The 144,179-nt window shown below is 41.1% G+C and overlaps 1 long non-coding RNA gene across 1 annotated transcript; it reads right to left on the reverse strand.

The window, feature by feature from the left end:
* Positions 1–19,603: 19,603 nt before the first annotated feature.
* On the reverse strand, positions 19,604–107,354 carry LOC116993313. Its single transcript, XR_004417269.1, has 4 exons — positions 107,214–107,354; positions 106,440–106,527; positions 94,026–94,229; positions 19,604–20,350 (listed from the first exon to the last, which is right to left on the reverse strand). It is a non-coding gene; the product is annotated as an uncharacterized LOC116993313 (long non-coding RNA).
* Between the last annotated feature and the right edge of the window lie 36,825 nt (positions 107,355–144,179).

Genomic DNA, 144,179 nt, shown 5'->3' on the forward strand with positions numbered 1-144,179 from the left:
TTTTTGTTTTATTTTATTTTTATCAAGAAGGTATTGCGGATACTTTCCTCATTGTACATAAAGCAGAAATTAAATGATTGCGTGTCCCTGGTGGAAGAAGTCGAAGGCCACTCTTCTAAAAGTTGAAAGAAGTATTTTACCCTTTCAAATGAGACTGAAAGTATTTGCAACATTGTACTAGAAGCAAATTAGCGAGCAACAAAACAAAACCTCAGTTCGAAGTGACATAGAATTGAATATTGGCGTCTGAAGGTACCTGGGCTGAACTAGAGCAAACAAAACTAGAGTTTTGTCAGAGCTTTTCGATTTGCTGCTTCTCTCCAAACTAATTTTCACTACTGCTCCATTCCTATTACCTAAGTCCATCTGCAGCTCGGCTAATGAGCCCATTCGCAGCATTATTTCGGCGTGATTCTGATGCCGATCGCTGAGGATGGCCATTCATCCGAGCGGGGATCTGGGGCTATTCAGCCCGGTGGGATGGGAGGGAACCCGGAGCAGGCTCGGAGCTCTCGGAGAGGACTTCCCGCAAACGATACCATCTAGGAAAAATCGGGTTACAAATCAAATTGAGAATCAATTATGCTTTATAAATTAGAAAAAACAAAGGAAAATAAGAAGCAAAACCGTGCGTCCCGGAGCGCGGTGCCGGACGGGGCTCGGGGCGTTCCCGGGATCCCCAGCCCCGTTAGCCCGACGGAGCCGGGCACCGACCTCTGCCTGGGATGCAAGGGGCTGCGGAGGCAGGGCAGCGTGCCAGGGTCTCTGCAGCCCCCGTCCCGAGAGTTACCAACTGCCCGCCGTTCCCCCAGGACACCTCCGACCACTGCTATCTGCATCAGGGGGTGTATCATCACAGGCTTTTGCAAATTGCGTATTGACTTTACTAAATGGATCTGCGGAGCTCTTTAAACATCCCTCTCTTCCACCCGCAAACAATTCTCTCGACAAGAAAAAAAAAATGCGTGAGTGGGGGGAGCTGCAAAAGAGCTTCCAGTTGCTCTTGCTCCTTCATTTTGTAGCGTTTCTTTGGGCACAAGTGACTCAACTCTAAGCAGTTTGGATCCAAGTTGGTGCACAAGAATGCAGAAAATCAGAGAGGATCTGAAGTAGTGTGGGTGACAGCAGGATGGGTGTCTGTCATTCACATTGGGGTCCGAGAGGTGGGTGCATGGATATATGTGTCTCTTTGAGCTCCCATGGACAATTTTTGGTCAGCTATGACTGCTGTGAGAGAAGCCTCTAGGGGTACGTGTGTGCATGCACAATGAAGGACTGCTCTAAGGACAACTTAGGAAAAACCCTCCTTGTTAACCATTTTTAAAACCTCTCTTACAACAGAGTAACTCAAACGTGGCACTCCCCTTTCCCTACACCTCCCCACTCACAGCAGTGCCCCACAAGCCATATCCGTTGCAAACCAGAAAGGCAGGCTTAGCCTCCAAGGATAGGTGTGCTCATTCCACTGCCACCCTTCTCCATCCTGCAGAGGCAGCTGCCTTGTGGGGGAAGGTGGCCTCCTCCCTCACCAAGGCTGGGTCCCCAAGGCAGCAGCTGTGAGAAACAGACAGGGAAGAGGGAAAAAAAGTGAATGAGAGAAGGAGGGGAATTGGGGAGGGAGGCAGTGAAAACTGCATTTTCCCTCAAGCAGAGCAAGCATCCCCTCGGAGGGGCCCCAGACCTAGGAGCTGCCTCCCGAGCCCTGGGCCTCCCACAAGGCAGCAGCAGCAGTATCTCTCCTCCTCGGCCCTGCAACCACGGTGGGGACAGCCCCTCATCCTGGCTTGGCCTCTGAGTTCTCCATGCGGACCTTGCTGGTCTGCAGTGAGGGGACTGAGATGCACGGGTACTGGGCCAGGCCCAGGCACTGGTTTCAGATGGGAAACTCCAATGGTCCAGGGATTCTGAGCATCCTTCATAATGACATGATGGTAACAGTCACTTTCTGTGGTTTGGCTAAAGAGTTCATATAAAAGGTCTGCTGGGATCTGCAACTGTCAAGAGGAAACTGCAGTCAGAATAATCTACCAAGATTTATCAAGAGATTGTTTGCTTTCAGCTTACCACACCGGGTACCATTTTTACCTTGAGGAAGCTAGCTTTGCTTGAAAAGCTGTTATTACACTTTGAAAAAATGCTTTTCTGCTCTCATTCTCAACTTACTGGGGAAGAAGACATGAAATCAAATAGACATCCAGACTGTGGAAAGTAAGTACTTTTTACATGGAACCAAAGAAACATCTCATAGAATCATCAACTCAGCTCTCCTGCAATGCTCTTTCCTTGCATTTAGCAGAATTGAGATCAACTGAGTACTCTCTTTTTCAGCTAAGAGGGCTTTGAGGAGGGCTATCCTGCATTCAACATTTCAGTTCAGATTTCTAAAGATATTTTGTCTCTCTTCTCAACACAGAAGTGACCACAGCCATTGAAAAATTGGCACGAAATTTCTGCAAGAGATGTAAACCATCTTCAGTGAATGTAGATATTAAGTCCAACTTTAGGGGTTGCCTACCAGCCAACTCTTATTGCAAGTGGCTGGGATTAAGTTGCTAAGTCACGTTTTGAGTAGGGCTGCATCTGAAGGCAGATATGCATCATAGCACAAATAGACATGACCAAAGTAGCTCTGAATCCCACTGTGGCGGAGCTAATTAAAGTATGTCAGAAGGCTCTACCCACTCAAGCAGCTCCCCGGGGATTTTGGGGACACTGAATTCTATGTCTCACCCCTCTTCTTGCCTCAAAACACTTTTATGACTCTGCAGATACAAACATGATCAGAACAGAGTCAAGTTTATGAGATACCATACAGATGCACTAAACCTTCTATTGTTTCAGTCCCCCTCTCCACTTCTAACATCCCTGTAAGTTTGATGTCCCTCAAGTGTGTCCCCTGAATATGTGACACCTCATGGTTTAGGGGGTGCCGCTGTAGCAGCTGAACATCTTGTGAGCATGTATGCTCAACAGGAAATCTTCATTCTATGACAGAGCACTTGAAACACAGAAAGTTTTCAAGGACCTCAACCAAAGAAATGTGATAGTGCAAGAAGGAAAGGCAAGATGCTTTGTCTCTTGGGCCTCTGCTGGAAGACAAGCTGTTTCCACCCCTCTCTTCATTAACTCATAAACAGAAACTCTGGACCTCACCCAGATCTCTCCCCCCCGCAGAATATCTTGCTTTAAATTATTTTTCTAATATCATCCAAGATCATATTTTTCCTTTTATGTTTCCAAGTTGAAGTTTATTATAGTTGTCCACATTGCTGATCAGTTGTAACCCTTTCTACTACTTTCCTGTCCTTACTGATATTTGAAACACTTCTTACTTGGATCCCCTTCAAATTTTATTACAGTGCTGCTCACCTCATTTTTGTACCAAGCCCATTCTACTTCGTATTTATTGTCATCAAACTTGAGGACACAGCTGTTTCCTCTGCTCTGCTGTACAGCACCACCAGATCAATTTTTTTCACATTTTTTTCCATAAGCGGTTCGCCTCTCTGCTGATGAAGAGACCTTTACTGGGTTTAACCAGTGCCAGCCACATTGTCCTTACCATTAGTGTTACATTTCTAGTTATTCTTGCTTCTTCCCAAAGCCTTTGAAGTAGTGTAGAGACAATTTGATTCATAAGTACACTCAGACTTGCAGTAACTCTAGCTTCTACTTTAGTTTTTGTATTAGAAGCACATGTTGGGTTTGTAACTTAGGGGAAAGCTCCTCCCTCTGACCTCTCCACGTAGTTCAAATTCTACTTTGCCTCACTGAACTTGAAGGACTGGTGTCTTTCTGCCCTGGCTTTCCATACCCTCTGTACTGGTATGACAAAATTATGAGCAATATATTTTCTCTTTCTGAGAGTCTCCACATGAGAGACTTTTACAGCAGTTGCATATATTTGCAGTTCTCTTCGCATTTTTTCAGAAAAGCTGCAATTTTCCCAAATATCTCCTCACTGGCATCATGCAGGCTGAGATCCATCAGCAGCACTTATGTCACCTTCATTGTCCTTGTTGTATCAGGAGGTAGGTAACCACCTCATTTCTTCTTCTGGCCTTTGGGATGCAGTGCTAGGGTCCCCCTTGACGGACCACTCGAAATAATCTCTTGCCTTCTTGACTCGGATGACTCCCCCTAGAGCTATGTACCACACACTCCTAAAGTGGCAGTGTTTTACCAAGAATATAAAATGTGGTTTGACATGCATTCCTTGTCTGGTCTTCTGGTCTGCCCTGCTATGTCCCACAGAGGGGTTTTACCTCCACTGATTGCTTTTTCACTGTCAAATGGGTTTGTGTGCTCCTCCAAACACACGCCAAGACCATCACAAACAACCACTAGCTCTCAGAGAAACTTTACCTCATGAATGTGTAAAAAACCCCCAGTGTTTCAAGCAAGAGACCTCTTAAGAAACTCCATCATGGGACCGCTTGCTGCTCTGGGCATGTAGTTTATTCCATTCTGTCTTTTCACTTTCCAGTGCTTTTCATAAAGTTCTTCTTACCTGCCTGTCTCTTAATATAGATTTTGTTTAGGATGCCAAGCCAGCCTGCCTCATGTTTTCCCTTGGATTTGTTCCCTGCTCCTAGCCAAGGTTGCCTGTGGATCCTGCTTTGAAGTTCTTCTGTGACACATTTGCTGCCGTTGGTGACTCTTCCCTTGGCTGACGTCACCTTGGGGGTCCCTCTCCAGTGGGCTGAGAATCACACTGCCTCTTTGATCAAAATGAAGTTCATTTACAAGCACCCAATGAGCCAGCACAAACAGACCGGCAGCTAGACAGAATTAGCTGACATAAAAATATATCAGTTTTAACTTCAGCTGAATTCTTAACCTAGCTAAGGTGAACCCAGAACAAAAAAAAATTAAAAAAAAAAAATTACAAGCACCTACTGTTTGTTTAGCTCAAATTAATCCCTCATCATCAAAATCAATGTTAAGATCAGGTTAAATCAAAGTAAGTGTCCATACAGCACTTTATCTCTGTATTTTAGAAAGTGATCCTGAAATTACAGTTCAAATAACTTTTATGATTGGAAAAGGCCTTTTTCTAGTGACCAGCTGGGCCCTGATTATGCATGATGTTCAGCTCCACCAGGTCTGGGTGAAGACAGTGGAAGCAGATGGATCTCAGGGATGCTGGAAATCAGTCTCAGCTCCTACGGTAATTCAGCCTGCACATCCTTCAATCCCCAATAAAACCCAGCTCTCTTGGTTGTTCCAAGGAACTGAAGCGGGCAGTCTTTATGTTAGAAAAATTCATTTTAATTTGTGGTTGTATCTTGAGACTCTGCATGTGTTTGTGAAGTTATTTTCCTGAACCCAATAAGCACAGCAGTTCTCTAGCATAAAAATGAGGGGTTTCAGCCCAAAAGATTGCTTTCACTTTACTAAGCTTTTCCCTTTCAAGTACTTATAACTCTTGATGGCTATGTCAAATCATCTTCAAAGAAAGGAAGGAAGGGAGGAAAGAAGGAGGAGAGTTTTTGCTGCCAACTGACTTTGTGCAATCCACGTTTTCTTTAAAACTTGAAGTCCTCCCACAAAGAGGACTATTCCAGCCTCAGATAAGCTGTGGAAAATAGTTTGAAATAAAATACATTTGAAGCATTAGAGAAGTACCTTCTCTTTGTACTCAGCTCTTTACTTCCCAGTCCTTTCCCAAGAGGTTTGCTGCGGTATCCTGAATCCATGCGCATGCCAGATGAGCACTGGCACTTCTACCCATGCCACCATCCTCTTTTCTATGCAAAGTCATCCATCACCCCACCAGCAGGAGGGGATAACCTGAATTCATTTTGATACTGTCTTTTTAAAAATTTGTTTTCTTTGCTGTTGAGCCTGTAATTTAGTTTTGCTGCCATAAAGAGTTAACCCCAGAGGGGGAAGCTATGTAACAATCCCTGGAGGTATTTGGCTGTATTGACACAGTGGGCAGCTTTTAATATTCAGGTTTTCTTTTTCCCCCAAGACCCAGAGAAATGATAAGTTATCAAATACCACTGGGATCACTGGTAGAACTGTTCTCTTGCCAAAAAGAGGGTGCAAGCTTTCATGGTGGGAAGCAAGGTCTGGAATAAAGAAAATTTGAGCTCCAGCATCATGAGGCATCAGATAATCAACTTGGCCCCTTCACTTTCTCACCCAGTGGGATCTTATTCCCAGGCTGGTTTTATGTCAGCACAGGGACACAAAGGCAGAATTTATGTCCACTAGTGTGCATTAACTCCTGTCCTAACCAGTACTAATTACTGCTAATTATGTGGGACAGTGTTAATTCTTTTAGCAGCATTATCGATGGCCTTACACTTCTGAAAGTGCGTTTGGGTGAGGCAGCTTACTTTGAAGAGATATTTATGTGGGGAATAAATACAGAGTAGCTAATACACTGTAAATTTACACCACTGGATAGCAGGCTTTAAAGGAGGTCTTTGGGCACAAAGACAGACAAACCCTTGAGTAAGAACTACTCAATAGAAAAGGTGGCAGGATCACCCTGTGTGATCTTAGGAAAGTAATTTTGATCTGGCATTTCTCTTCTGCAAAATTGGAAAAATAATACGTCCCTAACCCTCTCAAAGGTATAATGTTTACTTTCTCTGCCTTGCCAATCATTCTTTTTGCTTTTAAAATTATTCTCCAAATCCTAATTGTTTTTATGTGTTTGCAGCATAAGCCATAAAAGACATAAACCTATCATATTTTTCTATACTCTATTTTCCCCATTGTGTTGTACTGTTAACACGAGCACTTTGCTGTGCAGAGGCTTGGCTGTTTGCTGAATTAAGATACCTAAAATGCTTCAGTATCTTGGCTGAGCGGCACTGCAGAGATGGAAGGTATCATTAGACCAAGTGGCTTTTTTCTGCAGGAGTGAGAAGCCCAGATATTTTCAGAGGATTAAGGAAAACCAGCTCCTCTGTGACCTCCATCCTGCAAATATAGGGCAGGAGGCCACAGCTTTGAATCACAGAAGTCCCTTCACTCCCTGTAGCTTGGGTGTTTCCCTCCTGACTGGGGTGTCAGCATTCATCTTGGGAAGTCAGGAGATAACAGATGATCCCAGTCCACCACGGCATCAGCATCTCTGCAGTTCAGCTTGGCATTTCTCCTTCCAGAGTCTGCACAGTCACCATGAATACTCAGCAACGTGGTCCTGGATGGTTTTGTTGATGTGGCTGTCTCCTTGAGCAAGAGCACTATGTCAGGAGGCTTTGCTGTTAGACCATTATTGTCTGGTCCCTCTGACCACAACAAGGGGCTGGTCCTACCAGATCCGTGGAGAAAGGCCAAAAATCATCACATGATGCACTGCCAGGCAGCAGAGCTGCTGCTTCTTCACATAACCAGTGTAGGCATCCAACCAGGCCATCTCTGCCTTTGAGGGCTTCCCACCTTGGAAGGACCCTTGCCCTTGGGTCCCACCTGCAGTCTCATTGGCAGCTAGTGATATTCTTTCAGCCTCTCCCATTACTGGTATTTCGTTTCTTTTCCCTGGTTACTGAGCAGGTAGACGTGGCAGCACAGTGCCTGAGAGCAGTTTTGGGGGCACTGATGATCTCTGGGGCTTCAGAGATGATCTCCACAGGCTTAGCTCCTTAAGACACCCTGAAGAGATGCTTCCCCCCTTCCAGAAGTAATAGTCTGGGACACCCTTTCCACTCACCAAACTGGAAATAACCTTTCCAGCCTTTTTTTGCTGCTCATGCAGTAATGCCCTTGACAGGCTTGGGGATCTCTAACCTTACGCAGGGTACATCTTCCCCAGACTGCTTTCTCCAGGACCCATGTACTATATTTGGGATTAGTTTCATCCTTTCCCTGACCATTTGACTATACCAAATAATTTCTCTGAGTGTTTCTGTCAACATTATGTCCAGTAAACTGGAATCAGATGTACCACAAATCGCTTTTAAGTAAGTTATCTTTATATCTGCAGACGGATGCCAAGGTTCTTGACCCTGAATAAAGCAATTTTCCATATGCTTTTATGGTTTTTAGGTGAAAGAACAGGAGTCTTGATTGTACAAATGCAGCAATACAGAAATTTGCATCAGTGCTGGGCCTGGACATTTGGCTGTCTCCTCCTCTGCCTTCCCCACCTCCCTTTACAAATAAGAGGCAACATTTGGCATTTACAATCAAGATGAACTTTTGCACTCACTTCTCTTTCAATTCCAAAAAAATTTAGACTTAATTAAAAAAAAAGAAGGAGGGAGACTGCACTTCCAGGAAATTATTTTCCTTTTCCACTTTTCCCTGTTTACATATGACACTTTCTCACAGAAGTACCCTGCAAACCAACACCTGAAAAGGCTCAGGTGAGGGAAACAGAACAGCTTATCCTCTCATTCCCCTCAGTTTTAACTCTCTTACAAATGTACTGACTTGATGTATGGGACTGTAAGAAGAGGAACTGACCTCTGTCCTTCCCTACTCCCTGCTGACAAGTCAGGAAGAGACAAGCAGCTTCTGAGGGGCTTGTTGGTTTGTGTTCATCAGCAGCAGCTATCAGATAGCTCTCGCTGAAGCTCTCCATCCTTTCAAAACCCTCACAGCTTTCTTCTTCATATAGAAATATGCGGCAGTTCCGCTTGTATAAAACCTGCATGAATAAAAATTTAATCTAAGGCTATCACTGCTCCAACAGCAATAATTTCTCTTAAAGGCTTGATACAAAGAATACTAAGTACTGTCTATAAATAAGATTGTATTTAATAGAGGAGAGAAGCAATTTAATAAGCTTACTAGGAAAATCTCCTCAGCCACTTTCAACCCCAGTATAGGTTTTTTTTCCTGAACAAAACTGGCTTGTTACAAGAAAAACTCAGGCCTCAGTAAACTGTGACTTTTTAAGGTGAAGTCATACAATTCAAGCTTTCCCGTCCAAAAGGAAGAGGAAAAATATCTACTTAAAGGAAATATTAGTTAATCAGAGGACATCTCTTGCATAATAGAAGCTACTAGGGGATTTAAAAGCACATTCTAATTATAATAGTTCCGTAATTATCTGCCTAATATCTCATTTTTCTGTCTAATCCCACTTTTAATTATAGAGTACCTTTTTTTGCCCATCACACAACTGAAGTACTCTATTTTACTGAAAATAAATCCTTTTAACTGGTGAAGTCAGAGAAGAAATATTGTCCCTGCACCCAGGAACGTGCATGCTGTCTGGAAGGGAAATGCCTTGCCAATGGTTTTGGATAAAGCGCCTGGATGTGCCCTTTAGAAACATTTAAAGCTTTCCACATTTTCTCAAGTAGAAGAAAATTATCTAAATAACACTGTGCTCTGCAAATGTGTCTGGTTGCAAAAGATCTCACGTATTTAGCTTTGTTTTCCAAACTCTCGCAGCTTGGCCTCCCTACCGCTGGTGTTCAATGAGATCCCTGCCATCAGCTGATGGTGGAATAGAATTTGGCCTTTGAACCAAGCCAGCATGCAATTCGCAGAAAGGAAGCAATATTTGAGCTGTGTTATCTCTGAGCATCTGGTCATCAAGATCTTGCTTAACGATTAGTGAGCCAAGAGGAAACCCTATGAAGGGGGGAGAGGAAATCCCACACACAGGGTTCCCATTTCCAGCCCCGTCATGAGTTTCCTGCCCTATCCTCCAGCAAATCTCAGCTCTCCACTTCCCAAGAATAAAAAAAAAAAATAAAAAATTACCCTTTGGGGAAGTTGTCAGGCTTAATGGATGTTTATAAATCACTCAAACAAAAGGTGCTATGTCAGTGAAAAGTACTCATCCTGATGATTATTCAAATGCTCATTAAAATTCATTTTGCTCTATTCTTTCCCTTGGTTTGTGTGGGAGGCAACTGAATGATTTAGTCTTTGTGGGAAAGCAGGAGAGCTCGAGCACTTTACTTTGGGTGTGGGAGAGGCAAGTTTGGGAAGTTAAGGACCATTGGCATGCAGGTAGGGTTTCATCCAAGGCCTTTAGGCTCCCATCCAGGCTGCAAGCTCTGACAGACCCAGGACTGGCAAATTCCCTCCAGGAAGACAAGCCAGAGATTAATGGTACCAACCCCTGCTCAAATTTGCATGTATCATTTCCTTAGCTTTGCTCCTGATGGAATTAGGGATCATCCTTTAGTGAAAATTATTTTTAATGTGTATTTAAGCATTAAAAATGAATATGCGCGAGTGATAAAACTTAGGGAATCATTTATAAACAGCTAAAGCAAAGTGAGATTTGGAAGGGCTGACTGCCCTGCAAACCTGGGCAAATGCATGTATAATGCCAGGATACTTCTTCCCTCATGGATGTTTCATTGTGTCTCGCTGACCCCTCCATGGCAGCTTGGTCTGCCAGGGTGGGCTGGCTATTCCAGGTATTAAAAGCTGAAGAAGATACAATACATCTTTTCACCACATCAGGCAGCAGCTTGGCACTAACCTAGACACAGTATTTTTCACTCTCCTCAGCTCCATGAAGCTGTTCGTGCAACTGCATTGCCTCAAATAGCTTCCATGATGAATGGAAACTTCTTCTTCTGCTAACTGAAATAGTAGAATTTCTGAATTAACTCTGAAAATGAAAAATATGGACTCCCTAGGGAGGAGTTTCTAACCAAAATGCAAATAATTTTATACTTTTTGGGCAAAAAGTTGCTGCAAGTAATAGTTAATGCTGCTTCTAATTAAAGTGCGCTTACTTGCTCTTATCATTGTGCTTAGAGGACAGGAGATGCTCTTGCAGGGCATGATGAGTGCTCCCATGCGCAGTTCTCTCCACTCACCTTTGCAGCTGCCACATAAAGCATCAGTAGTGACCCCTTCACTACCATTTTTACTTCTACTTTTTCCCCTCCCCTGGGGGGTTACTTTTTCAGTCTTGTCCTTCCTTAATGCCAGGCAAACCCTCATTGCCACTGCAGGCAGCTGCTGGGATGAACTCAGCCTCCTCTAGTGTATTACACAACCATGTGAACTGGCAATTCTTGCACCTCCTCTGCAGAGGCTGGAACAGACTGTGCAAAGTGTGAACTAGGGGTGAGTCAGGCCTCATGAATTTCTCTTCTCTGTGCAAGCCCAGTCTGATCCTGACCATATCACAACCTTTCCTCTGTACCCATCAGCAAGCAAGAACCAAATTTGGTATCACCTTGTGCTGTACAGTCAGCCAACAAACTGCCAGGTTTCAAGTCTTCCTTTATTCTTTTTTTTTTTTTTTTTTCAATTTTGCAGTCAGTGCCTCTTTTCTCTCTGGTCATTTATGCTTCCCTTGTGTTGCTCAGGTGCTATTCAATCTTTGTTCTTGCAGGTTTTGGAATGGCCTTAAGCGCTTGCTCCTCTCTCATCCAGGACTTGGATGAGATGCACACCAACGTACCAGAAAAGGGGGAAGACTCTGTCCATTGGAGTCTTCCTGCCCTACTCTTCTTTCTCACTTGTCTTTATCCACTGCCCACTGTGGTGCATGCTGGCTCTACCACATCCCAGAAGATGAAAGGAGATGCTTCACTCAAATGTTGCCTGGCTCATTCTTCTTTAATAAAAAGATTGTTTAGCTTCATTTTTCATCACTTTATTTCTTAGCTAAAATAGCATCTGCTGGGCATACCAGTGGTACGACTGGTTGCTCTTCTAGCAAATCTAGTTTTTCTCAATTGTACTGGCAAGTGAACTTTTTCAGTATGGTAAATTATCCTGGTGGTCCAAGAGACTGGTGAACCTCAGGAAAGCGGCACTTTGACCTGATGAGATTGGTGGGCTGACAATAAGAGTATATGAGGACAAATCTAGTCTCACCAACATCCCCAGGGTAGACTCAGGTTGCTTAGGAAAGGCCTATAACCCCTGCATCCACTCACAAATCTGCTCCTGGTGTGACACTCCAGCTAAATCTTGCACATGTCAATGCACACATTCTTATTTGCAGTGGGCAAATGACAGAGTAGCAGGAAGATGGGGATACTAGGTACTTCAAGCATTGGACAGGAATTTGTTTTCCCATCCTCTTCAGAGATGTGCAGTAGAAATTTAATGGTAACTTAGAGTAGAACTTCCCTATAGAATCTCAGCACTGGCCTAAATTTCAATAAAGGTGCTTGATTTGGCACATAACATTTTGCTAACCCAGCTATGCTTTACATCCCATATCTATGGTCTGATAACCTGGTGCTCAGCTATTTGGAAACCTCATCTCTGCAAGAGGATCTGTAAGACCTTTTAAGATCTTCTACTGCCCTCCATGACCTTCAGGTCTGACAACCTTAAATGAAAGAAGCTGTTTTTGCACAAAAAGGTGTTGATAAATTTAGTCTTGTTGGCACACAACATGAAGGGTGTCTTCAACTCTGGAAGGACATAGGCATGCAATTATATTACCGACAATTAGGCAAGAGTAACAATAGATCTTCCTCATAATGCTGCCTTGCTGTGGCCATCAAGATTGTGATAAACTCTTATGCAGGCATATCCACTACTTAATTATCTAGAATTCAGCCCTCAATGTAATGCTTATCTCTGTGTAGAAGCTTCTGTCCCCCAGCAAGGAGACCCAACAGCATGGTCCCACCACTACCCCCTGTTTGGAGCAAGGCTTGGATCATGCTCCTCACAGATGACAGCTGAGCCTTTGCCAAAGTGCAGGTGCAAAAGAGATTTACATGGAGCAGAAGCTTCTGCCAAAAGTTTGAAGGGATGTCTAGTGTGGATGCAGAGGCAGGTACAGCCAACCCCACAAAGGCAGATGCTACAAAATCATCAAGGGTATGAGCTGAAAGTGCACATTTCTGGGGTTTATTACTCTGAAACTTCCCCTTCAGCCTCATAGCTTTCATCACAACATAGCAGTAGAGGAGGTAGCTCTTGGTCCTGCTTAAAGAATGCTCCTTTTCTCCTGCATCCCATTGACCCTCCTCTGCCAAGTCTCTTGAGGCAATCTGAGGTCATTTCCCCATCTGAAAAATTACTGCTAGAGACCAACCCCTCAATATGTTCCGGGGATTCCTTCTTGCCATAAAGATATTTAAGCAGAAACTCTGTTGGCAGAAATGTGTGGGTTTACTAGCCCTATCTGTATTTAGATACATTCTGAAACACAGGTTGATGCAATCCTTGTCTATCCCAACAGAAGCACAAATTAAGAAATTCTCTATTTTTTCTGATGGTTGGAGATGCTTTTCTCAGTGATCCCAACTTATTCTATGTGTTTGTTGTGATTGCTACTTATGTTCCCTTAGAAATAAAATCCAAATAATCTTAATAAGGAGAAATAAATGCCATTATTTCTGCTCTTTAACAAATAAGTATCATTAAATCCCTCTTATTATCAGTTCTCTCAATTTTCCAGCTTGGAAGGTCCATTTTCTTGCAGAAATTAGTGTGAGATACTCTTTCAACAAATTCCCAAAACTAATAATCTCTAAAATCATCTGGAAGTTTCATAGGAAAAACTAGACTTAGTCACATTATTTTTCCACTACAATCACAGGTTTGCCAAATGTCTTGAGACCTCACATCAAACCCAGTGGCTATTGGTCATTCCAACTGTTGGAGCAACCACTTTCCCTGCTAAGTCTCAAGTTTGTACCTGTGAATTTTGTCCAATGCTAGAATTTACAGATGGCTTGGTTGCCTGGGGGCAGGGAGTAACACTTCCACACACAGTCATTTCTGCTTTGTTAAATTATTTGGCAGTTACGCTTCATATTAACAGATGCTTTTGCAAATATCCAAAAAGTTGGTAGCACTTCCAAGATGGTATCCAAAATTAATTGCACAGCAGAAGACAATATGATCCTCAAAATATTTCACATTTTTTCAGAAAACATGGTCTTGAACCCTGCTCAGTGTAAATCACTAGAGGGATTTATCTAAGTACCCCCAGATCTCATAACAAATCCCTGCTGCTTTCATAGGATCAGGCTTTTCCTTTCTGTATGGACAAACTTTGTACGCAGGAGTGTGAGCAACACTGTCTTCCACCACCACAGAAATTCTCCCCACTTTGCTAGATTGACAGTGTTTCTTACAACCAAATGAAACTAGACCCTCACTGAAGACTGAACTTCAAGGGGGAATTTCACACTGGAAAAGAACTGGAGAAAAATAACCCCTCCCCCTCACTGCATAGTGTGATAGACAGTCAGGCAGGATTGCCTTGATGCTCTTTTTCCAAGGAAGGGTTGGAGCACTAGGAGAGGTCCAGAGGTAGCTCTGCAAAGCCCAGCCCCCCATGAAATACATATTTTCACAAAAAAGCCCCAAACAAACCAAACTTTCCAGCAAAAAAACCCCCATACTATTTCAGACGTTGCTGCAGAGAGGTACCTGTAGAAATATTAGAAGGACCTACAGCTAATCTGTTAATAACTGCTATTAATAATGAATTTGTCCTTCTGTGGCTCTTTTCATCTACAGACATATCAAAGGACTAAAGGACACAAACATTAGCTAAGCATCACTGTGTGTCTCCTACCAATGGGGCCTGAGCAGTTTGAGAGATCTGGAATTTGGCACCTGTGATAAAGCAGTAACTTGCCCGAGATATTAAACTCTGGAATCAGTGCCAGAAGCAGGAGCCAAACAAAGCCTGCACTGGAATCAATTTTTAGGCTTTTTTGGGATGGTCCTGTTTGCCTTATTTTTTAAAACAAATTTGTATTTGAGGAGTTGTGCTCAGTATGGTGGTTCACTTACGAGAGGCAAAGCTCTGTCCGTGGGTAATTATATGTGGGTGTCCCTTCGGAGCCTCTGCTGTGTGGCAGACTTCACCCATGGAGCATTAAAATATACAAACACTGCAACGAGGTATTTTTCTGAGATCCTGTTTATTTTTTGAGAAATACTCCTGATTGATATGGAAAATGCTCTCCCATCACCCCTAAGGCCAAGAGTACCTTCTTTTTAATGCTGGGCCCCATTATAGATGCCTCCCCCCCCCCCCCCCCCCCCCCCAGTAAATCAGTTAACGCAGCTATTTTTCACATTACATCCAGCCACCCTACAAAAAGCTGATGAATTATCCTTGGTTTTAGTGCAACTGCTGAAAATATTTCAAAGTGAAAAGGAATTGACCCAACCTACTGTGCACATTATTTATTCAGAGGTAGTACAAAAATGAGTCCCTGATGTTACTAAAACAAATCCTAGTAAGTACAGAGAGTATCAATTACAGGCTTCCCTTTATAGTCCTATATACCTCTTTCCCTTCCTAGAGATAGTATCACATGTGCGGTGGTACTGTGTTGGCTTTCAAATCTATTGAGCTTTCATAATTATAACCTCCATTTTAACCTCTTTTATAGGACACACTATACCATTTCATGTTATGATCCTTGAATCCCAACCAGCCCTAGGAAAAAGTGGCTTTAAAGCTTTCTTCTGGTAAGATGTGCATCAAATGGGAAATATTAAGCATTCACAACCTTATGCATACATTACATCTGGGTGCCAAGCACAAGGAAGAGCAAAGCAAAATAGATCTTGTGAGCCTCACTTGGACTTTTGCTTTTCGCTCAGTAAATATTCAGCACGTAGCCTTACATAATAGAACCAGGGAACTGCAGTGAAATGGCTGGAAATTTTTTTCTTTTTGGTACAGTCTGTATGGAATGTCCTTCTATTTAATCAAAAAGCTTGGAATGATTCCTAATCTATAATAAAAAATTTTAAGGACATGATTAATTCCATTGTTTAAATGCTGTTTTATTGCCATAAGAAACTCCCATAAATGATCCCACACCTTTCTTCGTGATCATTTCCTTTTAAAGTAATAGACTAATTAATTTCAATTAAATATATGTAAAAGAAGATATATTTTGAAAAATGCTTCTCCCTTGTCTTTTGCTAATATAGTGAAAAAGTGTAAACCTTGGAACATTTAGCATAGAAAATATTAATTTTTGGTAATTTCTCACGGGGACAATTTATTAAATGAAAGGCTTTTAACATTACCTAAAAGCAGCCCTGTAAATCATGGGTGTCATCAAACTGCTTCATCACTTCATTAATTTAAAAGATTATTATTATATGCGTAACTGACATAATTTTGAACAATGTTACATGGTTAATTTATTAATGTAGAAAAGCAGAAATGACACACTGAATTGATTTATTATTATAATTGTATAATTTTAGGACTTTTCTCTGCGACTTTCATTGATAGACCAAATGATTCTGGGTGAAATTGTGCCATTATTTAATTTTTTTGTTCTTTATTTTTTGAGGCAGTCCTTCTCACTGATGTCTGCAAGGACTTAGGAAGAGGGAGTCCAGCATGGCTCCTTGGTGTTTAAGTAGAAGCTGTTGAAAGACCTCCTTTAAACCATAGTCATCTTGTGGTTTTAATAAATGTAAAGCACTTTTTACCTCTTTTAGTAATAAAAAGAAATTTAAAGTTACTGTAGTTATGTTAAAAATCTGATTCTGAGTAATTCTGATTCCTTAAAAGTGTTTATTCCTAAGTATTTCACACGCACAGAAAGATGATTTTGGGGTGTGGAGTTTGCCCAGCTCCACTGCAGACCCCAGAGCCTTGCACAGCTCAGCCCCACAGTATTTTTGCTCATAATTATATTGGTGAGCAGTTAGTGCTGGCTTTGTGCCCGAGATGAAAATATAATGTAACATCATTTCTGCATGGAAACCACAGTTCAACTTGTCTTCAAAACCAGTATACCACATTCGGGATTTATTTTTAGATTGAAATAATGCGTGACTCTGGAACCCTGCAAAGCTGATGGAACATTCCTTGTTTCACCCCAAAGGTGCACATTCAAGGAACGGGAGGCACCACTGAAACAGCCTTGCCTCGAAAACCAGGAATAAAGTTAAATCAGGACCTGACTAAATAGGGCTCCAGATCATCACTTGAGCACACACTTTGTGTGTTCCTTCATGAATGTTACATCCCTCTAGCAGAGCCTAAAAAGCCCAACAATCCTCCCTGGCATCCCAGAGCTCTGTGAAATTTTGTAAAAGATTTGGAGCAGCATTCAATTTACATGGGGAGACGCTGGCAGCTGCCAAAAAACATGGCAAGAGATAGGCAGAGTAATTCCAGCCTGATCCATCAGTGATGCCCTGGTCAGACTTCCAGTGCCCACTCCCACTGGACACAGGCCTCCATGGGTCTGTACAACCACTAGCCTGGCACAGATGTCCCCAAAACTTTGAGTCATCTTCAGCCTTGCTTAGCACTAATGAGGAAATCCCTTAAAGTTTGTGTCACCTCCAGCCTCACCTAATGCACATATTAAGCAGCCAAACTAAGCTTTAGGGCTTTGATTGCAACCTGAAAGGACCAGGAGTGACCAGGAGTGGAATGGATACACTAACATCAAGGACAAATTGGCTTTGTTAATACCCATCATGTCAGCTGCATTGAGTTCCACTGCACTAAGTGAACTTGAGCTGTGGGCACCTGTGTCAACCCAGGAGCATGGGGCTGGGAGTGGGGAAATGTGGGTTACATGCTGAGTGATGCTCATAAGGGGTGTAAAAGCCTGGGCATATAGCCAGACTCCTCTCTTTTGTCCATTTTGAGTTATCTTTAGATGACCAGACACCCAAGTCTGGCCTCTAGGAAAGCCATCTGAGGTGCCAACAATAAGGACAAGAAAAAATAGAGAATTTCACAGTGAATAAATTTAAAATATAAGTTAAAAACTGGACCATTTCAGAGTGGTGGTTAAGGTCCTTTATCATCAAATGGTGTCACAAGAGCATTCTGGGCAATTACTGGCAATTTTTAAGAGAGTATTTTTCTTTCCCTGTAATCTTACATAATGCCTTTCATATGTAATACCTTGAGCATATGCAGTATGCAAAACACTCCACCAACTGTATACAGACAGAAATCATTTCACCATTAAGCACAACCATGACCAAGGTTGAAGAATGGTGACCAGATGGTCTGAGCATAGCACAGGCTGCAAGACTAAAGAGCTGGGGAAAAATTTTAGCTGGGGCAAGCCCAGGTTCTTACAAAAAGCACCATGTGGTTTTTAATGTGCACAGAGTGAAGACAGGACCTCTGATTTTAAGATACTACCCCACAAGATGTAAATTATCCAGAAAGGCATTCTTCATGCCATGAAGTTTCAGCCCATCACTCACGTATATTATTTCAGTGCTCATGAGTTACACAGGGCATATTATAAATCTCCAATTATCTCTGGCATGTGCAAGGTTGACTTTTATTTTTGAAGATGTTAATTTTTAATTTTTTTTTCCTAAGGGTGTCACTAAGGACATGGGGAAACAATTTAGGAGATTAAAAAAAAAATTTTAAAAAAATGAGGAAAGATTTGAGCCAAATGCTTTTTTACAGGAAACATTTATTTGCACTTGAGTGTCTCATCTAACAAAGTTCCCCCATATTTTCCCACAACAGACAGGAACTTGTCTGCATTAGCATTTTAAGAAATGAATCCTAAAGACCAGCAAGTGTCAATATGCTGTCACAACTGAGATTGATGGGTCTTAACAGAGCTCTTCTCACATGAGTGTAAATTACTGTCTTTCAGTTCATCACAGACATTTTGGTCAACACAAACTTTTCCTATGTTCACACAGCCTTTAAAATCCTTATGAAAGCAAAATGGAGGGGCTGGTCCTGTCCTACCACAATTAGTGGTAAAATTTCTTTTTGCCTGATGGAAAGAAAATGAGAGACTAATTATGAGCAAAAGGAATATTGTAATTTGCTGCAACCTGATCTTACAGATCACATCACAAATAGAGAGATTAAAAGGTGAGCTAGAGGGAATTTATAGAGAGCAACAAATTAAAAAGAAAAATTCAGACACTCTACATGATCTTGACTGGATGTGTGCTGGGTAAAAAGAACTGGGTTTGATCTGAATATTTAGAGCTGTAAACATCTGCTAGCCTTATTACAAAATTGCACTTTGGTTGTTCATAATTAACAACTACATGATGCTGTTCTACACGTGATATTCACAAAATTAGAAAAAGATAAGATAGTGGAAGCACTCAATTAATGTAATTTCTGGATGTTATATACTACTAGTGTGTGACAGTCTTAGCTTCCTCCCTCTCTCCTGACACAGAAGGACCCCGTGGGGTTTTTTGTTGTTTTGTTTTTGCTTGTTTGTTTTTTTCCCAAGAAAGATACTTTAACCAAAGTGACAGCTTAGTTAAAGATTTTCTTTTAGTGCAGATTGCCACTGGTAATGTCACCAGCTTGAGTAGTGCTGCCTCATGATGACTGAAGGAAATCTGAAAGCCTCTCCCACTCTCAAGCTTAAGACAAATCCAGACGTGCAACGAAGAACAACAGAGTTCAAACAATGGTGTAAAGCTGCAAGGTTCCGTGTAACAGTGGCTATGCCCGTGGAATAGAAGTCTCCTGGAATACAGTCACAGGCAGTAGCTTAATTCAGATAATTAACCATCCATAAACCTCCCAACAAGAACACATGCAAAGTCAATGACAGAGTTCAGAGGTACTGTAGTCTGCCAGGGGTACTGTAGTCTGCCAGAATTGGGGGAGAGCAGGAGGGTAAAGAAAAAAAGAATTTTTTTTGGTTCCAAGTATGTTCCTGTCAGGACAGGGTAAATCCAGGAATGCCAGAAACCTTTTGTGAAAAACAAAGTAACAACAAGGACCCATCAATATTGTCTCCCAACACTCTCCTCCTGCAACCACACTTAATAAATCAACCCTTTCAGACCAAAAATGCTACAAACCAAAGAAACTTCTGACAGCTATTTGGTTTCGGATTCCCCTTCTGCCAACGCATCAGCACATACACAGCTAAACCAGCCATGCAAAAGAGCTCACCAATGCATTAGTTTTCCAGCATAAGTCTGGATGTGGTAGATCTTCACCGCTACCCCACTGCTGGATTTTCCAGGTGCCATTTCCACTGGCACTGGAGATCTTTTGGCATCAAAGCCACCTTCTCCCCAGCAGAGCAGTCTGCTTTCAGCCCCTCTAGCCCCAGGGAAGGACTGGATCTTCAGGAGAAGCGGAGGATGGGCAATAAAAGGAAGGGTTTGCTGTCCAGGTATTACACTCCATGGCTGGAAAATACATTGATGATACATGGACTTCCATTGATTCAGCTCCCAAACAAGGCATCTAAGCTGTGGAGAGCAACAGTGTCGCACTTGTTAGATTTGGCTTGGCTTAGTCACTTAGTCACTAATGTGACTGCAACCTGTTTCCCTGCTTTCCTTGGTGGCAAGGCATTCACATCCTTTTGTCTTTGTATTCATTCCTTGCTTTCACTTCTTTCTTCCTTTCTCCTTCCTTCTGCTTCCCTCTTTCATCCTTTCCCATTTTCTCTTGTTTTCTCCTCTCATACTCTTTCCTCTTCCACCTTCTCATGACCACTTTATTCTTCGTGAGTGCAAAAATCTGACAGAAAAAACAGACAGGTGAGATATTTAGACTGACCTTAAAAATACAACACCTCTGGATAGAGAAGTCATATCCCTGAATTCCAAAATTTACCAAGTGGTAGATAATTTGGGGGAAGTATCCTTGTATGGCATTCCTGCTCTTACATTCCTTCCAGATGTTGTATTTCCCTGTTAGCAGATGAGACCATGGTTAGATTTTTAGTTTTGAACCCGTATGGCTTTTCTTATGTTCTTTTTTGAACCTAGGAATCAGATATTAACCTCTTTATAGTGGGAAAGCTCTCTGTAGTGAACCATATGAAATTGAGATGAGTGCTGTCCCTGAGGAATCATCCATACCATCTGTTGGAGATGGGATTATGTTTCCTTAAACCCAACCTTTACAGATGTGTCTCCTACAGTGGTGATTCCACATAGTTACTGAATACTCTGCTCCAGTACTTAACTGTTTTTGGTATGAAGTTCTGTAATATCTCATCTAAATCTCCTTTACTGCATATTAAGCTGATTATTTCTAATCCTTCCCTTAAAAGATATGGACTAAAATCTCATTGCCCTCTCCTTTCTACTAACCTTTCAGAGAGCAGAAGACTGTCACCACTCTCTTGCTAGCTTAAAAGAATCACATACTATCAACTTTTCTGATACTTTAATCCCAGTATTATAGAAAACTTAAACCTTCTTCTCTCCAGAGCAAGTTGTGCTCCTTCTGCCTCTGTAAGAGGCAATAGGGCAGGCTCTGAATTGTCTGAGAGAAAATGGCAGAGTCCATAAAGCAGGCAGGATGCCCAGAGAAGATTTATGGCCAAGGCACTCAAGAGCTGTGTTGTCTGAGTGTTTCTCTTGGAAAGCTCTGCTCTCGGGGGCACAGCCAGCCCCAGCCCTGCCCCACTGGCAGCGGGGCTGAGGTATCGCTGCTGCTCCTCTGGCAGGGAATGGATGGGTAATTAGCCCTTTTCAGGAGGAGTGCTGGAGACTACTAGAGGCAGAAGGGAAAACAAACATAAAATAAAATTCAGGCAAGAGGGCAATATTTCCATCATCAAAGCTGACATACTGCACTGTGAATCATTTGAGAAGCAGAAACCTGATGTGCAAACCCCGCTGAAAGAGAAATCTTTGTATGAGCCTTTCTCACAGGATAATTTTAGAATTTGGCACTTCTTTTCACAAGGACAATTTTAAATCTGGAATTTTTAACAGACATCCTAAGGCCATTAGGTCATGGAATATGACTTCTTCTGAAACTGAGACCAATGACTTTCACCTACATACCTCTACAAACATATTTGCAGGGAAAGTTTGTTCACAAATGGGAGTTTCTAAAGGAAAAACTATATGCTTGGGAGGACAGGAAGGACACCAGGCAGCCCAACTCCTTGAATTGCTGACACCAATAGAAGAGTACTCGAAAAACAGTGTCCTTCCCACCCTATCTCACTTGTACTATCCTCCTGGACAAAGCCACCAGTACTCACTTGTCCAAGCTAGACCTAGGCAGACCCCTCTGAGACCTTCCAACAAACAGAAACTCCTCAGACCTGGTACCTAATATTGTTGGATGGCCACTGAAGCATATTTTCTGATTTTGCATGGACGTGGAGACGGTTTTGCTACCAAGGAGAGGATTTTGCTACCAAAGAAAGATGACAAGAATAGGGGAAGAAGACTGTAATAAAGCTGACACATTCCTTTGATAAATTTATCAAAAATCTCTGCTTCTCCTCTCTTCTAAACAAGGACTGGAAATGCTTGGTTTTATTTTTTTCATGAAAACTCACACTAAGATATTTACTCTGGGAGAAGATGGAATGACAGAAAGAAACAGGAGACCCTGAATGTATTTTGAGTGCTCCAGCATATTTGGACTTGAATAATTTTCTCTCTTCTTTACAATTAAACTAAACTTCTCATGCCTTTTCTGTTCATCCTTCCAAGCAAACAACATAGGACTTGCCACAACTCTAGTGCGGCTGTTTAGGAAGCAGATGTCAGTTGAAGAGCTGATTCTCTTTTATTAAGTGCCTTATTTAAAGGGCATTTCTTTTCCAAGGCTTTGGAAGTGCTAGCGAGGCAATGGACAGTGCCATCAGAGAGGCAGAGTATCTAAGCATAAGCACCCAAATGGTGGAAAGCTGCACATCCTTTCTATGCATTTCTGTACCTCCCTACTTCTCTCCACAGTTTCCCTGTTTCTGGTGACAGGAGTCTCTCCCAGCTCTCCTCCTTCACCACTCTGTTTCCCATCTCCCTTTCCCTTATCTGAAACTCTTTTGGAGACCATCAGCTTTGCGGCTCCTTTTTGAGATGCTTTGACTTTCACCATTGGTAGCACTGCCGGGGAATCAAAGCAGAGTTGAGAGTAGAGTGGGAAAGAGGGACTGATTTACACAGCTATGCAGTCTATCCAGAAGATACTGGGTTGGCAATTCATCACTGAAGTCTTTCAGTGAAAATCACCACAGAGTATCAAAATGTAAACTCCTGCCAAGCACCAAAGAAATGTATTGGCCAAAGCAACACACACAAGCATTTTTATGCTTGAATAGTGATGCTTCGGAAGGGCTAAATAAATGTTCAAGTATAATCACAGTTCATGCATGTGTTGATGGAAAAGAAGATATCACAGAATTCAAAACAAACCAGCAGAACAATAAAACCAACAAAACCCTCAGTTCTGCCTCTCTCCCCTGCAATATTAAAATCAAGAGAGGTTGCAAGGGGAGACAACTGTGAGAGACTTTACACTGATGTTTTCTTTCTTTGAAAAGGCTTTAAATGCTTTTCCCATGTTTTCACAAAAGCTTTTACATTTTCCAGGGGTTCTCTTTCTGTGTGAATATCACCACTAGCAAAGGAAAGGAAATTCTTCACGTCCTTTTGTTGGAATTATGTCAAGGGCTTCATGAGAAAATTTCACATGCATGGAGCCCTGCATGAGCTCCTGTAGATGGCAGGGAGGGAAAATCAATCCCAGCCAAGGAAACTAACAGATGTTTCATTCATGGTTGTATCAACAAAGTGATAATAATCAATAATGAGATCCATTCTTTACCCCTCACAGCTGATAGCCTGGCTCAGTTGGGCAAAATCCAAGGGGATTCTGCCACTCGTGCAAGTGGGCATGAAACTGGTCCCAAAGTGGCAGCCATGCAAGCCAGGCATGCTTCCTACCAGCCTGTGCTGATGAAAGGCATCCTGCCTTAACCTAGACATCCACAACTAGTTAGACTGGTAATTATTGCACTTAGCATCACAGCTGGTTCAAAGAGAGCTTACCATTAACCAGTACTCAGTGCTTTGATGTCCATCCCCAACATGCATTTTTAGGGGACATAGCCCGCAGAGACATTCCCCAGAAGTTGCATGGACTCATCCAAAACCCTCTTTTATCTGAGCTGCAGTTGGTGAAAGCAGAGAGAGATGAGTGGGGAAAAAAATCAGTAGTTGGGAAATGGAAGGAAGGGAAAGATTAAATTAAAAGCTCTACCAAGATGTAGCCATGGGGAGCTAATTCAGCATTAGCAGATCAACTTGAATGAGGACTAAGTTTAAAGGGTCAAAGACTAGCAGACAGCTGGCACTCAGCTGGTGATGTTGCTATGGGGTGTGCTGCTCCAGCATTGGTCATAAACAACACCAGGATATGTTCTGGATTATTATTATTATTATTATTATTATTATTATTATTAGTAGTAGTAGTAGTAGTAGTAGTAGTAGTAGTAGTAGTAGTATTTTGAAGTTACTTGTACAGGAATTTTTTCCTCATCACATGTGAGAGCTGTTCCAATTCCCTGAAGTAAGGGACTTGGCAAGTCAGTTACAGGGAAAGTAGAATTGCTGAAGCACATGAATGAATTTTAACAACATGCAAGTGTAACTTTTATTGCCAACAGTAGATGCACATTGGAATTTGAAGGGGGGAAAGAAACAGTGATGAAGTGGCAAAATGCAGTTGTTTTTCTTTATCTCCAGAGAATGCTGTGGTTTCATTGGCAAATGAATCATTTTGCTGTGATTTATTCACTTTGTAAATGGATCTGATTTATTGTCCCAGGGGATTTGAGAGATTTTTTCAGTAAAGCAAGTTCTCAAACTGGCTTACAACCAGAGGCAACATAATTGCACCAAAATGTTTGAAGAAGATCAAGTTAGGGTGTCACCTGCCAGAACATTTTGGCAACAAAACAGAATAAAATCCAATAATACAAGAACATAAACAAAAAAGCAAACAATGCCCAAACTAACTGAGATGATAGATGGATGAATGCATGGATGGATAGATAGACAGATAGATAGATAGATAGATAGATAGATAGATAGATAGATAGATAGATAGATAGATAGATAGATAGATATGTAAAACCAAGAAAGGAAAAGAGAGGAAAGAGAAAAGAGAGAAAAATAGGACTTAAACCAAAAACAGACCCCACCAATTGTTAAAAGAGCCTTTAAAGGAATACTCTCCCTTGGAGCAATATATTATCAAATTTGACAGAGCAATTACATTGTTTAATAATCAAACCTGGATCTCATTTATATATCTCTCATGAATATTGTAAAACAGAATGTATGGAAAGCATGCTGTGCAATAAGATGTGGTTTATTTCATATTACAAGTTTGCTGGTAATTAGATAGTTCATATCACAGGAAAAAATGTTAACACCTACCAAAGAGACTATATCCAGCCAGCAGATTTACCAGCTTCAATAGTTTTCCCAACCTCTCAGTCTTTATTTTTTTTAACTTTCCATCCCACTGAGAACATGGAAGTTGCTCCAAATACACATCTTAAGACTTAGTGGAAAGATGCTCCAATTAACTCAGGAACTCCTGTACCTGGTTGCAGAAGAAAACTGTCCAAAGATGTAATGGTTATACTTAAACCTACGTACAGAATCTATCATTTGAGCAACAGTTTAAAGCTAGAGGTGGACCTGCCTCAGACATAAACAACTTGTTTCAGAAGTCTCCATCATCTTGCTTCCCTTTTTATGCTTGTGGAAAAGGAACTGAATACAGAGGCTTTCAGCATCACTGCCATAAGAAAGATGCAAAGTTTTGCTATCTATTCTCTGCCTTGGAAGTACTCCATTCAAGACATCCACTACACAAAATGAAACCTGTGCAGCCAAACACAACTCCACAAACCATCTCCCATTATCAGAAATATTTTTGTTATGAAGCAGCTTTTATTCTCAGCACAGAGGAATGGACCAATGCTTGATTTTCTGCCACAGAAGAATTGATTTGGATAATGTGGCCACATGTCCTGGCAGGAGGGGTCTCAAAGTTTATTTTAACAGCAAGTGGAACACCTCCCACTTAGAAAGTTAGTGTTCCTGCAGCAGGTTGGAGAGAGTTTACAATAGGCTTTGATGCCTTTGCTCAGCCACATTTCCTCTTCCAGGATTTGTTGGGAAGAGGGGGAGGGAGAAAAGAAAATAGGTTCCAAACCCTTTACTATCTCTTCTGAGCTTGTTGTCTTTTGTAAGCCACAAAGAACAGATTTTCTTTTGTAAATCCTTAGTAATTAAATGGCTATATTCTTCAATGGTGTTGTTTCCTAGGTTTTGCCTTTGACAGTCATATTTTGCAAAGGCTGCTGAGAGACTGGGCACCTTACCCTACTTAATGCTAAACCGATTGATGCCCGTGCACACTGCATGAAGGAGGAAAAGTTTCATTAATGGCACTTCATTAAAGAATTGTGCTGGAAAGCCCTAAATGTGACTGAACCAACCAAAATCCAGACCAAGCTGTCTATTAGGAAAGTAACAAAGACAGTTTCGGAAACTGAACTCTGGCTCCACTGCAGCGGATTAGGAAGAGTGATGGGATTAGTGTTTAATGACCTGGGGCAAGAGACAAAGGGAATTTTGACAAAGAGGCTTAGATATGGAAGAATTAACACTCTCTATCCCAGCCATGCCTCTGATGACTTCCAGCATTCTTTCCTGGCTCTGCTAAAGTCTGGGGGGAAAAAAAAAAGACTAGTGGGGCTTTAATACCTCCTTATCCTTTTCTTATCACAGTTCTTTCTCCTTTTAAAGAAAGAAAAGATCTTTTAATTTTTCCTAATCAATGCAATAAGTAAAGTTGCTAAGGGCTTGTGCCTCAGCACACCGCAGATAATCGCATCCCTAGCCATGAGAGATACTTGTGGATGTTACCGACCTCTCTCTTTCTATATATATTTTATATATCCTCATATTTATATATACACATAAATATACTTATGCAGATAAAGCACATAGTTTTAAAATAACTTAGTACAGAATTTGTCTGTAGTCACATGGACTTGAGAAATACTTGATTTGAGGTTGTCTTGCATAATGGGGAGCAGGGTGAAACAGGCAGGCATTTGCTCATAGAGTTAACCACAGGCTTTCTGAAAATTATTCAGGGCAGGACATGCATCAATGATTGGTAGACTCCAGGAGCCTGACTTTGCATACAGAAGGTATAACTCCATTGAAGGAACTCTTGATTAACCTCAGCACTAGGAGCAGAGAATGCAGACTAAGCAGGAATTGTTTAGCAGGGAAAATCTCTCGAAGCTAAAAACAATTGATTAAAAAGGCCCAGTAAGGAAGCTGGTATCTTTCAACTATGACACTGAGACATTAACATATTTGAGCCCTGAGCAGCACTCCAGCCTCTTACCCTTTGGGCACTAATGTCAAGGAGACACTGCTTAAATAAATACAGTGCAGGCACCAAACACCCATGAGGAATGAGCTTAGGGGAACATCTCCTGAGAAGTAGTGTGGTCCTACTTTGCTTCAGGAGCCTTCCCAGCCTGCTGAGCCAAGGCAAGCACCTGCACTTCTCTGAACTAGAGCCCTTTATAATTGTTAGTTTGTGTTTCACAGAGGGAGAATGATCCTACAACCGTGCACGTTTTTTCCTGCACTGTAAACCAACTCACCATATAGTTGTTTTTTCAATTTAATTTTTTCCCTAAACCAACCCAAAGTGCTCACAGAAAAGCTAGGTATTCATTTCACATGTTAGCCAATATGAAATGCTCCCAGAGCAGCTTTAGACTCCAAGGTATTATTTAACCAGTGTGGTTTAGTAGGACAATGGCAGCCCCCTGCCGTAATCCATTCAGGGGCAATACCATCAGTCAGTGTGAAATTAAATACATTACAGGGTAAGAGCTTAATGCGTTTTATAGGCATTTGTTCATCCACATCAAACTTTAGCTTTTAAAATCCTAACATTTGATCCCACAACAGGAACCATGGCTTGAGAATGAGATTGGCACATTTGCACTGCCAGCAGGGCAGGAAAAGCAAAGCATAGTATTTAGTGGGAAATGCAATTGCCTGAGAGGGGAAAATACCCGGATCCAGAGAGCTCTGCAGAGCCACATAGCTTGTAATACATACACAGGACTGGAAAGAATAAATATAAACCCAGTTCTGTCTGGCTATGGGTCATTAGAATCAGCATTTCCTACCACTGTGTAAATGGGTTTCACTTATAAAATAACAACAACAACAACAACAGTAACTACAAGAGGGCTGGTTTTTTAATTCATCCATGCAGATTCTAGTTCTGAAAACATACCCTGTTATGGAAAGATGGTAAATACAAACTCAGGGCTGGATGTCTATGGGTTGTAGAATCAGTGTTTTCTGCCATGGTGTATGCTGGTTCCACTTACATGTCTACATATATTATAAAAAATAATAATAGGGGCTTTTTAAAATTAATGCATACAAGTTTTGGTTCTATAAACTCTTATAAGTAAAATCCTTAAGTCCCCATGGATTTTGGTTGCTTGCTTAGGCAGGGGGGTATTCCCATGCTGGAGCCCACAGACTCATGGCTTTTTGCTGGCTAAGTGCTCTTCATTGGGCCAGCTGCCAGGTCTTGAAGAGAAGTTGTGCCTATCCATGCTCTAAAACCCAGATGCTCTGGCTTCCCCTTGCCAATGAAGCATCCTAACCTGTGAAAATAGTTTTCAGGAGAGAGGTACAGAAAACACCACACAGAGGGGCCTGTTATATTCTGCTCTCAGTTACACTTGCTTAATGTGGGAGTAAATTCCATTTGTTTCAGCCGAGTTACTCCGGATATAAATAGGAGTAAGTGAGATCAGAACTAGGTCCTTAGAGAGCCCTCTGCCTTCTGTGATGCTGCTTCTCAAAATGAAGCACTGATAAGATCCAGTGGTAAAAAAATTATTTAAAATATCTTCAGAGCTATCTGTTGCCCAAAATGGCTTTTAACTGTTGAAAGAACATTAAACGTTTAAAAATTCATAATCTGCTCTCGGCACTGGCACACAGTGCCAGGAATATTCATCAGCCTTATGTTTTTGGATCATATGTCACAGTGGATTATCTGACACTCCATGAACATTGCCTGCTTCCTCCAGTTGCGGCTACAAAACTTGTTCTCAGGCATGTCACTGTATGCTTACAAGCACCATGAAGTGGACTCTGCCTTCATAGAAAGGTTATTTATTGTATGTCCCCAGCCTATGATCAAACTACCCCTTATATCCTGATAATGCCTTCTCCCTTTGAGCAGAAAGACCCAAGAGCAACTTTGATGAGTTTTCTTTAGTGATGAACATTTGGATAACTCTTTAAAACACTCCAGGGCTCCAGATGCTATTGATCCAGTGGTGTGAGCTGAGAGTCATAAGCTCCACACCTAAAGAAAGTCTTTATTGCTCAGGGTGAGGGGGTGGGGAGCTCTTCAGGCTCCAAGGAAGTCAGTGAAGCTACAGGCAAGCACTGCAGCTGACTCTGAAGACAATGAGATAAGGGAAAAAAAACCCCAAGGATTCAGGGATATCAAAAGAAGAATTAGATTTATCTGCAGACCCATGCAGTCTACTTAAATGTTGACAAGAAATAGAAGTCCTCCTTTGTGAAACATTTCATCTAGTCAGAAATATTTTAATTCACAAGAAAAAGGTCCTATTTGTTTTTAGTATCCTCTCCTTATGCCAAGATTAGTCGTTAAAAATATACTTCTTTGGTCTCTATCTTTCCTTTCATCTGCGCATGTTATGCTTTCCTGGGAATCCTGTGGAAGAGCCAAGAGGAGGAAAACCCCTCTGCCACATAGCTACCTATCCTTCTCTTGCATGATTCCTTCTTGCTTTCCACTCTTTCCTGCCCTTCACTCTGCACACTCATTAAACTACCTAAGGCTCAGCCCATTCCCAATCTCAAAGTTCTGGAGGCATAGGAAACTCATATATCTTATATATTCTTCCTGAAAACACCCTGTTTCTCTGACGCACAACAGCAACTTTCACACACGCCTTGTGCTCCTTATCAATGCTCTGGGCAGCCCAGATTCAAAAGTTTTGAATTTCCTCAATTTCTTCCCACCTCCTTTCCTGAACTGGGAAATTGCCAGTGGACCAACCAGGACATGGAAAGCACTACTGCAAGAGCACCCAAACCTCCTACCCCTGTGGATCACTTACCCTGCTGCCAAGAAGAGCCAAAGGGAATGGTTGCTCCTTGAATGGCTCATGGCCAACAAAATCCAGTTGTACCTTCTGGGCTCTCTGCTAAACTGCAGAGCGAGATGACTCAGAGACTTCATATACACACCTCCAGCCATCCCAGCTCTTGGACAAGCCCAACTCCATCTGGGACACAGGTCTCACAAGACCCTAAGAGCTAACCCTACTTTGCTTCATGGCAGGGAGGGAGCCACCTCCTGACCCTGTGTGTCTATTTTCCAGGATGTGGGACTAAACTCTTAAATTTTCTTCCCTAAAGTACATTTTTGCAACCATCAAGAAGTCCAGGTTTGGTATCTGGAATACCAACAGAGTGGATCAGCACCATCCACTAGCATTACCAGAGGCTCAGCGGCACTAGTTGTCAAGACTCTGTAAGTGCAGCTTGTACGCAATTTTATCAGTAAAATGTGATAATTAAAAATTTTAAAAAAAATCTGAAAGAACATCTAATATATTCTAAGGCAAATACATAATTTTTTTTGTCTTCAAGCAGGGAAATAAAGCTCTCCCAAACTTATTTGATAACAAAACCTTCAAATATGGAATATACCTATTGGGAAAGAAAAGAGCCACCACAAAACTAATTGTCAGTTTTATATCCAGCTCTGCCACACTTTTGTCTCTAATAGCTGAAATGAGTGAACATCCAGCAGAATTTCTAATGCAAGAGAAATCTGAAAGTGCCAATCAAAGCTGGGTCTTTTTCCAGCTGCAGGTTCCAACACTGAGAAATTCCTGGGAGGAGGGAAATTGCCTCAGGGTCTCACACCAATTCTCCCACTTCCCAGTCCAAATTGCCATCCCACCCTTTACCTTGCCCCCTCAGCACTTCTAGGTGGGTCCTGAAAACACACACATATTTCTTTGCCACTCCTTGTCTCAGCAGAAACCTGCAGCTGTGTCACCCCAACCATGACCTCACCTCAACACACAGGCACACCTCAGGGCTTTTTGGGAAAAACCTATTTTTCTCACAAGCAGGTGTCTGTGCCTGTAGAAGGGTAAGTGGAAAAGTACAATGGAGTGATCTGAGTTTTCCAGACTCAACATCATTTTTTGCTCTCAACAGTTTTACCTGTCGATATCCTGACAGCATCTTTTCAATGAATAGGACAATTCAAAGCTCTTCAGTAACTGATTTCAAGTTATCAGAAAGCAAATCCTCCCCAATCCCAAGCCACATGCTCAATAAGTTTCAGTCATTTTGGGCTTGGATGGAAACCTCAAAGCATAATCCAGAGTGTCTGAAACAAGAAGACAAATAAAACAAACCCAACATTTTTCTCACTATAATGCTGGGCACTGTGGCTCCTGATTTCATACCCTGATGCATAATATACCTTACATACATTTTACCCTGGGACTGTGTCAGCAGCACAAGGTTTCTGCCTGACTTGGGGACCAGACTCATGTTTATTAAGTAAAGAAATAACAAAATTATTCTGGCTTTCCAGTGGTGAAACTGAGAAGGTGATGTAGCCCTGAATTAAACCTGGCAAAAATCCACAAAGCTCGGTTTTCTCAGACATAGAGAACAGAAGCGGTGACATGACCCCACCTCTATGTGCTTTGCCTCCTTAAAAAAACCCCAAAAACCACTAATCTCCCCCCTTCAAAAAAAAAAAAACAACCAAACCAAACCAACAAACAAAAAAAACAATGCCAAAAAAATCCCAAAAACTCCAAACCAAACAAACAAAAGAGAGAAAAATCCTTCGTGATTTCTCCATCAACAAGTAGCAGATGATTCAAGATGATTCTGGCCAAATTTTTGGTATCTTCTTAAACTTGGAAATCCCAGCTACAGGGCTTAACTATTTGTTATCCAGAAAAATCTCACACCTCTGAAATTTCTTCTGTCATTCCCTTCTTTCTAGTTGAAGAATTACCAAACTGAAACAAAGTTCATAACCTGTCTCCTTGACTGTCCTGTCTACTTTTTACATGAAGCTACTTTCAAAAAAACCAGGGGTAATATACCAGCAGGCCAATACATTGGACTAATAATAAATGGATAACTTATAATAAAATGGATAAAATAAATGGATAAACTAAATGGATAAAATAAATGGATAACTTAAAAATAAAGGTGGGGGATTTATGTCTATAAGAACCATAAAAATACATAATTCTGTGAAAATAAAAACTGAAATGCTACCCACTACCCCTGCAAACACATGATTTTCAATGTGCAAATATTTTCAACTCTCCTACAGTCCCCAGAGGAAGAATATTGTTATCTGCGGCCGACTGAAAGATCCAAGGCCAAATAAATGATGCTAAAAGCTCTCATGAAAAAACACTCAATGGCTGTCCTTTATATAGAGTCCTTTAGAAAACTTCAGCTACACTTCTCCCCCTTGTCCCCTCCATGTTTCCCCCACTTATTTCAGCTAACAGATGCTCAATCTCCCAGCAGCCGGCTGAAATGCCAAACAAGATTTCCTCTTTCTAGAAATGCTTATCTGCAGAGAACAAAGCACCATCTTATCAGTCGCATTTGGTGATGCCTTGAGGTGCTTTATTAAGCAAGAAATCATCAAATTCCAGTGGCTGTCTTGTTTCTGGGCACTACCCTCTGCACTGTACTTGTCTTTCCCTACCATAAAATGTTTTTTGGCAAGAGTGAGCATCTACACTCACATGAAAGGCAGGCTCATACACTGCGAGGAAGTTTTTTTCCTACCCCCCACCTTTATGAATTACTGTATTTGATCCATTTCTTCATATGTTTCCCCATACAAGTGCGCAAAGACAAATATTCATTGTAGTATTTATGAACACAGCCTGATAGTTACTGCGGCTTCAAAGAAAACAGGAAAAATGGATACAAAACTGGATGGCAGCTATAGTTACGGCACATGTTATAAATTCTGTTCAAACTGACTCACTTCTTTCGATGAGGTAAGTGTTGACGTTAGACAATTTGGTGAGGAGCATTTATTTCTGCATTTATTAAAATGTCAGTAACAGCAGGAGTAAGACCTCCTAAAAGGCTTGCAGCTGCTTGTCTTAAAAAATGCAACAATTGAAGAGGATGAAAAGGCACACAGTACAGTAATTTCATTATTCATGATTACAAGCCGCACCTGTTTATAAGCGGCACATCGGGGTGTCGGCAACGTTTCGTTCTTTGTCCATATATAAGCCGCACCAGATTATAAGCTGCACTTTCGTTTGCAGTGAGGATCCGCCTGCAACTTTCACAAAGTTGCAAATTAGTAACAGAATTGCGGGATTGCAGGGTTTACTGGCTCGTCTCGGGGCTGTGTGGGCTCTGGCTTGGCTTGGGGCGGCTGCAGGCTCACACTTCTGGGTTAGCAAATTTCTGAACTTCATCCATACACTGGCCGCTCCGGAGTATAGGCCGCACTTCTGGGTTCGGACCAAAATTTTAGTCAAAATAGTGCGGCTTATAATCTTGAAATTACTGTACATTTAAAATTATTGACCAGTGGTTGGAAGAGAATAGATATATTTGGGTATTTAATTAATGCATGTGATGCATAATTGACATTGCTCAAATTCAGAGACTGCCCAAACTGCTAAATTTCAACATGTCCAAAATGCTCTGCAGCATCAAAGCAGAAAAGAAGGATTTGTGCAGATCTCTACATGTAGCCAAAACAAAACATTTAATTTATTCAAGGGACATGCTTTCGACATACCCAAATGCAAGTGAGCATACCTCTGAAATGTAAAGTACTCAAATGAAAAGGAAAGGGATGAAAAATATATCAGCAAAAATGCATTCAGTATGTAAAAATAGCTCTGCAGATGTCAGGGCATTAAGAAGTGGAGGCAATATCTAGTGGTTACAGACAAAGCATTGAGCTCAGGCTGGTACCACAGCAAGGTTTTTTCATTCTGTCTCTCTGAAAACCTTTCAGAAGGCTACATGCACCCCTCTTCGCTCAGTTTTCCAAAGAAATTTGTAAGGCCAGAATAAGATGTTGGCTTATTCACATCAGAAGGAAATATAAACTGAGGTCAAGGAAACCACAACATCTGGAACGTGAGAAAAGGATTTACTGTTAAGGGCTTAATGAACTCTGAAAATAAAGTTCTCGACTTTGCTAATTTGTTTGGGCTTCAAAGAGGGATAAAACATAAAGCTGGAAGAAGGTTTTATGGCTCTCCTAAAGAAATAAGAGCTACATCTGTGCTAAAATTAGCAGAACCCAATGACAGTAGGGAGTGTGTCACTATTATTTAGCTGATGCTAGGAAAAAAAAGGCTGCATTGTAACTGCTGGCTGTTTATGTGCAATTATTGTGGGAAAAGAGGAATTATGGACTCTTAGGCTTTGCAGCTGAAGGAAAGACAGTATTCCCAAGATGGTGCATGGTGGGGCTGGGTGGAGATTTGCAGTTTCTTGCAGGTAATAAGGATCTGCCTAATGTCAATCACTAGTATTGGATGGATGGAGTGATGAATCTCTCCTCTCATTTTAGTTTGAATTAAGAATGTGTATGACTGCATCACTTTGATTCAAACTGTGAGCTGTTTTCATGGTGTGCAAAGCAGAGATCCATTCAGATGAAATGAAAGCTGGAAGATACACATTTAATGTGTTCCAGGCACTACACCAGGCACTCAGTCCATGGGAACCAGATGAGAGCTAATCCCAGGGAAACCAGAGCATGCACAGGGAAAGTGGCAGATACTCAGCATCAGCTGTCCTGCTCTGTACCTTGATGGTGACTTTGCTGCCCTGTGGGCTAAAGGAAACAGTAGCAAAACATAGACATTTGAGAAGCTGACTTTGTCTATTCCTTGGGCTATTTCTGTGGAGCATCCCATACCTTCAGGTACCAGTTCTTTCCTTCTTTCCTTCAAAGAACAGCGTTTAGCCCCCAGTGAGGCTAGGGACAAGAAGCTGGGTGAGGACACAGGTACAGATTGTTTCCAGGGTACTTTTACTGCAGTGATGTGTCCAACAAATAAGAAGTAGAAAACCCTTTTGAGATTTTACAACTCACTCCCACAGAGTAGTGAATGCTCTTGTCTTGCAACTGTCAACATGAAGAGCAAAATCTTCTCTTGCAAAAATGCCACAATTTTGATACCAAGTCTCCTCACTGTGCTAATCAGATCCAATTCTAGTGTTTGGTCCCCAGGATCAGGATCTAATTAGGATTGACACATGCTTCTCTGCTTGTAGCAAGGGCCCATCTTCTGCCAAATAATTGGAAATGTAATAACTATATTAGTCCAAGCCAGGAGGTTAGTGGAAGGAGAGCATATGGAGCAGCAACTGGGTGATTTCCCTGACACAATACTTTGACATGATTTTGATGGCATTTATGATGCTTTTATATCCAACCATCAGTACAGCTGAGGTTTGTTCACCACACAGATCTGCAGGCTGCAAATTGGTTGTAAAAAGTGGAGCTGATACATAGCACAACATAGTTCTCATTCTGCTCCTATCTGGGTGATCCTGTTTTTCCTATATGCAGCAAGTGCCTTTAGGCTTGGGCTACTTTTGGTTGAGCAGACAAACCTGAGCAAGGAGAGAAACAGCAGCTGTTCTCCATGAGATGCACCTTGAAGGATTTGCACTGAAATCATGGTTTTGCAGACTGGAGTGAGCAACAGTGGGAGAATAACAGTGTTTGGAGCAGTATTCTTCAGCAAACAGACTGCTTCTGCCCTGCACATACACATGTCTACATCACTGATGTTAGCTTGCATACTGCTGGCTCAGCCATTAAAAGATAGAATTTGTGTAGACACATTTCCGCTCATGTTTGTGTGTGCATGTGTTCTCCCTCTGGAAAATCACATCAGGATTTGCCTTCATGAGACAGCACCAGTGGGCACTGATTTCTCCACTCTCCCAGTTTGCTTCTGCCCTTCAGGTGCAACATACTAAACAATGACCACTTACAAAAACCCCAACATGACTTTTTAGTCCTTTCCTATACAACAGAAAAAAACATTTCTCTGTACCTCCATTGTGTTTTGAGCTTCCTCACTGCATGGAAAATACATAACAAAATAAAAGGAATAAACTAGAACATAAATATTATAGGTTTGTGTTCTTTGTGGTGCTCAGTGGAGGTATTGGTGGTGTGCAGGTGTCCTCACTATAACTTCACCACCACAGATAGCAGTAAATGCTCTCTATCTCCTGCCCAAAAGGTACAATCTCATAACGACCTTAATTTTCTCTTTTCCAAATAACAAACCCAGTTATATGCCCTCCTCCGTGCAAGGATTTCTATGGACATGACCAATATCAGCACTTTATGGCTCAAGGCACTCCCAGAGACAATCATTATTTCTGCTTTCTCAAGGACAAAAACACCTCAGAAATCCCATGTGCACAGGGCAGACACCAAAAACCTATGTATAGGATGAGAAATGAACTTGAACCTCCAGGTAGACAAATTGGTCAAGGTTATCATGCCCATATGCAGCATGGTGCACAACAAGGACATTGTGCCAGGAGCCCAGCCAGACACCAGAGAGTTCCCCCAGTGGAGACACATCAGCAGTCTTTTCCATGACTGACCACGCTGAGCCACAGTGTCACCTCAAAGAGAAGTATGGCATGTGGGTTACTTACTTCCTTCATTGAGGCTTCTGCCATGGAAAAGACTCAGACAAGAGCTGATGGGGACAGCTGGTAGGTGGCATGTAGGATGAGGACAGTATGGGGACCAGGCAACCTCAACTACAAGGAGCATCAAAAGCAATTTGATCAGACCAATCCAAGAACTTTTATATGACAGTGGGCTTCCCTCCTTTCTGCAAGTATTAATTGCAAAATAATGATTTCCCCATGAAAGAACGTTAATTTTTCAAGTTAACAGCACACCCACATCTGTTTGCACTAAATAGCTCAGAGTGACTTTGAGGAAGAAGAAAATTCACACCACCCAAACTTACATGAGTTTAAATACAACTCTTTGCAAACACATACTCATAAAATATTGTGTAGAGAAGATTGATTGAAGTGCTGATGAAAATATCATATTTGTGATGCCAAGAAGGTTACTCAGAGCACTACATCTTGAAGCAATTCCCTTTTGCTCCTGCACTGATGGGACATTGGGCTGAACAGAAGCAGGTTCCCCACCCTCCTCTCTCCTCCCCACTTAGAAAAATGGCAAAAATTGACCATTAGCTGGGGATTAGCTCATACATTAGATAATGCTGTAAAATACTTTTATGGTGCTACTTCTAGTGGTTTCAAAAATTGCTATGCAGAACATCAAAAGCTCAGGATAAAAGATATATATGCACTTTTTTTTTTTTTAACAGGAGAGTAATCTTTAAACTGAACATTACAATTGATTGTAAAAAGGCAGAGCATTGACCTTTACAGTGAAATTGTTCTTCCCCCCTACAAAATTCAAAATAACATAAGCATAATCAACTCATAAGAACTGCCTAATCCTTATTATTTTGCTTTTAGAGTATTTTTTTTTTTTTAGGCTTGGGTTACTAAAATTTCAAATAAAATGGAGTCTGCTGTCATGGCTTTTTATCCAAATGACTCGTAGTCTCTTGTAAACAGTCCTGTGATCTGATTTCCATTGGGACATGAGTTGTAAAAGGCCAGGGATTTGTGATGGATTTACACGTATACTGTTTCAGTTAAGTTACCAAGGTTGACTTAACAGCCCTTTTCCTCAGAGTCTTAAATACATTTGCCACCCAGCCTTTCAAACTTTGCTCAAGGAAAAGGCTGATGCCATTGTAAAGGGTGCTTGAACTTCACTGGAAACTCCAATTTACATTCTTTTAATCAGCAGTAGAAGGTATTTATTTATTTATTTATTTATTTATTTATTTATTTATTTATTTATTTATGTTTAGAATGAGCTTTGTGAAGTAGCTAGAAAATGAATTCTTTCACCTGGGCCTGACACAGACTTTTCAAGAGGTCATTCAGGCTTTGGAATACAACAGAGGCCAATACTTGGAACTCAGTTATATCACAGATATTAGCCTAGACCTCTAAAGTCCAAGTCAGGAACAAAATATCAGATTACTGACCCATGATAATAGAATATTTTAAAAGCAAATGTCCTCCAGACTACACACCAAACAAACGAACAAACATTAGTCCCGTTTGATGGCTCACCACTTCTCAGTAAAGTTCAAATAGTCTGACTTGTGATTGGGTACAAATGTACTGATAACGAAGGTAAATGAAATTTGTGGTTATTTCTGAGGACTGAACGACTGGTCCCATTCATCTGGCAAACAATTTCTTTTCTATATGTTATTGCAGCCACATATATAATTTATCTAGTACAGTAGAAATAATCAGATTGAAATATGATACAGAAGCAGCACTTACCTTGGGTTGATTAATATGTTTAAGCTGTTACCATGCCACCATGCTTAAAAGCATAAAGATACGCCTTTCTAGACCAGTCTATATATATTGATACCTCCCGCATGCCAGGAAAACCTCTTTGATTAGTCACACTAAACCATTCCTTAAGTGGTATGAATTTCTCAGACCTGCACTTTCAATAATCAAGTAATAAATTCTGGGAGTAATCATGAGCTGTGCTGTCTCTCCTAGGTGATGCGCAAGGAGATTCATCAAGAGTTTCTTTAACCAGAGGAAAACTAAAATGCTTTAAGTAATTAAAACTGCATCCCACAATTTGGAGCAAAATTAATTTCAGAGGTCAAACATAGACCATATGCTACACACCACTCCATGGCAGCCACTTGACTCTGTGTTTTGTAAAGAATTTTTGTTGGAGCGTGAACTGCTACATCCTAGTGGGTTCAGCCTGTGAGAAAAAGAGCTGGTTCAGCAGGTAAAACCTAAATGCTAATGAAATAAAGATAGCTGGGTTTTTCTTTTCATCTTTCACAGACTGACAGCAACAGCCCAAGGAGGCACATACATGGTGATCTTCTACAATCCAGAAGCTTTTCGCAACCCATGTGCCAAGTCTTGGAGCTGTAACAATCAGCTTTGAGCAAGGGGGAAGGACATCTGAGCCAGGCTTCTGAACTTGAATATACGAATATATGATACCCTAAGACCTACACAGAACTCTTAGCACTCTGCTGCCCTAAATGACAACATTCTTTAAAACTGTGCATGAAATTTAATCTAATTCTTTTGTACTCATGTTACCATTTGCTTGGCTAAAACATTGTGTTTTTAAGCCAAAACACAAAGTTAATCTATCATAATGCTCCTCCAGGTGAGATTTATTATAGATCACTTTCTAAAACCCGTGTGTTCTATATGCATGTGCATACCATTTTCATCTTATTATTATCCAGTTGAAAAATTCCCAGTGTGTGCAGCGCCTCAGATATAATAGCAGGCATGCCAACAGAATATGACACTTATGCTAATCTGCACCCCGCTGTGGAAAAACATACACAAGGATTCCATTACCACATTCATTAGGCTGCAGTGCACTTCATCTTGAATAGGGATTATGAACTATAATAGAGTGAAAACAGTTGATTGAATCTACTTAGCCAAATCTATGACATTAACCAAATATTTCAGCACCAGAAAGAGGAGGAATTGAACCTTCTTCTGGTGGGATGTGTCGCCTCTGCCTTGTCTCTCCCTGGTACTTTAGTTAGTATGAGAAAAGTTTTGAGAAGTCCAAGGTTACAATGAAGCTTCACATTGAGATGGAGTTAAATATTCAAAGTGCTGCCCAGGAACTAGTCGAGAGCAATGCCACATAGATGCTCTTGGGACAGATGGGGACTTTCCAGACACATGCACTATTCCTTGTTTTGCACAGGTTCTTCAGAGCACATTAGCAAATTCTCCATGCACCTGTAATATGTCTTTTTGGCACTAATGGAGATTTCTAAACTGACCATAAATGCAGCAAAACTTCACAGCGACAACACTGCACTGCTGGAATGATAAGCAGGTTCAGATGAAAAAAAGACATTTTCCAGTTTTGTGTTCAGGTTTCCCAAGTATACACCAAGTGTATGTTTTTGGTTCTACACAACAGAGTTACCGTCTGATAGCCTGCCTTTCTTGGCAAAAAATTCAACTGAAACTATTTAAAATATTGTCAAAAATAATAAAGACTGGAATAAAAATTACCACTCAAGAAATATTTTGGAATTTAGTTGCACCCAGAAAAAAAAAGAAAAACAAAAAAGAAAGAATGAAGCCTTCCCTGTGTACAAGACTCAAAAGGTGATAATAAAAACCTTCTGTGCCTAGTATTCAGCAATTTCTGTGACTCTCCTGTTTATATACATCCTTTTTAATGTAGCAAGTAAACAGGAAGTTCCTGTTATGAGCAGCACAACGGAACTGAAAGGAGAATTGCTGAAATTAGCGATAGAAGATCTACCATGCTCCTTTCTTTCAGTTAAAAAGCCAAGGAAAAGAGTAGAAAAACATGGGAAGTGTCATCAAGCAACCAAATATCTTCAGTATGTCTAAAATTTGCTTTCCTTCCATACATCTGACCCTTATTGCACAGTACTTACCTGGGGGCACTTGCTGAGTTCAATTATCCCCCATAGGTATTTCCCACTCCCACTGCTGCCTCAGCTCTTTTTCCACAAGTTTTGGCAAAGCTGGAGGCAGCTGAGAGTGGTGAAGAAGTTAAGGAAAATATAGATAAAATTACAAGTATTAAAACAGGAAAGAAAAAAAAAAAGGATGGATGAAGTTGATGGGAAGGTGGGGAAAAAATGTAGAATTGTGTGGTAGAATTCATGTAAAGAGAAAGGTGATAGAGATCAGATGGGACTTGGCAGTGAAAAAGCTGGAAAAAAACAGTTTGCTGATGTGGGAATAAATACTGAAATTATTTGGAGTTTGGGAAAAAAGAATTTCTGGCAAAAAAAAGTGGTTTATATAATGGCAAAACATCCAGCGTCGTGTTAATCAATGTGCTCGGGAGACAAGTAACTAAACATCACACAGGCACTGGGTACAGGATGCAGGAGTTCAGGGATAAAATCATCTGTCACGGAAAAGGCTTACTGCGGATGTTGTCACATCTGTGTTTTTAAAAATAATACATGTTGTATGGCATTTCTGGAGAGTTAACAATATTCTTAGTGGAAATGGTACCAGAATCCAACCAGACTCATAAGTCCCCTGTTAGATTCTGCATTTGGCAGTAATCCCTGCAGGTGAAATCTTTTTTTGCTGGCATTACTTTCCCAGTTTTCAAAGTCTTGCCCAAAACCAAAGAATTTGGTTTCTGCATACACACAGGTATTTATCTCAGGAATATTCTGAGTTCTGTCTGAAAGGGTGATTTCAGCAGAAACTAAGATAAGTTGGTATTTTATGACACCAGATCTTTGGACTATAAGCTCAGTGTTAGTGGAGAAAGGTTTATTGCTAACTTCGGAAGAGCAACCCTGTGGCCTGTATAAAATATCCAAGAAAAGAAGCAGCACTCTATAAACTCCTGAAAGAAATGTGACACTCAAGAACAGTATGAGAAACCCTGAAATTTCGCTAAAGGTAAATCACTTAATTTACCAGAGAGAACAGAGAGTAGGAACACACTTCTTGGGATGATATTTTTCCTTTTTCTTTTTTTTTTTTTCCTTTAGTTGAGGTCCAGCTTTGGCTTTCAAGTTTGAAAGGTAAGTGGGAGCATCAAACAGGTTGAACGAGACCCTGTTTTCTTGCTACAGGAACATGGCCCTTTGCACTGACATTGTAATACAATCCATCCTCTCTGGGACTGCAAATGCTACAGTGCAAAACTGTGTTTGAAAACCTCTTTTATCATTCATCGTCTCCAGACTGAAATCATTTTTGACAACCTCTGCAGAAAACAAGCAGCTTTCTGGCTACTGGCGAGCCGATTAAAGGGAGGAAACACATGTTCACTGTCAGACAGAGCCCCTGGAGAAAGCATTGACAACCTTTTAACCTCCTTTCCCACTGAAAGTGCCCAAATGTTTCACTGGAACTAAACCCCAGCATTGTTTTAAGCATCTTTTCATTTAATGCACTATATTTTTCAAGATACGTTAAGAGTCAGAGGAACTCCATTTCAATGTGGAGGTCTCACAATCAGTACAATTACTATGCAAATGGACATATAAATAATTATTAAGAGGGAATTTATTTTCGTGAACTTATTTCTTTTCTATTTTTTTCTTTTCTACTTTTTCTTTTTCTTTCTCCTTCACTGTCTGACCACAGTTTAAATACCAACACATTGAAAAGTTCACTAACCTCTACAGTGATTTCTCAAAACAAGCCAAAAAGCCACAGGAGTGAAATTTTCTGAGCAGTAGGAAGGCTGACTAGCAGACATTATTAGTACTTTGAGTATTCAAATCTGGCCATGGAAACTTTTGTGAGTTACAAGATGCTGGAGCAGGAAGCACCACACGTTACTGATATATTTGTTATCAAGGCAACTACTTTCCACTGTGATTAATCATCAGCAATGGGGGAAAATAAATTTTCTTTTGAGAAGTAAAACAAGATTTTTTTTAATGGAAAGTGCTTTCAGAGCAACTGATCTGGCTTTCTTTGTAGTTATAAAAGTCCACTCAGAGGTTGTTTAACATTTAACCTTGCTATTTTTACCTTAATATCAGCAGCTGGAATAGTTCTGTCTGTTTTGATAAAACAAGACTTTTTTCCATGTTGCCTATTTGCTTTTACAGCTGAAAGGAACTGTTCCAGCTGAAGTAGGTAACTATAAAACTGCAGTGGGCTAAGCCAACTGGGAGAATAGACTATTTGATTAAATGTTCCTGCAAGTAACTGCACAAGGTACTGTCCAATAACACACAATATCTGCTAATGAAAGATAAACGGCCGTGAGCTCTGCAGGTATGGAATCCCATGGGGATTAGATTTTCCTTCTCCAAAGACCTTGTTCTAGCCATGCTCAATAGCTCTGTTACTATTTAACTTGTCTCTGTTTTCACATGGATTATGACTTGGCTAATGATAGTTGTGGTGGGGAAAATTTTTGAAGCTGGAACTTGGCTTCTCCAGTGTTTCTCCAAAAGGACTTACTCCATTTTATGCCTTTATTTTTTCCATTTTTCTTTTTTCAAAAATATCCTTGCTCCAATAACAGAGTTCAAAATGCAGCCAACAATTTTTAGATGACAGCTTCATCCGCTTTTTCAGGTATGGCAGCTGCTCACAAACTAGTTGGGTTTTTGCATTGCTCTTCATCATGCAGGCAGTGTTTCAAGTTGACATGCTGGGACACATGGCACAGATGTCCCTCACGATATTATTTCTGCTGGGTACCCAGTTGCCTGAACCTATCTTAGGTAATAGGAAGAGGATTTGAACTGAGCTCCTGCAGCAGTGTTTTGCAACTGGAAATCAGTGGGGCTTGTGCCCCTGAGCCATTAAAATGCCTTTGGAAAAAGGCCACCCATGGAGGGAAGGTATGTTTCAACTGAGCACCTTGAATCAGGCAGGTGGTCAAACAATCACCACTTTCTTCCAACCCACTCCTGCAGATATTCCTATCTAATGCATCTCACACAGGTACAGGAAGCAATCTCATTCATATTTGAAGTAATAACACAACAGTTTTAAAGGAAAACTCTTCTCTCAGAACCGAGTTATAAAAGCAAAAGAAGCAATTCCCCAATGTTTCTCCTTTCCAGGAGATGCCCATTTTATAATTTTGGCTTCCCCCTCATATCCAAGAGTTTCACAGTAGGACATGACCATTTAAAAAGTAATACATTTTTTTCTTTTCCAGTCCAAAAGGGGGCCCTCCCCTCTTTTGAACTGCAGACTAAGAAAATCAGCTTGCATCAAGCAACTTGTGAAATCCTTCAGAATAGAAGCCAAGAGTATTTGCAGAAGTGTCAAGAAATAAATCTGAACAAATATAGGCAAAAATGCAACACAACAATAAATAGTAATAGCCCCTAACACTTTTTAGCTAAAGATCATGACATGCTTTCTTAACAAGGTAAATACTGTTATGCCAATTTTATAAGACAGCTGAAGAACAGCCTGAAGACAGACAGTTGGTTGCAGGGCTGGAAATGGATCCCAGGCCCTCCCTGTCTCCATCCCACGTTCCACACCTCCCACAACACACACAGATTGCATGCAACAGCTCCATGCAATTTAAGTTTGGGGGAAACACAATTTTGTCCTGGCTGAACTGTTTATCACATGCTATGAAATGCCATGGATGAAGTTACCCTTGTAGTAAACTCTACTAATTGCCTTCAGCTAAAATCACATGCTCAGCCACAGATAGACGCAGTAAAATTCACTGCTACTTTAGGCATGTGTAGCTGACTCTTTCTGTGTGGAAAACTCTAAGCAGGCGAGTTTAAGGGTTTTTTATTTTCCCACTGTGCTTCTATTATAGGAAACTATTTTCTAGAAAACAGCCTTCTGTGTTAATTTGAAAGCACAAAAATCCACCTCTCATACTGGCAGTTTTTTTAAGCAGTTACTTACTCCAGGAGCACCCACATTTCCAATTTACATTTGTCTCATTTCATCTTCCTGATACAGGTTTTGTTTTGCATCATTTATCCACCAAACTAAACAATTTTGTATTGCTTGGTACTTTCTTCCCCTGAGAGCTTCTTCAAGTCAAGCCACCTTTCAGTTTTCTTTTTATAACAATGAGTAGAGGAGGTCTCTCTATCACCTTAAGGGGTTTCCTACAGCTATTTGCTACACTCTCACACCTGAACATCCTCAAAAATAGAAACCCAAAACCAAACTGCATGTCCTCAGCAATGCAAAGTATCAGTAAATGCAGATCGTCTCTTTCACTTCCATTTATATATCCAAAGATGGTGACAACTGCTGCTACACCATCTTACTGGGGCTAACCTCTAAATGTTTTCTGGAATCTAAAACCTCCCCAAGGCAGCTCTGTTCTTTTGGCATGAAAACACATTTGCAAACATAATTTGTTTTAATTGGTGTAGGCTAGCAAGAGACTGAACCTGATCTAAATGATTTATTCTCCTTATTATTTACTGGTGTAAATATAGAAATAATTCACTGTTATTACCTCATTATTATTTACCAACATAAGTTTATAAATAATTCAGTGATATTCATATTATTATGCATAATACCATGAATTATAGGAATAAAAAAATCACATTAAAAAGTCAACATTAATCAACTTCTGCCTCAAAGTCCTGTAAGAGATAGTGTACTGTGCTCTGTCCTCAGAATAGGAAATAAGTGTGGGACCTCAGATACCACAGCATGGTAACAATTGGCAGAGGGTTCTTCTAAAATGGCAACCGCTGCAACTAGAAGTGTAATTGGAAAACACATCATGTCATGTTTGTGTAGAAAAAGGGAAAGCCACAGTTATTTAGCACTCACCTAAACTATCAATTGCAATGCCTTCAAACAAATCTGTCCAGAGAGACTGCTCAAGACACCACCAAATAATTGCAGAAACTTTTGTAGAGCTGATTGAAAAGCTTCTGTCAAAAGCTTCTGTTTGGATGGTAAAAGGGTCTTGGGCAGGGAATAGACCCAATTTAGGTTTTTTTCTTTATTTTAGACATTAATACATAGCACTACTTTAAAAGGCAGGGCCACACACATACACACACATACACACAAACAAAGACAGGAAGAGGGCCTGTTTTTCTTTATACTAATTTTGTGAGCATTGATCATTTTGCAAATAACTGTCATGTCATGTCCCAAAGCTTTAGGCTGCTGTTTTAGTACCAGGATTCTCAGACAGAAAAGGTAAAACATCACATTTCTTCACTGTCCAGCACTTGACTAAATTTCCTTGTCCTACTAGGCTGCTTTAAATTCAAGTCTAATGCCTTGGCCCTGGGAGGGGACATTAAACATCCGTGACTAATTCTTCCCTTTTCGCTACTGTGTCTAGATTTTAAAAGAAGCATTTCCACCACTTGTTATGGTCAGGCAATTTTGTGTCTCCTAAAGCTGTTGTGGAGCATCTTCCAAACTCCAGCTACATTGGAGGTAACATGTATTTGACATTCAGGCCACTCCAGTCAAAATTGTCTGAAATTGACCCATCCCTGTGGATCATATGCCATCACACCAGAAATACACACACTATTATAAATTTTACAGGACACTTGGGCAGAAGAGAAGAAAGAAAATGTCCCCATTTCACAGAGATATTAATAATTGATACAGCCAGGCTTTCCTTGGTGGTGCCAAGCAGTAGGACAAGAGCAATGGGCAAAAACTGATGCAAAGGAAGTTCCACCTGAACATCAAGAAGGATATTTTACTATGTAGTGGCTGAGCACTGGAACAGATCACCCAGAGGTGTAGAGTCTCCCTCATTGGAGATATTCCAGAAGCATCTAAACACACTCCTTTCCCATGCGCTCTGAGATGACCCTGACTGAGCAGGGAGATTGATTTAGACACGCCACTGTGCATCCTTCCTATTTGATCCATTCTGTGAATTGTTAAAGGATGACTAACAACTTAGCGAGCTCTCAATCTTTTACTTCTTCCAAGCCTTATTTTGGTTCAAAATTCAAATTCTATCAGCAAGAAAAATCACCTTACAAATTAATGAATCATATCTGGCATATATGAAGTCAGATGAGTACAAGTTATAACTCCCCAAATATTCCCCAAATCCCTCTAACTTGTTTGCCTGTTACTTTATAGTAAGAACAATGACTGAAGAGTTAAAGCCTGCAGTACCACAAGATGACTATGATTAAAAAGGGAATGGTAGTTAAAATTTTCAGCAGCAAATTAGATAGGCATGCTCAAACTTCAGATTTAAGTTCCTGTTAAGGGGACAGGAGTGAATAAAAAAAAAAATAAAATCAACATCTCTAATTTCTTTATGGAAAAACAAAATTACCTAATCAGATATTGTCAATAGATAAAGGGGATGTTTCCAAGAGTGAAGACAATTAGCAAACTAAGAAATAGTTGAAAAAGCAGTTTCACAAAATGTAGAAATGTCTAAAATGTCCTTTTTAAAAAACCCCTAAACTCTAATATAAGAGGAAAAACAAGGAAAAAATCACACATCTTGCATCAAACTAATGGAATATTCTACAAGACAAACAAAAGGAGGCAATATCTCTCTCCTCAACTATTCATCTCCCAAAGTTCATCCCTGCTTTCCTCATCATGGAGTGATGACTATACCAACTCCCTTATAACTCTCAAATTTGACATAAAATTGCTCTTGCTATGCCAGACTATCCACGGTCTTAGACAACCAACACCCAGAGAGTAAGAGTGATGAAGAACTCTTCTATTCCACAAAGACTTCCTAAACTGACAAGAGATTACAAAACATTTAATCAATATTCTATACACATCCAGTCAAATGACATATTTTTCGCTGAATCTAAAAGTGCTGCAAAAAAGAAAAAAAAAATCACTCAGTGCTTTCATCACTTGAAAATTTTTGCATGGTGATGCAACGGATGTTGAAAACAATAATGCTCACTTTCTTTGATGCACTTCATCAGAGAAGACGCAACAGTTCCAGGTGGCACATTGTTATTTATTAGATGCATCAACTCTGTTTCCACAGGAAAACCTGATACTCAGCTATTTAGAGTGACAACTTTCAGGTATGAACAGCACAGCTTGAGGTTGGAATGACAGAATACCTTGAGGGCTTGATTCAAAACACAAGCAGGTGCCTTTATTTAGCTGGGTGTTAAAACACTTTGCAAATGGCACAGATGCACATCAGCTTGTCTGTGTTTCACACAATTTAGCTCTCATATTAATTGTATTAAACGCCTAAACTCAGTCAGGAAAGAAAAAGACGCCCCACTGATCTGGCCACTCTGGGAGTTTTATGATCTTTGTGGAGTTATCAAGCCACCTTTCTATTTTTCTTTGCATATAAATGAATATAATGGAGTAGTTCAATACCTAGAAATGCTTCATTACCTTCATTACTTTGGGATTGTTTCTCAAAGCGTAGAGCTGACTTGTTCCTCCCTAACTTCAAATGCAAAGAATGAGATAGAGTGTGGATTTTTCCTCTGGCTCTTACCAATTCTTAATACCAGTAATTTATCCTACACCCCAGAAAAACATGGATTTTAGAAAAAAATGTTAAATTTCATGCAAATATACATCCTAAAGAAACCAAACACCAATCCGAGTCTGTCTGAAGAAACTGGCTGTAAAAAGTCTTGATAACAGTACAAGACCGAGTAGTTTTCTTACTGTATTTCAGCCCTGTTGTAGCAATCTGTTTAGGAAAACTAGAAGGAAACAAGAAAACTAAACAAGAACCATCTTAAAGATCAGAATAATGTTTTAGAGGTTTGGAAAAAAAAATTGTTAATGTCTTCCTGCACTTATACAGATTGATGCTTCCTGGCTTTCACTACCTTCTCTCTCTCAGGTGTTTATACTACATGTACTACATGTACCCACAAACAAGCAAGGTCTTGGGTTCTGCTCCACAGTCTGCCTGGGCTCCAAAACCCATGTGGGAAAGCCTGTCCATGAGATTTTTCAGGCTTATGCTGTGGGTACTAGAAATTCAGAGAACTGGGAGAAGCCCCAGAAATTAAATGACCAAACTTTTTTGAGGTTCAGCTCTCTGCAAACCCAACATGCAACTGCGTCATTAAGCTTAAGAGCACATTCTTCCAAGTCTTACCTCAAATTCAATACGTTTGGTAACTCTTGAGTCATTAAAATGGAAAAGCTCCGTTTCAGCTTCTGGATCTGATTATACATGCTGCTGTACCTCCGCACAAAGGGAGGAGTGAAATACACACTGTCAACCCCAGCTCTGAATTTGCTTTCTCATAGCATGAGCCTCACCTGAAACAGAGTACTTCATGTGTGAATAACATATTTGTTACAGCTGTGCTGTGCAGTGCTTAATTAAAGTGATATTTTGTTTCAGTTGAATGATCTCTGGCTGTTTTATTGTCATTTGACATTAAATTGCAATTTGCCGTGCCACATACATTTCTGCACATGTTGTCAATATGATTATAAAGACAATGTTATTGACCAAGAACATAATACTTACTGTTTTGAGAAAGCACTCAGATTTTTAAAGTTCTGCACATTCTCTCTCTCTCTTTTGTTTTTTTGTGGTTTTTTTTTGTTTGCTTTGTTTTTTTATTTTGGTTTTGTTTTGGGGTTTGTTTCTTTTTTTTTTTTTTTTTTCGGTTAAACCTGAATTACTTTGGTTTCTTTAATGCTCTTTGCTGCTGAGTAACTCCAAGTGCTAACAGAATTTACTATTCAGTTGTCATGCATGTCTCAGTTCTCACCACAGTGCACTGTGTTCAAACTCATGTCAGCGTTTCCCATGCATTTATAGGTGTGTATGAGCGTGTGTGTGTGTGTATATTTTTTGGGGGCTTTTTGCGTTTTGGTTTTTGTTTTTTGTTTTTTTTTTAATGGGAAATATGTATATCCATATATCTGTGTCATGGCTCAGGTCACCACATGCACACAGGACACCAGATGTGATGCTGCCCACAGCTTCTCTATCCCTTCCACAAGAGCCAGCAAGGGGATAGCCTGGGATGGGGGCACCCAGCAACATCAGTTCCCACTCTCCTCTCAGGTCTCACACGTTGAATTTGGGCTCCATCCTCCAGGCTACATGAATCATTTCTGCCATGAACTTGTGACCCTGGCTCTGTAACAGCACACTACTTTACCAGGACCATACAGCAGATAATGTACAGCTACTTTGGTCTGTACAAGACCTGACATTCGCAAAGCTGCACTGAATTAAGGCAAGACAGTACAAACTGCAGCGGAGTCCAATGTGCACTGGGAATAAAACGCTTGGTTACTATTTCCTACATTCAGAGGGGAAAAAGCTAAATCCATGCCCTCTCCTATTTCACTCTGATTGAAGAGGTAAATAAAATAAAATAGGCTTACATGAAAATGTTGTCTGTTTTACTGCCATGTTATTTCTGTTTTACCAGCAGGCTGAAAAATTTTCTTGTACATCTTTTTTTTCTATTTTTTTTTCTATTTCCTGTCTTGGTTTTGGATAACTGGAATTGAGCTAGAGTGTTTTCTTCAACAAGAGTTTCAGCATACTACATTCCCTTTAGGTTAAGTTCGATTTCCGCTCTGTATCCCAAGTTTATCGATCTTAAATACAGTATTGCATAAAAGGTATTCTTGTAACAGCCTGAAAAAATAACCAACCAAAAACTACTAAGTTGGATGTGGCAGGTTACTGTTTCCCAATTGCAAATCCAACTGTGACAGCAAATAAGAACATCCCAATGATGTACAAGAAAACATAAGCATGGTCTGGTCTATCAGTTACAGTAAGGTCATCATTAGTTACTCTTTTAATGGCTCATTTAATAAAATATGGAGCTATTGTCTTGCAATTATGTGTATCAAGAGGAATAAATACTCAAGTTCAATTAGCGATGTATTTTTTCCTGGAATGGGTTTAACAAAGTTGCTGTGTTGCCACAGATGACTAATAATGAATATACTTTTCTGACAATGACAAAATAAGTATTCTCAGAGAAGTGGCTGGTATGTGTAATTTGATGAGTTCACTTAAATAGTTCGACTCTGGATCAAAAAAGCAAATTATACTCACTTGAATAGTTCGACTGCGGATCAAAAAAGTAAATTATATAAGTGGATACTGCAAGGCAGAAACATGTGGACACAGCTGTAGTGTCATGTGTCACAGCTTCGCTCTGTGCCAGCTGGCATCGGCACAAAGGCAGTCCAAGCCAAACAATTCCTGTTATTCATAACAGCAAATGTGCATTCAAAACACATAGTGAAGGCTTTATAAAATAGCTTGGTATTCAAATGGATCCACACTGTGGAATTGTTTTTTAATCACACATTGCTCTGCGCCAGGCCGATATGCCAAATTGTCCTAGGAGTCCAGAAGTTCTTGTCTTTACCCCAAACAGTGCAAACGCAGGTCTTGGCCCGCATATCTATGGATATTTGTGCTCAGGGTTCGCAGCCTTCCCTGTGCACTCAGTAAATAGATGCTCACCCTCAGCGCATTAAATATTCAGGCTTTCAATTAACAAGGGTGCACAACATGCACATTTGTGCCTATATTATAATCAGAACTTCCCTAGCATAGAAAATCACACCATTAAGAAGTCTAGCTAGTGAGAAAGCAAACAGGATAGTTTCACAGACAAACTCCTTCTAGACTGCATTTATATTTAGAAGTTAAATATTAAATGCAAGAGGTATTCACTGTACTCTTCTAAAAGGGGACCTCTTCCAAATATGCAAATAGGATCAGTGTTTCTAACCTCAATGGAGACTTCATGAAATATGCCCCTAGTGATGGGGGGAAAAAAAGAGGAAAAAAAGGAAGGGGGAACTCAATTCAACTCTTTTCATTGCTGTTGAGACAACTCTTACTTGAGAAAACATCTCCCCCAGTCATCAGCCTCTTTCTCCTTCCCAGTGATCCAAACTAATTTTACTATTGCAGGATCCAGCCTTATTTTAGCATAATTGAATTTCATCATACCAAGAAAATGAGTGCTGATCATGGAACATTATGCAAAAATGGGAATTTTCAATAAAATTGGTTGCAGTTTCTCAAAAGGCATGTGTCAACATTGCCACTCTGAAGCCCATGTCAACCTGCTAACACACACCAGGTAACAATCTATGAAGAAACTGAAAGTTTAAATATAGCCAAACTTGAAATAATTTTGTGTCTCTTCCAAATTCCTCTTTCTGAAAGAAAATAATACACCTCAGCCCTGCAGGGCAGGCCCCTTAGTTTCTTCTACAACAGCCACCAAGAGCTTTATCTCAGCAGTGCCAGAAGAGAAGGGAGGGGGCTGGGAGCAGACATTGCTCTCAGAGGAAATGAGGGAAGCTGCATTCCAAGGAAAGGGAATATTTGGACCTCTGACCACAATGCTACACACTGTTCCACTGATTACGGCTTTCTGCTGGCTGCAGGAGCTTTGTGTGTGCTCAAGGCCATCTCCCCAAGTCAGATTAGTTTAGCTAAAAAAGGAATAACAAACTTTCCACGTAAACAAAGCCAATGAAAAAGGCTCAGTAGTAACAGCTTTTTTTTCACCTTCCCCACCCACTGGCTCCATGCTATAGATAACTGGGTGTTGCTTCTGCTGAGATGGGTTGAACTTGCTTCAGGGAGGTCTCCAGGACTACTCCACTCTCCACCTTCCTGGGGATCTGGCCTCTAGTTGTTTTTCAAAAACAGGCCTTTCTTCACTCCAAGAACAAGGGACCTCTTTTCCCAGGAAACCTAAATAAAAGGCTGCACATTGAGGTGATGGTGAGAGACAACACAGCTTCTATTACCTTGTTTATGGTAACCACTCTTTAATGTCCAGTGCCTGAGATTTGCCAGATATTCAATTCTTCTCCCTTTGGAAACAGAGGTGGAGAAAGTTACACCAAAACATTCATTTCTGTGCATCTTTTACAGGGTGTGTTCTTGAAAAGTAGCCTTTTCCCCATCTTCTAAGTGTAATTGGTATTTGGGTTAATAGATACCAGACATCTCCTATCAGGCAACATGGTTTAAATAGGCACATCATTAACGTGGATTACTTAGGCCATGTCTCCTATTGAATTAGTGGTCTGCAGGCCAGCTTCAGGGAAGGAGTTGGGGGCCTGTATGCTGGGTATTGAAACATCTAAACTTTGGCCCCAACCTCAAAAGAAAGTGTGAAATGCCTTGGAAAAAATCCCAGCTCTTAGGCTATAACTGATGTTAAAAGCAAAGCTCCTGCAGACATCCAGAGGACTATTCCACCCCAAACTACAACAGCAACATGGCAAAACCAAGCAGAAGGTTTTAAAAGGACTTTGGGACTCTAGTTTAACCTTTTTTCAGCTAATGCTGCTGCCAGCAGGAGGCAAAAGTGGTAGGCATCTGTCCCTTTGGAAGTTCCACTCCCCTTTTAATTATGCAAATCTTTTACAGGGTGCTTTCAAAAAGTGGATCTGAAATGTCTGGTACAAGATTAAACCAGACAGACAGAGTGTATACATCTACCAGATGTCTGCAGATGTTCCCAAAGCCTTGAGTGGCACAATCCCGTGTGGCTGAGCAGGTAAAGCTGGGTGACTGGTTCTCCTCCTTTTTTCAGGAGGAGGGAAAAGACATAGTACCAGCAAGGAGACGTGGCCAACATAAAAACAAAATAATCCTCCCATTACCAGTGTTAAAGACTTTAGATATTAATAAAACAAGGAAGGGTATTCATTTGGTTTTTTCCTTTGAATATAGGGGGTTTTGCTTAATATTACTCAGATTTACATTATACTCAGTAATAAAGTTAGCTGAGTTCCATGTAAAGCACCAGTGTTTGGGGTGTTTTTCAGTCCACATATAATTGCTTACAGATGTTAACTGCCCTATCCTAGCCATGCTGTTGAACCTTCTGGTTTGTGCTTCAAGTCAGTGATAAGTAAGAGTAAAAGCAGAATATAAAGCAGGGAATATGTAGTTGTTATCAGCTGATCTGTCAGATCCACAAAAGCTGGGACCAATATCCCATGTAAGGAAACCAGAAGTAGACATTTCAAGCATATTACTGCACATCAAACCTGGGCTGAAACTCCTGCTGAGACTGTTTATGGCAGCATAATCCTATCCAAAAAGTGCTAATATAAAATCCTACTTTTTTTTTTATTTGGCCATGATGTGGATAGCAAAATTAGATTGACTGCACTGATAGCAATACCTACTTAATGGGGAGGACACATAAAATAGGCAATACAATCTTGAAAATGCCCCGCGTTTCCTTTTTTTCCCTCCATATTCAACTGTAATAGCTTTACTGATCTGCAGAAGAAAAAAATCTCTGGAATAAAGACATATTGCTACAGCCTCTGAACTGGCAAACAAATGCTAGTACAATGTGATGTAAAGTGTTTGCAGGGATGGAGCCACAATCCCGAGATGCACCCATGCTGCTTACATGACTTGCTTGGCATCACAGAGTGTGGAGCAGGCTGTACCAAGCTCAAGTCTACTGTCCTGCCGTGGTCACCAAAACCATCTTTGGATCTCACTCATTTCATGGGCTGTGCAACACCGAGAATGGAGAGCAGCAGAAATTCTGTTTCCTTCCCTCCACTGCAAAAGAGGAAAAGTGCACAGAAGGAAGGGAACATTTCTCCCTCTCTTTACCTAAACGAAAAAGATGACAACTTGAGTGGAGGTTACTGAACTCTGTTGGGAAAGCATAGATTAAACTCAGAACAGCACCCATCATGACATCAACTTTGTGCCTCCTTTATGAAGAGAGGATTTTATTTGATGATTAAAACAGAAAAAAGAAAAGAGAAAAAAACCAACCAACCAAAACCAACAAACCAACCTCAGAAGTTTTTTGATGATTTCCTGGTGCTTATTTTCTAAGTAGATTCTATTCTTATAATACCTCTTGCTAGAACAAGCTGATCTCCAAAGGTCTGAGTTACACAGTTAAAGTGGAGCAGCAACCTCAAGTGGCTGCAGAGGTATGAAGTGCCTGAATCTGACTGGCCTCATGTCCCAAAAGATGCTGTGTGCGGTTTGGATTTAGACCCTGTAGCTTTACATATAGGAAAGGCCTTAAGGAAGATATTTGCTTTTAATTGGGTGATGTTCTCAAGGCTTTTGAAGTGTCTTGGTTCTTTTGGATTGGTTTCAGTGGAAGCTCATGCAGTAGTACAGAGCATTTCTGAGTGCTGCAGAAGATGTGGCAGGCACAGGGACCCAGCTGTGATGACCACAAAAGAAGGCAAAGCAACACAAGTACTAATTATTGATAATTTTTTTTCCTTTTGTTTTGGGGCATTTATCCTTCAGATTACTTGCCTGGCTTTGAAGAAACCATCTGAGCTTGCAACCATCAAGAATAGCTTTAAGAGAATAGAGGAAGAGAGGAACTTCAGCAGACCCTTGCCCATAGGTACTGCCTTACCAAGCAGCCTGATAGCTCCAACTCACTAGAACCTTATTAACCCCAATCCCCCATCCTTTTTTTGCATCATCACCTTTATCTCTGTGTAGTTCCCATAATCCCACAGAACAGTCAAAAGAATATGACCAAAACATGATAATCCTCAATTAGTAAACTAACTTCATGCTTGTTGATATAGTCTTGATGTATTAAACCATTTCTTCCATTAGTCTCGCTAGTTAAGACTGAAAATCAGAGGTTTTCTACAAGTCTGTACTTGTATACAGTCACACAAATTTGTCTATAGTTGTCTGCTAAGAAGTAACGCAGATAAATCTGGACTACATTCCAATAAAGCTATATCGTTGCAGTTTATTCTGGTTTTTTGTAGTTGCAAAATTTTCTCTCCTCTTATCAAAAGTATTTTAGGAGCAGTTGAGCTTTTTCTTATGATTCAAATATGTATTTTAATAAGACTAAAAAGAAATAATTGACCAGCAGCTAATATATATGTGCTGATTTTAAAGAGGACAGATGCCTTGGCATTTTATCAAAGATTTTGCCTGAAGATGACTCACTAAAATCATTAGTCAACATCCAGCAGTAAGAACAGAATTTTGCTTTGCAAAGATGGACTCACAAAAGCAGCTAATCCAGTTGAGCTTGAGGTGGTCAAGACATCAGTGAGAACCTCTGGGTAAGTAATAAAATATTTCTGCACATTTAGTTTGGAGGCAGTCTAACAAAAGCTCTCAAAGTCCCTTGTTGCCAGGTCTGATTCAAAGCCAACCCAACAGCTCCTACATGTACAGCCACGATGGAGTCCCTCCACATTGTCTTGGTTTGCTCACTGCCCACCAACGTGTGCAGGGAGGGAATCCCATCCCACAGGTTCCTTCCCTGGGAGTAACTTGAGGTCCAACAGCCAGTGAGGTCACCCCCAGTCTCGCCAAAGCCTGTATACCATTACAATGAAGTAATAATGTATTTATAGCACACCTAACCACTGATGGCTTCTATTCCTGTTGAGGCTCTTTTTATTTTTTCTTCCCCTGCATTTGTACAGATGTTTTTTGAGAACTGGTCTCCAGAAAGAGCCTTGCAGAAAACAAGCTATGTCTGTTGATTCTGGCTGGCTTTTATAACGATAGTTGTTAGCATGCAGGATTTATGTTTCAAATATCATTTTAATTCCTTGGGCTGCATTTTTAACCACAAAATGTTAATTCAATGGTGCACTATAAATGCTGCAGCTCCTTTATAAAAATGTAGGACAAGCTGTTTCTAAAGAAGAATTCTGAGAGTCTGATTCATAGAAATACGACTCATATACATTTTCCATGGAATTTGCTCTGAAATATGTGTGGAATACATTCTACAATAAATTATGTACTTTTGGGATTCATTAAATCTTCTCCCTGTTCACAAGTAGTAAGCTCTTCATTATACACAGAAAAAGTGCAATCAGCCCAAACCAGTAACATTCTTATCATATGTCATGGATGCTTTGTTTTTGGTCTTTAAAAAAAAATCTGTAAAGGCATTTAGAGAAAGCACATAAATTAAGATGGCATTCAGCTTCAATTTACACGAAAGCAAATTAAGGATATCTACACCCGGAATTATTTCCATGTTCCATGGAAGGAGTTAGGGCTTAGAATGACTCTCAAAAATCACCGGGATTATCAGGAATGGATGACTACTGAAAAAGACATTTCTAGGAATAATTCCTCTCACGTTATTTTTCTTTTTATCACTTTGTCCCAGCAATGGTAACACTCTTTTTGTGCTTCCTGACAGTGTGCAGGTACCTCTAAAGTGGTTTCACTGGCATGCACCTTCCTGAACAGGGAGATTGGAGGTGTCACCTGTGACATTATTCATGTGCTATTTCATCTCACACAGTGCACATTGAAAGCACTTACTGGACAGCTGATTAGGAGGCAGGAAAAAAAAATGTGTAGCTTATGTGGCTGATGGCATTTAAACAATTTTAGCCAACTTGCTTGGCTAGCAAAAACTCAGATATCAACCTGCTGACAACCACTTGCAAGGGATAAATTGCCTACTTTGCCCTTCGTAGGATTCCAGATATATGCTGAAAATAGATATTTCTGCCCTCAGAATACAGCTTTCCCTTACTCCGCCCTGCTTTGAGAACAAAACCATTTTTTCTTGAATGCCAATATCACCAAAGCTTAGTTAAACCATCTTACCTATTGCTGGGAGTTACATCTCTGAAATACTCCTTTTCTTTCTACACCTGGCTGCCATTTGTCTCCAAGAACATCACAGGGAGCAGCCCTACAGTGGAGGCCCCTGGTACTGTTGCCCATGGGCACTGGCTGGGGGAAACCCAGGACCCGGACCTGGGACTCCACCATGTGCTTTGTGTACTGCCTGCAGCAGTAAGACAAAAGGGAAAGAGGGAGGAATGGACAGTGTGGCTTCTATTTTGAAGGCAAGAACCAGACTGGAAGTACCCCACAATCACACACTTTGTACAGAAAGCCAAGATGCATTCTCTCTGCACAAAGGAAAATAAGAAATATAATTTCACCATTCTTTTTAAATGTCATGTCCCAGCATATCAAACTCATTTCATCTTCAGATCATCCCACCATGCTCTGTTAGCTACCAGAAGATGCGAGCCAGTGTTACCACCACAACAAACTCCCAGTACAACCATATAATTTCGATTCTTCACACATTTTCTTCCCGTGCACACAATGCCTTTGGTAGCTCAGTAAAAGCCTCCTCTCTCCAGTCCACTGCCACGGGCTACCAGGCTGAAACAAAGCTCAGTTTCAAAGCTGAAGCATAATGACCAAGCGGGAGGGAAAGAATAAAAGAAATAATCGGCTGTAACTGTGCCTGTGTCTCCAGAGGTTCTCCTGGCTGAGGACTCGACCCAGGGTGGGCCATCAGCTCTGCTGCCCGCCTTCCCCGTCCTTCTTGGATGCGTGGTATTGAAATGCCACCTCTTGAAGAGCCACATGGCGAAGTGAGGCAGGCTGCCAACCCAAAAAACGCCAACATGTAAAAACCTCAAGGCCCCTGCAGTGAAGTATTTTTTGTCCCAGTTTTCCATTGCTAATACAGGTTGGGAAGCAGGCCAGCTGAATGAAAGATATTCAGGACAGGAATAATTTTTTGTTGTCATTCCAGGCTGTACCCAGTGCATTGGGGTCATGATGCCCATGATATGGATGTTTGCAGCAAAATAAGCAGGAGTCATAAAAATAGCAAACAGTACCAGATATGAGATCTCTGACAGGGCAAGGAGAGCTAGCAGTATCCCTACCAAATAATTTCTGTGGGGCAAAAAAGAAGCAGGTAATTCCCTGGTTGGCATGGAGAAGTAATGTCTAGATGAAGAAGGGTTTCAGTAGTCATATTGTAAAAGTATTTATAAATAGTGCTCTAACAGAATGAAAAGTGCACAAGGAGAAAGAGGGCAGCAAGAGGAAAAGGAACATTTTTCCTCCTCTTGTTTTTCCCTTCTGGAGTGAATTTCAATCCAAGTGATCTTTCAGCCAATTATCCTTTCCCTTGTGAGTCTGGGCCTGACTTTTCACTCTCCGCACCTTGCCTAGTCATTTGCAATCATATGAAGCCAAGCCAGAGATAAATAAAAATGCTCTCAAATTTGGCAGCATTTTACACCTCTGTGGTTAATGCAAAACAGAGCTGCAAAGTTGGTCTTTTTTTTTTTTTCTTGTGAGAAAAACACACATATCTCACTAGTGTAACCATCTGTTGTGTATCTCACTTGGAAAAAAATTATGGCTAATAAGGAATGTCACTACTCTGAAAGGCAGAAAAATACTCTCAAAGAACATCACGTTGAAGACAAGAATCTCCAGCCAGTGTGGCAGAGGTGTCTGTAGGATTTCTCCTCTTCTCTCACTCTCCTGTCACAGGACACAACCATGGGAGCACAGACTTCAGAGACCATCACCAGCAACCAACCTTAAGGACTATTAATCTTCTAGACAGGTTTCAAGACATAAAGGCATTAGTATGGTGGTGTGTTCAGGGTTTGTTACCCCCACCTTCCCGCTTCTCAGTGGTTAGGCAGGTACTGATGGTGTTTCCTGTCTGCATGTTACCCTGGTTGGATATACCCCCGAGAGCTGCAGGGCTCTTAGAGCAATGCTGATCAGTAGCTCTGGGCACTCACAGCAACAGGGCAATGACTGTGTGGGCTTCCCAAAGGAGCTGCTTTCACTGTCCTAAAACAACCCTTGAATTCAGGTTGACTCAACTTAGAAAAAACTCAGGGTTTTGTAGTTTGTGTAGTGCCTACTCACACCGTGCAGGGGCTGTATGAGAAGATACAGCTGCTGATTCCACCATATAAGCAGAGTTTGTGCTTTAAAAATTAAAAGAGTAGGGGGAAAAAAGGAGCTCTTTATAAAAGCACCTGAAAATATTGTGGGCCATGAACCTTCATTTCTGATTTCATCTTGGAGCAATGGGTCCAAACAAGGCCACTCTCCCTCTCTTTTTACTGTCTCCTCTACCCACACATCATTTCACCCCTCTCAGAATATAGCACAATAAAATGAATTATAAAAACAAAATGTAACAAAACTAAAACTTTTTTTTACAACACTAAATTGAAAAGACTGGTTTGAGTTTCTACATTTCCTGAGTACTTACAGGAACCTGCAGAAGAGCATAAGGACTGGCAGAACAAGGAACACACCATCCTAAAGTAAGTGCATCACAATAAAACATATTTGGATATTGCAGCTCTCACAAGTAATTATCATAAAGTGCTTTACAAGCACAAGTAAGTAGAATTTTGAGGGCAAAGTTTTAAGAGAATGAGAGACTCATCAGTATACTCCTGGAAAATGAAAATTTGGAGGGGAAAAGAGAGGAAAAATTCTCAATCAACCTGACCTAGACTTAAGTGTTTATTTCTTGCAAAACCAAATACACATAAATTTATTTAGCTTGAAAATGCCATTAGATGTGAAAAAAAAACCCAACATTTTGCTGCAGACACTTGTAAGAAAAATCAAACAACCTTGAGGGTCAGATTTTTCACACCACTGCTGCTGATTTATTCCATAGTTCAGTGTTCACTGATGATGCTTAACCTTTCTATAATCCAAGGTCTAAGTAACATTTCATATGAAACCAAGTAGAGACAGATTTTTCTCCCCATGAATTCCTTTTTTATTTGCTACTTCTTTGCAGATTTGCACAAACAGATTTAAAACTACAATTACAACAGTTTCATGGAGCATAGCATGTTCCCTACAGTCTCCAACCCCCAAATGGGACATCTCCACAGAAGGGTTTGATGTTGGCTTCTCTTTCTAAATGAAACAGCCTGGGGATTTAAGCTATTCACACAGGAGCAAACCACACATTCAAACCCTGCCATTACTCTGCTAGAACAGAGTTTTGATCCCAATGTCTCCCACATTCTTGTGAAAATATCTCAACCCATCAAGCTTTAGGCAGGGCTGCCATAAATTTCTGTTGCTGGGGTTGTCCTATTTTCACCCATAATTAAACATTCATGGAGTAAGGAAGAGACATGTTTATGGAGAAGGTCATTCATGTGTATTCAGTTCCCTTCAACAAGTCTGAGACAAGTGCTGTAAGCTGCAATCAAACTTTCATTTTCTCTTTTTATTTAAAATATCTAATCTGAATTTTATTTCTTTTCTGGCAAGTTTGGAATGAAATTTTTAAGTCTTTGCAGAGAAACAGAAATGTAACTAATTAGTCCTCAAGGTCTGAAAGCAGTTCAGTTAAGCCTGTTTGGCAATGCAGAAAAACAGTTGGACCATTAGGTGAGGCAACCCAATATATTCTTTCTGGCCCAGGCCAAACTGAAGGAGTGCTAAGAAAAAAAAAAGATTAAAAAGTGGAAGAGGTAAATTTTGGGTGACCACAAGATAGAGACGCAAGAAGAAGTGGGAAGCTCTGCAACTAGACAGATTGAATGGGATGGAGAAACCTGGCACAGCAGGGAACTTCCAGCAAAACTACTCAGGATGAGAGAAACTGATGAACCAGCCAATGTTTCCAAAGAAAAGCCAATGTTTCCTTTAGTTTAATGCAGAAAGTCAGGAGCAAAACTGAGATTTTTCTCCTGTTCTGTACCTTGCTCCATAAAGCAGCAAAGGCTCCCAAAATTTTATGAGAAGTGGAAAGATTTTCTCAAGATGTGGGTTGGGAAATGTGACAGGGGCCAGGTGTGGGAGCAACTGCATTGTCTCTGAAGATGGTGCATTTAATGAGCCCCCTCTGCAACTCACAGGGCGCTCCTTGAGCTCTTCCCCAGCAATGCATCTCCGTGTAACCCTCTGGCTGCCAGCCACAATGGAGGTTTCTGTGGTGACAGGAGAAGTCAGTGTTCCATAGTGTTTGGGGGAACAGGGCCATGCCCTCATCAGCTTAGCCATTAATCCACCCCTGGGCAGAAGTGACAAGGGCTGAGTGTCTGACATAAAAATTGCATTTGCTGGATGAACCGCTAAATGTACTTCATCATGTCCAAGGGACACTTCAGCAGAGCTGCTTTTCCCTCTTCTAGATTCTGCCTGAAGTCTGGAAACTCCCTTAAATACACACACAGACAAAAATATCTGTGGGGAAAGTGTGATAGGCAGCAGATTAAATTTTAGGCAAGCTGGCTAATAACACAGAGAGCTCAGAACATACCACAGCTACCATAGCCTATAAATGGCCAGAGATCCTTTCTAGGGACACAAACTTCATAAAATCTACCACACAACTAAAAAGAATGGAAATTTTGTTTTAAAAAATATAGATGATGAAGTCACAGATTCCTCTACAGCATGTGAACAAGCATGAGTCAAGAATGTTCAGTACATTGGGCAGTCAAATGATAGATTGCCATGGAATACCAACTCAAACCCTATTGTTAACAGAGGGAAAAAAAAAAAAAAAGGAAAATTTAAGTGCATAAGGAGAAGAAGGAAAGGAAGCAGCTATTCTACAAGATGTAATGAGAAACCATTTCAGTTTCACCAAGTGTTTTAATCTCCTGACACAAATGGGGAATTGAGTAATTCTGTGCTGATCTTGTGGTTGTACGAAATGTCCAACATCCCTAAAAGGAGAATTTTCTCATGTGATGCTGAGCTGGGCTTTGGTGAACATGAATTCAGTGTAAAAAGGATGTTGTACTGTCAAAGGATTTCACAGTCTAGACCTTACTGGGCAATTAACTGAACAGCTCAGTTTCAAGTACTTCCTAGTTCTGTAATTCTTCTTTTCTCTTCCTGATTTTTTTCCCCCCAGGTACTGAAGACTCAAGAGCAATCAAATAAATGCAGATGAGTAAAAAGGTACTTCCCATGGAATTGTTACATCAGGATTGTACATCATCACTTGCATTACCTAGAGAGGTAAAGATTGATGCACTGTGCATAAAAAAGTGAGTATCAGTTTCTTATGCAACACTAAACACCTCACAATATAAGACCAAAAGGCAAACATGAGAGAATCCTCCATGTTATATAGCTCTACTGCTCCTTTTCTGAGTTCACAGTCAATAGCCAGCACTACAGAAAATCACCAGGCTTCACTTCAGAAAGTTCTTCAGCAAAAGCACAGATTGTACATCCTATGAATTGTATGGAATTCAATTTTAATTATCTGGCTTAATTAATTTATGCAACTGCCCCTGATGCATATACATGCAGAAGTGACTGCAAGCAATTGAGACATACAATGAGCCCCGCAGTGACACAAAATACCCTTACAGTCAGGGCAGCAAGTTTTAATAAACACAAAATGTAAAAAATGTCTGCTCCTATCAGAAAACAAGTATCTCCTTAAAAAAAAGTAATAAAAGGAAAAAAAAAACATGGCAAAAATTAATCTAGAGTGAATATCTTTTCAAAGTGGTTTCCACGGAACAAATCCCAATAGGACAAGAGGACATAGTCCTAGGCTGCACCAGGAGAAGTTTAGATTGGACATTGTGAGGAACTTCACAGAAAAGGTGGTTAGATTGGAATGGGCTGCCCAGAGAGATGATGGAGTCACCATCCCTGGAGGTGTTTGAGGGAAGACTGGACATGGAACTCAGGTCTAACTGACAATGTGGTGTCAAGTCATGGGTTGGACTCGGTGATCCCAGAGGTCTTTCCCGACTTGATTGATTCTGTGATTCTGTGATTATTACTGGATTCCAGGTATCTTTGCCTGCTGCTACCTGTGTTATGCCAATAATTGCCAAAAAAATGCAGGAGAATTGCAAAATTCGCAAAAAAAGGTTCATCAAACTTGTCTTTACTCTTGCCTGTTGGTTTGCTTTGTGAGTTTCGAGAGTTGTGACCAAGCACAGAAGATGGTCGCTCCTGGGTTATTTCTTTGTCAAAAATCATAAATTTAAAAAGTGTCTCCAAAGACACAATGTTGGTTTTATTTTCTTTTTTTTCCCAAACAATCTGACATTGTTTTCAGGTGTGGAAATACATCTTATGTACAACCTAAGACTGGGGCAAAGCTCCTGAAGCAAATGGCCCAGTATTTCTGCGATCTGAATAAATAAGCTCTGTGGATTGAGAAGCTGCCACGCTGCACAAGTGCAGTAGCTACATCAGACGCTGAGAGATGTCGGACATTTGACTTCCTGGGATTAGTACAAAGCCCACTGACAAACCACAGACATTAGTTATTGTGTATGTTCAGGGAAAATCAGTTAAAGTTATATTTACATCACTGCCTCATGTCATGCTTCTCATTGAGAGCATGGTCTGAATCCTGCAGGGATTCTTCACTGTGGCTGATCATAGTGGCTGATCTGCAATGGGATTGCAGAGTCCAATCCCATCTTGAACCATAGCAGATGCCTAGACATGGTTCCTTTCCCATCATATGTGGAAAACCATCATTATGCTACTTCTAACAGACATCAAGTGAAAGCACAAGGCACCCAAGCTAAGGAATTGAGTTGCTTGCAGATATTACTAAGATTCCTTAACTTTTACTGGGTATGTTTTCTTGATTGCATACAGTTAGTGAATCCATTCAGCATTAGATATAATTCTTACCACATTAGTAATAGCATCAGTAGTACTCTGTAAAAGGAATTTGAGGCACAAGATTGCAGAGGACTGGCTACAATAGTAAATATTTAAAGTGTTGATTCTTCACCTGGAAGAAATCTGCAGGGTTTCCTGAAAAGGTACCAATTTCCTAGCATAGGATCAACCCCCTGGGTTTCAAAGCAAGATTTTTTTGAAGACAGATATCAAGGAAGAAAAATACCATCTGAACTAATTAACCTCTGTGTTAGCTTTTAGAGTTTAGACTTATTACATAGAGCTCCCTAGCAGTATTTTGCAACTTAAAGCAACTCAACAGTATTAGAACACTGACCTTATTTGGGGTGAAAGAGATGACAGTCTGTAGTTCAACACTTGCTGAATGCATTTTCTATATCTATAGGTTTTGCTTAATTACTAATACTTCTACTTTAAGTAGTAATAAGTAACATTTATTAATTAATGGGATATTTGCTGAAGTTCGTTTCCTTTCTTCCTTCCTTTTACTGAAAAAAGGCACAGGGGGACAAGCAGAGATGAGCTGAAGACATGCGTATTCCATTTGAAATCCGTGATTAAAAAGCTTAAAAATTCAAATCAACATAAAAAACTGTTTTATTTTAATACTGTGGAAGGTTTCAGTGAACTCCATTATTTTCACTCACTATTTGCTTGAATAATTTAGGCAAGAAAGCTAAATTATACATAAAGTGTACAGTTAGAAGAAAAAGTTCATGCACAGCCTCGGGCTATAGCCATCCCCTAATGATGTCTGTAGTCAGTGGAAAAGAACTCGTTAGACTGAGAGTAATTTCTCAGGGTTTAAATTTTTTTCTTAAAGCAATAATGTTCTTATAAAAATCTGACAAACACACTCAACCAAAAACCACAAAAGAGAGGCTGTTCCTAAAACCACAGCCTTATAACTTTTCATTCAATTTCATTGGAAATCTGGCTTTTCACATATTATTTATTCTTGTTGGCTGTCCTCAATGATCTGATTAAATGAGGGGAAAGCACGTCTTGATATCATCCAGCTCCTACTTTGTTTAATCAGAGACCTAAAGTTTGCAGGGAGTTAAAATAAATGCTATACAGCTCTCTGAGCAAAACTGAAATCTGCTGTGAAAAAAGGTTGCTTTTACACTCAGTACACAGTCATTTTTGCTAGTGGTTGCAACTTGCCCCACTATTGTATTCAAGGAGCAACTCATACAATTAAACATTTACGGCTCAATTCACTAAAGCTTTACATGCCCTTTAAACTTGACTGGGGAAATGTGCACGCCCAAGTGGACCAGGTTACCAATAAATTGCTTCACCTCTGATCTCACATCTCTTCTGTCTGCTCCTCAAGATCACATGCTGTAGAGCACAGAGCTCCTGAGAGCAGCAAGCTGGGTTTGAGCTATGTATGAGCAGGAGACAAGAAGCCATTGTATGGAAATTAGCTAATATTAAGTTTGGTGATCAGGCTTATCTTTTGATCAAAGTAGCTCAACTAGATCAGAGAAAGAGACAAGGAATTTTATTCAAATTACTCCTTAGAATCCTTTGTATAAAATGAATAACTTTCTATAATATTAATGGCTTTACATCACTTTATACTTACATTATTCTGTCACATTAGTTTAACATTACTACCATGTACAGTGGTTTAGCGTTAATGTGATCAGAGGACAAATTACACGTGCACTTCCATATTGTTATATTGAAATCAAGGCCTTCTATGACACTAATATGAAGCAAACTTCAATAAAATATAGACTGTCTAATATAAAGTCATTTTTATATCCTGTTGGAGCAAGAACATGTATTATTTCTTCTCAAAATCACTTGAAGCATGGCACCCAAGCAGGGTGAGAGAAACAGTGCTCTATCAAGATAGAAACCAATGGAGCCCTCCCACACCCATGGAGGGATCCCACTCCATGGAGACCCACTCTGCCTCCTGGCTTCTGTGGGTGACACATGCTCCCCAAAGCCCACAGTCAACAGGCCAGGGGAATGTAGTCCTGCACTCTTGAAGCAGTTTAAAAACTGCTTCCCAAATTTCAGGGATAATGTAGGCCACTGAACAGTGACTGAGTTTTCATGACTCTCCAGCAACCCTCTCCCAAGTGAGAGAAGGCCTGGACCAGACAGACCAGAGGATTCTCCACGATCTGTCTCTCTCCGCTAGGGCATACAGTGCAGCTCAGAAGCTGCAAGCTTTGGAATAACGTGGAAGGGAAGGAATTTTGGTCCCTCTGGGGGACAGAAAACCTCCAGCACATTGAGGACAGAATAGCCAGAGCACCCTGAATGCAAGAAGAACCAATGCAGCTGCCTCCCCTTCTGCTTTCTGTGCTACAGGAAGCATGGTTGGAGGACAAGGAGCCAAAGATGGCTTGGGGAAAGATCAGAGTACAGAATATTTGGCTAAGAGATGGGTGGAAAATAAGAAAAAGTGCTTGCAGACACATCTGGGACTGAGTTGGAAAGAACACAGGCTTTGTAGCCAGCTGTGAGACTACCCCAAACTCTCCTGAACAAGAGCTGGATGCAATGAAGAGCAGTGCCCAGCAAATCCACATGGGCATTAGGCTATTTAGGATATCTCATGTTACAAGTATAAAACTTCACTGCTCGAAGCAATTCTCTGGGTTTATTGTACTTACCTTTTTAGAGGATGAGGACAGAGGATATTACAAATAGAGCAGATGAGTTCATGAAAAACAAACAAAAAACCCAATAAAAGCAGTACTGATGAATCTCAAAGTCCAAAGTCCTAATCTCAAAGTCCATAGAGGTATGTCCTGCTCCTGGACCATCCACTGGTAAAAAGTTCTTGCCAAACACACCTTGACAAAGAATCATCTAAATCCATGCTGGAAAAACAGGAAATACCCTAGAAGCACCCAGGTAGAGCATGCACCTGACAAAGTACCTCTGTGTGAGGACAGGCAGTACTGAACCTCTGGACCCACCATCTGGCACACGAGCATCCTTCTTCCCACAGAAAGAGCTGAATTCGGTAAGTGTTGACTTCAGCTTCATCATCTAGCCGAGAAAAGCACCAGTCATCCCTCCTTCAACCTCAACTCCACAATGCTATCTTAACCCCAAGAGCTCACTGCTATATTTTTTCCTCTTTGGTAAAATAGAAGAGAAACCCTTATTATTGTTGCTCTCTGCATTTCCTACACCTGCTATATTCCACTGTACATTAAAAACACCCCCATGATCTTTCTATGATCTTTCACCACCATAATATTTCTCTGGCAGGAATTTTCACAAAACTAATAGCAGTGAAACTGAATCTCCAAGTCTTAAGTGAGAAAATAGCTTTAAATGTGGAAACCAGCAACTGACAGGTAATGTCTCTACAGAAAACAATAGGAAAACCACACTTAACAGAATCTTTTTTTAAAAATGGTTTGCTTTTAAATGATAGCAGCCACCTCACCCCAAAATCCAGTTTATGCATATTAAATAGGTTCACCATTGTTATTAAAAAGTCTCTCTTCTTGCTCTCCAAGGTTCATTCATCAGTTCTACAAGCTAAACGGTTACCTACCTTCACAATGCATTTCCCCCTACCAAGAGTTTTCTTCCTGGCTCTTTTCCATACCATCCTCATCAGGAGATGCCAGAAGACCATGCCTTCTTAGGAGCTCTGAGCTTTGCACATATTTCAGTCACTGAAGCTTTTCAGGCAATGGCGGTGTAGGGAAAAAATTCTCTTTTTTAAGTACAAGGCCATGATTATAGTTGCTGGTTTATTCATATAATCATTGACCATTCAAAATCCCACCTGCCACACCAGGGGAGGTCATAGCAAGACAAAAAGAGTTACGAGGAGGAATCCAGCTTTAGATCCACCAAAGAATGCAAATAGAGACTGGTCAGGCTTGAATCCCTAACAATGCCAATCATGACCATTTGCTGTTATTCAGGAAAGCTCCCCTCCATTTTCTTCCTAACTGTCCCCAGAGTAAAACACTTCATCCAGAAGTACAAACACTTGCTTATGAAGCTGAATTTTTCACATAATCATAGAAAGGTTTGAGTTGAATGTGACCTAAGAAATCATCTTATTTCAACCTTCTGCCATGGGCAGGGACACATTCTACTAGACCAGTTTACTCAGAGCCTCTTCCAGCCTGGCCTTGAACAGTTCCAGGGATGGGGCATCCACATCTTCTCTGGGTAATGTGGCCTCACCACCCCCACAGGGAAGAATTTCTTCCTATTATGATCTCCCTCGCTAAGCAGGAAATGTTGATCAAGTTGAGCAGATCAGAATATTAACCACTGAAAGTAGGAAAATGCTTCTGAGATACATGGAAGTATTTCTGCACCCACCAAGAAGCAGCACTGTAGCTCCTGCCTTCACATCCTTTAGCCACTTCCAGCACTGACCAGAGCAGGTCTTGCAAGCGTGGTATGCCCAACCTCTTCATCTGGGTGGGAAAATCGGGGGAATGGGAAGTGCTTTTGATACTCCAGCTGTGAAGCAGCAGGGAGCTTGGGCCAGACTGAAGCCCTGTAGGCTACTATCTACATTTTCTCAGCTGAGACTGTAGTGGCACAATGAGCCAGGACTGACTGACCACAACTTGTCAGGGCTAAATATGAAATTAGCCTCCAGACAGATGTTGGGTTTTTCCTAAACAGTGTTTTTTCCAAGTAGCACTTTAAGCACAGGCACTGGAAAGAAATTCTATTCAAAATGAAATGTGAATTTATTATGTTTTTAAACCCCCAAGGTTCCATTTTGGTATGTAAAACTGTGACCAGATTTTCTGAGTAAGGGGAACTCTTGCTGTTCAGGATGCTTTTGAAATGTAACTGCTGCCATTTTACAGAATATTCTGAGCTGGAAGGGACCCACAAGGATCATCAAGTCCACCTCTTAAGTGAATTGTCTATTCAGGGATCAAACAGCCATGGTGTTATTAGGACTGTGCTCTAACCCTGAACTTATCTTGGTGTTAAGAACCTTTACAATTTTCTCCCTAATTATGGCTGTGAACAGTGAAAAAAAAAAAAGTCTTCTGAAATTTTTAAAAACATGATCCTAATTATGTAAGTCATTAGATTGCTCTTGTGTTATAAAATTAACAGCCCATCTTGAAAAGAGGGGAAAAAAATTGTATTCATCTTTATTTAGATGTTGACGCAAATGAGAGGCAAACTGCTGAGCACGTTCAGGCTGGGGCTCAGTCAGTGAGCACCAGACCACAACGCCATCAATTATGCAGCCATCAGGGACAAACATGCTTAGCTGGCACAGCCACAGTGCTTTGAGAGCTGATTCCTGGGAAAGATCTCTCTCAGAAAACTTGACATTTCCTTTTGAACATTTTTCATGATGAACAACATGTTGCCTATCCCTCTTAGCCCTTGGGAAGTTCATGATCTTCATCCTGCTGCATTTTGAGGCTGAGCGGGTCTAGCTCCACCAAACATTGTTTGGGCATGAGGGGACAGAGTGGGGGAGAATGGAATGACAGGCTGGGAAGTCTCCCAGAACCCCTTCTAAGGACTACACCGGGATCTGGCAGATTTAACAGGGACTTTGTGCTCCCCCTGCGTGTTGTCCCAGCAGGTGATCAACTCTCCCATAACCCTCAAACTAACAAGGCTGGGCTTTCCTAAGATTTCCATAGTAAATCAGGTTTCTCAATCCTTTAGTCATTCTTGTGGGTTCTCTGATGCTCACTCCTCTGTCCTTGTGAAGTCCATACACTAGAACTGTTGAAACTCTGAGAATTACTCATCCCAAACCAAGCAGCTCTGGCATTTATTTGCTTACTCAGACACCTTTTCCATCAGCCTTTATGACTTTTGGGCCCTCACACACCAACACCTCCTCAGCTCAGGCAAGTACATCCATTCAGCAACCAGCACAGGAAAATTTCTGCAAGGCTACTGCTGCAAGATGGATCCCACAAACAGCCCTATAGCTCCTAGAACAGTGCAGGCAACCACTCAAATCTCAACTTCTCACTTAAAATCAATGTAGCTTTCTAATGTTTTTATTTTTTTAAAAAATTCCAATTACTCCTGCAGGAAGTTTGCTCCTGTCTCACTCTTCCAATGGTCAGGCACTTTTTTCTCGTCTCCAGCACAGAGGTATTTGTAGCCAGCATGCAGCCATTTGTTCTCATTTATAGCCATTTGTCCCTGTTCTGAGGCAGTGTTGCAGGGTAGCATTTGCCTGCCACAAAGGACACTGAGGGCACTGGGATTCTCACCATTGACTCTGGAATGGGTCACTGCAGCAGGAGTGTGGGAGGAGAGAGGGGATAATCTTCATACAGAATGCAGAAATATGAAAATAATAATATTCAAGAAGCTGCTTTATTCTGATTTGTTTATACGTTATCCAAGCATTTTATTATGCATTTTAATAATGAAAGGGCTTAAAAGCTGAAAATGACTATATTCCATGAACTCAATATATTTCAGTTTATACTGAATCATCAATTGTTTTTGCTTGAGATTATGCTGTTTTACTTTATCATCCCTTTGATAACAATTCCTCCATAAAACCTGACTTTATATTTCATTTTTCCCATCTGTTATCTTAGCAAAATACATCCAAAACAGCCTTTGTATTGTTGTACTAATATAACAGATCAGGAGAAGCTGTGGCATAAGAAATCAAAACCATAATAATGTCTTTGGGTTTTGCATTTTAAATACTGCATTCATTGTTGCACTGAGGTTTGAGATCCCTTTTCAGACATTACTGAGATTACCTTTGGTAATGCCTATTTCATTGTACTTTGATATAAAATAATGTATGTCATAAATCATCTAAGTGACTGTCATTAGAGTGAAAAGCACCTACTTATGATATGTAACAATTTGCTTTTCTAATTTGAAGAGGATTGAGGTATTTTAATTATATAAGGTCTAAAACCCTTGTGAATGAAATTACAATTCAATGTAATATCACTTTCTGCACAGAGCTGTAAGTTAAGAAATGATAACAGCTATACTCATCAATTTGTACTTTTTGCCTGGACTAAATACAGAAATAAATAGAAGAACTTTTAATGTGAAAATATTCATCATTTCAGTAACTAAAAACCTGCGAAAATCCTTCATATTTTTAACTTTCAAAAAAAATTTTGTTATAGTAGAAGAAAATTTTCTTTACAGATTATAAGCAGAATTTTTTTCAATATAAAGAAAACACTAAAACTCTGAGATGTATGAACTTCACAGAAGCATGGACAAGGTTGGGCAGAGAGGTTTATTTAAAAATTATTTGTATGCTTCACATTTTCAAGACTGCTTCCATTTGGGAATTAAATGGGGGTTCAGAGCCTTTTCTGTGCAGAACAATTTAAAGTTTTTGGAGTACTTCACTTTGAAGGTGATCAGGGCTCTGAATGTGTACATTGTAGAAGGATTTGAAATTATGAGAGCTTTTCAAATTGTTTGAAACATTGATTTTTTTATAAAATTGATTTTTCAAGGTTTTATTTCTTCGGTGGCTTAGTAATTACAGTACACCAGAAGCTGAAGTGCTTCTGTCTGAAACCCAGACTCGCTTTCAGCCTCTCTTCCTTTTTCTCTCTTCTTTCCCCCTCCCTTTTTTCTTAATAAGTTTTCTGGTTTCTCTTGCTGCTGGGACAGACACATTACACTTTGTTCTTGCTCATAAATCTCTCTCTGACCAAGCAACCAGGAAGTTATTAGGGGTGAGGAGAAGGTCAGGTTGAAAATGCAGTTTGATCAAACCTGTTCTGGCAAAATAGCACTATACCCACCTCAAGAGTAATGCCAAACACAACTGGGATGGGGTTTTTAACCAATGTTCCAGCCACAAGAACCCTCCCATATGTCTCTCAGAGAAAGTTACAGGGACTCCAAAGGATTAAGGAATAAAACCATTAAGCTGGGATTTAGTTACATGCACAGTTTTCCCCAACATTATTTTTTTTCTCTTGCTAAACACAAACAACAATACAGAAAAACCCATGGACTCATTCAGAAGATTCAGGTGTGCAGCATTTAAAAATCTCCCCAAAGATTTTGGTTCAATCAGACACAGGGATTATGCATATAAATTTTGCATCCTTTGCATATTTATGAATTATGATTTTGAGAGGGTTAGGAGAGTGTGGAGTTGTTGTTGGTTTGAAATTTTTTGTTTATTTGTCTTTAAATAGAAATACAAGTACTAACCCTGCAGACTAAAGAAGTCTGCTCTTATACAGACTGTAGTTAGGATGCCATGGATATATTGGGGCAGAACAGCCATATATCGACTATGTCTGAGCTCATGTAAAGCAGCAAAGCTCAGCATGGACCACTAGAACCAAGACGTTTCACTCTGCTAAAGATTCGTCTATACAGATCACTTTAATTGTGGCTGTTGGACTGTCAATGATGAGTAATTAATCAGGAAATTTCTAAGGAATCTATATATAGAATGTGTGTGATATATCATATATAATATATATAAGAAGTTTGCAATTTGCCTTAGTGTTATCATTCTTGGAAAATAAGAGCCCAAAACATTTCCCCGATCCTCCTGAAAGTATATAAGTGTATCTCAACAGAGAAGCTCAATTGTAGGGAATAATAATAAATAACTTCTTAGGGAAGAATTTCATGAATATATTTTTAAATTAACACAAACACATGCACACATACAAGTTGATTGTTACTTTCTCCTAGTCCAGAAGATGCCCCATTTGCCTGTTTTTAAAATAAAACTGTATTGCCAAGGTTTGAATCAGAGTTTTATGCATTTTTGTAAAAGGCCATATTAAAGTAAAATGAACATATTACTGAATTTTTGTCAGCTTGAAATAACACCTGCCACACACAAGGTCTTTAGCCTTTCATGCACATCATAACTTCAGTCTAAATTTAAAGGAACAGGGAAAGAAATAGAGCAAAGCTACCCAGATGTTGTACGGTCTGTGCAATTGTAAATTTAAAAGTACCAGCTTTCCATCCAGACTTTAATGCACCAGAAACAATATGAAAATTCCAAGCCACACTGGATTATTGAAATGTCTGGCCATTTTGAAATGAATTTTGGAACAGATGTACAGAGGTAGGCAATAAAGCTGTGATAATAAGGAACATTTCTACATCATCTCACAAAACTACTAATCTATAATGAGGACCAAAACTATTCATGAGAGAGGATGGTTTTCATTACTTTCTTTTTCGGCTTCAGTTTGAGTATTCTGACTCCTTTACTCACTTGCTAGATTTTGATATTTTTGTAAAGCATTTGGTAGCTATTTGACTTTATCACTTCTAATCCACAACACAGGCAAGTGTCTAACTTAATTTCTTCTTCTTCTTTGCTGAAGGCAAACAGCACAGAGGAAGAGCAACTCAACTAATTTATTGTCCTTTATCTCATTTCAATTAACTTCAAAATCTGTTCTTTTCAATAGTGGCTACTGACTTTAGACATCTCCTTTGGATACACAAATTCACATGTCACAAGAGGCTCTGATTTCAAGACACTACAGAATAATACAGCACAGAGCAGATGACCAGCAAAGAAAATCTGGGTACCCAGAAACCTAACTCCCACCCCAAGCCCAGCTCTTCTAAAATTTTTCCTGTTAACATAGAGCGACGTTTGAAATAAAGAAATTATTATACTCTTGGGTGGATAAGGTAGTCTCTAGACATCATGTAGACAAGGCAGAATAAATCCTTCATAACACTATGCAGAAAAGATTGAGAGAGCAGGCAAGTTTTAAGCTCCCAACTGTTTCCACAGGTCAGCTAAAGCAAAGGTGATGCCTTCTTTTAAGCATTCAGGTGGTCTGCAGAAGGGCTTATGTGCCTGAAACCTTGTCTAATAGTACTAGTAGATAGCCAACTATATTACTTTACTAAAAGATATCATCACTTCCAACAAACCTTGTCATGCTGACATAAAGCAGCTTAGTCAGGCAAGTTGGGTGCTGTGCCAGATTAAGCTGCATACCAAAGGCTTGAGTTTACACATATTACTCACTGCATTTTTCAACCTATCTGTTCAGTTCATCCTGTTCTTAAAAACAAACACACACACATTAATCTGGGTCAGTCTTAATTTTAAAATTTCTAGATTTAAGCCTTATTTTTTTTTCCTGCAGGGATGTAAAATTTTCATCTATCTGAACATCCACCAAGTTGTGCAAAGCCATCTCATTTTTCCGCAACACAAAGAAGGAGGAAAGACTGAGGGAGGAGGGAAGAACATCTAGTTCCAAGAAAAGAGCAATGATATCTTTATTTAGGCGAGTTATCCCCTGGAGTTCAGCCAGCTCCCTGAAGCATTAACCTGAACGTAGGTGACTGACAGCACTGGCCTGACAGTCAGCAGATACTCAGCTTCTAAATCTCTGCCAAAACCTGGCAACTGGGCAGCTAGGATCAGCTACTGGGCCGATTCCAGGAAAGCCACTGACTTCTGAATTGCTATTTTTCCACTCATTCCCTTTTTCTTGGAAGTTTTCTATCCCCAAACCTGCTTAATGGTTATGAAACAGGACAGGAACATAACCTGAGATAATTTTGCTTTGGTATGCACCTGCTCATTCACTCCAACCCCACCCAACAACTGCAGTGTTTTAGATGTTTTTCAGCTTTGTTTTAGCTTCAGGTGTATGTACAACACTCCCTGTGCCTTGCACAGGTCACTGGGGGATGAGAGAATGTTACAGAACGAGTTTGCTGTTTTCTTAACCTGCAGAAAGACCTTACTAAGCGCCCTCTTTCACACCCACATATGTCTCTGAGATTGCACATATTTCTCCCTGAACAAGCTCCTATGATTAAAACCATGGGGGGAGGGGAGAAAAAAGAAATTGCTGAGTAGAAATTTTCATCTGATCTCTGGAGTTCAAATTACCTGGAGGAAGTGAGAGTGGGGAAAAAGGAGAGCTGCAAAGAGCATGGGTCCAAGAATATCAGAAGCACTGCTGATATCCCAGCCACACTGGCTGCAGCTTCAGCTTCCCACGATGGCACTTCTCTAACAGCACAGCTGGTGTCTGTGTCCCAAGCCAAGGATCCTGAGCTATAACCGTGGCAAGAGCCACACCAAGGGTTGTGGTGACAAGTGTGAGATACATCACAAAGGTGCAGGGAGGCAGCAATGTGGCACTTCTTGATGTGACACCTAATGGGTCAAAACTGATGCAAAACTGCATCAGATCCATTTGGCCACATCTCTCTAGCTTTGGTGTGAAATCATCATTTTCCAGTTAGTCACAGTAGTGTTCCAGCGCCGTGTTCCAGCAGAGCGAAGAAAAGTTTAATTTAAAAACAAAATAGTTAAAGGCCTAAGTGATGACACTTGTTATGTATAAGAGAACAACTTGGAAATTTAAAAACAGCCTTGTAATTGGGGATTTGAGTGAGATATCACAAAGTTCAGGCTTGAATCCATGTTCTGCCTCAGTGTTTCTATATTATTTTTGGACAGTCTCTTAGTTCTGTGTGATTCAGTTCCCCATCTGTACAGTAAATGCTTCTTTCCCTTTTTTGTATCTTGAATTACATGCATTTAACTGTACTGAAATTCAGATTTCATCTGGGACTTTGAAGAATTGAATAAAGGAAACTACTATGATTATTTAGACATAGAGGTGCATGCACACAAATGAACCATTCAATGACTGCTCCAAATTTACTCACTATTCCAAAATGCAGAAAAATGGTCTCCTCTTCCTAAATGCTGTCCCAAGCAGTAAACTGCCCATCCACACTGAAGGCATAAAAGCCACGAAAATGCTTGAGTATGTAAAGAAAACAATATTTCCAAAGATTATGAAAATTTGGGAAATTTACAAGTTTTTAAATGTTTTAATGTGATAAACTACAGAATATAATTTGCAATTTACCCTATATCTGTGACCTCTCTCCCAGCCTTCTCTTTCAAAACACTGCAATTCATTTTCCAGATGTGTGCTGATGGAGAGGATTCTATCTTCAGTGGTGCCTCACATCACAGGGGAAAAAGCTGATTGGGGAGTCCTCCCTCCTACCTACCTACCCTTCCCTTGTAGTTTTATGCAGAGGTAGCAGCTGTGGAGGACACATGATAAGAGAAAAAGGAGGTTGGCATATTGCTCTAGATGTGCTTAATACAGAAAAAAAAATATATGTTCATATGATTTTATTTCCTATATTTGACAGCAAAAACATTGCCAAATTCTAGTCCAGGATCTTAATTGGAACATTATATTGTGATTGGGAATAAAGCTCCATAGAAAACAGTCATGCATTTGAAAAGTAGGCATCCCTGTGTACACAACTGAGCTGCTCTCAGAAGGTCTTGATCCTAACCTAGCTACTCACAGAGAGTCTAGAAATTATTAAACTAATTACCTGCAAAGATTAAAATAATAGCATGAATATCCAATTGAGTAGCTGTTGCCCCTGGATACTAGTCCAAGTATTGTACTGATTGCTCTCAAATCCCCAGACCAAAAAAGCCCCCAAGAAGTCCTTAGTCATCCCACGAGACAGGGGTGACTATATTAATTTCACTGCTGATAAACTCATTTCTCAACTGTTTCTACTGACCATCAACAACAGAAATTACATGGCCCCACCAAGCAATCTGCTCTAACCAAATTCTACTATTATTTCTGGAGAAATTTTCTTAACATATAACCTGGAGCTCTCCTGCTGTGATTTTGGCCCCAACACAAACTTGTAAAAGAGGTAACAACCTTAATTTTTTAAAAAGTCTTTAATGTACTTAAAGAGTATTTATGCCTACTTCAGTGTCCCTTAGAAGACAAGAAAACTGTCGTTTTTACAGTTTCTCCTCCTAAGCCATTTTTCCCAGACCCATAAATGTTCTCAGTGTTTATTCAAAATTGTTCCAACTTTGAAGAATAGTAGCAAACCTACTTGACACCTGATCAGTGCCAAGTGACATAACAGTCTTGAGAGGTAAATGTCTACTAAGTTCTGATTACAAGGTCTGCCTTTCTTTGCAATACTATGACATGCCTGGTTTTAGGGTTAAATTTGCATTCAGCTTGTGATCTAACTATAATTCAGCAAAACTTTTTCAAACTGTTTTCACCTGTGCGTTATGCATCCCATGCTCATGCAGTCAATGACTTGTGAGCTTAGTCCCCAGTCAAATTTTATACCTTCTTTTTTGTTGTTTATTTTAACTAGTTCCTCAATTTCCATATGCCTTTCTAAATTCCTAATCCTGTCCCCTACTATATTTGCAGGTCTTTATAACTTCATGTTGTCTGCAAATTCAATAAGCATATTCTGTACTGGACTGTGCAAGTCATTAATGAGAACATTGAACAGAGCTGGAAGCAGGACAGATAGCTGTGGAATATTACATATCACATTCTTCCAATTGGATAGGGGAATGCTGATAACAATAATTGGGATACAATTAACTGACTCAGAGGAGTCTCGTCTGGTTTAATCTCTTTTCCTTTCTCCATTCAAGTACATGTATTCCATCTACCATTTTCCAGTCCATTCTCAAAAAAAACCCAACCAAAAACAACCAACCAAAACCCAAAAAACGAATGGTTCAGGAACAGAATTAAAAGCTGCAGTTCATCAGGCCCTACACAAGCAGGTCCATTCTGTCAAGATACTTCTTACTCCCCTGGTCTAGGCTGAGATCTGACATCCTCACTGATGCTATATCAAATTTATTTATTAATTAAAATATTCTGATTTGGACTGCATGTTAATTATCAAAGATGTCAGATAATCTAGTTGTGCACCTAGCACTTAAAGAATTTAAAGCAATTTAAGCAATTTAAGAACTCAAAGACCTTAACTCATGGTTTCTCTTGAAATTTGAGCACTGATTGCTCAAGAAAAAGGTCAGATGTGCTTGAAGTACAAGTCTCAGCTCCAGTAATAACTTTGGAAGTGAATTGCACAGACTGAATGGGTGGCAAATTTGGATTAGATAATACAAGTTGTTTGCTCCCCATCCCAATGGGCTCAAAATACATGATGCTGTAGAAGTACTGTGTCCATTCCAGAATGTGATGGTATTAGTTATTAGGAGAGCTAAGCACTTCTGTCTCTCTGGGGACAGCCAAGGAAAGTAATCCAAATTAATTTTAAAGAAGGATTAGTTAAATCAGCTAATTACATAATTATTTCTCCGGAAGAAAATTCTTACTGAGACCTAGGGTGGGTAACTAAAAAAGCCAAGCCAACTTCAGGCAGTTTTGATTTAGCACAAGTGTCTACACAGCTCATATACTGTGAATTCACACCTAATCCAAATGAACTTCCTGAGTGTCCCTCTGGGGGAAAACTAACATGGAAAGGAGCGAGCATGGATTTTGAGGAAAAAAAATCCAAAAATCACTTTTTAAAAAATTAATAGCTCAGTGATTCAGACTTGGACTGAAATCTATTTCCTATGTGTTACTTAATCAGACAGTTTCATTTGAGCAAGCAAAGAGCCAAAAATAGAGTTGTGTAAAAGCTCTCTGAGCAGCTCAGAGCCGAATGGAGCTCCATCCTTGTTCCCAGGCTGCCCTGGCATCCCGTGCCTTCAGGTGACTGGGGACTTGCTGATGAGGTTTACAAGGTTTCAGCAGGATGTGGTGCTAGTAGCAAAGCCTGCCTAAAATACAGGTTTGCATCAAAATCACATATCTAAAAAGAAGAGAAAGGATATAAACAAACCATCTTAATGGCATTTTCACACTAGGGCAGAGAGAAAGTGGTTGGCCTTGAATATGTCTGCCATGAGAAAAGCAGAAGACAACTCATTTCTGATTCTTCCCCAGCACCAAAATGTTTTGTGTAACTGGTAAAGCAGCACTTTCCACTGACCTTTTGGAAGTAGTTAAGAGGAAGATATTTTTTTAATTTCTACCTAAAAAGAGACTCATAAAAACAGCAAAGATGGGTCAGCCTTACCCAGCAAGCTACTCTCTTGTACCTAAAAAAAAGGAGATTTTGATGTTTTTATGGCCTTTGGTGCAATGCAAAAGCTTATACCAGCTTATATGCATCTACTTGCACATTAAGGAAAAGATCGTTTAAAAGTGACACTGGAAAACTGCCATTTTATATATGACATGTAGAGAGTGGAAAGTCTGCATTTCCCTCCAGATCGTTCACACCATTTTCTGAGACAAAACCCAGTTTCATGGGAGAGCACTTAAGCAACCTCTGAACAGAACCAGAAAACTTTCTGTCAGTCTTTCTGGATGATCACAGGTTCTAGCACCTTCCTTGGGCACAAGACTAACCTTATGGCACAAGTTTTCCTGTGGCCTGACCTCATGGCACAAAACACATGGCTGTTCCCAGAACCAGGCTGCATCACCAGAGCACAACTCATTCTTAGGAGAAGCAATGAAATGCTGTACTCTGGAGAAATTGTAAGGGCTTCAGATCCTTTGACCCTTCTATACTTCCACAAGGACTGTAGCTCCAGCATAAGATGATGTAAGGCTCAATGACAGACTCCTTTAGTGTCTCCTAAATCTTACGCCAGCAAACCAGATCAGCACTTAGTCTGGGTTAGGGCTCCACTCAGTGAGTTTCAGGAGAAGCAGACAGCTCTGGACAGCTTGCTTGAACGCACTGTGACTTCAAGCACATCTGAAGTGGCCCCAACTCAGCCAGAACTGAACCTGCTGCTTAAACAGTCAGTAACACATCAGTAGCTCCATTAGCTCTATCACTAGATGTTATCAGAACTGAAACTGGAGTAATTGGCTTTCAAAATAGTTAAAAATCAGTGGGCCAAACAGAGAATAAAGAAAAGCTTTGCCAGCTAATCATCCTATTCTAACCAAATAGATCCTTTCCTGCAAGGCTTCTCTCAACCTTCCCGATGTTCCTGAGCTGCAGGAAACTCTCAGGCCTGGAAATTACTTCCTGATCTTGCTAAGATTGAAGTGCATCTAAAAATCCATAAGAATATGTTGCAAGGTCTAGAGTACTTCATGAGCTATTCACAAACCTTGCTGGGAGTTTGAGGGCTTACAGACCATTCTGCATTCTGCAGAATCAAGTACTGCTTGAACCTGTATTAAAAGAGCATTTCAGCCAGATAGGGAAGCTGTTGAGTGGACAGGAATTGGTAAAGCTGACTTCAACAAAGAAATCACTTCAGTGCATTGAAATGCCTGAACCTGTAGAATTCACAATTTGGGGACCCAACTTCATTGACATGTATTAGCCCCCAAAGTGAAAATGATCTGTCAAACCCAGAAAATATAATTTTTTATTTCACTAATTCCTTACATGAGTCCATGTCTTCTGCAAGCATTATTCATTTCTCAGGCACTTTTTTCTTCTTGGAAAGACAGTGGATCAAAATGGGAAGTATTATATTCACACACACAAGGAGGTGGTTAAGGAGCTGTGGAACTATGGTTATGGAACTACTGGTTCTTTGCTTCATCATCTGAGTATTTACCTTTTGTTCAAACTACTGAGACATTGGTAATTATATCTTTATGACAAGGACAGGTTTCTGCTGTAGCATTTGTATATTAGCAAGGAGTGATTATCTTGTGACACTGTTTTATTACATAGTCCTCCCACTGACTCATTTTTCTTGGTGTTACTGAAGCACTTGAGTGGGTTTTTTCTTTCTTTTCTCCTTGTGCCTCAGAACAGCAGAATGACTGTGTGAATAACTCAAGAATGAAGAGTCCTATTTATCTAAATGAGTCCTTTTGTGCCTTCTTGCACCGAGGCTGTGTAAGCTAAATATTCTATTTATCTTGATTAATAAAAACACAAACAAGTCAGAATTTATTCCTTTGCCAGCAATTAAAGGATGCAGGTGCAAAATAAAAAACACCTTCATGTGGAGACCGTTTCAGGCAAAAAACTCCTCAGAAGCAATTGCATTTCAAGAGTTCATGGGTAAATTTCTTCCCAGTGAGGAGTTTCATCAAACCTATCACCTTAGCAATCACAGCCAAAATGATAAGGCGAGGACACAGGCAAAGTTCTTGTTTTACCTGAGGGTAAGTCCCAAACCACTACCTACATGACGCTGAAGGAAACCTATGGCTGTGCTTTCCTAGGATATGAGACCTCTCTCACGAAGATGGCGCAATTCCCACCTGCTGTAGCAAGCAGCTCAGCATTGAGCCCCTGATGATGGTTATCACACAAGAAGAAAGTTATATTCACTATCAGTTTCAATGGCCAGGCTGACTAAAGTCTGACATTGCCATCACCTAATTTGATATGTCAGAGACAGAAATGGGACAAGAGCAAGTCCCAAAATGAATGTTTCCCGAAGGCCAGTCTGTCAGAAACCAGGAAAAAGCCACCTGGAAGGGTGATGGCTTGGTGGTCAGCTAGGGACCCACCAATCCCAGTATCAGGGTCATCCCCACCATAAAGCAGATCACCACAGTCCTTGTCATCACGTCAATCTTGAACTTATCCAAGGGCTTTTTTTGACAAGGATATTTAAGTCACTGAGCACTATCAGGCGTGGAGTCCTTGGTGCCAGCGAAGTGACAAAACTCAGTGGCTCACAGAGGAATGCTGCAGTGCTGAACTGCACTCTGAGCAGCATCACACTATTCCTGCTTTGGGTCTCCTCCAGCATGCTAACAACACTGCCCAACTTTCAACCAGGCCTTCATTTCTGGATGGGAGGGAAATCTAGGAAACACTACAGTGGCAATAATGGCACACACAGGCATGGACAGGTGTGGGAGAACCCTCTAGGCAGGTTTCAGTAACAGAAGTAAAGTCCTTCCTCCGATTAAGGCACAGGAAGGTGCTTTATCCATCAGTGACACTGATGGCTGTTAAAAGCATTAGAGATTTTTCCCAGCTGTCACCATCCCTGCTCCAGTGTTAAGCATAGGTAGAAGCTCTAGCTCTGGAATTAAATGCAGCTGCTCAGTTCACTTCAGATCTGCAACATCAGCTTCAGGTCCTTTCCAGCCCAACTCTGCTCTCCTCCCAGCCCTTGCTGGCATCAAGCTCTAAGAATGACAAAGTTGGTAGCTCTGAAGTTGCTAATACATTCCCAAAAAACAGGAGAGACCCGAATTCCTTTCACAGCAGAAGCCCAACCACTTTACAAATTAAAGGGAGAGAAAAACTGACCAAAACCAAAAAAGACCAAACAAATTAAAGCAAACCAATGAAAATCAAGACAGACAAACAAACAAAAAAAGGGAAAACTTTCACCAAATCTGAAACCTGCTCATCGGTGTGAGCCTACACATATAGTTTTGCCATCCATCCAGCTTGACAGATACAACATGAAACAACAGTGCATCTGAATGTGACAATACCCAGCTGAAAATAGAGGAGTCTGACAGAGCAATGGGTGACTGCACAAAGACACCAGAGGCACAGCCTCTCACTGCCCCCTGAACCTGTCAGAGCACCTACAGTTATTCTGTCCTCAACAATGTTCATTTATCCAGGACTGTTGTGGGTTGGCGAGGTTTAGAAATTTTTTCCCATTATTATGTTAAGCTAGCCGGGATGGCTCTCCTATTAGCCGTTAAGAGCTGGAGACAAAGGACTGCTGAAGCAATGATGGCCCATTAGGGAAAGGTGGAGTCCTGCTTTTGTTTTCGGCAAGTAAGAGGACACTGGGGGTAGGAGAACACACACAGCTCGCCGGCCGAACTCGAGGAGAGAGGTTCTTTTTCTCCTGTTGGGATCAGGCTTCTTGGATTTGGACTGCTAAAGCTTCCTGCTTCCTCTGAACAACTGGGAACTGGGACGCCCACGGTGAGCAGAATTTCCTTTCTCACCCTTTTCTTCCACCTGGGGTGGTGAGGCTACCTCGCCCCTCTCCCCTGCCCCTGCAGCAGCCGCGACTAAGAAGCCGCCTGCCCTGGTCCATCGGAGAGCCATCGGTGACTGAAAAAAAAGGACTGGGACTGAATTCCATTCTGTTCTGTCACTGTTTTTTTTTCTTTCGTATAGCTGATGCTGTTTTTGTTTGTCTTATAAATATTTCAGTAAAGAATTGTTATTCCCAACCTATACCTTTTTTGTGCCTGCGAGTTCCTGAATTCCCTTTTCCTGGTAATACTGTCCCTTTAAACCGGGACAAGGACTAAATATGAGATTTCTAAGCTGAATTTGTGAATTCCTGCAGAGTCTTTGATTTAGCTCCTGACATGCTGCAGGGGAGGCATAACTGGAGTCAAGAGTTATATTCCATGCTGGTTTAGTCTCCTCTGAAAATGTTACAAATAGGAAATCCCCTTAAAAAACACATGAAAAAATGAAAGAGCAATAGCAAAAACACCTTCTCGTGTCAGGGAGAGACATGTGTAAGAAGCGGGGCTGGTGGAAGACACTTTCTGCCACACAGCTAATTACCTTGAGTCCTCTTACCAAACAAATGGACTGGGATGATACACCAGTAACAGGAGGAAGGATCTAACTGGGGGATTCCAGGGGGTAATACAGATCATCTTGTTAAACTAAATTTGTTAATCTAGTGTATATGAGAAAAGGGCAAATGGGAGGGAGAATTTGCCCTTGTTAAACGTTTACCAAATGTTGGGTTATTTGAGTCCTGGGGAGAAGAAAATGTATTCGCTACTTAAAGGCTGAAGCATTTGGTCTTCTCAGTTGGAATTTATCCCTGATCTGAAAGGAACATTTTTTTCCCACTTGGAAAGGTTAGCAGTCTTTGTCTGTGTGAGTGATTTAATATAATGGACCATGATTATTGTTGGATTATTATAATGGCACATTGGCACAGTTATAGTTAAAGTTTTGGCAGAGTTTGTCTCATAAACTGCTATTTTACAACTCGGCTGTAAAAGTTTACTTCGGTCTGAAACTTGAGATACAAGATCTCAATCCAGGAGGAGCCTTTTTTACTTTTTTAAAGTCAAATTAAAGGAAAAAAAATGCTTAAAATTATCTTGGCTAATGTTTAAGTTATGCAAGTATTAAATACAAATTGAAATCTACTGGCTGAAGACACTTGACAGCATTTGCTTGCTCCTGAATGCCTTTGAGTTAAATCAAAAATAGTTTCAAGTACTTTTTTGTAGAAACATGGTTTTCTCACTTTCAGTGTTATAAAGAAAAATGTGGACTAGTAAAACAGTTGGGATATTGAATACAAAAATGGAGTGTGTGCCACAAGAACTTTTTTCAACAGAATTACTGGCATATATTTGTCATTAGGAGTACAATTGATTTTTATTTTGCATATGTAAATACATTATCATTAGTTTTAAACCAAATGTTTGCAAAAGTGTTCAGAATGTACAGTAAGGAAAAATTCAGCTAGTTTTAAGAGCCCCTGTGGCCTTTGTAGAGTAAAACTACAGTGCAAGCTAAGTCCAACACTGTATCATCTGCACAAAGCCTCCAAATTTCTCAGTTCTTAAAGGTACAGTAGCCAAGTGACCACATCAGTTCTCCTATCTGCTTCCCCAAAGAACTCTGAAGGAATTAAAAAATACCAGACTATGGAAACACTGCTTAGTGGTACTATAACTCTACCATTTATATCCACCTGGTGCCAGAGACATTGCAGTTGGCAAGCATGCAATCAATCCCAGGAAAAAAAGTTTACAGGAAATATAGGGCAGTAAATAATTTCTGGACAAAAGCTGCAGAAACTGTAAAGAATAGAATCATTCAAGATAAAGCTAAACACAATAAGCTGGGGAAAAGCTAACATAACTTTTTTTTAGGAGAATATCACAGCTTAGATTTGGGGATGTGAAGAAGGAACAAAGATACATCCAATACAAGCCCTGGTCAGTTCCAGGTGCCTTTAGCCAGCAAATTTATGGCCTGAAGCCATACCACCAGAAAGTTACTGTTTTGGCATGAATGCAAGTTTCCAAACTCATAACATGTAAGCTATTTCTGCCCAATATTTGGAGGTTAATCTCTGTGTTTTCTTTGAAGCCTCTCTTTCCCCGTTGAGACATTTATATGCAGGGAGTTGATGCAAACAGCCAGAATCGTGAATCTTTGGGCACTTTTGAGGAGATGTGGGAGTATATCCCTCCCTGCCATATGGTAGGTTTTGGAAATCCTGGTGACTCACCAGTGAAGACTTATCTATACAGTTTTCTACATAGCAAACAAAAACTGTTTTCCCCAAAAAATTTCCTTACAGAAAAATTTTATCACCTGATCCCTATGGTTTGTGCTCTTCTTGTATACAGAGCACAGAAAAATAACTAGAAGTTATTTCTCCCTGTTTGAGGATGGCACATCAACACACATGGAGATTAGTCTAAGAGATCTCAAGGTCAAAAACCTCAAAATTAAAACTAATCTGCTCTCTCCTTAATGAGAGTTAACATTTTTCACAGGGTGAAAAGCATTAAAGGCAGTCCTTATTGAGTCAAATTAATTTTTTACTTTCAAATCCCACTTGTAACACAGTTTGTAATATTCCAAGTAATATTTATCTTTTGCATATTGAAATATGATGCCTTTCCATAAATAGCTACAGGTTTCTTGGCAGCATTGGTGTGACAGAGGATTAATTAAACTGGAAAGCAGGGCGTGTGGGGACCAGATTTATATAATGAAAACAATATATCTGCTAACACCAGAGAAGTGCTGACACTGTAATAATGCTGATATTAATATTTGGTACAGAACATTGTAGAGCACATTAGAAAGGTGGTTAAATCTGGTGGACTGAGAAATAATCAGAAATTACCAGAAGAAAATAAGGCTGCTACTTCACTACTAATATTAAAAGTCTCACTCCCATTCAGAAAGATGCAATGATATCTTGTTTTTTAATACCCAGAGCCTGCAAGAAGTCCACTGACCTCCCATGCGAGCTCCATAGCAGCTGTGGAGAATATTCAGAAGTTTGGTGGACTTTGTTCCTAGATAACATCACAGTAATTTGCAGTCAAATGGGGAGTAGGGAAATCAGTGAGAAAAAGCAATTAAAATCTATCCTCTCCTCCAGTCTATCAGATAGTTAATACAACCAACTTGTTACATGGTTTTATGTTAACGTAGCCTTATTTACTTCAAAAACAGTGAGAGAATGAACATCCAAACACCACATCAAAACAACCCATTTGACCTTATGAATGTTTTCCAGGATTTCATAGAAAGTCACCAGCAAAAAATGACCTTTGAAGTTTATACAAAACAGGGAAGAAAAAACAGGAAATACAAAAAGAAACTAATAAAAAAATTCCTTCTAAATACAAGATGCCCCAGGGCATTTAAATATTCAAGAATATTAAAACACATTCAAACTTTACTTCATTACTCTTGGAAAACAAGAGGCATCACCTAGTAATTTCCACTTGATTCTTTCTGCAGTCCAACTTCCACCTCATCCCAGGACATTACACATGATGAAAACAAGTACTAAAACTAAGTTATTTATTAAAACTATAGAATAAAATGTCAGCATAAAGATATATATGCATGTCAGCGGTCCAAATAAATTAGGGTAATTTTCATCAGTAGACGACAATTTTTACATTTATTACAATATTTTCCCCATAACTATTCTGTCTGGTGACATTTTTGCACATATATTAAATATATGTGACAGTATATAACATATAGCTAGATATTTGACCATTGCTAAACGCTGCAGTATTTTGAATACATTTGCAGACTGTCAAATATTTTAGACTTTCAAGTGATGCATTTTAAAACACAGTGAAATGAAGATAATTTACAGAGGAAGAGACAGATTTTATTCTTGGCTACTAATAAGAAAACTCAGCCCCCCAACTGGTCTGAGAATACCAGACCACATCTTTATTATCTTTAAAGATATAAGCCATGTTAGGAAATAACTGAGGTGGGAAGTGCTTATAGACCAGGCTGTCTATATAAATCTGTAGGAAGCTATTGAAAAAGTTAAACTAGGTGTAACCAGCTGAGAATATGGTCAAACAATGTAAACTCTAGTTCCTGAAGACTATGTGCTGACACAGGAAAAGGAACATGATCAAAGGCAGGGATGTTTCAATTTGGGGGGCAGACTTTATCTTGGCACTTTTATTTAGCATTTTGTTTTATTTCATTTTTATTTAGCACATTTAGCCTGGAATTAGAACAGATGAAGTTTGTAGTGAGAGAAAAACAGAAGCCTCACCTACTTCAACCCAGCTCTTGCCTCTGTTCTCCTCCCCAGCTGGCTCCACCCCTTCAAACCTGTGTGCCTTAATACACAACCCTGCCCCTCTATGATCCTGTCTCTTCTCCTGACCTCATCCCTCATCTTTCTGGCCAAAGTCCAAGGGCTCACCGGGGCTCATTGTCTCTTTGCTCCTCCTCTCTCACCTTCCGCGTCCTTCACCTTTCCAACCAAACTACAGGCTTCTGCTGTCGGATTGCCTTCCCTGCCACTCCTCTCATCTGCATTCTGATCAGAAAGCCTTCCCTGCTCTGGCACAGATAAACCAACACAGAGGTGTAGGCTTCCTAGCACAAGGGCTTGCCACCCTCTAAAAGCCCAGAGGAAATGGGCAGCACACAGAATGTGTCCTTTCACCTTCCACACTGTCTCTGGTACTCTTTGGGCAGAGACTGCAATGCACTGCTGAAATCCAACTCCTTGCTGCTGAATATGCATAAACCAAGATCGTTAAAAGCTTGACAGCTTTGCCAAATTTGTGTGGATTTTGACAAAAACAGCAAAAGGCATATCCTTGAAACAAAAGTCACTTTCTTGCCAGCTTTCATGCCTCTGCTCCTAAACATGGGTGTGCCATAGAGTTTTAAAGAAAATATCACCAGAATTGGGTGTTTCTTTTTTTTCCCCACCATCTACTATTGCAGTACATTGTTCCAGCTTTCTCCCTGTACTACTCCACCCTACCAATCATGTTTTCTTGGGACTGCTTTGGCTGAAATTTTGTGGTCCAAAGTAGATAGTTGGACTGAAAAACATATCACTCAAATGATTAAACTTAGCAAAGACACACAAACCCAGGATCTCCTAATGGTCCACTGATTGTAAAATGCTCTTCCAGTTCTAGTTTCCCAAAACTTAGATCACGTGGTGTATTCCATCTCCTTTCACAGCTAGATCCACAGGCCATTGCAAGGTGTCTTCCAGCAGCCTTTGGGATGGAGCACATCCAGGGAGCTGCAGGTTTCTGCTGATGCGCCAAGGTGTTTGGCTTTTTGTAGGAAAAACTATTTTTCATTAAAAATCAGTTCCAGGGGAATAAAGGATGAACCTAAGCACAAAAGATGTGCATCTAGTATTTGTTAATGGCTTGTTTTAAAATTTTGTGAAGTGCTTTAAATTCAGGGTGGGTTCCAGAAACACTGAATAAAGAAAAGCAGTATTTCCTCTCTGCCATGACTGGGATATAAGTAACAACTGACAAGCCTAGGGAAGGAAACAGATGTAGAAACTTTTATAGACAATTCCTTGGATTCACTAGGAACCCTGGTTAAGCATTAAAAAAGAAAGAGCTCAACATAAACAGTCTTTTAAGTGTGTCTAAAACTGACTTGAGCCAAACCAGCCTCCAAGATATTGGAGATACCATCCTGGTCTTCACTTTCTCCAGGGGAAAACTAACCAGTCAGCACCTGTCCAAGGGCTGTGCTGCATCCCCAAAGGCACACGGCACCATCTGTGCTTCTCATCTGACCCCTGGAAGCTCCAGCTTCTGTCAATTGTAGCCACTAGTGGGTTTGACAAAACTTTATTGCTCTGCTTCTTGCAGCAGACAGAGAAGACAGGAGCTGATGAGCCACCACCACCCCATTGTCCATGCAGTGCAATGCAAAATGTAGTATTGCAGCAGACAGTCACTCCAATCCATCTGGTTCTCATTTCACTGATGAATTTACCTAGTGAAGACCTAAGAAAGCCCCCAGTATGGCTTTCTACTTCTGAACTGAGGCTTCAAACTATTCAGGGCAAAGTTTTTTCTCAGCCAAAACCATAATATGCTACATGGTTCAGGAGGAGAGAAACATGGCATTATCAAGTAGCTCAGATGAGGGAAAACCATGCAAACCATTTCAGAGTATGTTGCAGAAAGTTCTGCCTGCAGGTACTGTACATGGTCAGGCTAGAAGCTTTACATCCATTAATGACAACACCAAAAAGACATGGAATCCACTGAAACGCTTGGCTCCAGTTTTGGAGGTTCTGGGCAATGTCCCAAACTCCCCAGTAAGTGCCTTTTCCAGTTTGGAAAAAAACCCTTGTGTTCCTACAAACCTAGAGAAGTTCTCTGATCCCCAACCTCTGTACCAAGACAGGGACTCAATTAGCTGAGACTCAGCGGATGATGGGATATATATCTATTCCAGCATCCCACCAAAATACTTCCCCTTAAGGATCAATGCAGTTTCAGGCCAGGCAGGTCTGCCAGAACTTCCGTTTGTCAAAGCCTCTTCAAGGTGCACACATTAATTTATTCCCTTCTCTTGAGAAATGGTTTCATTAAGAACACCCAAAATGAAGGTTTTTGCTTCAGGTTCAGCCTTGTCAGATACTAAACACCTCTTCCTTGCTTCATGACCAGCAAGTGATAGCCCTGAAAGCCAAAATCCCATCTCTCTTGTGGCAAGGTGAACAGGAGGCCCAGAATGAACCAGCCCCACTTAATTTACAACCCTTTACAGGTCAGTCAAGTTTCCCTTGCAGAAAAACTGTACCAAAACAGAATTTCCCATCGATAGGGCACAACCCTGAGAGTCGAGAATCAATAGATCAGCTTCCCCTTCTTGTTAGAATACCAACTCAGTGCAACTGAATGAAACACTTTCTTTAAACTCATCTACTCGAATTCCTCTGCTGACAAACATCTGCATACACACATCAGTAAGAGGAATAGTAATTATTTCCCCTGAGAAAAACAATTTTGCTATAAATTTCAGAAGCAACTTGATTTAACAAATTAAGCTAAGAGCTGAGGACACTAAATGCAGTTAACTTCTTTGAAGCTAGTGGAATCAGAAATTATTTGCAACACCCCTTTAAATGCTTTCATTTTTGAAAGGATAAATACAGAGCTCTTGACAAAACTCCTGGCTTAGTTATTAAAGGGGCAAGAAACTAAAACAGACTCTATAGGAACATCTTTCCAACTAATAAATCATAGATGCATTTCTCTTCCTGACACTTTTTAGAATTTCCTACATGAGTTAATTGACAGAACTAGAATAGAAAGTATCATCAGAACCATCCCATTCAAAGTGTTTGAATTTTTACTTTCATTATTCAAACTTTGAGGGTTTTTACCACATACTAAATGACATTTTTTACTTCTTCCTATTACTTGGCATGAGGAGGTTCTTGCTGTTTTATAACTACCTTATGAAATACAACAAACTTCCAAAAAATGGCAAAAAGTATAGTTTTCCTTAAGGAAAACAGCAGGAGTGTCCTGCTGTCGTACAGCCTGGACATTGCAACAAGGAACAAGGATTTCTATGCAGCTGAGGGCTTCTGCTCAAATGCCTTTTTTTCCCCCTTTTTTTGGTGACATAGGGACGAACATATAAAACTCTTAAAAGATCCTTTCCTCTGTGGATTGTTCCTTCTCCCTCTGGTGTGATAAATGCCATCTCAGAAATGGTGACACACATAAACTACAAGGATTTATAGCACATTTCCAACACTAATATTAAACACATCCTTTAAACTTCTTCTTTGGAAAGATTTCAATTTTTTTTCCTCCTTTAGTATCGTTTAATAGCTGTTAAGTCACCTTCAAAGAATTTGCTAAACCTTTGAAGTACAACACAAAAAACTAGACTCCAACATCTTCCCAACAGTTGCAGGTAATGTGCAGTAATTTTTAATGGCATGCAGAGATAGAACTGTCTAATGCCAAGTTACTACCTCCCACCCGCAGCCCTGCTCCTGCCAAAGCCAATTTTACAAACATGCTTTTGTTCCATTCCCTTACACTACAGAGGCATTGGGGATGAATGACACAGATTGTTAGTTTGTCCTTTTTTTTCTTTCTTTCTTTTTGGATAACTTACATAAATTTTCTTTTTAGAGGGGAGATTCTTCTCCAATTTTTTTTTTTGCAGGAGGGTTTGGGTTTGTGACTTTGTGTTTTCCCTCCATGAAGACAAGGGATAGCTTTGCTGTCTGATTTCTTACTTCAGATATCATTTGGTCAGTAGGAGGGAGGATTACTGCATACTTATCATAGATTTTTCTGTTTTGTTACTACATAGCCATGGATTGCAAGAATAAACCTTTAGGAAATGCTTAGGAAATTTTTAGAGCAAAGATTTCCAATTTTTACTCACTCCAAACTTCCTTAACATGCGTGTGGCCAAGTGATGCTATTGCCCAACCACATGAAAACAAAGATTTCTAGTATAGAAAAAAATAATTATCTGTACTTTAAAAGTTCAGAGTGCAGAAGTTCTGCATAATTAAAACATTTTATGAATCTTGCTAGTGGCCCAAAGGTTAAATACCTTTCTTTACTAGCCTAGACCACATAATTGAGAGGAAGCGAGTTTATTTTTTTGAAAGGCCATGAAAAATAACCCAAAAAACCACCACAAGTTTATTTGTACTTGCAAATCTTTTCAGGTCTAAAGAACCAGCAAGATAATAAATTGTTTTTGCTGAAAACAGGAAGTTTGGCAGAGATGCAAAAGGACAGCTAAACTTTGACTAGACAGCCCAAAACTCTGAGTTCTACTTTGAGAGTATTTCCAAAATATTTAAAAAAAAAAAAAAAAAAAAAAAAAAAAAAAAAAAGAAAGGAAAACAGAAGTGCTTCAAATCCACACAAAGCTAAAGGAACACCAAAGGCATCTGGGACTGCTATTCTGTTGCCACATTTGTGGTTGCCTTGTGTTGGCTTCAGAGCTGGTTTTAACTTCCATCAAGCGCAGCTGAAACCCACACTTATAAAGCCTCAAATGCTGTCCAAGCTAGATAAGTCTCAGCTAGTCCTTCCTTTCTTCTTTTCATTTGACCAAGACCAAAGGAATAAATAAATAAGCATCATTCATAACGTATAACACTGATGTATAAAAGGAGACAACAGAATTTTGGGTCTCAGGACTAAGTATCCACCAGGTTTTTCCATATAGGACGCAACAGGGCAACACAACACCACCTGCTCTGCCATCTCCCTGCCACTCCATCATCAGGCCACCAGCAGGACCTTCTGGCAGGAGAAGTCATCTTTCAGCACAAAAGCAACTTGAGTGGAAAGGTTTATATGAAATGTGCGGAATATGGTCTCTTTAAAACAAGTGTATGTTCAAAACACATCCATCCTACACACAACTAGAAATTTGCCCAGACTCCAGCCTTTCAGAGGGATTTTGAATAGCTCATAGGACGTGATCACCAGCTATAACCTGTGAGCACAGACAGGTTTATCATAGGCTGCAGCACTGCCCTCTTTGTTGCTGTACTGGCACTTTCTGGCCCACTGGTGGATTGGTTCCCTCCTTACCAAGGGCCAAGTGGAGTTCAGGAATTGCTACAGGCCAGGGTTTGCTCCCAGGAAGCCACTCAAGCATTGCTGACGTCTTGTGGGAGGCAGAGATTTTAGACTGCACAGATACGAGCTGTACCATCGTATTTACCCAAAGGAATGGAGGACAAATCCACAACACAAATCTAGCAAAGGATGAAAAGGGTCCCTCCCAATTCAATACTCATATGAATGCATTCATGTGAGGAGGGGAATCTTAAATACATTAACTTTGTTTTTTGGCCTAGAACTTCCCATGATTAATCTGAGACCTTCTTTCCTCCCTCCGCACTCACATTTATTATGAAAATGTAGATCCTCAAAGCATCTATCACAAAGCACCACTGAACCCTTTGGACCAATCAAAATGTAAATATAATCAACAGTATAAATATTACCTTCTGAAACACACACCTTTGGAATTCAATTATCATAGACCGATCTTTTTTTATAAAATCCATTACTATTGTTATGCAGTCTTATCACCCAACTTATCAACAAGAGATCATTTTCACTGTATCTGGGGTTTTTTTTTCCTGAATCATGACTTGAAAACAAGGCCCAGCACAAGAAAGTGAGCTCAAATCTTCAAACTTTTTTCCTCAGTACAATTACTTGCCTAATTTACAGTAATTTCATGACTATAAGGCGCACCCTTTTGACTAAAATTTTCCCCCAAAACCGGAAGTGCGCCTTATAGTCCGGTGCGCCTTATCTGATGTACAAATTTGCGACATTTGCCACCTCGGAAGTGCGAGTCCGCCGGCATCGGGACGGTCCCCGCGCGGGGCAGCCCGGCCGGCATCAGGGCGGCCCCCCGCACGGGGATGGGGAAAGCCGCCGGAATCACAGCGGCTGCCGCACGGGGGGCGCGAAAGCCACCGGAATCGGAACGGCTGCTGTGCGGAGAGGGGGAAAGCCGCCGGAATCGGAGCGGCTGCCGCATGGGAAGGGGGAAAGCCGCCGGAATCGGAGCGGCTGCCACACGGGGGGGGCGAAAGCCGCCGGAATCGGAGCGGCTGCCACGCGGAGAGGGGGAAAGCCACCGAATCGGAGCGGCTGCCGCGTGGGGAGGGGGCAAGCAGCCGGAATCGGGACAGCGGTGGCACAGGGCAAGCCTGCCGGCATTGGGTCACCCGGAGTGCCAGGGAACTCCCGGAACAGCGAGGCCCTGGGGATGCTGCACGGAGCGGCGGTGGGCATAGCCCGGCCCTGCTGGGTACAGGCAGGCCCGGGAGCCAATGGTTGCCGGGTTGAGGCAGGGCCTTGGCCAGCAACCGCCCGGGGGGAGCTGGGGGTGGAGCCTCACTGCAAAAAGAAAGTGCGCCTTATAGTCCGGTGCGCCTTATCTGATCTACAAAGTTGCGAAATGTGCCGGCTCCTGGGGGGTGCACCTTATAGTCCAGTGCGCCTTATGGTCGTGAAATTACTGTAATAGCAGAATCCCTCAGTTACACCTGTAGGAGCACAGTCCACACAAAGGCAACACACTTGTATACTGTGAAGATGGAATATGCAGAAAGCTGAAATAGAAAAGTCCTGAGAAGTTGTAATAACTACCAAGGATAACTAAAAGGAGAGGGGAAAAAACCAAAACAACAAAACCAGCAAACCCTTACTTTTGTTTAAAAATCAAGCTTTTAGAAGAACTTCAGTTAGAACCCTGATATACTCAGTCCCTCTGGAAACCTAGACCATGTCTAATTAATCCCTCCCAGCATCTGCTCTTGAATGGTTGCAACAGCGATGATATGAACAACACCCACACCTTACAAGACAGCACTTTTCATGTGCTGGAAACAAACACTTCCCAAAGGAGGCAAAGCATTATCATTCCCTGTTTAGAAACAGAAATTCAGCTATGGAGAAATGAAACCACTTACCCAGGAGCATTCAGCTGGAGCAGCAGCAGAGTCAGGTGAGGAAGCCAGAGCTCCTGTGCAAATGTCCAATGCAAGCCTTTAACATTCGGCACCACATCTCCAACTTCAGCAGAGCAGGTAATGTTATGCTCTCTTCTCTCACAGATCTGGGCTGAGCTTTAAGTACAATCTGGAAGCACTTCAAAAGCTGTGGATTAAAAAGCCCTGTATAAATGCAAAGTGTGATTATAATTCAACCAATATTGGAAAAATTACAGCAGTTTATATTTGTTTTTCTGTATTTGTGGAATTTATGTTGTTTCAACACTTGAACAGCTTTTGATAATGACACCATCTGCTAATTCTCACCCCTCACTAAATTAGAACAAGTGGTGGAATTGTTAGACTGCAATTTTACAGATCCCAATTTATGAAACAAACCTGAACCTGAGGTCAGCGAGAGGCAACACCAGCAACAGGAGGCAACCAGTCTGGTACAATTTCGAGGCCAAGGGGAAGGAAAGGATAGGACAATCAGGAACAACACACCTCTCAGCAGCTCCTCTGACGCAGTTCTTTGTTAGGTTGTGCTTCCTTTCCCAGCCCTGCCAGGCAAACAGCATTTACTCCAAAGCTGCTCAGATTGGTGGAACAGCGGTGGGTGGGATATTTCTGCTAGGGTCTGAGATCACTGCCAAGTGGAATGGACACCTGAGTACAAGTTAAACGCTCTCCAATTGCAACACCTGGGGCAGAGTTCTGAGTGTCTCTGTTAAGTTAACATTGCCAGATTAGTGTCCAAACTCTTGTAAATGACTGTAATTTATGCATGCTTTATCTGCAGAAATACCTAATGGAGAGCAGCATGAGGAGGACCACAGGCCTTGGTAATATATTTGAAAGTAAAATTGAAGTTGATAATCAACCCTTTGGCTACACTCCCCTTCCACCCCCCACCCCCGAATTCCTACATATTCATATCCTTCCCTCTGCTCTAAGAAATGCTCTTCCTCTGTTTTCAGGTTATATGAGAATTTGTTTTATACACTTATATCTGCAAAAGGGTCAGATAATGTCATATGCAGATCAAACAGTGAAAATACACCTGCCAGTTCTTCTATGAACCTTTTGGTTCTCTCTGAATTTGTGTCAATAATTTCTTTTCTTAGCTAGTGAACCAAATCCTCAGTAGTTGTAACCTTCTATTTCACAAAGACTATTTAGTAAAGGGATGGACTTTTACTAAAGACACAAGCATGATACTTCACTGCACAAGGAACAGGGAGTTTGCTCATTTTATTTATAAATGTTCAGGACACAACTATGGAAATCTCAGACCTCGCTACTCATGACTATGCAGGAGTCAGGCACAAGACTTCAGGTACACTTGTCTAGCAAGAGCCTTGGTGGAGTTCTTCAAATAAGGCACATTTGGTATTCAGCACCACAGTGACACCAATTACCTCCCTCACCCAGGAATGAAACAGGTTCCTACCTGCCATTAACACAATTCCCTGTCATCTTTGGTGGGCTTCTAAGAAAGTTGCCCAGAGAAGCTGTGGATGTCCCATCTCTGGAACTGTTCAAAGCCAGGTTCTTTGGAGCTCTGAGCAACCTGCTCCAGGGAAAGGGGTCTGTATCTGAGACCACCAAAAATTAATCTTCTGGTAGCCCGAAGATAGGCAGGTGAAGAACCTCAACCCCAAAGGTGTTGATGCTGCTATGATGTAGTGAGAAAGATGTCCATGGTGCAAAATCTGCCTGACAAAAACTCTTTGGTCCTCAGCTCCACTGATTGTGACATTGGGAGCACATAATAATCAGTTCACAGGGGACACCAAGCAACCTAAATTCATTTGTGGCTGTCATTAAGGGGTAATTATTCCTAGAAAAGAAGAAGAATGAGACATTTTCTGGGCATTATAGGCACACAGTTGACATCACTAGGAGCCAATCCAGACCCCTGAGTTCAGGCCAGCTTTCTAAAATCCTTTATGTCATTGTTTTACAAAAGGTATTTGATAACCACTGCTGCCTTCTTAGATGTGATCTCATCCTTGACCCAGAGTGGCACTTTTAGGAATAGCTCCCTCAGGTTTACTTTTATCAGATCATAAAGTACATCATATTCCCTTGCCTATGAGACATGTTAAGACTTGTATTATTTGTAACTGGAAATCCTTTAAAGCTGCCTGACAATTTTTTGTCCACAAAAAATTGAAGTCGAAGTTGGAATGGATGAAAAACAACTTCCAAGATTAAAAAAGTGTGTGTTTGGTGGAGAAAACGATAATCTGGAGCACTTTCCATGAATACAGTAAGAACTAAAATTTTTTTGTAATGACAGCAGGACTGTATCCCTTCTTGGAGTAATAAACATATGGTCCTTCACTGAATTACTCTTCTAATGTTACAAATATATGATATATGCTATTTTAAATACATTCAGTTTTTCTACAGAGAAAGTGGAGTGGTGCACAAATATCCAGCGTCACATCATACAGCATCCTGTCAGGACTCTTGGAGTAATCCTTTGTTTTGCAGATCTGCAGACTAAGTATGAGGGATTAAATGATACCCAAGGTCTCCAAACAAGGCAGCTGCCCAAGTCACATTTTCACGGTCGAAGACAAGTACCATGCCAGCAAACAGCGTAAATCTAAACAAGCAGACAGGTTGGAAGATGTCAGCAAAAGGGGTCAGGAAGACTTGAGTCACAGCTGGCATGGGTCAGCATGTAAATCGAGGGGGCAGAGAACAAGCTGAAGCTAAATATACTCCAACTCCTTGTAGACTGTGCTGGCAGTAGGCCAGGCTGCAGCAGTAATGGCTGGGGTAGGTTTAAAGTGCTCTCCCCTGCCAGCTAGTCAGCCCTGCCTTAAATTAACCCAGCTGACTTTAGACTGAAACAGATGATGGTTCCTCATAAACTCAATTATGCTAGCTCAGCCATGAGTGGAGAAGGCTCCAGATGAAATGTGATGCTTTACCAATATCTTGAATCTCCACTGCCTTCCCTGCAGTAACTGTTGACAGTGACTTAAATTCTTTAAATCCATCTGAAAGACAGAACTTCAGGTAAAGCAACATTACTTTCAGGGGCCTCTGCCTAAGGTTGCTGTAGAGATGATGAAAGGAGGTTTCTGAGGCCATTACTCCACTGGATGTCAACATGTAGCAATGAATTCACTCTAGATGGTCCTGTGGACTTCTTTGCTGGTAGGGTCATCCATTTCTATGGACTCCTTGTATTACAGTGTCTGATCTTTTCAACTGCAAGAAACCACAATACTGCTTTACTGGAGACGTGTTTAAGTCCTGGTATAAAATGATGCTCATATACACCCTGAACAATTCCACTGCAATCCAACCATTTATTCCTATACTAGTTAGGCTAAAATAAAACCCTGGGGTCGGTAAAAGCGTGTATATGCTCACAGATATAAATATAGTTTGACTGCTAAACTTACATGCTTGAGCTTACATTTTCTGTAATAAAATATTTAAGTGGTTTCAATCCACAGTTGGATTTTTTTTAAACTCTGAGATAGTAAAAGACATCAGTGCAGGACAGCATCCACAGGACACAATCAGTCACTCAAATGAGCAATAAAATAAGTACAGTAATTTCACGAATACAAGCCGCACCAATTTGACCAAAATTTTGGTGGAAACCCGGAAGTGCAGCCAATATTCCGGGGCGGCTAATACATTAACAAAATTCTAAAAGCTGCCAACACGGAAGTGAGAGCCCGCGGCAGCCCCAAGCCAAGCTGGAGCCCGGCCGGCCCCGGCAGAGGTGGGAAAGCCTGGCAGAGGCAGGGCCAGCAGTGTTGGGGGCGGGCGGCTGAGCCTGAGCCAGCAGGGCGGGGCAGGGGGGGCGGCAGAGCCTGGGCCAGCAGGGCGGGGGAGCCCGGGAGAACTGGGGCTAGCAGTGCAGGGGACCATGGCAGAAGCAGGAAGGCCGACGGGTGGGGCTGCCTGGCAGCGGGGGAAGCCCAGCAGAATCGGGGCCAGCAGCGTGGGGGAGCCCGGCGGTGCGGGGGCCTGCAGTGCCGGCCAGGGCGAGGAAATGCGGCGGCGGTGCAGACGGGAGGGGGCGGCCGGCGAGCCTGGCGGCGGCGGCAGCCCTGCCGGCAGGGCTAGCAAACGCAGCGCGGGGCGGCCGGCGAGCCCGGTGGCGGCGGCAGCCCTGCTGGCAGGGCTAGCAAACGCGGCGCGGGGCGGTGCTGACGGGAGAGGGGGGCCAGCGAGCCCGGCGGCGGCGGCAGTACCACCCGGCCAGCCCCGCCGAGCCGTGGTGCTGAGCTGGGCCACCCGGCCCCATCGGCAACCATGAGCGGGCCGAGCCTGCCTGGCCCCACCCCGCGCCAGTAAACCCCGCTATGCCGCGATCCTGTTACTAATTGGCCAATTTGTGAAAGCTGCGCACGGATTCTCGCGATGAACGAAAGTGCGGCTAATATTCGGGGTGCGGCTTATCTATTGACAAAGACAGCAACATTGTCGAGGCACCAGAAGTGCGGCTTATAATCCGTGCGGCTTGTATTCGTGAAACTACTGTATCTTCATTATGGACTGACAAGGACCAATATAGATTTTCCCAGAGAGAAATAACTTCTATACTACCACTTCATGCCACCATAAACTAAGCTCAAGTCTTTTTTAAGATGCATGTCTAATGCCTAGCATTTAAGTATCAGAAAAGTCTGATAAAGAATTGTCTGAGGCTGAGCCAAAGCAGAGTAAATGGTAAGACTGTAGTAACACAGAAGTTTGTAGAGGCTTTGGAGAGCAGTTAATCACTTATGTGGAATTTAGTAAGAGCCAAATTTCCTGACACCTAATTTTTTTTCCTGTGCTTCTTCAGAAATTAGGCTCTCCTGAAAAAGTCACCTTTGAGGATGGTTTATCATAGCCAGGGCTGGACTTATGGCAGAAGTTGCTTGAGCTGGCTCCTGGTAGTTCAAGTAGAAGCTCTCCCACTTGTCATCACAGAATATATGACCTTATTACTCCTCCCTCAGTTCTGGCACTCATTGTTAATGCTGTTTGCAGCCAGTGAAGTTTCCTCAGTGCTCTCTGCTGCTGTCTCTCCCAGCCCCTTCTGCTTTTGTTTTCCAATTGCAGCACAAAGTATGTGAATCCAACTTTCTGCCAACACCTAGATGAACCGACTCCAGAAAATAACGTGGAAGATAGCAAAGCAGGAAGATTTATGTTAGAGTTATACTACTAGCTAAGAATACATTGAAAATTGCAGGAATTTATCTGTATATCAATGACACAATGCCACTTCTACTGTAGGACCTGAACAAATTAGCTACCCAAGTCCAGCCCTCAACAGCTCAGATTTATCTCAGATTTTATTGGCAGTGACAGGACAAGCCCATGATTGTGAAGAAAGACCCAGTAGAAGCAGTAGACCCAGATCTGCTGGCTCACTTCCCTGTACATTTGACTTTCCACAACCTTTGTGTTAGCTAGGGGTATTGCAGAGAGCTGAAGAACCTGATTGTTTTGGGCAAAGCTTTTCCACTGGCACTAAGATGGTCACCAGCCAGGACTGGAGAGATGTTAGGGCTGCAGCTGACTCTTCTCTGGCTAGGAGCAGTCCCTGTGACAGAGCATGAGCTCTCCTCTTGCTCTCTCACAGCCATATCCAAAAGGCATTGTATGGAAGCAATTAGAGATTTTTAATTTTTTTTTTCCATCGTTGCCTGACTTTAGCAGGCACATATGTAGCCATACCCCTCTGCTTCTAAAGAACTTTGCTTACTGTTAACTATTTAAATGTTGAAAGTATTAAAGCTAATTGAACTCACTGCTCAGAAAACCAAGTCTGAGGTCAGCTGTCATAGATGGTGATACAGTTGTGGTAAAAGAAATTTGGGCTAGTTTAGAAATCTTTAGAAAAGCATTTGTGCCTGTTCTCATACTTGTCAGTCCTACCTGTCACTGCTAATGTGGGGGGTGTTTTAGGTTAGGGAAACAGATGGAGCTGCTTTGAGGAACTTCTCTAGGAATGGCCGTAGTTAGGGCTGAAAGTGGTGACACGAGATGATACTCAGCTGCCCAAATTTTAAGCAACTTGCTTCAGGTTCTTAACCTGGCAGAGTCTTTACGGTCCAGTGAGGGGCAAAGGGATGGCAGTGGAAGGGGAGAATGAAAAATAGTCTCCTCCACAGAGCAATTCAGATTCATATTTAAATACTCTAATTGCCTTCCAGAGCAACCGATTGTCTCCTTTTCAACTTCATTGGAAACCTGGAGAAATCCTCCTGTATATGTAGATATCGTGAATATGCTGTTAGTATCATACTGAAAGAGTCTCAGATGGTAAATGAGAAAAATTCCAATTACTTCAAAGGTGTTACTGTTTACTTTCCTGCTGCGGAGGATTCAGCCCATTATTTTTTAAATGCTAATGTTCCTTGGCCCCTGTGTGAAAAAGTTTATTCTGCCATACTTTTTTCTGTGTGGGAAAAAGAAGGAAAGGAAGAAGTAGCTGGTGGCTGTTAATGGTACAGCAGTAAATTGTCCCTAAAGCAATCCTTGCCTGCTGTAAATCCAGAGCAAGGGACAAATCAGGATCAGATCTATAGAGCAAAGACGTTCATAACATCATGAGAGCATTTTCTACACGTGCAAATAGACTGTCTTCCATAACCCTGAACTGGTGGCATTGGGGTTACAAAGTCTTTTGCTCCTACCTGGAAAAAGCAACCTGCTAGAAATAAACAGTAGTTTATGCTGATTTTATAGAAGGGTGAGCTGTCTTTAAGGAATGCTGAGAAATGTGAACATTCCACATATCCAGACAATCTTTGCCATCAAAGACTGAAAGGAAGAAAAAAAGACAAAAATTAACACATCAGGTAAGGCTCAATTCTTTCTCATCTGGCAGGTCTTTCTCATCTGCAAGTAGATAGACACTTCTGTTTTGTAGGAGTAAAGGGATTCTGTTGGAAGCTTGATTCTGGAAGACTATAAGGAAACACTGCTGTCAGAGAGGCTATGGGACCAGAGGCAGCCAGGTTCTAAAGCATAGCTGCTTTAGAATAGTTATGGTTTGTCTGCATTGTCTTGTCATTAATTCTCTAGCCAGTCTTCTGAGGGATAACAGGAAATCTTCAGATGGCAAAATCCTGGCCACAGACACATTCATATCCTTTCACATCTGTGACTATGGCCTTGCAAAGAACAACATTTGAGATTACACCACGCTTTGAACTACAGGCAGGAGGCTTGGATCCCCAGCAGTATAGGGAACAGTCATTAATTACTTGGTCTTACTTGCAGTAATTTCACAGATACAAGCCGCACTGAGTATAAGCCACATCTCTGGGTGTTGGCAAATATTTCGTTCTTTGTCCATAAATAAGCCGCACCTGAGTATAAGCCACTCTGTCGTTCGCAGCGAGGACCCGCGTGCAACAAAGTTGCCAAATAGTAACAGAACCGCGGCAGGGTGGGGTTTACTGGTTCGGCTTGGGCTGTGCAGGCTCAGCCTGCTTGGGGCTGCCGATGGGGCCAGGGGGCCCAGCCTGGCGCTGCCGCTCAGTGGGGCCGCTCGGGGCTGGCCGCCACTGCCACTGGGCTCGGTCACCACGGCCCGGCACTGCCTCGTGGTGGCAGGCAGGGACGGAGCCCCTCCCGCTCCCGTGGCGGTGGCAGCAGGCAGGGATGGAGCACCCCACCTCCTCCCTGAGCCGCGGCAATGGCGGCACTGGGCCCCCGCCTCCTCCCCAAGCCGCGGCAATGGCGGCGGGGGGCCCCGCCTTCTCTCCCCCGGGCTGCGGCACAGGAGGGAAGGAAAGAGTTCTCCCTCCTCTCTCCCCGCCCCCTGTGCTGCCTGCAGGGAGCCAGGCTCCACCCGCGGTGCAACAGAGTAACAATTTGTAACAATCGCGAAATGCCGGCTTTGCAGCTGCTCGGCTCGGCACTCTGGCTGGCACTTCTGAGGTTGTAAATGTCAGAAAATTATTCACATATTAGCTGCTCTTGAGTATTAGCCGCATTGCCGGTTTGGGAGCAAAATCTTAGTCAAAATGGTGCGGCTTGTATTCGTGAAATTACTGTACTCTGCAATCAGTCAAACTTTGTAATCTGTACAAAACGATGAATTACTATCAAAAGAATATGAACAGCCCAAAGCAGCTGCAGAGCTCTTCAGTGGGAAAGCAAGGGTTTTGCATTTGTCTTCCGCTTATATCAGAATGGGAACAACCTGATGACCTAAGAAGTAGAGTCATTTTTAATACCTGCTCTTTCCTTGCAGTACCTGGAGGGGTAGAGTCCTGCATGCCTCATCGCACTGGTTATCATTATTATGTCATCCAGATCAATCATTTCAAGCTCATTGGGTTGTAAATGCAGCTTTGATCATTCGTTACACTTTGTTAGTATTTATCAGAGCCAGGGCTCTGTTAATCCAAAACAGCAGTGCTCAAACAGCAAGGAAACCTGGGCTCCAAGAGCACTTACTGCAAGTTGGAGGGGTGGTGTTGGGTTTTGTTTGTTTTCTAAATTATTCACTTCTAAAAGTTTTCCAAGTGCTGCAGGGTTAAGCTCTGAAAGGCAGAGGAAACCTTTCCTCTCTCAAGACAGGCACAGCAAGATCGAAATGCAAAGCACTTGCCTGTTGCTGTAAGCTCCAGAGGATCGGAAACAGGCACAGGGAGAGGGAGGGAAAAAACCTCTTTTATGTCAAACTATGCGTGGGGCTCCTGGGGCTGATCGTCAGCTCACTGAAGTCATCAAACCCGAGAGGCCTAACTCATAAAGTGCTCCAGAGCAGGTCTCTCACTGGTTTAGGCTCCTTGTAGGTACCAGCGGCAGCTGACACCACACTTAGAACAAAGCAAAAACGCCTCTTTTTAATTGCGAGCCCAGGAACCGAGCAGAGGTTTGGACTCCAAAAGGTCTCCTCAGCGATGACAAGCACAAATTCTTTAGCACCATCTAGCTAACAGCGGAGGTAACCCGCACAGACGCTTCTGCTGCAGAGCTCCCAAAACCGGAGCCATGGGAGCAGCACACTGATGGGAGAGGGCAGATTTAGCGCAGGGAGCAGAGCAAGTGTTCCACGCAGAGCCAGATGGAGCACCAACCAATTCCTTCCCGATAAAGAAAACACATAAATGACCATGGGAAGGACAAGTGCGAATTTTATAAAACAGATTAAATAGTACTTTGTCCAACAATCTGAGAAAATATGAGAACAGGACATAGATGTGAATACCTTTTTGCTGGAATGTTAGAAAACAGATAAGAAAAATGCTGTGGAAGCAAAACTGAGTGCAGGAAGCTTACCAAAGGGCTACAAAATTAATGGAAGGTGCCTAGAAAACTTTGAGAGGATAATCAGATAGTCAATCAAAATCTTGAAAAATTTCATGCAATATTTGCTGAAATGTTTCTGTAGATATAAAAGAAAATTCAGTAGGGTGAACAGTTCAAAAGAATACAGTGTTTTGAAGTGAAAGGTATGGAATTTTCCTTTTTGAAAGCAAATTCTTTCTCAAAATTTTATAATGCTGTATTATTACATAAAATAATTATATAAAATTACATAAATTATATACCATTATATGCATTTAGCATATGCTATTATTGTATAAAATCTAAAAACAAATCCCCCAAAATGAAGTTAGTAGTATGCATTGTAATTTTATAAAAGTAACATTTCCAAGTGCCTTTTTTTCCCAGCTGGTAGAAAAATTAAAGCTGATGGACAATGCATTTCTGAATGAAGCCAAATATTAAAAAACTCAAAGAAAGTATTTTTCTCCCTCAGAGTTTAATGAAAAATTTTCAGAACTAATTTTTTCTCCCTTACAATTCTGATGAGAAGTCAGTTAAGCTGATATTGGAACTGCCTGCAGGATAAGGCACAATATTTAAAGAACTATTTTTCTGGGGAACATCCCCAAAGAATTGCTAGTAAATTATGTATTTACCTATATTATTGTTTCACATAGAACTAAATAATTTTCAGAACAGAATACATCTTCAACTTTGATGACTTTGTCAAGGAAAAAAGAATTAAAATACACAAAAGTAGGAAGCATTTTGATTTAGCACTGCCCAAATTATCTATTTATATTTAGGCCTTCAGAAAAATCCAACTGAGTTTTATTTTCACAGCCAATTAAACCAATATTTAAAATTTTTATATTTCCTTTGACCTGATTTATTTTAAACCACTCGCCAGTCATTCTTAAACTTTCTCCCACAATGTGTTTATCTTTTTTTTGCCTGATTGAAGTTTTATTCTTTTAAGAAACAACCTAAGACACTCACAGAGCATGTTTCCACAAGGAAGACCATAGGCCAACTGATGCCTTTTTTTTAAGCACTTATACCCTATTTTTAGAATATAAAGACACAAATTCAAGCCTAGGCTAACCTGTGGGCCAGTGTTAAAAAGCAGTTTGTGTGAACAGTCTTCTGCACACATCTGTGCTCCAAAGGAGGAGGTACAGAGGCAGCTTTATCTTGAATAAAGCTTCACCTGCTTAATCTTTCGTGAGCTTCACATGCCCCACCAGAGCAGGCTGACAGAGGCTCCTCACTCCTGATACAACAGGAATCACCCTACAAGGGCTGGTTGTACAGACTATGCTCTTCAGAAAGAAGAGGCCCAAAGAAGATCCAGATTTTGGGATTTGTGTGGGAGCAGAAGGACACAGAACTGCAGTGGAGCACCACCTCTTCCACAGCAATACGGGGAACTTCTGCCATGTTACACTCTGCAACACAATGCGTAAGGTGGTCCAAAAGTGGAGGAAAAGGAAGCTACTCAAAGTCTGACTAAATCAATACCCACAGTGCTGAGTGTTGGAGTTGCGGGTGCCGAGGAAATGGGAGCCAACACTCCCACGGGTCCTCCAAGCCACTCAGCATGCGGCCAGCTCAGCTAGCATGGTACTGCTCTCAAGGCTTTGGAAACAGCCTGTGTTTGGTTGGATCTGCTTACCTCAGAAGAGAATTGAGAGATGAGCTTTTGTTTGCTTTCCTTTGCTTGCTTGCCTGCGTTACTCGGTTCTTTTATAATTGGGCTTGTACAAAATATTCTGTCAAGATGCATGTGGTGGAATTGCCTCTGAGACTCTGAGCACACGCTAGTCCCACGCCCTCTCACACCCTGTAATAAGCTTTTTATTCTACTGTAATTAACAGCCAGGAACCAGGCCCTCTGCTTAAAATCACAAACAGGCCTACACTTAATATTTTGTGCTGTTTTTGCTTTACCTACTAATAACCCTTTCCTCTCCCTGAATTGCTTTCATACACTCACTGCCTGTCCAGTCACTACATGCTGAACTCAAACTCCTTGATTGTTTAATTAAGTAATTTTTACCTAAATGCTGTGTATTTCATAAAAGAGATTCTGTGCCTGTGAAATTAAGGAATACTTTCTGCAAACAAGACATACTTATTTTGGGGAGATAGACCACTGGGGTAAATATAGACTTTCAGTCAGATCCACAAGTTGTTTCCTGAATGTTTTGCAGGTCCTCTTATTTCATGCTTCCAAATTTCAGAGTAATATTTTTTCTTGCAATACCAGCATATACAATTTTATTCCTGCAGAAGACAGGTGATTTCTAGTGGTCCCAAATAAGTAAGGCATATCTTCCCTAAGACAACTAGTACAGGAAATTAGGAGTCTCACCTTTATCGAAGAACTAATGAAAACAAGGTAAAATTAGGAATTTTAACCTAGTTCATATAGACTATTTATAATATTTTATGGGGTTTATCATCAAATATAGGTTGCACATAGAACACCCCTGCTTGAATTTATGTCAACTTAAACAGAAAAGGTATTCAACAGCAGTGGTTCAGCTTACTAATAATTATTGGTAATTTTAAAGGATTAAAAAATGTAGTGATCACACGGGAATAGGATCCAAACCTCTCCTGCAGTTGGTGGACTTTCCATTTAGTATGACAGGCATTAGATCAGGCTGATTCTATCGACTGACGTGGGGACAGAAACCAACTCTTTTGGCTTCATAAAGCAATGCCTTTTTATCTGAATAATTATTATTATTATCCTTGAAACAAAATGCATATTTTCTCATCTTTTTATTTACAATGTAAAGTGCTTTCCACAGTAAATCAACAAATATGAGTATTCATGTCACCAAAAGCTGATGATTAAAAATAATTACTTTAATGGTAGCTGGCCTGATGCCAAACAAGATTAGCTTTTGCATTTCAAGCATGATAGTAGATAATTTACATCTCCTTTCACACCAATACCAAACTACTCCTAATGGATTCTATTTTAGTTTTTATGAATTAATAGAAATTTAGTGTCCAATTCACTATGTTATAGACACCATTTGCTTTTAAAACCAAAGAATTGTTTCAAAAAAGGGCAGAAAGTAACCAAATCATAGGATAGGAAGCCAATAAACTCACCTTCCCTGCTGACAGTGTCCTTGCCTGTGCCCTTAGAGCTCTCAGAGGCAGAATGAGAAGAAAACTTTATCCAGCAGGTCAGAAAATCCTGTCAAGGGGGAAAACACATAGAAGTATCCAGGCTGCCTCTACCAGGACACACGCAGATTGAAGCCCTTCTCTCCTAAGGACCAAGGAAAACCTCTCACCCACTCGAGTGGACAGGATTTTGTTGTGGAGACAGTGGAAGAAATTGGACGTTTGCCTTTTGAAAACATCACAAGCTGCTCAAGGACCTGATGGGTCAAAACAGAAAATATATTTACACTCTTCTAGAGGAGTTTTAAAGCCAGTTGCCTTTTATCTACCCATTAGACCTGAGAACAGAGCCTTGAGCATATCCTATGGGGATAAACACTGCCTTACACACACAGGATGACCCTCACCCACCTCTGTTCAGGCTCAGGGTGTCAAAAGCACCCAAATGCTCTTTGTGGGAGGAAAAGGAAGAGCAAAGAAATTCCATCTCCATCTGGTTTGGAAGTGTGTGCCCATAGAAAATGTGAAAATTCAAAACAAAGGGACAGGTCACAGTGGGGAGGTCAGAAGGACAACCTTGGCTTTCAAATATGGGATCATTGCTTCTTGGCTGGAAAGGAGCGTACAGAAACACTAAGGCAAAAAATACCAGGGGTGCTCACATGGAGAAGGACTTACTAGGCATATGAAACAGGAATCATAGGTAAGATAACATCTTCCATATAGACGGTAATAGCCTTTCATGAAGATAATTACCTTCAGTAGGCTGGAAGAGAATGGTTTGAGCTACCACAAAGAATAAACCATCTTGGCGATTTGGTTTCCGTTTATTCCCAGACCTCCATGTCCAACAGGTTTAGCAAAGCTCCAAGCTTTGCCTGACTTCCACCAGGATCAGGATCTGAAAAGTATAACTACTTTTGGTGACTACAGGAAGTTGGAACCAATGTTTTCAAAGAAAAAATTTGGTAACAGTATCCAAAAAGTGCATAACTAAAATGAAGCGAAGAGAAGACCCTCCCTTCACCAGCCTAACCTACGTCCGTCAGTGCTACAGGAGACAATTCCTGATGCCTATGATTCCTTAAGACTGCTCAGGGCTGCCATAATGAACCCAGCCCAAGCTAATGTGTTTCACAGGACCTGTAAACATCCGTTTTCTTTTGCTGGTCACTGATTAAAAGAAAATACATTAGTCAAGTTTAAGCCTTCACTTTTCAGCCTACTGCTGGCACAGCACATAAACACTGCCTGTGAAACCCTTCTAATTTTCATTTCAATGGACCACAGCCCTCATCTACACTGGCATTAAAACATCCAGCACTGCCAGCCTCAAACATACAGAATGAATATGGTGCCAGCATCCCCCATGCTCCTTATGATCTTCTATAGGCCCCTATAGGGGCTGAGAGGAAACCAACGCTTCACATCACATCAGGGGTTGGTTTGTGTGGAGAGTCTCAGCCCCAGCAGCAATTAATGCTGGTGGTAAAGTTGTTTTTTCCTGGACGGCCAGTGCAGTTTTCCTACAAAGGTCACTCATATCAGTTCCAAGAGGTTGCAGAGTGAATATCTGGAGGAAAGAAGGTGCAGGGAAGAGCAGACAAAACTGGTGTGTTCTATCAGTTGGAGCAAATTTGGTACTGCTTACTTAGAGATAAAATTTGTATGACAACAGGAAATCCCAAGGCCTATTCCTGTCCCCTAGGCTAATTTCTGTTGGTCTGGCTGTGCACCCCTGTTGCTGAGCCATCCCTTCTCACTAGAAAGAGCTTCCAACACCTCCCCCCTCCTTTTGCTTTGGCAGGAAATCCGAGTGTATCCTCTGCACTCTGATCTAAAGTAAACTGCCATGTCATCGCCCTAGCAGAAAAACACACAAATACCCTCCCACCTTCGGAAAGCAGCAAAACATTAAGCTTTATGGGTACAACAACTAATATGAAAAAAAAGCCTGACTATTTAATGTAATGTTGTGGTTGAGAATTTAACCACACAAAAGGCAGAAAATTCAAACGTACAATTCCCACAGAAACCATAACTTGGCCACGTTTCACATACACACGTCAAGGCAGAAACTTTTACAGCTCATTCCCCCATCTGAATTACTGCATTTGCAGAGGAGGTACAGCTCTCCTGCTCCTCCTCCCTCTGCTTTTTTCACCTCGTTTTTTTCTCATATACAAATCCCCAGTGGCAACATTTATGAAAAATTAGGGAAAGGGGATGCCAGAGGGGAAGAAGAGGGAGGGGAGCATGACTTTGGGTAAACACACACACTGGACAGAGTTGAAAAAACAGACCTTACCCTCCAAACTGCTTCTAACTTCAGCTGGTTTGTGTCTAGGCCCGTGAGTTTAGGTTCTTTTCTGGGGCAATTGCTGATGTCTGCACCATAACAGCCTGATCACACAACACCTAGACACAACCCCCTGCAGACCTAACCCTGGAGGGTGCTGCCCCACAGACAAGCTTCAGAACCTCAGTTCCTTCCTTATCTCTTCAACATGAATTTCAATTTGGCTAAAGATCTACCCAAATCCACTTTGGCCAACACACTCCTGTTTCCCAAGGCAATGTTACACAGGCAAATGAGGTGGTTTTAACTCACCCCTTAGTGTGAACAAACCTCTTTACAAGGGCAGGCTGAGTGGGATCAGCCTTTATACCTGTCTGGAGTGAGGACATAAGTCATGGCTCTGGATCTACGGTTGGTTACCTTCCCCCCTCTACCACTAGAGATGAAGCAACTGCAGTACTCCACAAACCCACCAATTCCAAACTTCTCTGCTCAGCTTTCAGAGTAGTTACTGCCATTGATCTGGACTGCCTGCCTCACTTGACTCCGGGCAGTCACAGAGGTCAGTATGGAATATGTTATACTCAGTGTGCTGTGCTGCATCATTCTGGCTCTGAGGAGCCTGTCCTGAGTGGCCCAAGCAGTTGGAAATCTGAATTTCTTGGCACTAGTGAATTTCAGCTTGTAAAGAGGAGAAAAACGAGGTAACTTGCCTATTCATTTTACAACAATTAAGAACATAAAAATAGATGAGCCATTCCGAGTCGCTGATGGCCCATCCAACCCAGTATTTTGTTTTCCCCAGCGGGGAGTGCTGGGTGCTTCAGAAGCAAATATAAGCAGCATGGCAATTACAGTGATCCCTCCTCTGGTATAACCTCTCAGATTCCAGCAATCAGCAGTTTGGGACTTCCTGAGCCAGAGGTTGCATCTGGACCATCATGTTTAATAGCTCCCAGTAGACTTCTCCTCCATGAATTTGTCTAATCCCTTCTTGAACCCATTTATACTGTTGGCTTCTACAACATCCTGTGACAAGGAGTTTCACACTGCAATTGTGCACTGAGGGTGTTGGGGAAGCAGAGGGGGAGGAAAACTTCCTTTTCACTGATTTCAACTCACTGCCTAAATATTTCAGGGAGTGCCCTCCAGTTCCAGTAGTATGAACAGCAGCAAAAAGTTATTGCTTGGAAACTTGCTGCCCACCATTCAGACCATTCTCAGGTTCATCCAAGCTTCACTTTTATGGGCTAATCAGTATCTCATACAGTCTATTTACTGTCTGTCATAACAATGTAATTCCACATATTCACCGCCTTTCTCAGTGCTTTTGTTTTCACTGTAACTGTTCTGATACAGCAAATTTTTCTTTGGTAATGGATGGTCCTGATAACTAACATGAGTATATTTACCAGAAGAGTTTTAAAACCAAATTTATACCCTGAAAATACAAGCACAGTTAAAAAAAAAAAAAAAGGAAAAAAAAAAAAGAGGGGAAGTTAATTTTGCACTTTGGTGGTTTCATTGACTTCAATTCAGCAACCGAGCTTTACTCAGATTTATATCCAACCTTCTGCCAGCCATGCAAGATATCTCCTGAGCTCCTACATACACCTATACATAATAATACAATCATAATATAGCATAATGATATATCATTTTTCAATAATTACTGTAATTGAATTATGTAATAACTCATAATTATATAGTAAAATGCTATATAAGCATAACACACATATATATTTAACTTTTTTATTCATATGCATACATACTTGTTATATATAAAACAAACAATACAAGCTATAACTAAACAGAAATTTCTTTGACTAAGTAAATTAATTAATTCCATTATTTAAAGGAATGTATCTTAGTTAGGAGATCTCCTTTGAGGATCAACGTGCAGGTTTGAGGAGAAAAAGTCCTACCACACCACCCACAACAGCTTTGCATGCTGCTTCTCTGGTGGCTCCTTCTTGCCTTTTCCCTCCTCACACTACTTCTGCTCCTCTTTGACCTGACTTCGGCTGTCCTTCGGATAAAGATTTCACTCTGTCAGGCATGACTCCATCTTTTTCAAGGCTTCTGTGACTACAAGCAAAACGCAGGCTAAGACACAATGCCTTTAATTACCCAGCAGACCTGAGTTTGTCGGGTTTCAGGACAGAGTCTGCAACAGCCAGTAAGCAAAAACAAATCGACTTCTGTCTCAGGTGCTAACTATTCCCTCATTTTTTCTTTCCCCTTTGAGATGCATTTGCTTTGTCCTGAGAGAAGGCTTGAACTTCAGCTGCAAGGACATAGCAACTCCAGACTCTCTCAGCTGTGTTTCTTTACTCCCCGCAAAAAATATTAATCCTACTTATTTAAGGTAATTTTAGGAGACAGAAAAAAGAAAGAAAATCATATTAAATCAAAAGCAATACTTTATATTTACTACATCTAGTGCTTTAATTAAGATCCCTTCTTCCCCCATCCCCTTTTTTAACAAATTTTAATGAAAATAAATAAAAGGATACCATGAAGCCAAAATCAGATACTTCTTTTGGTAAAGAAGACAAGGAGTAATAGCTCAGTCTTGGCCAACAGAAATTTTGAGAACCAGTTACTACCTGCCAGCAATTAAAGATATACTTAACCAAACACCACATCAAATGACAGCACCATACACCCATGTTACCATGGACGTAGCTTCGTGCCAGTGTGGAAATAAACATTTAAAAGAGCAATTAAATCTTAGTCAGATGCTTAGAAATAAAGAAATGTGATTTGCTTTGCTGTTCTCTTTGAAAACATCTGACTGAAAGTTATGGAGCCTGATGCCTGGTGAGCTTTCTGAGGCTTCTCTTTAACCTTTCATTGTTTGGTGTGTTACTTCTTTCTTTGGGGCAGATATATACACGTAGACCTCTCTAAATATATTGATGTGTGTGTATTGAGTAAAAACATCCATTCTACTTGAGAAGATTTTATGAGGGCTATTTAATGTCTGCACATCATAAAGAAGGCTGAAAGGCACTCTGCATTCACACAGTGTCACTCTTACTGCACCTAACAGTCTCTCACATGGTATCAAGCCAGGGAAAAGTGAAAAGGGGAAAAGTCCACTTGGTGAAAGGTAAAGGCACAGAGCAACAATCTGTGCTAGGCAGAAAAGGACTTCTTTGCTGGCCCCTGGTCCCTCTCTGGCCCCTCACAAACAAAGCAAAGCAGTGCTAAGTGCATTATTACTCTGTGTCAAATGCAAAAGTCAGCTTATATTCCTGCAAGGGCTGCAAAATCAGGTGGTCCCCACAGGCAGATATTCTGCCTGTTTTGTTCTGGGAGGGATAACACTCCACAGAGGGGGTGCCAGGCAATGAAATAGTGCAACCTCATCATGTGGGTTTTTTAAAAGGATTGAAAACAAGACCTCAACACCTCTGTGGGAAATTTTCCTGCTAGACCAGAAACACCTGCACATTTTAGCATCATCAAGTCGTTAAGGTCAGAAAATATCTTTAAGTCCAATCATCAACCCAGTACTGTTGCCATGTTCACCACTAAACCATCTCTTCAGTCTCCAAGTTCAATTTCGTTTTTTAAGCACTTCCAAGGATGGTGACTCCACCACTTCTCTGAGCAGTGTGTTCCAATGCTTTACAACATTTTCAATGCCTTGCATGTTTGGCTTATGGACATTTTGACTTGCATGGACCTAGGATAGCACCAAACTGACAGACTGTGTAAGGCAGCCACCAAATTCCATGTCTTGGAGGGACTTCCAATAACCACCACACACACCATGGTCCTTTCAGGCAGGACTAGCCACACGTTGGTCCTCCTTGACACAGGTTTGTCTATCCTGTTCCAAAGGGTGCTCAGTAGCAGATACATACTGGGCTCCCCAGGCAACCTAGTCCAGGGTTCCACCAAACTTCATAATTAAGGAGATCCTTCTTACTGTCTGATACCGTCTTCTGTCATAGGGAAGGGGGCAGGGAAGAAAATTAAAGAGCAAACAGTCTATCCAGCCTTCATTAGCAGAAATGTTCTTCAGTGTCTTCTTGGCTGACCTTGTCTGCTAAGACATGCTGAGAGATAATAGTAATAATAATTAGCACTCACATAGCACTTAATCCTCAAAGCACTTTACAAACATTAGCTAATTAACTAAAAGGCAGATTATATATGTGTCTGTACATATAAATAAATAAATCTAGAAGATCTGGGAAGCTTTCCACATTCATCCTTGCAGAAGTAAGGCCTTGCAAACTGCCTGCACTACACAAATCTTACTGCTTTCAGTGACACATCATGCTAGCTTGTTTCAAAGCCCACAGATCAGCTTATGAGTATGTACTCTTGCCATCCATCTGCAAGCAGAGAAATTTCTTTAGGACAACCATGAGATGGTATTAATTAAGCAGTCTGACTTAATTTAGTACTCAATAGGCTTATTTTCCAACATGAGGAGTTGCTAATTACTGTAAATACTTGCATCATGGTTGCTAGCCACTTTAAATAATTGCTAGATACCAATTAAATTCACCGAAAAAGAAACAAGGTCAGGAAAATGGCAGTATCTTTAATCTCCCACTATCTTACATAATCCCTGTGCATTTCTTTTCCTTTCAACTCAAATTGCACACAATCTTATGGACAAGCTCATTTTAGGAAAGGCTTCTTCTTAAACTGAGTAGCTTCATGTGACAAGCAGGGGACTTTTTAGTGATTTTTGTCATATCCATGAAAATGGTAGTGTGCCCATAGGTTGTGTCAAAGGACACGTCAAGAGCGCGTGGGCTGACATGGGGACAGGAAGGCTGGGATCAGCCTGAAGGACAGGCTGTATTCAACATCTCCTCATGTTCTATCTGCTTATCCACATCTCTGTACTTTGACACAGTTTTGGGGCTGTCCCGGAGACATGAAGCCCAGCAGCAACGGGAAATGCTCTCCTTGCTGGCAGTTCTGGCTGCTCTCATCTAACTCATAGAGTTGGCAAGTCTTTTTGTGCTTCCCTCCACCTTTCCCTTCACCGTCCCCTATTTTGCATCATCTAATGTTGTGACTGAGCTTGAAACTGATCCATTCCAGACTAGTAGCCCGTGGTTGGTGATAAAACTCCAGCAAGACAAAAAAATACAGCCAATTAAAGAACGAGAATGTATGAAATGTAAATGGAAAGCCACCTGCCTAACTTGTGGTGGTTGTCATACAGTGAGATCAAATTCATGTTGCACATGCCTCCCTTAGAGAAAAAGAAAAAACAAATCTAATCTAAATTACTATTCTCCTTGTACTTAGAAATGTGACTTGGCTGAAAATGTTGGCTGTGAAATCCCTCCCTACTCTCAGGTTTTGCTTTCCCTGGTACACGTGTGTACATGCAGCAGACACAAGGTGCCACACAACAATACCTATATCAAATCAAGAAGATTTAGATATCTGTGATGGAAAAAACCACAGACATCTAACTCTAAAGATCCTCCTGTGTAGTGGCATGGGCTAGACTCAGTTTTCCTACAAAGTTAGAGCAGCATTTCTTTCAACATTCTGGATCCCTTCCTCAGACAGATCTCTGCCTTACAAACCAGTTCTTACTCTGAATTTTCTTTAAAGCTGTAAGAAACAAATCAAAAAAAAAAAAAAAAAAAAACCAACACAAAAAACCCCAAAAACACTCACCAAAAAACAAACAAACAAACAAAAAACATGTAAAAGAAGTGACAGGCAAAAGCTGAACATTGCCTATTTTCAAGTGAACTACAGCTTCTTCTGCAACAGGACATGGATAAGACAAGGTTGCAGCACTGCAGATCCATACTGTCAGCCCCAGGTTTAGATCCTGTTAAATTGAAACCTGGGTCAAGAACCTGTTTCTTATTGCACAGGTAAAATGTCCACAGAGGGCAACAGGAATCATACCAGGTTGATGGGAAGTGAATTTAAAGCTTTAAAGCTTTATATTGTAATTTATTCTATTTTAAGAAAGGAATCAGACTTGAATACAAGCCTGAAGTGTGCTTGCCTAACATCCTAAATATTCCCACTGCCATAACAAAAGCAGTAGATATGTTGCTTTTTAGTTTATTGCATTTCTTTTTCCCAGTTGCAGTGGAGTCCCTCCCTCTCCCCTCTCTGGATATAGCTGGACCATCTCTGCCAGAGGACATCCCTGGGGCTCATAAAAACACTTCTAAAGATTTTATTTATTTATTTATTTATTTATTTATCTATTTTATTTATTTATTTATTTATTCATTCATTGCATTTGGAATGCAATGGCAGATATTTTCAAAACATTTCCCAAGGGACAGCACTCCTATAAATTCTTCACACATACTCTGAGTGCTGTGTTGTCCACAGACCTGCTGGTGTTGCCACAGGAATCAGGGTAGAGATTTGCACTAGCTGCAAATTGAACAAGGCTCCCAGTGCCTTTCAGGATTATGCACAAGAGAAAGCAGGCGGTATTTAAATACGCAAATCCATAGTATAGCAATTTTTTCACTTCTGTGAATGCATAAGATAAAGGAATTTTATAGTTGTTGAAATTACTAATTTAGAAGATGGCAGACCTTTAAAAAAAAAGCTGAGAAAAACTATTATTTCCCTTCTGGCTTGGTGATCACATAATATAGTTTGGATATCTGTAAATTTTCTCAGAATTAACACACTCAACAGATGTCCAGACAGAAAAAAAAAAAATTTGTTCACAAACAAGCACACCGTACAAATGGTAAACCAACATAAGAAAACTAAATCCACCTACATGTACTCAATATGGTGTAGGCACATATTTGAAAACATCTGTGTATAAGTTGAATTGTATTACAGAAAGCCCTGGAGAAGATTCTGACATGTCCTCCAGGGTTTTCAGATGAATTTTTTCTATTCAGAGAGCCCATGAAATGAATTTGTTGATCCACTGGCCTCTTTAAGCAGCATTTCCAATGTCTGAAGTGCCTCCGTGGAGCTAAGGCCAACATGGGACCTCAGCAAGCTGAAAAGAGCTGGACATGGAAGTCCTCAGAGCACACTTGTTTTATCTTGTTTATTTTTTTCCTTCAAGAGGAGAGTGTGCTCTCATATTATGGGGTGCTCATAGTCACAAAACCACAGAAAATGTTGGGTTGGAAGAGACCCATCAGGATCATCAAATCCCAGCTCCTGGCCCTGCACAGGGCACCCCAAGACTCACCAAGTGCCTGAGAGCATTGTCCAAACGCTTCTTGAGCTCTGCCAGGCTTGGTGCTGTGACCTCTTCCCTGGGGATCCTGTTCCAGTGCCCAACCACCTTCTTGGGTGAAAAACCCTCTCCTAATACCCAACATAAACCTCCCCTGAACCAACTTTATGCCATTCGCTTGGGTCATGTCACTGGTCACCACATCAGTCTCCATTAATCTGGAAATGAGGTGGAGAGGTAGATGATAGAGAAAGGACAGTAAAGGAGAAGACAAACTATTTGAAGACACTGCACTGATAGGCCAGCATCATGTTGCTTACTTGCTCCATGCCCTGTTGGAGGAGTGTCTCAGCCATCAGCGTGGGGCATGGGGGTGGCAGCCAGGAAGAGCCCTTCCTTACCCTGGGGCAGTGCAGGAACGGGAATGGGTCCCCTGTGCCTTCAGACCCAGGGCAGAGAGGCAGGGAGGGCACACAATAGAGGGACTCGCTTCTGCAGCCGGGAAGAGGAAAGAGAGCTGAAGAGGACTCACTGTTGCCTTAAACTCCTGCTTTGCAAGTTCCCACAAGCCAGAGAAACACCCACCTGCCCCTGGGAGGGAGATGATGTGTTCAGAGATAAATACTCACCCTGCCCACAGGCCTTCCAACACCCACAGCCACTGAGCTCTGCCCACATCTAATCCTCCCCTTCTGTAATTCCCTTGAAATCGGGTATTAACTAACTTTCTTTCCACCTGTCACAACCCACAGGGAAATCCCAGGCCAGATTCAGCCCACCCAGCCAGCTGTGACATGAAAAGGTTGCAAGTACACGGCAGCCTCATCAGAACCAACCCTCATAAAATACTTGAAAAGAGAACACAGAGGAGCTCCCAAAAGATACAAGTCCTTCCTTTACTGTGTGAACTACTCTATGAAACCAATATGCTATTTATGTCTAAAAATGAAAGGCAATAAAAAAAAAAATCTGTTTTATGTTGCTCAGCAAGCAGTAGCACTCCTACATAACCCAACCCTTTAGAGTAAGGGTCTTTGCACACCAATCTAACATTCCTTTGACTCCAACAAAGTGGAATAAAATCTATTTCAAATATATTATTTGATGAAAGCAGATGTCAGCAGATACTACCTATGTAATTGATATTTGATTTATTCAAGATTTATGCATGCTGTGCCTTAGATTTATTAATGATAATCCCCTGCTCTTGTGTTTAATATAGTGGAACCAAAACATAATTTGCTGGGATCAGTCAGAAATGCATCAAAGTGATTAACTCTACATGCAAACCATTATCCAGTGACATCCCTACTGTGCATAGTGCAAAAGGAGGCAATAATACAGTAATTGGCTTCGCTTAAGCAAGTCAGATATTTGCTGTGATTGCTGGTAAAATTTGGTCCCTTTAATCTTAATGGTGCTACTTCTTCACATCCTTTATCTTCCCTTGATACATTCCTGTTTGCAAAAGAGCCAGAAACTTAAAATAATAATAATAATAAAAATAAAAAGCAGTGTAGCCAAAATTCCTCCAACCACCTGGCAGTTTAACATGAGGAAATCATCAGAATCACAGTCAGCACACCAGTGAAACCCAGCTCTGCTCCTGAACGCAGCTAAGACAATCTCTCCCCGCTTCAGAACCATGCTATTTGCAAGTTGTTCATGGCATCCCTCTCACTGCAGGGATGGAATAGAGAGCAGCACAGCAAGAATAGCTTGAAAGAACCTCAAAGGAGGGATTAAGTTCGACAGGGAGGAGAAACTGTGATTATGTGAGTAATCACAGAGGTTGGAAAGGCACATCCTTGACTTCAGCTCTTCCTCACCGCTGGATGCTAGTCCTTTATCCAGGGAAGAAGCAGGAGTCCCCTAACTCTTGAGGCTGAGGACAGACATTTAAATGGAGAGGCAGAGAGCAAAAGAGGCACAGAAAACCCCAGTCCACATAGGCAGAAGGAGGAAAGCTATTGGAAAAAGGCAGCCTGTGAATTTTCTCACTGGAGTCATGACAGCCAAAGTCTCCATTTAGCCTAATTAATTTGTTCCACTCTTGAACAATACAATTTCGGTTCCATGTCTTATGAGTTGTTACATTTCCAGGCAGATCCATTGTCATTGCAAGAGCAGTCATGTGTTTCCATGTTGTGGAACTAATTTTTTTATCACCTGGACCTGCACAGTCATTCTGCTCTTGATGACTGGCTGAGCTACAGGACTGGCTGGATTCCTTTTTGCAAAAGCCAGAAAGCACCTTTACCTCTGAACCCCTTAAGCACAACTCCTAAAGCTGTCTGTGGGGTAGTACAGCCCTAACAAAAAGTAAATGTGGTGTTCTGACATTCAGTCTAATCAGAAAGGTGGTGTCTTGAGAGAGGAGAATTTTTTAAACGAGATGTTAAAATCCACCATCATTCTCACTTATGGAAAGAACACTTGCTTAACATGATTTTCTTTCTACCTGAAATGACAAAATGTAACAAATAAACCCAAAGTCTTGTTTCTCCTAGATACAAGGGTGATATGCTATGATACAAAATATCCTCACTAAAAAAAGTTAAGCCTGCATTGAGGGTGCTAGCGGAAGAGTATGCTGCATGCAAGGCCTGACAAATTTGACAAAAAATACAGTTATAGTAGTTAGAACAGGACACTGATCCCACCTTGCCACAGAGAAGCTGGATGGTTTGTGAGAGCAGATGCTGAGAGGAAGAACAGGAGAGAGATGGGAATCCTAGATTTAGAGTGATACTCTTGTACTTTTTTTGTCCCCTCCTATAAAAACAGGCCAGTCTCCTTCCTATGGCTTCCTCTCCCTTGATACCAGCAAAGTCTCTGCTTGTCCAGCATATGCCTCAATGCCCCAGTATTCAAGATTTTCACTTTCCTGCAACTATTTCTACATAGTGTGAAAGAGTCCTCTTCTCATGGAGGAAGACTGTCTAATTCTCCCAGCATGGAGTTTGTGCTCTGACCAACATCACCAAGTCTTTCTCTTTTCTACCTGGATATTTAAAGAAAAAAAATTTGCCCTGCTTTTCCAAATGATGCTGCTAACAAGCTGAGATGATGACATTAATCCTCTCTGGTAGGAAGGGTCTACAATTCTCTCCTGAATTTACTTTTGAAAAAAAAAAAAAAAAAAAAAGGTTTCAATTAAAAGAGAATTCATATCACATGCAATTTAAAAACCCAAAATCTTCATTAATATACTTTTTCCAGATTGAGAATAATCACAGCCATCTGGAGATCAAATTATGAAATGGAGACTTGTGCTGCAAAAAGGAATCTTGTCACTCAAACTTTGTACAACTTTCTCTTTAAAAAGATTGCTAGCATTGATTTTTTAGTGCTCTGTTTCATCCTTCTGCTAGACTGCTTTATCCTCAAAGTTGTTCCAGAACACTCCTGGTGTACTATGGAACACCTGAGACAGGAGTAGCCCCTGGTCACGCCATTTTGCTGCCAAGACACTAGCAAAAGAAAGGAGAGGAATTACCAGGAGTAGAGGAAATTTACATTAGGAAAGTGAATACCAAAACCCAGACAAACAGCCTAATTGTCCCCACAGACTCAGAAAAGTCCCAGAGAGAGCTGCTGCTTTCCAAGCCCCACAAGGTCCAGATGGGGCTCCTCTCCTCCAGAAGGCTAATTCCAGAGAAGAAACCTCACAGAGCAACTGTAGACACTACCAAGAGAGAGGCTTCTGGACATGCAGAAACATCCTCCATATACAGTAATTTCACGATTATAAGCCACACTGATTATAAGCCGCATGTCCGGGTGTCGGTAACTTTTCGTTCTTTGTCCATACATAAGCCGCACCTGATTATAAGCCGAACGTTACAATACAGGGTGTGATAAAAGGTGTCTATTCTATCACCATCTGTTGAGGGTGGGGACAGTGATCCTTATCTCTGCAGGAGATATTCTGCTAATGAGCCATCCATTGAAACCAGGTAGGACATTGTTCTTTATCTTTTCACAACTCATCCCTCTTCCAGGGAGTCATTTTCTGCTAATGGCCCATTGAGTCCCACTGTGTGACTGATAAAATTACTGCATCCCATTGGAAGTTGCTCCAGCCAGGGAAAAGAGCCCAACATTTCTTACCAAGATAAAAACAGAGGTTTTGAGACACTAAGGTAGCCCCTTTCTCCACTGGACTCCAGAGGAAAACTGGATTTCTCCACATCACCGCTGGACCTCCAGGGGGAAACTGCACCTTCTACAGGAGCACTGCTCCAACTGAACCACATCTGTCACTGCAGGAGGATGCAGCCACCATTTAATGGAACTGCTACCAACACCCTGCCTGACAGGGTGTCAGGTTGTACTCTGACTTTGTCAGGGTTTGGAGTTTGTTTCTTTGTCGCACTGTATTTCTATTTTAATTTCCCTAGCAAAGAACTGCTATTCCTAATTCCCATATTTTTGCCTGAAAGCCCCTTGATTTCAAAATTGTAATAATTTGGAGGGAAGGGGTTTACATTCTCCATTTCAAAATGAAGCTCCTGTCTTTCTCACCAGACACCTGTCCTCCAAACCAAACCAGCAACTTTCCATTCTTTGTCCATATATAAGCCACACCTGATTATAAGCCACACTTTGGGTTCGGACCAAAATTTTAGTCAAAATGGTGCAGCTTATAATTGTGAAATTACTGTACTCCTTCCCCATCCAAAGCTATTTGACTTCAGCCTATCTTCACCTCCACCTTATGAATTCCTTTCTTCTGTCCTCTCCTCTGTTACCTTTTCCATTGTAGACAAACTGACCTCTTTTTCACAAAACCCAGCTTATTCCCCCACACTGGAGAACTGAAATGGCCTCACGCTGCTCCCTGAGGGTATCTTCCACCCACCCTGACTGTGCTCCCTTTCCTGCAATATCTCTGAAGACAAGAGACACCTACAGCTTCACGTTTATGTAGTGAGGGATTTTTGTGTTGACCTCAAATGCCCTACAGTAATGAATACAATTCATGACAACTTCCACTTTCAAAGCTCAGTGAAAGAACCCTTTGCATTTTAATGACACTGATTAAGCTCCTTTAGAATACAAACCCAGAAAACTCAAAATCATTTTGCTTAACCCCATTCAAAATGATTAAGTTTCACTGTCTATCCCCTAACACACATGCCCAAGAAACCAAATTTGCAACCCCTTGCATCTCAGAATCATAGGACAGTCATTCAGAAATCATAGGATAAGGTGAGAATGCGTGGTATACCAAAAATACTCTACTTCAAAACTCCTTTTTTATGCCTTCATGGATTTATTAACTCTCTAATGGTCATATCTTCATGTTTTTTTCCATTGAGAGAAGGCCTGGCTTTTTAAAGCAAAACTGAGGATTTTCTTTGAATGCATGCCTTCAGGAATTGCAAGATCAAGAGAAAAATGAAAGGAAATGCAAAGCATCAAGTATCAGAAAAGTCATGGTTAAAGAAGAAGGATGAACTGACAATAAGGACAGGTCAGTTCATTAGGGAAGCTCTGATATAAAATACAGGAAATTCTTCTCAAGAAAACAAAGACAATAACAGCTTCAATTAAACTACGTATTATTTTGGGAGTTTAAAAAGAGATACCCTTATTTAAGAAGTGCCTGAAGTATATGAATGGCTAATCCCACAAGCAACATTAATTCCCTACAACCTCTTCTGCTCTGTGATATTGCTACTGGGCCAAATATCACCCTAGTAAAAATGCTTTCCATCACTGCATACCACACGAGGCTTGGACACACGGAAGTATTTCTCATCTCTGCTGCTATACAGACCACAGAAGTTTGAAAAGCTCAGTGCAGACACAAAGCAGAAATGGGCTGGCAGATCTTGCACTCCACCACTGAGACAGCTTTGAAATCAGCTGAAATTTCCATGCCCTTCAAAGCTTTTAGATGAGCTGATGGAGGACAGTGGCAGTGGGAAAAAATGGCAAGCTGATAAGTATTAATCTGTTTAAACTCACTGCTGAGCTATAACTAAAATGCCTGGAAAGTTGTCCCATATTCTATATGCACTGGGAGAAAATATGAAATATCATTTTCAGCACCACCATAATTCAGCTTTGACAATGCTTGCAATAGGATTTCCCAGGGAAAACCATCTCTCTGGACCCCTTCACTCTTGAGCTGTGCCTCTGTTGATGTCATTTGTACCATTCATTTCCTTGGTGGTTTCCAAGTTATCCCTCCACTACCCACATCCCTGAGCCCAACAGCAGCTGAGCAGCAGTCTTCACTTACAAGACACCCTACAAATACTTCATACAAAACAGGAAGGAATGGTGGCTCTGAAACACTCCTCACATCTTTCCCTGTGAACAGTGCCCTGGAAAAGGACTACTTGGCCTGACCACAAGTTACAGGACAGGGATTCAAGCCATGAGCTACCTGGGGAAGGAAAATGGCCACACAGCACTGCATGGGTTGGTGCTAATGAGCAGGACTAGTACCTGCAATAAATCCACATCTAAAGACTGTACCTCTGAATAAGGACATTTTAGGGATACAAAGATGTTAATAGGATGTGGCATCGATGATTTAAGACAGTGAGCATCTCCTTTGAGCTAAGTGGCCCTGCCTTGGCAGAGAGATGCTGTTATGCTGGAAATATTAAACTAGCAACCTCTCCAGAGATACATAGCTGCAAGTAAGAACAGAATTTGAAACCCTGTCGTCAGGATAAGTCATCAAACAGATCCTCCCAAACAGCAGCCAAATATATATCCACATCTACTGTTGTAGGTGTTAATGGAACAGCTCCCAAATGTGAATGCTGAAATAACATCCTGATCTCCTGTAACCAGAGCTAAGAGGATTTGCCATTGATATACCAGCTCTGAGCTGGATTTACTTCAAAATTCTCAAAAGCCCCTGCAATGGTATAAAGCACGTTTTTGTGTCGAAGGAATCCAGAGGAGTGCTTCACGTGGAGCACTGGGCAATGTGTAATGAATTCCACATTCTAGCTTTGTCCCCAGAGAAGGCATCCACAGATTCCACAATGGAACAAGAGGTTTATTGAACAGGACAATGTGAGAGGAAATCTATTTTACAACTTCAAGCAAGCTTCTGTCCACAGAGGATGAACAAAATTTGTTGCTGAAAAGAAAACTAATGCTAGGCAAAAGAGCCTAGATGGAAAAGAACAAAATGTCAACTTTTGTAGTTTTTCACCCATGTATTTGTCATATGTGTGCACCCTGTGCTATGCATGTCTCTATGTAGCATGTACATACAGATATTATACAGAAGCACTCTCTGAACACAAAGGAGCTAAAAATTACATAATCCTGTCCTCTGGAAGTTCTCGGTATGGAAACAGTAATTAGATAATTCTACATTTGAATGTAGTACAGCTAATCAGAACCTTCCCAAGGGCATTTTAGAATTAGGAGGAATGCTATTAAGGAATACAAATGTTTTATTTCCTAAACTGCCAATAAAAGGAGACAATCAACTTAGAAAAGTAAAAATAATAATGAAGCTAGGTTGCTTTTAAAAAAGATTCAGACCAATTCATTCCAATGCCATGAACCTAAACAGGATGTCATTGTGCCAGGGTTCTAATTGGATTGTAAATAAAAGTGAAACTGATCAGTAAGTTTTTATTGTTTGTGATGAGTGAAATGCAAGGACTGTACAAAAAGAATAAATGACGAAACTTGCATTTGTTCCGAAAAAGTTCTTTCAGTTTGAATAATCTGCAGGGTATTAATGGCACTGGTAAGAATTTTTATTATAAACATATGAGGACAGTGTGAATCAAGAATAAGTCTATTTAAACCAATGGGATTGCACTGAGGAAACATTCTTGAGGGTTGCAGAATGGAAACTAACTGAGATCTACATACCCTTTTGATGAGAGCAGAATGGGGACCACAGTTCTCTTTTTTTCTTTTTTTTTTCCTCCTTGCTCCACACTTGTTTATGTGCTCTTACACAAAACTCATTTCTTGAACTGCCAGCCCTCCAGATGAGTCCAGGTCTGGGTCCTCATGTGGTGACAATGTCCGACTCTGGTGACAATATCCCTCTCACCTAAAACAAAGACAGCTACCAGTGAAGCCAGCCAGCTGGAATGCAGGACTCACTGAACTTAAGGCTGTCAAAAAATGCAAAATAATGCAATCCCAAACCTTTACAAGAGGCAACAAGAGGGTGAGACAGAGGCATTGAGATGGTGAGGAGCTTGGGGCAATGTCTTTAAGGGAAAGACATGTGAAGTCAAGGACCACAAAATGGAGAATCAGAGTGAGAAGATATACCCCCACTTTGTATTTTTGGTAGCATCTTGTGCCTCCTTTTTCAAAGAGAAGAAAAGAGTAGATGCTCAGGAGGTCTGTGTGAACAGACAGCTTGTTGGAGGTCATACCTGATGAATGGAGGTGAAGAACAAGGACTCACACTTCAGCAGTCTGTCCTTAACATGAGAGGGAGAAAGTCCTGCCAGCTTCAGGTGCTAAAGAATGGAGGGCGAAGCCGAGTGTCCTAACTGAGCCACATGAGTTAGAGGATACAAATACAGATTCTCCTCTCAGCTTACATCTCCCCATTATCTAGAGACTTTAAAAGGCTCATGAAACCTGCATACAGTATTATTAATACCCAAGGCAGATCAATTTAAATTAACTTGAGCAGAGCTACATAGCATCATCACAAAATAAAAGTGTGATTGCTACCTGAAACTTGCTGGAGTAGAAGCCCAGGGAAAGCGAGTACTTTCTCATATTAACAGATAGCAATGGCACAAAGCTATGAGTTTATTTAGGCTTGAAACAAACACAAAACCTGTAAGTAGAAGAGCACTTATATCTTGGGATGATCACCTAAGAGGAACCACAGTGGTGCCCTACTACTCATGTCTCCTGAGGTCTTCCTTCACAGAAAACTGCATTACTTGACTTTCTTGCTGCAGACCTGGGTTTCTGCATAACATGGGGCAGCTGCACACAATATCTTATTAGCTTTCCTACACAGCCTAAAAGGGTTTTAGGAGATCTGTAACGAGGGTTTCAGGAACTAAAACTCAATTTGTTTATCCTATCTCTTAGGGAAATAGCTCAAGGAAAAGCAAAACAGGGACAGAGGAAGAGGACATGCGCAAAGGAGATGGACTCCCATACAACAACATAGCATACTAATTCATTCTGATCTTGCTATTTAGTACCTGCAAAGCCTACCATTATGCATTATTAAATTCATGTATTATTGAATCACAATCCTTGTTGCCTGGTAAGAAATGTGGATGATTTCTTAACTTAAATTAAAGCACTGCTTCCCTTATTTGAATAAAACTGCATTACTGGCTGCCTCTCATGGTAATCAGAAAACTGCATTAGTCAGGTAGTACTGTATGAATTAAAAAATAATGAAACAAGACTTTTCAGTCAGACATTGTTCCCTCGCCTGCTTTTTATGACAGCAGATTCCCTACTCAGAGTTGATAAGACAACAGCAAATGAAGATAACAACATGAGAGCAAAATCATTCACTCTAATAGGCTCCACCTGTGCAAGCTTCAGCTCATTTGCATGACTGCAGAAAAATTAGAAATCATGCAGCAATTAGTCTCTTCTAGATTATGCACTGTGTCAACTGATACCACTCTGGAGAGCACTATGCTAAAATGGTTTCAAAAGATAAATCTACTAGCCTGTGCAAACATTTCTAATTACCTGGAAAACTGGATTGCCTGTTTAGAAAACTCTGTTGTAAAAGACACTGCCCACACAGCCCTGGAATCAAATGTCACCAGCATTTATATAACTTGCTTTTATAATATTTGATGGCTTGGTGAAACAGAACCATGTATCTTCTTTTGCTGCTATGTAGTTGAAGGAACATCTCTTTAGAGGGAGGTAATGGAATTGAGGTTAAAGGAATTTTTCTTTCTCTTTTTTGTGTTAGCAGGTATCGATTCCTTTAGTCTCAGATTTCATCATCCACTCTCATCCATTGCAAAACAATGACCATTCACAGCACTGAGCAAACCCAGCAGCTATTTACAGGATAAAAATTAAGGGCTGTCTTGTGAACCCTGCACCAGCCTCCCCCCCCTCCATCTCCCAGTAAGAAGTTCTTCACCTAAGAGGCCCAGTGAAGTCAATTTAACTGCTTACGAATAGCTGTTCATCCTTGTGAAGAAGCAGTTCACAATCTGGGCTTCAATTCTCTGCCAGGGTTAGCATATGTGCTGGTGGAAAGGCAAGTCTGCACACCCAGCTGGTGCAAATCTGCAGCACTCCCAAACTCACGGAAGCTCTGCAGATTTGCACTGAGCAGTGATCCAGATCCCCCACATGAAGCATGTGCACTCCACATCTTGGCTATTGCTAACGAGGTTTTGAAAGCACCTATTGGAATTTGAAAATGGTGCTTCTTTGGTATATTTAAATCTTTCTCAAAGAAAAAAAATCTTGGAGCAATTGGAAAGGAAGAGAGAAATAAAAGCACTGTAACTTTGAGAGCAACACAGTATAATTCAGAGCCAGGTCCTTTCTGTTAATCTGACTCATTCTCTTAAGAATTCAAGAGCAAGGAAATGCCTAACTATGAAGACTGAAACCTCTAGGACTTCTCTTGGGTTCATATTCTGTATCTGATATTTCCCCAGAGTGTAATAATGTGGCTTTATAATTAGAACTGGATGAACTCATGAGGGGCCACCTTAATGGCGCAGTCACAGCTTTGGTTATGTAAACTGTTCCTGCAGGCTGAGTTTAAATGCAGGCTCCAACCCTTGAATCTTTTTTTCCCTTCTTAAAATACTGCCCACGTCTTTTTGTGTCACACAGAATAAATTCTACAGCTCATACAAGCAGATTTAGTGAGGGCTATCCTCATCCCCACAAGGTATTTACACAGCTCATTTGTGATGTAGCACCATGTTTGCATTAGTCTCAATTCAAGACCACTGAATTATTCCTCTTTAGTTATCAAGACTTTTTGTCACAGCTTTTTAGTTTTTTGAAACCCTTAGCTGAGCATCTTTAGCACTTTAGTGCTCCAGTCACAAATTAAAGACCTTACCTTTGTTCTTAATGCTACATTCTTATAACTTGGACCATTTCCCTTGGTCACACCTGGGAAATCTAGGTGCCACAGAAGCACAGTCCTCCCAAAAAGCCAGAGATCCTTCAGAGCTTTCAGGTGTATCTGGAGCTGCAGTGCTGTGGCAGGGCTTAGCTGAACTGGGGAATGCCTTTCTACACAAAGATTTGAATATTAAGAAGTTAGTGTGGAACCAAAAATAAAAACAAACTAGAAAGGATGAGGGTGCTGAGTGCAGCTGTCCTGATGTATATCTTAAGAGACACCTTATTCTTCCCCTAAGCAACCCACAAGTCCTGTGGGCTGATACCTGTGAGGGGGACATCGCTCTTATTATCTTTATATTTCTGTTTCCTTCTTGCTGAACATACTAAACTTTGTTTCTGTGTAATTTATAAACAACTGAGAGGTGAAAGCTAGGCTGAGTTTATCCTTCTGTCCAATACAGCTCATGCAGAGAAGGATCCACCATACAGATAAAAGGCCTGCAGAACCAGGGCAATTCTGTTCTGTTCATCCTTTATGCAGGATTACATGCCTTCATCCCTACATAGTTCTGTGATCACAATATTCACAGAGCCCAGGGTCCTCAGGCATAAATCACATGTACAGCATTTTCACCTCTGCAATCTTTCCTCTGATCTCCGCACTGGACCAACTCCCACTGGCTGCTGTCATGCTTTAGTTCTGGGTGGTTTCTGGGTTCCCATTCAGGAAGAGTCATCATGCACAGGTTTGCTGCTGCCGTTTAGATTTTAACTCAAACCCAAGGCGTTTAACCATTTTAAGGCTAATGCATACATACTCTGCACAGCAGTATAATCAGCCCCACTATAGCATTGTACAGGAAAATGACGGAAGGACAGGGCCCTTCAGATGTATGGGGGCAGCTGAACCAACAGAATGTATCAACCCCTATTGAAATATGGCCAGAATGCAAGAGAGGTTCTGGACATGCTGCACGGATATGTGCATCACCTATTCTACTGCAAGCCAGTTCATCTGAGTTTTAATAGGAAGGACTGGCAAGGAGAGCCTCCTAGCAGTCTTAATTTATTCCTTGATGATGCCACAGTTGGTGGTACTGACTAGGATTCAAATATAAAATGGAATTTGTGGAGAAATTTATGAGTTTAATGGAGAAATCTGTTAAGAGCCTTAAAAGCCCTTATATAGCTAACAAGGTGTTTCAAGTACCCCAGCAAATTCTGTGCTTGCCTGATGAGGTTCTAATTTCATAGTTTAACCAAAGAGCAAGGGGAAAGAATGACAGTATACATGGCAGAGCCGTAACACTGACCAGGGTCTGCTCATTTGGAAGCATCTTGGAAAACAGGTTATGAGGAATGTTCATCTGCCATTACTAATGACTGAAGTCAAACAATTAACTGAGTAAGCCTGGTCTGAGATTATTGTCTAAGACTTGTGGACTTAGCAAAGTGCACAGAAATTGCAAAATAATACATTGGATTTGTAAATATACAGTATCTTAAAAGCATCAAGGATAAACAGTGAGGGAAAGGGGGGACTCACACTCGTCTCACTTATTGGGATTACCTTAAGGGTACATGGGCAAGTTGAACACTGTAGAATGCAGAAGTTGCCACAAGATGGGACATTCAGCTCACAAATGTGAAAGTTGCTGGCAGAATACGGAACTTTACGTCTAATGAGTAAAGCTGGCTTTATAAATGGTCACTTAAAGGAGATAATCCTTTGCTCTCTGTGAAACACCTGCCAACAGGCTCGTGATGAAAACCCTCTCCTTCTAGCAGGGGGAATTTTGACATGGATGACAGAGTCACCGTTCAATTCTGGCTTATTTGTAACCAACTGGTAAAAACTGGAGCTGGAAATTTCATCCTGCAGAAGGTGTCCTAAATGTCTGCTGTTTGTATTCCTTCGATTACATTAATGGAGACACATCCAGGGCTGTAAAGTCAACTGGCCAAGTGATGCTGCTGCTGGGGAAACCTCTGAACCTCTGCAGCTTCCTCCTTCAAGGGAATCCTCTCTTCTTCCACAAATAAACATGTATTTTCAAATGCTGTGGCCAAGCTTCCGACATTCAGGCCACACAGTGAGCAAACAAGTAAGCAGGCTGAGAAAATTAATCTCTTCTGCAGACAGCAGGTAGTAGACCCAGTGGTAGCAGGACAGCAAGAATGGGTAAGGAAAGCAAACTTGGTTTTAGAGGTCAACATAATAACATTCAGATAGTTACTTTCTTCTCTCCTCTTTGGCCACTTTTTTGGGGGTTTGGTTTGTTTTTTTTTTTAATTTTGTTTTGTTTTCTTTTTTTCTTGGAGCAGGGGAGATTGGGTTTTTGGTTGGGGGGGAGTTGGTTTGGGGTTTTGCTTTTGTCTTGGTTTTTTTATTTTGCTGGTAGTTGGAGTTCAAGTCCTAAAGGCAATGCAAACTTCTGGATAAAAGATGAGGGATGGAAATGTAGCTCCTATGATATGTGTCACAATGAAGGGAAGGAAATTAGTTTGATAACTTGCCTAATGCACCACATGGAGATAGAAGCATGGAAAGCATGGCTGCTAGAAGTTAATATAAAAAACACTAATCACAAATCCAGCATAGGGCCAGACTCTAAAACGTAAGTAGAAGTGGCCTAAAAAACCCACAGAAAGCCAGTAATTTACAAGTGAAGGTTCTATGCTTCTGGAAAATAGGGGAGAGAATAAGAATTGCCTGTGCTAGTAATCTAGGATCTGGAGCAGAGTAACTAAATCTATTGGGTTTAAGCTGCCTGAAGGCATAACATTAAACTGGAGAGAGACTTTTAGTTTAATCTCCAGCATGACAGTTGTCCTTAAGGGGATTCTATGTAAATATGCACTGCATTGTTTTTGCCTTCTTAAAATAGCTGGAGGAGTTGAACCACCACTCTCCTATCTGATGGGATGGATATTTTTCCCTGCCTTGAATAAGATATGGTTAAGTTTAAGAGCCTCCTCATGATTCCAGTTCACCCCTTCCCCTGGGCCAGTGTAAATCAGCTACAATACAAGGATGTTTTAAGTAACCCTCAGCATGATGTGCTGACTGTATTCTGTCTATGCATATGCCTACACCCCAGGAACAACTGATGCGGTCTTAACAGCAGCATCTCTTACTTCTCAGCTGCATATAGGAAAAAAATAATCATGGGTTATAACAGGCAAATAGAGAGGAGAGAAAAGATAAAACATTACCTTGAGATCACACAGTACATGGTCCCATATTGTATTCCCTGCACCAGATAATAAACTGGTTTTTGATGGGCTAAGCTGGAGAAAAAATTTCAGATTTCAAACTGCAGCTTAATTAGACAACAGTATTCAACATATCACAATATTCATATTTCTACCTGATTTTACAGAATTAGACTTGAATGAGTTAAACTCAAAGACAGTGTATGGGACCAAATGGGTCTGGCAAGAATTCTTCTTAAAACACTTGCTTTCAAAATAAATAATGCAGAATACACTTAGGGAGAAGTCTGAGAATTTTCCAAAAGAGCCCGTGAAGCATATGAACATACAGATTCACCTGAAAGACAGGAAAGAAGTTTGTATGTGTCAGCCTGCAACTTCACAAACACATGGTATATGCAACCTCCAGAGTGACTGAAATGCTGAGAGTTTCTCTAATCCAAAACTAAGCTGATTTTACACTACAACCACAATTATTTTCTTTTTAAAATCAAGCATGCCACTGCCAGCTCTGTAGCAGGTGCAAATCAGCACAGGCTTCAAGGGAATAGTCTGATCTACAGCAGCTGAGGATCTGGTGTAAAATGAGATCATCTGCTGAAAAATTAAGAGAAAAGTATTTCTATTTGTCATCTGCCACCTCTTATAATTGCTCAGTAATTTCTATCTTGCCCCTCTAGAAATCCAAGGGATTGACTTGCTTAGTGTTCTGGTTGTTCCCTACCATTAGCAAACTCGGAATACTAATGCCTCATGTCCAGGGATCCTCCCCCACAAGACACTTATTCCCAAAGGATTTTGGCTGGCTTTTCTTCCAGATAGAAACCATAAGACCATATCCTAGCTTTACTGATGCTGAAAAATAGCACTGCATACCCTGTACCACCATATCCCAGACTGGAAATGACTAAGAAAGATACTCTTTGTTTCACTTGCAAGGATTGCATCCTAAAAAAACAACCAGAGCAGTAGATCTGAGAGAAGCCTTTCTACCAAGGCAGGTTGTTTCCCAGAGCAAAAACTGTACTCCAAACATAAAACTGCCACTGTGATCTCTGCTGATCACCCAGTGCTGCGCTCCAATAAAGGCTTGGAGTTAGCGCCGGGAGGAAATGGAGCACCAAGGCAACAACATCAACAAGAGTGTTTAAGACACCATGGAGGTTTAAATCGCTCTAACTGGGTGGATGCCCAGCATGAGGGAGCTTTATGGATTAGTTAATGCTGGCATCTTTCTTCTGTAGAAAAAAAAGACTGGCAGGAGCCATCTGTGTCCCGGTGTATGGCCGACTGCCATGTGACACACGGCCCACAGGGTTTACAGAGCAGCTATTCTGAGCAACTCTGTAAACCCTAAGCAAGATGATCCCAAGAGCATAGAACAAGCCTAAATAGCATTAGTTTTTCCACATTAAATGCATTCAAGTGTGCCAAAGGAAGAGAGCAGAATGGAACAAGGGAATCACCAAAACCTAGTTAAAAGAAAATATGTAGATGGACTTTGACAGCCCCCATTCCATAGCCCAAGAAGTTATCGACAATGTAAGAACACAGTTGCTGCTTTTATTGGCTCCTTAATTTTGAGTTTAGAAGTGAGATATATGAACGGCCATTCTCAGCTCACTATCTGCATTAGAACTAATTATTCCTACCCCTGGCAAATTTCTGCTCCTTCAGAAGAGAAGTAAACCCCCCAGAGATCAAATTATATTTATAGAAGAGACTAAAAAAAACCAAAACATTTCCTAGTCTGTTCATTGCACACGGTGCAAAATCCCAATCCCAGTAGCAGTGATTACCCCTTTTAATCTCCATTCATCAAACTTGCCTTTCACAACACATCAGTTGTAACTCCTACCTTGCTTACAAAAGCTGAGACAGTTGGAAGATTATTGGTTTCTACTACCAGTAGAAAAATTCTTGCCAAACTTTCTGAAGCCCCAGACTGTCCCAGATCTCCAAGACTTGCTGTGGCAGAATTTGACCTATCATCTGCCAACAAAGACTTTATTCAGTGTTTTAAGTGGTAGCTCATGTCACACTCAAAATGTCATTTTATAACCACCTTGTTATATATCATGCAACTACTCCAGATTCTTATAAGAGTGAATACAATGTTTGGGAAATGGGTCTAGTTGGCAAAGATGCCACCTCTTCTTTTGCATAATTATAGGCTGCATTTTAATACTACTTATAGCTAAGGGTGCCTGACACTTTCCATTAAGAAATTCGGCTTTCATTTACTAAAGACATTACCAAACTCTCGGTGCTTGGTATTATATTTTCCTAACCAATGTGTCTATCTTGGGCCAAGTTATTTGGGACAGTTTCAGTTAAAACAGTTCAGCATCTCCCAGAATGAAATGAGGGGGGAAAAACAATTTATCTGTATAGAAAAAAAAAAAAAAGCTATAACCATTTAATGGAGAGGTTCTCACATATGCTCTGAAGCAAGAACTTAGAGCATTGGGGAATGATTGCATTTATCAAGTCTGTTGCTGCCCCCCCCTTTCCCTTTTGGCCAATTTTTCCTTTTGTGGACTTCTAAATCTATAGAAGACGCTCAGCTCAAGCATATTTTCTGGGCACTTATTCCAGAAAAATCCTCTCAAGATAAGTCTGCTCTGAATATGCTCCAGATTCGCAGAGCTCTCACAGAAAACTTTCCAGGAGCATCTCTAACAGGCAACTATCTATCCCAGGCACAAGAGTAATTTTCCAGAAGTCCAATTTATTTCCTTTCTTCCTCTCCCCAAATCATGCTAACACCAAGGAGATTGGAAGAGAGGCAAAGATGTGAGGAGTCCTTCCCTTTTCTGACATATAGTTTTTCCAATCTGTTCCTTGTCACTTCAGAGACAAGGAAGACATGCTCTTTTTTGGGATGGCAAGATGATAACCTGCAGAACCGAAACTGCTCTTCTCTCCAGCACAAGAAGGTCCTAAACTAGGCTGGGCAGTTACACTCTCTTGCTCAGAAACCCTAAAGTCATCCATTAACTCAGCAAAAGGAGTCATGCTAAGGATCTCTCTTCCAAAGGGCATTAACCAAAAAAGAGATGAATTGAGAAAATAAAACACTCCTTCTTCAACAGTAATCAAAAAAAGTCCAATGCAAGAATCCCGAATTCCACATATTCTCATTCATCACTAAAAAAATAATTTCCCCTCTGGAAGTATCATGCTTGTACTCCATATGAATAAGCACAGGACACAGTGTACTGAGAAGAAGAAATGCTGCCTAGGAGTTAAACCACAAAGTCAAAAGATTCCAATTCTATTCCTGGCAAATATCCAACACCAGCATTTGCAAACCAAATGCCTGAAGCAAGGCACCAACATCCATATTCAGGCACTTAAACACAGAGTGTTGTATGCAACAGCCTTCCAATGCCAGTATCAGTTACCCATGCTCCAAAAATCTCTGCCTTAACTGTTTGGTGTCTTGGTGTCAAGTTAACAGCGTTCAACTTGTGGAAATATGTGGGGAGGAAAAAAACAGACAAAACCCCGATTAGTCTCTCTGTGTCTTCTTCCTACTGGCCTAAGGTTTCCTCCCCACCTAACAGTTGGCCATGGAAAGAGCCAATTCCCTATTTAGCAGCTGTGGTGGGGCGGAAACCTGCCAGTGTGCAGCACATACCTGGGTTAAGAATTCCCAGACACATACTCCCACCTTCATAGCACAGAGAGTGACTGCTAGAGGAGGAATCAGAGGGTTCAGGTGTTTTAAGGCTTGGTTAGTGATCCCTCCACACAGGTGCACTCCTCCTCCAATATGACACTGGGCATCCCACCAATTACAGTGGGATTAAAAGCTAGAGAAATTTTTATCTGTCATGCTCTGGGAATCATCGGTTGGTCTCTCCTATTTAATCATCAGAATGAAAAGTCTTGTAGTTTCAGGTTCCCAAAGGAAAGATTTCAGCAAAAATAATCTGTAATTAAAATCTTGTCCTAAATGTTCAGAAAAAATTTTGTCTTTTCAAAGAATCGTAGCATCACTAAAGTTGGAAAAGACCCCCAACGTCATCAAGTCCAATCTTTGACTGATCACCTTGTCAATAAGACCATGGCACTAAGTGCCACATCAAGTCATTGCTTGAGCTCTTCCAGGGATGGTGCCTCCACCACCTGCCTGAGCAGCCTGTTCCAATGCTTGACAAGAGTTTCAGTGAAACTTCCTATGACCAACCTGAACCTCCCTTTGTGCAGCTTGAGGCGATTTCCTCTTATCTTGTCACTGGTTACCTGAGAGAAGAAGTTCCACTGTCCTGCCAGGGAGTTGTAGAGAGCAAGAAGATTTCCCCTGAGCTCCTTTTCTCCAGACTGATCACACCCCAACTCCCTCAGCTGCTCCTTCTCAGACTTGTGCTCCAGACTCTCCCCAGACTCTCTCTGTTGCCCTTCTCTGGATACAGACTCTCCCCCAGACTCTCTCTGTTGCCCTTCTCTGGACATTCTACAGCACCTCTATGTCTTTCTAGAAGTGAAAGGACACCAGATATGAGGTGGTACAGATTCACCAGTGTTGAGTACAGGAGGATAATCACTTCCCTAATTTTTCTGTTTTCTTAAAGCATTAGGATTTCACCTGGGTTTAACAATGTATGCCAACTGTGAGAATAAACAGAAAACTAATCTCCCTGGCAGAGCTTTCTCTCAGCACTATATGCAAAGAACTTTTCATAAGTATCAGATTTATTTATTTATAATAAATATATCAATAAAGGCATGTTATCTGTTGATAACAGAAGATTGAACTCTGCCCTCAAATTTCTTTGAAACAAACAGATGCTGAAGCCAGCCAGTGCTTGACAATCATGAGGTGGAACTTACCAGAAAAAACATCTTTTCAACCCTTCCAGCAGATGCTGCTTCTCAAAGAGGAACTGAAAGGTTCCCTTCATAGCCTGGGGAGCACAATGCCTGTAGAAGGGGAGGAAGGTAGGGTTCTGCTTTGGAAAAGCTGTTACTTACCAAAAAAGGCTGTGTCCTGATAGAAAATATCTTCATTTTAATGCATTACTTGCCCGTTCCAACGACTCCTGGTACCACAGATCAAAGCTTCTTCATTAAAGCTGTGCTATCACCCCAGAGCAGGAATGCAGCCCAGCCCAGCCAGCAACACCACCCTCATGCAGCAGGTGATGATGACTGGAGGAGGTCATGTTTCCAGGAGAGCTTGGACCAAGGCATCAAAAGACAAGCTCTAGTGAGTTATGCTTGTATGTGAACAACTTTAAATTTTGTCCTCTTTCATAAATGTTTGATCCTATTTGTTAGCTGGTCATTAGATGCAGCTACATTCCTTTGCATCTTACTAGAGAGAATTCCTTTTTTTCCTGAAGAAATAAATAAAGTGAATGCATACTAAATGCCTAACAGATGAAGCCATAACAAGTTGTTGCAAAGCATATAACTTGTAGATATTGTTAGAACAATGTGTATGCCTGTTAAAAACTGAAACATTTAATGCTATTATTAGGTATGTTTTAAAATCCACCATAATTTAATAAATATTATTACAGTATTTATAGATGGACTCTTCTGAGCTAAGCAACTGCTTACTACTGTAACAAACACGTAATGTCAAATCTATCATTTAGGCTTTTTAACTTCCCTGAAGTGTTTTTTCCCCTCCTATGAAAAAGTAGATGTTCTAAAGCAACCGCAACTGTAAACTTCCAATATGCACTCAAAGACTGAAATCTAATATTTAAAATGAACTGTTCTAGCACAAAATGTCTCCGTGGTGACCCTTGGTAGCTGAATGGGAACTAGATTGGGCAGCAAGTCCAAGCAGATGCAGTTACTGTTGGTGGCAGGCACTGACCAAGGATCGATTACATCTGGGCTCCAAACCAGGTCAAGGTGTCCATACTCTCACCAAAATGAACTAAAGAGGGTTTTCAGCAAACTGCTTCCACCAAGCAAACAAATAAAATGCTCAGCTTATCATTAATTAGTAGTTTATGTTATGAGGCTTTGTAAAGGGGTTTAACCCTAACAGTAAATCTCGCTGCAACCAGTAAATAACCAGTTTTTCTAGGGAAGTTCCCTCAGGGTTAGGAATACAAAATTCTAAATTGCTTAAATATCCATATACCTGTGCACTGTTAAAATTAAATTAAAGGTTTGCTTTGTTTTTTTAAATTAAGCCTCGAAAGTCTGAAAGAGCTCAACAACTAAACACAGTAAAACAATTTCAACAAAATATTTAAGCATCACAAGCTATGTTAGAATTGGAAGAAAACACCCCAACCCTGGAGTTCTCCCAAACTGTCCTGTTTTTTAAGTTTTAACTGTGGTGGAACAAAAGTACTAGGATAAAAATTCAATTCTCCTCCTCAATCCAGAATCTCAGTTCTGATGAAAGCTGGATTAATGCCAGTGGAGCTGACAGCAGTCTTTGCCTCCTGATGGGGAACACCAGAAAATTATTGTTACTGAAAATTTGAAACCCTACCTAATCTGGTTAAGATTTATGAACAAGTAATGTTTTCTCTAATAATAGTTTTCATAACAGATCCTTTCTCCCATTATGTATTTTTCTTACAAGCAGGATGACATTGTCCAGGGACTGGGGATGGTTGCCAGTCAACTTGAAGTGCTCAACACCCTCCAGGAGAGGGTGAAGGCACATGACTGGTCCTTATATTGTATGTAAGCTAAAGAGAAACATGGACCTTGAATGAAATTCAGATGCGGGGCTGGACTCTAAACCTGAAAGAGTTTATTAAAACCCACCTGGGAGGATAAGCAAGTTGTATAAAACAAATTCTTAACCTTTTGGATGCCCATATGTTCAGGTGGTTGAAGGAAGTAAAACATTTTTAAAAGCAAGTCCTTTCTTCTGCTTCCTTTACAGACTTCATCAAATCCCAGCAGGGTGAGAAGCACTAAAGAATATACTGTATTTGGCCAAAAGAGTCAGGCAAAATCTTTCCTGGGATTATCTGCAGCAATATATTGATTTCAGATACAAGACAATGGATCTGTACAACCCCCGCTGATTTCAGATGCAGGGTGACAGATTTGCCCCTAGGAATCAGACTCAGGAAAGGAAAATCTCTGTTGCTTAACTTTTACTTTTCTCTGGGACTTTCCCTGCTATTTCCTTACGGAATACACACACCAAGAAAAATAATCTTCTTTCAAGCAAGGCTCGATATAGTGATCTCACCATGAGGTTTCATTTCAGCAGAATTCTTTTATTTTCATGTTTATAAAAAAAACATGGTCATTTGGGAGCAGTTGAACATTTTAGTCACCAACATCCCAGGTTGAATAAAACTGAGCACCTCTTCATGAGGGAGCCAAGGAGCTCAGCCCCACTGCCAGTCAAGATGTACACTTCTCACACTGCAGTTTGGACAGCAACGATCTTGGCTTGAGCAGACAAGCAGGCAGGTCCAAGACAACAATCTGCCAACTAAAACAGACATCCCAGGCTCGAATTCCCATCCCTGCCATGCACAAGCTCCGTCCTAGCTCCCATCCCTATCATCACCTTGAAAAAGAGGTGGCTCAAATCCAGAAACTATTTCAGGGCCAGGGAGTGAATGAAAGCTGGAGCATCAACTCTTGCTAGCAAAGTCTCAAAGGACAAATGAGGCAGCATCTTTCAAAGCAGGAGGCAAGTCCTATTCCATTTATGGCTAAGATTATGACTGAGAGAAGAAAAAAAAATTCGGAGATCAGCCAGTACAGGAGGTTTGGCTGCTAGCACTCAAGGAAGAGACCATGTCTAATAGCAAACTGCCACATCCTGGACCGGATCCACTTCCCAAGTGGATTGTAAGACATAGCCCTGTATTTATTTTTGCAAAGCTCAATCATAGGTGTATTTATATTGCTTGGACAAAGAAAGTTGAACAGAAATGAGCAAAAAACCCCCACCTTCTGCCTCTGGCTCAGGTGGTCCCACTGGTACCACCATCTCTCAGCTGAAACTGCAGATACAGGCTGCCAGGAGTTTGTCTGATACCCATAAAGGACATTGCTCAGGCTTGTCTGGGCAAAAGGGTTAGCTACCCAGAGCTCTACTAGGTGATACCAGTCTATTTTTTTTCTTTTTTGCTACAGAACAGTAAGTTTGGCTCAGTGAAACATGTACAGTGAAGGAAACACTGTACTGGACAAGCACAACCTCAGCATGTCAGTCTGCACCCTCCCAAGGTAGGTTTTCTCCAGGTAACTCAAAAGTACCTCCTGCATCCTCAATCCATGTCAGGAGATACAGAGCCACATGCAGAGATGGCCAGCATGATGATATCTGGTATAACTGTAGGCTGGTTTACCACTCTGACAGGCTGGGGACCTTCTGAAGTCTAAAATCACAGAAAGTCCATCACCAAAATGTGAAACCTAAGTTACAGCAAACCGAACTGACCAGGCTCAGAGGCGGTATAAATGCTGGGATCAGTTCTGGAGCAGCTAGGCAGGATAGCTTCTACATTGAGAAGACTGAAGTGTGAAAATGAAATGATGCAATGCAATTCCAAAACAGGGAAAACTTAAAAATGAGGACTCAGACACAGTTGTGTGCTTAAAAACTTATCTAAGCTCCTTCACACACATACACACACCACTATGATGAATTTTACTCCAAACACTGGTGAAAAAGGAGGCTTCACCACCAGAGTCTGCCCTGTAATAGCCAGTGGGAATAAAATTAACTCTACACCAGTTGAAACCGGCACATGTAGCTTCAACTGCATAAGCCCTACAAGGGATGAATAGTGCTTCCAGGAAAGCTAAAAATTTGAAATTGCCTCTCTTGGTCTATTTTCCCCCTTCTTCTAAGGCAAACAAATCCAGACAAATAGGGAGAAACCAAACAGGTACTCAAGTACACAGAAGTTCTACATATATTACAAAAGAAAGTAATACTTGGTGTATAGAGGAAAGCGATTAGAGTACATTCTTCATTTCAGAATAACAGTATCTGGAAAAAGTTACAAATATGTGTTACACATTAACTTTTAGGATTGGTTTGTGTGTTTTTCCCTTGGGATATAATAAAGAAGGGAGGGAAAAAAGGAAAATACTATAATGAAAAAAAAAATCACTGATTTTGACACATAAATCAAAATGAAATCTACAGTATAAAATTTAATTTATGAAGAACTAGTGACTATTTGAGATACAAAGGAAAGTGGTGTTCCAGGAGAAAAAATTAACTTGCTATTCCTGTGTTTATGCTAATCATAACTTCACTAACACAATATTAGGGACTAAAAATAAAGTTTGGCTTTTAACAGATAGGAATTATATTTGCCAAATGCTGTAAATTTTGACAAAATAACTTCATTCAAAATGTATTTGTTAGCTCAGACAGAAATTCTAAAGTATGGCAGTAATAATATCACTTTATATAGTATTCTAAGGGGCTTTTTACTGTTCCCAGAGAACAAAAACCAGTTTATATACAAGTTTTTCTTTCGTATTTTTCCAATTTTTTTGGGGGGGGGCTTTTGGAAAAAACCAAAACAGTATTACAAAGTTAAAAGAAAAAAGATACTGTTTTTGTGTTTGCCCACAAACTGTGTTTGACTCATTGCTGTTGCCCAACGTAATAATAGAGTTAATGGAGAAAAAACCCTTGAAATCAATGCAACGACTTGTAAGGAGTCATCAAGACAAGCACAGGCTCAATTTTTGGAGCTGTTATTCTGATTCAGTTATTGTAGCTAAATGAAAGAGCATGATTGGGAGGCATGAAAGGATTCCATTTTGCTGCCTTATTCACATTCAGGGAACTGCTGAGACTTTCATGTTAAACTGTATCCTCATAAGGGCAGGCTTTGGCCCAAAAAGACATTTCAAAACAATTCAAACAGATGGTAGCACTTAATATATCCATGAGAAGTGTTTCGCACTCCCATGCAAGCTTTCTGAGTGCTCAGCTGGGCGGAATAGAGAAATCTCTCTTTCAAGTCATGTTTGTTTTTTTCATGAGCATATAGAGTTCTATAATGGGGGGGAAATTGGTGAAAACTATCCAGTATCACTCTGCAACAGGTCAAATTGAAAAGAAAAAAGGAGTTGTTGAAGACTCTGAGTGCATGTCCATATGCACGACTTTCTTTGGAGGCAATTTTAACTGCACAGTTCCCATTAAGTCAAATCTTCATATTTTGCAGTAGCTATTTATTACACTGTGAAACAAATGTGCTTTGTTCAGGGAATTTAATTCTTAGTGATGAATATGAAATAGTTTGTCAATTGACTCTTTTCTCAAATAACAATTTGTTATTCAATGTTAAAATCCCATTTTATCCTTATTCTCACACAGGCTACACATATGAAGAACTTCAAAGTGAGTATTCCTTAAATCAACAATTCTGCAGTAGGATTTTCAAAGAATTTTTGTTTGAGGTCTCAGGAGAGCTGCTATCTTTCTTAAAGCACAAAATTCATGCAGATTATGAGATTATGAGATTATTTAATCTGCAAGGCAGTTTCTAGCAAAAATGGTCATTAGAAAAATTAGGAAAATAAGATTTAAAGGTAACATGCAGAACAAGAACTGAAAGTTCTCTTCTGAAGCTCACTGGTAGCATGATTTCTAGGGCCTGACTCCAAAGTCATGGCTATTTGGAATCATTAGCCTTTTACCTATAAACTATACAAATAAAACAGCTTCTGCAACTTCACTGAAGTCCTTTCTTGTATAAAACACCCTCCTGACCTAAAGCTTCTTTCCTTAGAAAATGCTTTCCTCTGAAGCAAGAGACAGCTAAGGGACCCTTCAAAGCTTTCAGGAGACCCTTGCAATTATAAAACAACCAAAATAAAGTTCAAAGCCAAGAACCACTTAACTCTTTCTTGAGCATTTATTGTGTATGGACTCTGAAGAGGAAAGTGCATTAATATCCTTTGCAGTTGTTATTTCAATGGGTGGGCTGCCTTCATTCATGGAATGAAAGTCTCACAAGATACTGTGTCTCATTTCAGAAGATGGGCAGTTCTCCATATTTATTTCAGGTTATTCAGCAGATTATTTTACCTGGATAAATATGAGAATGGTCACCTCCTGCTGTGATATATTTCTGGCCTCCTGGTTGTCCTCTTTTTTCACAGATAAAGCTTCAAAAGTTATTTTCATTGTTATCTTTTTTTAAATAGAAACTTTGCTTCTCAGGCTGAAGTCTCACCTCCCTGAAGTCATTGAGTTTTACCCCTAATTTAATAGAGGCAAGATTCTGCCAGTTGCCAGACTTCTCTTTTCAAGACTTTATACAAACAGAGGAATTGATTAGAATGTCTCCTCTAATTCTGACACTGTTAGCAGAAAATGCATTATTGAGATTAATGCAAAGCTACACGAATTTGTGTAATTACAGTATATACCAATTACATATAATCCTGACTTTGTATATATTCCTTTCTACTTAGTGTTCAAGATTTTCCTTTAAGTCACAGGGTTAAAAGGTACCTTTCTCTGAACCAAAATTATGAGATTGAATCTTGACTGTAAGAAAAGAGAAAAAAAAAACCTTAAGAAGTCTAATCTGAAGTTAATCTCTTGTCCTTGAGATAGCTCCTCTCCAGATTTTCACGGGGTAGAGTGAAAATCAGCCCCCAAAGGGTATGATGATCACGCACTATTTTCCCACTGCCCGATGGGTTTCTTTTGGCTGTTTTAGTGTTTCCAGTGCTTGGTCTCCATATGCCACTAGACATCATGCCCCGAGCAGCCTGAGAACATGACCATTTGCTAAATCTTGCTGGCGTCAGCTCCAAATTGTGCCAGCTTGAGCCTTAATTTTTATTCAAGTGTAACTATTAGCTCAACTGCAAATAAGTCTTTGAAGAACCTCATCCTTAATTTGCATTCTCTGCTGAATTGAACACCAACAGCAACATGCACCCCCCCTCACACCCGGTGGAGACAGTTAACAAACCTGACTGTTGTGACACTTCTATTTCGGAGTTTGAACCGTTTTCCTGAATTTTACTGCTGTAGAGAAAACTTTGTATTAAAAAACAAACAAACTAAACAAGCAGTTAGACTCACTGGCCTGGATTATATGAAGTTCATTGACTGCCTATCTCTAAATCAGATTTTGTACTGAGTCACAAGCAGTGCTTATATCCAAGGGCCAAGATTTAATCTGTTATTTCATATCATTCATTCACACATTCCATGTAGGAGAAAATATCCTTTCAACTAATTGCAGTCCTGAGGAAAAGTCAATGGCTATTTTCACCTGCTCCCCCAGCATTTCCTTTTGGTAAATTTGAGGCTTTGGATCTGCTGCAGTGTTCAGAGAGCTGCAGTTATTAGATTATTTGGCTGATGGTGAGAGGCTGGCTTGTTCTCCCCTATAAGATCAGAGCATTGTGCCCAGGGCTCCAGGCACAGACCTGAACATAGACAGATTTTCTAAATACAGAATTAATGCAACCATGTCATCTCATAACCACTCAAGTAGCTATTTACCCCTTCAAGTGTTTCTCACTCATCTGCTAAGAATAAATTCAGAAGGGAGAAAAAGTCCAAACTGAATATGAAAATTTTACCCACCTCTTTTTGGGGCTCAGTCTAAACTACAGTAAATTCACAAATACAAGCCGCACTGAGTATAAGCCGCATCTCTGGGTGTTGGCAAATATTTCGGTTTTTGTCCATAGATAAGCCGCACACGAATATAAGCCGCTCTGTCGTTCGCAGCGAGGACCCGCGTGCAATTAGTAACAGAACCGCGGGAGGGCGGGGTTTACTGGCTGAGCTAAGGCTGTGCAGGCTCGGCCCGCTAGGGGTCGCTGACGGGACCAGGTGGCCCAGCCCGGTGCTGCCGCTCGGGGCCGGCCACCGCTGCCACTGGGCTCGGTCACCCCGGGTCGGCGCTGCCCCGCGGTGGCAGGCAGGGACGGAGCTTCCCCCGCTCCTACGGCAGCAGCGGCGGGCGGGGACGGAGCTTTCCCGCGCCCGTGGCGCCGGCGGCGGGCGCGGACAAAGCACCCCGCCTCCTCCCCGAGCCGCGGCAATGGCGGCGCGCACTTCCCGCCCCCCCCCCGGGCCGCGGCAATGGCTGCGCAGGGCTCCCGTCGGCTCCCGGAGCCGCGGCAATGGCGGCACCCCCCCCCCGTCGGCTCCCCGGGCCGCGGCAATGGCGGCGCGGCCCCCCCGAGCCGCGGCAATGGCGGCGCTTCCCCCCCGTCGGCTCCCCGGGCCGCGGCAATGGCGGCGCCCCCCCCCCCCCCTCCTCCCCTGGGCTGCAGCAGAGGAGGAAAGAAGAGAGCTCTCCCGCCTCTCTCCCCGCCCCCCGTGCTGCCTGCAGGGAGCCAGGGCAACACGGTAACACTGTAACAATTGCGAAATGCCGGCTTTTACTGGCCGGTGCTTGGCTCGGCACTCTGGCTGGCACGTCTGGGGTTGTAAATGTCAGAAAATTATTAATATATTAGCCGCACCCGACTATTAGCCGCACTTCTGGGTTTCCACCAAAATTTTTGTCAAATTGCTGCGGCTTGTATTCGTGAAATTACAGTACATTGATTTAATGGAAAGGCTCCACCTGGCTGCAAATCAAATCCAGTATGGAGGTCCTTAAGTGTTACTGAGTTATTGTAGCATTAACTGTACAACTGGAACAATTATTATAATTTTCGTATCAGTTCCTCAAAATATGAAAGGGCCTTTTGTATTATTTATGTCTCGTACTAGGGTTTGGTGAAGTTTATTGTAGCAAAGATATTAGTCATTGATTTTAATCTTTACCAGTTGTGATAGTGCTTGGGATTTCTATATGCAGGTTGAAAGAACAATATGATGAATTAACAAAAAACACAGAATAGAAGGGAGAAACTACAAGAGTTTCCCTCCTTGCTCAAATATATCAGAAGCCAAATGAGCTCTTTACCCTGCCAAAATGTATGTAGGAATAAAAGCAAAAAGTGTAAGTTTGGGGTAGTTATCATCCATGTATTTTGGACAAGCAGCATTTGTTTCTTGAGTTTCTATAAGTCAGGGGAG

The sequence above is a fragment of the Catharus ustulatus genome, chromosome 3, assembly GCF_009819885.2.
Source record: "Catharus ustulatus isolate bCatUst1 chromosome 3, bCatUst1.pri.v2, whole genome shotgun sequence".
In the NCBI taxonomy this organism is placed as follows: Eukaryota; Metazoa; Chordata; class Aves; order Passeriformes; family Turdidae; genus Catharus; species Catharus ustulatus.